Below are 128,616 nucleotides of genomic sequence, written 5' to 3' on the forward strand. Positions count from 1 at the left end.
CAGAACCTGTGTAATTCATATGTGTTCGGGTTTAAAGGGATGAGGTGGCAACCCTACTCCCCCCCCCCCTTGATGCCCCCCCCCCCGGAGACTAGGAAGAAAAGTGCAGGTGATGAGGAGAGCAACAACAGGGAGCAATGCTGGAAGTGAAACCAGAGGATCCCAGGTACTAAAATATGAACTAAATATTCAGCATTTGGCTTTGCAGACTTGCAGCTGCATTAAAAAGAAAGGAGTAGATATGGCGTTGTTCTAAACCTGATAGGGTTCAGGTGTATTCTACTCCCCAAAGAGGGAGGAAGGAGTTATAGGTGGAGAGAAAAAATATGAATTAAATAGTGCCTGTTAGATGAGTATCTACACCCAAAAAAATGTCAAATGCACTGTGCCTATGTGCTCATTATAAAAATGAAGTATAATTGAAATAAAAATAAATAAATAAAAAAATAAAAATTAAATAGTAAAAAATAGGTGAGAACTCTTATGGGAAATTTGTGTCAGGCTGTGTGCCTGGCTAAATAGAGTGCAATGTGTAATATACCAACTTGTTTCTATAATAAATAAATTAAATGCAATAAATCATTATTAATTAAAATGACCATAAATACAATATGTTCAAACAATTAAATGAATATACCAAGTGCTGGTGTGAATAAACAAGTGAACACGTGACTGATAATGCAATAGAAGTGCTGTTGTGCCAGTGAAGGAATCCGTTTTGACTCTGGTGGGCTTTTCAATGAATAAACACTCTGTGCGTGTCTTATTCGTGCTCCTATAGTGATCCTCCACCCCCTCTTTAGGTCTCACACATCCACAGTATATGCCACTGTGTAGCAGTATGGTATAGCTCCGTCTTTATTGTTGGCTCTATGGCAGCTGTCAGAGTCTCCCAGAACTATCCCCCTCATTCTACAACCACAGCTCACCACCGTACCGGTACAGAACACACATGAAGCGAAATACGTGATAGAAACGTTCCCACTTCCGGGCCGGCGGCAGAGAAATACGTACTGCAGTACGGAAGTTCAGAAATACAGTACTTATTTATTTAATTAATTTATTATACAAACAAGTTGATATATTACACATTGCACTCTATTTAGCCAGGCACAAAGCCTGACACAAATTTCACATAAGAGTTCTCACCTATTTTTTACTATTTAATTTTTATTTATTTATTTATTTATTTTTATTTCAATTATACTTCATTTTTATAATGAGCACATGGGCACAGTGCATTTGACATTTTTTTGGGTGTAGATACTCATCTAACAGGCACTATTTAATTCATATATATTTTTTCTCCCCACCTATAACTCCTTCCTCCCTCTTTGGGGAGTAGAACATACCTGAACCCTATCAGGTTTAGAACAGCGCCATATCTACTCCTTTCTTTTTTCAGCACTATACTCCACCTAGTGGAAGTAATTGGTAGAGGCAGCAGTTCTAGATAACATCTCCAGAGTTATATTCCACTGCGCGGGAACCCCCCTTTTTTCTCCTGCAGCTGCATTAGTCTGTCTCTCCCAGAAGGAAAGATTCTTTGTGTTTAAGGAACAGTCTTTATATTGAGCTCTGCCTGAGACTTTAGTGGGGACTGGAATAGTAATTGAGGGGGCAGGAGGCGGAGCCTAACTGAGCAGACATGCATTGTTAGAGCTCCACAGCGCTGAGGAGAGAAGAGAAGGACAAAGCGGAGCCTGCAGGCTCAAAAGGTATCCATTTGAACCTTTTTGCCCCAGGGAACAAACTGTGAAAGTTTGGGCAGGAAATATGGTACTGGGAGGAAACCGTGGCAGAAATAAAAATCACCTCACAAAGAGCTCACAGGCACTCACTGTAGCTGAAGCAGCTCCAGTCACCTCACAAGATACAGCATCAGGGCGCTCTCACAGACAGAAAATGTCACAGCAAGACTCTCCATTTGAGTCAGATACAGAACAAATCCTCTCACAAACTTCTCCACAAGCCTCCTCAGTATCCCCAGTAATATTATTACAATTTGAAAAGATGCTTCATAAGGCTTTAAAACAAACCTCAGACCAAATAACAAAAAGCCTAACCAAAGAAATAAGAGAGCTGGGAAACCGCACCGCAGCCTTAGAAATAAAAATGGATGAAATTGAAATTACAACCCAAGAAAATATAACAGAATTGGAACAATTAAAAAAAGAGAATTTAATACTTCAAACTAAGCTCGAAGATTACGAAAATAGAGCCAGACGTTCAAACTTGCGCATAAGGGGAATACCTGAAACTGTGACAGACCTGCAATCTACTATTACTGCTCTATTACAAGAACTAAAGCCAGATATCCCTATTGAACGTTTAGAACTGGACAGAGTACACAGAGCCCTCACAGCCAAAAAGAAAGATGAACCCCCACGTGATATAATCACAAAATTTCATTATTACAGAACGAAAGAACAAATACTAATTGCTGCAAGAGAGAAAAAGGAACTTAATTTTCAAGGACACAATTATCAAATTTTTGCTGACCTATCCCAACTTACTATTACTAAAAGACGATCCATGAAACCCCAACTAATGGAACTACAACGCCACAACATTATGTATCAATGGGGCTTCCCCTTTTCAGTCAGATTTAACTACCAAGGTACAATTTACAGAAGCAGATCAGCAGATGAACTACAACAAACCCTTTTAAAATTAAATCTGACAGAACCCACAAGCAGCAACACTCCCACACGCAGAAAAATGGCATCATCTTCACCTTCAGGCAGCACCCAGAAAATTTCAGAACAAAATGGGAATCATCATTTTCACAAAAGAGGCCGTTATGCCACATCATCCATGGACCAAGAAGATTCAATGGACTGACATCCTAATTCCTGATATCTCTTCATTTATTATACTAAGAGATGGTTCTCTATAAAAAACCTATATTTATAACTGAATGTAACTGCATTCTGATAGTCACACACTGTGTGGGATCATGTTACATTCCAGTTATATTTCTTATTACTTCTGATTCATATAGCCTTAGAATATATGAGTGAAATAAGGAAATTCTTGTTCAGTTATATATTATCAGGTAATAACAATAGATTTATTACTTTTTAGGACAAATATGTTCAATAATCCAGAAGTAATGGAAGCTTTTTCTTTCTTTTCTTAAAACAAATATATTATTACCTAACTAGTTTCTAGAATTATGTTTTTGTTTATTCTAATCTGAAGCAATACAACCTCAATTTTATGAGTTAACATATCTAAACAGTTACATATGAATAAAATATGTAATTGTTTACTCTAAAAGGGTTAAAATCCCAAAATAATTCAAACTATCTTCATCAATACCAAAGTTATTAACAGTACCTTTCTAACTGAATTATTTAGCCTAGGGCAAGACTAACCATATACAACCACCCTGGAATAAATAATTTCAACAAAAACTATATTCTGCACTCCAATTAATGAAACATCATTTTGATGTCTTTTGACATAGCACTTCTCTCCTGTAAGCGGAAGATCCGTGTACCCCCATTAGCCCTCCTCATTCTCCCAACCATATTATGTGGGAGTGTGACGAAGGCACTTATTCCCCTGTGAGAGATATTTATTCTGTTTCACGGGTAAATTGTGATTACTTGCAAAAAATAATTTATACAATGTATCATCTAATCTCATATGTTTTTTGTTTACTCTTTACTCCAGAATTCACTGGTTTCTTTTCTATCTATTCATCTCTTCAGTCCACACAGGTTGATCTGCGCAGTCAGCTCTGCATAGCAAAAAGTAAGTCAAAACTATTTGATCTATTGCCATGGCACCACTGAATATACTTTCCCTGAATGTTCAGGGAATAAATGTCCCTCAAAAAAGGACCAAAGCCTTCCGTACTTTCCATAACAAGAAGGCTCACATAGTATGCCTCCAAGAAACACACTTCACCAAAGATTCTACTCCAAAATATATTTCTCCTTTTTATCAACAAATTTACACGGCTTCTGCCTGTACCAAGCAAAGGGGAACTCTAATTGCATTTCACCGATCCACACCATTCACCTTATCATCAGAAATTAAAGACCCAGAAGGTAGATACCTGATACTCATGGGTTATATAATGGATACAGCAATCACGGTGATTTCCTACTACGCTCCTAACAAACAACCTACACCATTCCTCTCACATATATTACAAGTGATTAATACACACAAAATAGGAACAGTGATAATGTGTGGGGATTCGAACCAGGTCCTTCTCCCATTTCTAGATAAATCACCTTTTACACCATCCAAAATAACCTCTAGATTACCTTTTTCTCAACTTCTTTCCAAATACAATCTGGTAGATTCATGGAGAGAAAGTAACCCAATGAAAAAGAAATTCACTTATTTCTCGCACCCTCATCAAACCTTCACCAGAATAGATCATATTTTTCTAACAATAGGAATGATACCAGAAATTATTGCATCAGATATAATTCCGATTCCGTGGTCTGACCATAATGCAGTATACACTACTATAGCCTCAGCCATACCAAAAGCGCATGACCCAACGTGGTACTTACCGGACATAATGCTCAAACACCCACTACATCAGATGGCCATTGAACAAGCTTTAAAGGAATACATATCAATTAATAATACAACAGACATCTCCCCAATAACACTGTGGGAAGCTCATAAGCCTGTCTTGCGTGGTACAATACAAAGACAAATGGCACTATTTAAACGGGAACGCAAAAATCTAGCAAAAAAACTAGAACTCAATTTTAATGCAGCCTACATATCAGAGTACAAAATCTCATCTGGAAAAATCTAGATTGGAATACGATCTATTTCTCACTGAGTCAGTTGATAAATCCCTCAAACGCTCCAAACACAATTTCTATATGAATACAAACAAACCAGGTACATATTTGGCTCGGGCATTAAATTCAACTAACAAATCTTTCAAACCAATACGTTTGAAATTATCAAAAAATGTTTACACTTGTAATCCAGTTAAAATAGTCCATAAATTTCACTCACATCTCGCAACTTTATACAAGACAAACAATGAATTTATTCCTACAGAGGCTGAATCCTTCTTCTCAAAAATAACCTTACCTGAGTTATCTCAGAATCAAAAAAGCAGTTTGGATGAGCCTATAACTATAGATGAAGTTGCTAACGCCATAAAAGACCTAAAACTTAACAAAAGACCAGGCCCAGACGGCTACTCGGCTTTATACTATAAAACATTCTCAGAAATACTCTCTCCCATTCTCACTGAAACTTTTAACAAACTTCTAGATGGACATTCTTTTCGGCAAGAAACACTAATGGCAATTGTTTGTATGATCCCAAAACCCCTTTCTGATGATACTTCCTGTGTGAATTATCGGCCTATCTCTCTGTTAAACCTCAATATTAAATTATTAGCAAAAATAATAGCAAAACGCCTCAATAGCATTATAGGAAAATTAATACATAGAGATCAAGTAGGCTTCATGCCAAATAGACAGGCAGGCGATAATATACGCAGAGCAGTGTTATTGGCACATATTGCTAAAAAACGGAAAATCCCTTTATGTTTTCTATCTCTCGATATTAAGAGGGCATTTGACACAGTATCCTGGCAATATATGCAATATTCATTACAAAAATTGGGTTTTGGACCCCACTTTTTAACATGGATCAAAGCATTATATAATAAACCCAAAGCCTATATAAAATATGCTGGATACAAATCTGAAGCCTTTAATATCGAAAGAGGTACCCAACAGGGTTGCCCATTATCTCCCTTATTATTTGCCCTTATACTCGAACCCATGGCCCAATACATCAGAACAAACCAAACTATAACTGGCATTGAAGTAGGAGGTATTACACACAAATTATGTATATTTGCAGACGATATATTACTTTTTCTATCATCACCACAGGTCTCTGGTCCTAACTTAATACCAGCTCTTGATGGATTTGCAGCCCTATCCGGCCTTATGATTAATCCTAAGAAATGCCAAGTGCCTAATATTTCACTCACAAACATGGAATTGATCCCGGCTAGGGCTGCACTCCCATTCACATGGGCAGAAAAATCAATCCCATATCTTGGAATTCATTTAACAGCATCTCATTCTGACTTATTCTCAACCAATTATCCTCCTGTATTAAGACAGATCACAAATCTAATAAAACAATGGTCGCAACTTCCTTTATCCTGGATAGGGAAGATTAATGCAATCAAAATGACTATTCTACCCAAATTGCTTTATCTATTCAGAGTCCTCCCTTTTCCAATTCCTTCCTATTTTTTGAGAATAGTACAAAAAAGAGCAACTTCGTTTATATGGGGCTCTTCTAAACCACGTATACCTATACACACACTACATCTTCCCAAAAATAAAGGAGGCCTGGGATACCCTAATTTTACTAACTACTACAGAGCAGCACATTTGGTCAGTCTGTCCAAATACCATGCAAAACAGGAAATCCCATTATGGGTATTTATAGAGGCTTCAGAAAATGACCCTCTATTAATATCAAATTTATTATGGCTTGATCCTAAAGACCGCTTTAAAATTCATAATCCCATAACTAAACACTTCTTATCTCTCTGGGATAAACTAAAAACCAAATATCAGTTACAATCTCCACACAATCCTCTCCTTTCTTTTATCAGAAATCCAGCCTTTTATCCGGCATGGATCTACCCAAATTCTTTTAAAGCTTGGACAACATCAGGCATTCAGACACTAAATGACTTCATAGCATCTAAATCATTCCTTTCATTCCCATCGCTTAGAGAAAAATATGATCTACCAAACTCTGAGATATTTAGATATCACCAAATCAAAAATTTCTATACACCATTCCTAAAGGGGGATACACCATTATCCCAATTATCCATTTTTGAATCAATCTGTACAAAAGATCCATTTGCTAAAGGTACAATTTCATCACTTTATAATCAATTATATGGAGTAGCAAATCTTAATAGACCCTCTTACATTCAGAGGTGGGAGGAGGACCTGGGACGAACTTTAGAAGACACGGAATGGTCTAACATATGGCTCACATCTAAGTCATCTTCACCCAACATCTTAGCACTGGAGACAAATTATAAAGTCCTAACTCGCTGGTACCTTGTACCCGCTAGAGTGGCAAAATATTCACCTAATACCTCAGCTCTTTGTTTTCGAGGATGCCCAGAAATAGGCACATATTTACACATATGGTGGACGTGCCCAGTAATCCAAACCTTCTGGAAGGAAGTCTTCGTGATTGCATCTAAAATATTTAAAAAAATAATACAACCAGATCCATATTTAACTTTACTTAATCTAAAACCGGAATGGTTAACACTCTCTCAATTCAAACTTATGATCCAACTAATAACGGCTGCAAAACAAACAGTGGCCAAGGCATGGAAATCTCCTACATTGGTACTAGCAGAAACAATTCACAGAATGAATAATACAATGTCCCATGCTAAGATGGTAGCCATCGATCAAAATCAAATTCCAAAATTTGAAAAACTTTGGCATCCTTGGATAAAACAACAGTTCCTGTCAAACTTCAATGACTCTGTCCTGTTGCCATGGTAACAGATTAAATGACTTACAGAGACACCCATTCTAAGGCTTCAAAGAGAACTAAAAAAAATAATAAACTGACGAGCGGGACAACCTTGTGGACCATACCTCTACCTTTCAACCCTTTTTCTTCTTTCTCTTTCCTTTTCTCCACCTTACGATTAAAGCTCATTATCAGAATTTATTTGACCTATATACACTCTACCTGTAAACAATATGTATAGTAGGTATAAATCATTTAAATACCTACAAAAGTAACTAAGGAAATGATATATATCTTTAATTTAGGTTTACGTGAACCCAATGTTTAATATTTGAAATTTCATGATATTTACCTATATAAACCCTACTGTAAAACAATGAGCTTACTTTATAGATCCTTGTAAACTTACTTTATGTATCTTTATAACATTGTATACTCAATAAACTTCTTTTGACAAGGAATAGTAATTGAGTGGCAAAGAAACAGATGGAAATCAGTAACTAAGGTATGAATAAGGAGCAGTAAGTGGTGGAAGAGCAGGTGAATGAAGAAAGTAGTAATAAGTTGCTGATAAAACGCATATTAAATTAAATCAAGGAAGGATATATCACCTGAACTAAAGTACTACCACATGAGCTTAATATACTGCATTGACATTACAAAGTTACACCTCCCAGAGGAGCTCAGGTATTATTGTCTGAATTCAATATACCATATATCACAGACTTTGAAATCCTAAACTTGCTTCAGTATGCCGCTCGGCAGAACGATTTCTGTGTGTGAAAAGTGTAAACGATATATTAAGCACTGCCAGTAGATGACCGAGAGGGAGCAGCAATTGAGTGATAAAGTGGATGAAACCGTGTAACAAAGCTCTGAAAAGAAAGTTGTCAACAAGTCGCTGCTTAAAAACGCATATAAAAATTAAACGCAGAATGACCATGCAGCAGGGTATTTTCAATTGTGTTAAACTTACAGCAATGGAGGTGTTATCGTATGAACAAAATATACCTTACTGAACTGGCATTTTGGTACTGGCTCGGGTTATCATCCAGGTAGTAGAATTAGTATAAAACCTACTTAGCACATTAGGAACGATCAATGTTTGAATGACTTGGAGTGGTAATTATCTGAGTTTAGGTACTACGACATGAGAGTAAAATACTGCATTGACTTTACAAACTAGCATTTTCCAGAGTGTGAACTCAATATATGTCATTGACTTTGAATGTACATACTTGCTCTAACCTGTTGCCCCTGTTAGAATGATCTCTTTGTGCGCAAAGTTTAAACGACATTAACGGAATCAAGGAATGATATGTTATTTGAACCAAGGTACTATCATAAGAGCTATATCATAGAGTGACACATATATGAGAGTCTGAGAGGGCTGCACACCCCAATTACAATCTTTGAAAGGAAAAAAGTGGAAAGTTCCCCACAAGGCTTTTTAGCAACAAATAGGAGTCAAATATTTTATAAAAAATCACAGTTTTTTTATTATTATTTCAAAGGATGGTTAGACACAAAATATATATAAAAAATTAATTAAAATATGAGCTCTGGTATATACAAGGTGAGACAAATTAGGCTAGGAAAGGTTATACATCAACAGTAATAGATTGTTACACTTGAAATTGCACTATCCGATGTATGGAAATGCCCCTTTCCAACAATCTATCTTGATGTATAACCTTTCCTAGCCTAATTTGTCTTGCCTTGTATATACCAGAGCTCTTATTTTAATTAATTTTTTATATATGTTTTGTGTCTAACCATCCTTTGAAATAATAATAAAAAATCTGTGATTTTTTACAAAATATTTGACTCCTATTTGCTGCTAAAAAGCCCTGTGAGGAACTTTCCACTTTTTTCCTATCGTAAGAGCTTATCATATTACATTGACTTTTTCAAACTTGCACCTCCCAGAGGAGCTCAGGTACTAATGTTTGAATTCAATATATTTCATTGACTGTGGAACCCTAAATTCTGTTTTAAACTGCCGAGTGGCAGAAAGATTTTTTGCTTTTTTTTTTTTTTTTTTTGGGTGTAAAGCTTAAATGGTATATTAAGTACCGCCAGTGGATGATTGAGGGGGAACAGCAATTGAGAGATAATGCGGATGAAACTGTGTAACAAAGTTATAAAAAGTAAGCTGCAATAAGTCGCTGCTTAAAAATGCATATAAAAGTTTAATGCAAAATGATCATTAAGTAAAGTATTCTCAAATGTGTTAAACATACTGGATTGATTGGGAAAAACCTGTATTTTTCAGAGGAAAGCTGGTATCATCAAATGAACTAAATATATCTTGCTGAATTAGTAACTCGGAACTGGCTTAGGTCTACATCCCAGGTAGCAGGACGCTTGTGTGAATTGGTTGCCCCCAAGTGGCAGACCCCTCTAAAAGGGGAACGCAGGGTTGCGTGAAAAGCCGCCTTATGGCTGCAACTTAGGAATATTGCTGTCAGGGAGGAGAGGAGAAAAATACAGAAACAAACCAGGAAACGAAACAGAAGATACAATAACATAGGTTCAAATCCATAGGCATTGCATATTGAACGTTTAAAGACCCTGGAAAGGAGAAACTTTATCTATTATGCCGTGTACACACAGATGGACTTTTCGACCGGACTGGTCCTACGGAACTAATACGTCGGACAATCCGACTGTGTGTGGGCTTCATCGGACCTTCAGTGGACATTTTCTGTCGAAAATCAGACAGACTTTAGATTTAGAACATGCTTCAAATCTTTCCGACGGACTCGAGACGGAAAAATCAGTTCGTCTGTATGCTAGTCCGATGGGCAAAAAACGACGCAAGGGCAGCTTGGCTACTGGCTATGAACTTCCTTATTCTAGTCCCTTCGTTCGTCATCACGTTCAAATGAACGGACTTTCGACCGGACTTTAGTCCATTCGTGTGTGGGCAAGTCCGGTCTTTCGAAAGTCCGTTGTAATTCCGTTGAAAGTCCGTCGGAAAGACCGTCGAACGTTTGATGCTAAAAAGTCCGCCCGTGTGTACACGGCATAAGGGAAATCAACCTGGGGAGAAAAAAGGCAGCAAACAAGAAACCCAGCATGAGAGGTAGAACTGTAAAAGGGACTGAGCCTAAAACCCCAAAAGAGAACCTGAATACGAGAACGATCCAAAAGTACTTAACAAAAGAGGGCAGTCCAAAAAGCCCAGGATTTTACCAAATCTAATACATAGAGATCAAGTGGGCTTTGTCCCTGGACGTGAAGCCAGAGACAATACCACTAAAACTATCCACCTCGTGGCATATGCCCACCGTAACCACATACCGACCTGCCTTCTCTCCTGTGACGCGGAGAAGGCCTTTGACAGGGTCAGTTGGCCCTTTCTTCGGGCTACTCTCTCTCAAATAGGACTAAGACCCAGGATGTTAGCCCACATCATGTCACTTTACTAAACCCTCAGCCACAATTTTAGTTAATGGAACCCAATCAGAGAAACTCACTATTTCAAACGGCACGAGACAAGGCTGTCCCCTCTCCCCCCTCCTATTTGCCTTAGTAATTGAACACCTAGCCCAAGCCATTAGAGCCAATCCAGATATACGAGGGATACAGACCCCTTCCTCACAATGCAAACTTTCCCTTTACGCAGACGACTTGCTCCTCTATGTGACCAATCCCCACATCAGTATACCATCCATACTGGCCGAGATCAACCGATTCGGTGGTCTCAGTAACTACAAATTGAATATTTCTAAAACAGAGGCACTGAACATATCCCTACCTCAACCCACCCTCTCCTCTCTTAAGGCTAATTTCTCTTTCCAATGGCAACCAAAATCTATCTCATACCTAGGCACGGCCATCCCAAGCCGCGCTTCCGAACTATACGCCCTAAATTACAGTCCACTTCTCACGAAACTCAGACGCCTCACTGATAGTCGAGGAGACCTACCAATATCATGGTTTGGCCGCATGAATGTACTGAAAATGGATATACTCCCTAAACTATTATATTTATTTCAAGCCCTCCCAATAGCTCTACCAGCTGCCTTCTTCCGTACTCTCCGCTCTATGGCCATACGATTTGTGTGGAGGGGAAACCATCCCAGACTGAAACACAAACTTCTATGTACTCCCATTTCCAAAGGAGGAACAAGCCTCCCAGATTTTGAACTCTACCACACAGCAGCAGTGGTTTCCCGTTTACTGGAGTGGTTTCCTCGCCCACTAATTAAAGCTTCCACTTTAGTGGAACAGGATTTATCTTCAATTGATCTCCGTGCTCTGCCTTGGGGCTATGAACGGACTCATAGATCTCTTACTAGCCTGTCTCCACTGACCAGAGATGCACTGTTAATCTGGTACCGCAGAAAAGAAAGATACTCACTTTCCACGGAACCAAGTCCCCTTACCCCTCTATTTGACAACCCAGCTCTCCCAGAAGGCGGCTCAATACAGATCATAGACGACCATAACAGAGACACCTGGCCCACGGCACGACAATTTGTCGATAGCACACTGGGTACTTTTACATCGAGATCAAACATCACATCACCCAAAGTAACATGGTTAACACGGCTGCACCTGACAACCTACTGTAAAAAACTACATGACTCCAAACAGATTCACAGACCATTGACTGGCTTTGAACAATTATACACATTCTCAGAAACCCCCCGTCACACCCTCTCATTGATATACAAACTGATTATAGAACATACCCACGACACCTTACCCAACTACACTAAAGCTTGGTCAGAGGAACTCGGGAGGGAAATTACCGATGCTGAATGGGGTAAAGCTTTTATCTTCACCCATAAATCAGCCATCTCATGCTACACCAAGGAAAAAAATTACAAGGTTCTATCAAGATGGTATCGAGTGCCTACGAATCTCAGGATCATGTTCCCATCAACCAATGACACCTGTTGGAGATGTAACTCTACGAAGGGTACGTATAGCCACATATGGTGGGAATGCGATCTGATAGGCCCGTTTTGGACCCAAATTTTCCAAATATATACAGAAATTTACGATAAACCAATCACTCCCTCCCCATTCATTGCTCTCCTATCAATATTACCTGGCAAAATCAAGTCACAAAAACACAATCTCTTAAAATTTTTTCTCAGCAGTGGTAGACAACTAATTGCCAGACACTGGAAATCCACTACTCCCCCATCTCTTTTGGAGTGGGTAAGTGAACTAAACAACACCATGCTTATGGAGGAGATGCAAGCCAGAGCCATAGACAAATACGCAAAATTCTCCTTTATATGGAGCATATGGAGGCATTACTCCACCTCAGATAAGTTAAAAAATAGACTCACAGCTATGAAGGCACCTGGCCAAGCTACACACTCTGCTGGTTCCACACAACCAACCCAACACTAGAGGCCCCGACTCCGGAGGAGGCTCGCTGTCCCCCCCCCTTCCCCCCCTTCCCCCATCTTACCTACCTCGCTAGTCCTCCCCCTGCTCCTACCCCCACCTCTTTTCTTCCCACTACCTGCTATTCCAACTCTTTTCTCTATTCTTAAACCCCTCTTTTGGGCTTTCTTGAGTCATGATCTTACTTTTTACCTATAGTATTCTGCTCTTTAACATCAAGCCTCTCGCAACCCCCAACAGACTGGCTGATTGCCAGATGTTTATACGCTGTTGGTATTCAGATTACTTATCTATCCACTCCAAGTCCCTGGACACCTGGACGCAGCATGATCCCATAAGGGGCGCCCAGGTCTCGGGAACCTTAGTTAATAAGACCAACAACACAAGTTCCGATAACTGTTGAGATAACACACTATATTAATATTGAAAACAGAATGCATAACATTGTACTGATTTGCCCAAGTATGTTTGTTTCTTTATTATTGACTCAGATTGCCCGATGTCGGGCATCTGATCTTATTTATGTTCTTATTGTCCACTTGGAAAATTATTTTATATACAATAAAAACTTATTGAACCTAAAACCACCTATAACACCACTGCTTGGTAGCGCAGGAATAATACTCCCTATATTTATAAGCATGGATTAAACAAAGGGTGGGAGACTTATTAGATGCATGAGCTTACACTTAAGCTGGCCATACATGGTTAGATTTCTCTTAACTGTTTGTGGCATAGTCAATAGAACAATATTTCCTGCCAGTCAACTAATTTGGCATGAAAGCTTCTACAATTTTATCCAGAACTGCTAATGGAATGATTGGATTCCAAATGTATTATCATTATGCTTGAAGAGGAATTACATTTGCCTTCTCATTCTTCAGAGAGTGCCAGCAGCAGATATGGCAATTATCAGATTGATGGTAGGATGATCATGAATTTGATGTATGCCTCCCCGCCATCCATTTTCCCCTTCCATATCCCCACACTCCCCTTTCCTTTTTACCCCCAATCTAACTATGAGTTGTAGCTAGAAGTGAGCAACCCAGCTATCAGGGGAGAATTAGCTCCACTACTGTGCCGTCTTGGAGAAGTCAGTTTGCTTGTGTTGACATCACACTATAATATGTCTATTGGTTGTATAAATAGTCCCGATCCTTACTTGTGGACCTAAGATGATGTTGTATAATCTGTTTACAATTATGTGACCAGTTTGCCAATATGTAGTTCCGCTACTCATATATCCCTTAATTGTACAAAATGAAAAGGATTTAAAAAAAAAAAAAGTTTCAATATATATATTTTTTTTTACCTAATGAAAACCACATTTTGTTTGTTCAAGAAAAAATGTTCCATCCCGTTCTTTGAATTTTCCTGTTAAAAGATTCTTTAATAGGTGTAATAACATTATTAAAAAAATAATATTTAATTTCATGATAGCAAGAGAAGCATGTTGTAAATGTGACACAAGATTGGATTTTACAACAAAGCAATCTAAGAATCATTACAAAAAAAACAATTATTTACATCAGACTGTTAGCTGTGTCAATAAAGGGAATGACATTCAGCAAAAAGCCCAGGATCTGAAAAACAGCAAGGGACTAAAGGAAAGAAAAAAGACCCCGGGAAAAAGAAAGGAGAGATACAGGGGAAAAGCCAGTACAGATACCACGATAGAAAGTGAAGCAGAGACAAGCAGAATGGCGGAACAATGGATCAGCGGTCTAATGCCAACTAAATTGGAAATAACAGAGATGTTCGTAAGATTAGAAAACTCCATTAAGACAGAAATAGTATTAATGCGGGATGATCTGGGGCAACTGTTGAAGAGGGTAGAGGAAACAAAAGAAAAGACAGAGATGCAAGCTCAAGAAATAAAAGACTTAAAAATACGTTAAAACCCTGCAAGCTGACCAAAGGGAAATGCAATATAAACTGGAAAATCAGGAAAATCAAAGTAGAAGGCAGAACTTGAGGATCAGGGCAATCCCAGAAGTCTGGAGAGAAGAGTTGAAATAAATAATTAATAAAATATTTAATCCCCTCTTGAATAGAAGTGAAGATGAAGAGTTAAAGATCGATGGAGTACATAGGATCAGGAAACCCCCAAATTTAAGTGCGGATGTTCCGCGTGATGTTATAGTCAGATTTCAATTGTACGAAGATAAAGCAGAAATCTGGAGCAGACTGAGAGGTAAGCCGCCACTGAAGTATGAGGGAGTGGATCTTCAAGTTTTTGCAGACCCATCAGCAGAAACACTGGCAAGAAGAAGGCTTCTAAAACCACTACTGGATCAATTGAGGGCTACAAACATCAAATATAGCTGGGGGTTCCCTGCATCTCTAATAGCCCAGAAAGAGGGCAGATCAGTGAGATTAAAGTTTCCTGAGGACTTACAGGAATTTTGTAAGAAAATAGATATCGAAATCCCAGATATCCCTGGTTGGTCGGAAAGATGAAGAATTCTACGGGAAGAAGAAGGACATTGGCAGAAAATGCAGAAAGCTGCAAGAAGAACAGGAGAGAGGAGGGGGAAAAAAAAGACTGCCTGCTAAATGACTCTGATAGATGGAATTAAGGAGGTTCTGGGGTGGGTGGGCAGGGAGGGAAGTTGGAGGGGGGTGGGGTGGATAACGGTGGAGAAGAATGAGGCTGGTTATTGGGAAAACCCGGGGCTTCTGTGGGTGGTTGGTATCCCCCCACGCCTCCCCCCCAGTGCATTGGGGGGAGGAGACGGGGGTTGGAAGTAGGTGATCATGGTCGGAGCTCCCCCCTAGGATAGGCGATCCGCAGGAAGGATATGGAAAGGAACTCCATCTGCGAGTCAGGGGCCGGTGAGTGGCCATGGGGAGGGGAGGAGAAGGGGGGTAGAGTACATGGGGGAGTGCACCCCGCAAGAAAGTATCGCAATTACCCAATATAAAACCTTGACAGTTAGAATAGTACCAACCCAACATAAAACTTTGATATTTTAAGTGTTAAGAATAAAATAGGGGAATGTATCCCATTCTCCCAAGGACAAGCTAAGAATAGGGGCGGAAGCATCCAGAAAGAAGGGGGGAACCTTAAAGAGTAAATTATGACATCAAATTATTTTTTGACATACAATGTAAGAGGGTTAAATACGCCAATAAAAAGGCATAAAATCCTGAAAGAGATTGGGCAATATAAGGCCAGGGTAGTATTCCTACATGAGACACATATATGCCATGAAACAAACGTTAAGCTATACTCAAAACAATTTCCCACATGGTACTATGGTAATTTGATGTCAAAAAGGTCAAAGAGGGTGGCAATTGGTATAGAGAGGGGTGTTCGGTTTCTATTGGAGGATAGATTGACGGATCCCGAGGGAAGATATCTCTTCCTAAGAGGGAGGTTATATGAAATGGAGTGTACATTGGTAAATATATATTGCCCCAATCGAAACCCAACAAACAATCTGAAAGAGGTGATGGGAAAGTTCAGGGCTTTTTTTCAGGGGGAACTTGGTGGAACTCAGTTCCGCCACCTCTGGCTCAGACCCTGAGGGGGGGGGGCTGCTCACCACAATCACTTGTAAACACAGAAGTCAGGTTTCTGTGTTTACAAGTGACAGCTCTGCACTCTGTGCATAGGTGTGCGCAGCCTAATGCATTAGGGTGTGCACCCTTAAGCGCAAGCATACATGCATGTGTATGTAGCTACATATATTTGACCCCGTCACATTGATCTCCCTGCTGGCACAGTGAAAGAGAAAAGGATAAACACTTCTCTTTTGGCAGAGCCGGTAAGAGGGAGATCTTTCCCATGTTCCTGTTGCTACACAGAACGATAACAATAATGCGTATGGGGGGATTAGGGTGTGCCTGGGCACACCCGGCACACCCTGTGCGCACGCCTATGACTCTGTGTGTAACCCCCCCTGAACTCTGCACTCTGTATGTAGTGCCCCTTTAGGACCCTCCTACTGTTCGTGAAATTTCACTGACCACACCCACTATTTGATGTGATTTGGAGGGTGTGTGTAGGGGGAGGGGTTTTGGGGGGTCGTGGTTGAGTTCCAGCACCTATTGTTTGAGAAAAAAAGCCCTGGGAAAGTTTAAACTCAAAACTATACGTTCTACTCCCCTGTGCATGGGATGTACTTTAGGATTGACTACATAATGGTAGAGCATAGATTGTTGGATTTGGTAATTACAACAAATATAGAAATAACTACACTATCAGATCATGCACCATTGACCATGAAAATGAGGATACCAGGGATGCAGAGACAGTCTTATACATGGAGGTTAAACGAAGACTTGATTCAGGATAAGCAAGGGGAGGAGATAATAAAAAAGGAAATTGAACAGTATTTTTGTTTAAATGATACTAATGAAATATCAGATGCCACCTTGTGGGAGGCACATAAAGCCTATATCAGGGGGATTTTGATATCACTGGGTGCCAGGAAAAAGAAAAAGAGAATTAAGAATATGCAGAGGTTAATAAAGGGAATATTTGAATTAGAGCAGGGTCATCAACAAAATAGAGGGCAGGGCCAGGCCCTCTATCAAGAGCTAGTAATAGAAAGGGATGAATTAAAAGATCTAATAGAACAAGAGACAAGAAAGACATTTAACAGAATTTCAAAGGAAAGATACCAATGGGGCAATAAAAATAGTAAACACTTAGCTAGGATGTTGAGGGGGAAAAAAATCAATAAATTATATAGAAAAAATCCAGAATAAGGAGGGGGAAACATTATATACGACAAAAGAAATCTCTAATGTGTTTCAAGAATATTATGGATCCTTATATTAAACCAGATGGGACAACAGAAAGTGGGGAAAACCGAGAGGATAAAAGAGTAGTTAAAAAAAGTTAAATTACCTAGAGTAACTGAAGATATAATTGCTAATTTGGAAGCACCCATCACAGAGGAATAGACAAATAGGGCATTAAAAGAATTAGCATCAGGGAAAAGCCCAGGCCCTAACAGGTTTACTACTCAATATCTTAAACAATTTAAAGATATATTAATACCAAAATTATGTGCATATATGAATTTAGGAACACTTTATGAGATGAGTGGGGAAGCCTTATTAGCATTAATAACAATTATCCCAAAAGAAGGAAAGGACTGCTCCAAATATAGGCTTATAGGCCTATATCGCTGTTAAATGCTGATACGAAACTGTTTGCAAAAGTCCTGGCAAAGAGGATGAAAGATTAATGACTGGACTGGTCTATGCTGACCAGGTAGATTTCGTCCCAGGAAGAGAAGGGTGAGAACGTTGCTCTTGCTACAAAAAATAAGGGAGGGAAAGATCCCCGGTCTACTTCTGTGAATCGATGCAGAAAAGTCATTCGACAGAGTAGACTGGGGATTTATGATGACTACATTGGAAAAAATGGGAATTGGCCCAAGGATGTTACAGTGGATTAAAACATTGTCTAAACACCCAACAGCAAAGGTAAAAGTTAATGGATCATTGTCAGCCCCCTTTAAAATTTACAACGGGACGAGACAGGGGATATAACCTGGATATAACAGGCTTTAAGATAGGAGAGGAAGAACATAAACTGGCTGCATTTGCAGATGAAGTACTGTTCTATATATCAAACCCCCGCATCTCAATGCCCAATCTGTTTAAAGAACTAAAACAGTATGGAGAAATTTCCAACTTTAAAATTAATCCGAATAAGTCAGAGATATTACATTTTAAATGCAAGTCAACAAGAGGAGCAGAGTTTACAGCAGGAGTTTCCCTTTTTGTGGAGGAAGACTGAAATAAAATATTTGGGGATAAAATTAACAACATCACTGGGGAAAATATACCACACTAATTACATCCCATTATTAGAGGAAATAAAAATGGAACTAAAAAAAAATGGCAGCAAGACCACTTTCATGGATGGGAAGAATTAATGCCCTTAAAATGATACTATTGACGAAAATTATGTACAAGTTTCAGATGTTACCTATATCACTACCCCCAGCTTATTTCAAAGTATTAAAAACACCAATTACTAAGTATATTTAGCAAAATAAGAAACCTAGAATAGCTGCTGTAATGTTAGGGAAAGATAAGGATCAAGGGGGAATAAATGTACCAGACTTTAAAAAATATTACAAGGCAGTTTTACTATCATGAATGGTGGAGTGGATGAATGTCTAAAGTGATAAGAGGTGGGTTAAACTAGAACTAGGGACTATGAGGGTGGAAATGAAAAGATAAATTAAATTTCATATGTCCTTGGAAATGTATGGAAATTAATGAAGTATAATGTGATTTTATGTTACTCATTGTTATAAACAATAAAAAAAAAAAGACTACTCAGGATCATAGACTCGCCCATTATTAAGGGCTAGAGGTAATGTTCTGGATAAAACTTTTGTATATGTCCCTCACAGACAATTCCCTTGGAACCCCAACGAAGGACTACAACCACAATGATGCACTTATGGAACTGCCCCCTTAGACCCTCCACCCCACTGTCCTATGTGAGCGATTACCTACAATGGCCACAGTCCTTTCCCCCAACATCTCGTGAATTGTCTAACTACAGCCTAAAACAAGATTCTTGTTACAAGAACAACCTCTCTATACACCAAACAACTTAACCAACAATTTACCCAACATATTCTACAACACTCCCTCTCATAGCATCTCACCCCACAATCTCAGAGACTGCCTATGAGATGGACCTTTGCATTTTATACCTGCCCATTGCAGATTTATTTTAATCAATATGCTTACTATGTTTCTCTTCATGAACTATAGAGACAAACAATTCGTAACTATATAAGGTCCAAGGTATCTTTAAATGCTTATCCTGCCCCTCTCCATGCCACAAAATGAGAGATCTATCTCTACTCACATTTAATTTAGCTTTCAAAAGAAAGGTCAAGGGTTCAGACCTTTTTAGATTTCACAATTTTACTAATTTGTACTCTGTGGGCTGCCTTTACAACTCCTCCCACGCACCCCACAGGTAGTAGTTATATCTGGTTATACAAAACTGTTTATTATATCACTTAAACTACATTTTTCTTAGCCTTCATTGTAGGTCATCCATAAGCGTCAATACCAATTTTTAGTGCCTAACTCTACTTGCATAGAGCCTGTATATTAACCATATTTTAAGATTGATTGGAATATAACTCTCTTCTATTTTGTTTCCCTGTTTGTATCCAAACTGCTATACTTGTTTCCCTCCCTTTCTTTCCTTTGGTCGCCTCTTCCTTACTGGACCTCTGAATCTCTTCAATATGCAGTGCAAAAAATGTCCGAACAGAAGTCTAGGTATACCACTTATCCGAAAGGACCAATTGAGTTTTACCCTCCTTGGGAGAGGTCCTACCGTGATCTCCTTCAGCTACAGAGGCTTAAACATCCCTGAAAAGAGAATTTCTAATTCGTTCATTGACAGACACAGCGCTCCATTATGCAGAACCATAGGGTTATATCGCCCCCTACAGGAGTAGGACACTAGGTATAAAAAAGACTTGGCTACGCCTATGGGCAGTCCTAGGTGATATACACCATCCTCTCTGCTATGGGCCTTCAGTTTTTTTCTGCCTAGTCAGGAGTAAGGACCTAGTTCCCTACTGGGACCTCTGATCCTGGCAATTTTTTGTTTTTGCTTTTTAAGCTACTTTTTTTCTCTTGGATTTTTTCCTGTGAGATCTACAATCAACTGGGGCTTTTCCTTTTAGTTTGGGGCTTTTCCTTTTAGTTTTTCAATCATCTTTTTCTGTCACTTTTTAAATAGCTTTTTTTTTTTTTCTTCTTTGGTTCCTTCAGGCTATCAATTAAGGGGAGTGGTTAATTGCTCACAGGTGCTTGCAGCCTATATAACTGTGTGTAGGACTCATCCTGAGCCTGCTCATTGGGAGGCTGTAGGAACTTAGACCAAGTGGAACTGGTCTAAGTGGTGAGTTAAAAACCAGAGTTTAAAACAGGAGGTTATAACAGGGGTCATAGTACCTGTGTAGTGTGAGTACATGAGTGTTGTCTGAGTAGTGTGTGTGGATCGTTAGTACTTGTGTATTGTGTACTGTATACTTGAGTATTGTGAGTGCACGTAGGTCTGCGACTGTTCTGCGATTGCATGTAGGTCTGTGAGTACCTGTGTATTGTCTTGTTGTGTACCTGTGTATTGTCTTGAGTATTAGTGCCAGGAAGCTAGCTGTTAGGTAATTTGGACAGGGTAAAATCCCCAATCCTCACTAAATTTGATAGGTTCGATGCCCGGCGGGTGTGGAGAGGCGACTCTTTGTACATCTTGCTGCATGTATGCGTTCCTTGATCATCCGATCGAGGACGAATACTGCTGTGCAAAATGTAAGCACATTGTTTCCCTGGAAGCCCAGGTTCTGAATCTGGGGAAGCAACTGTCAGCACTGAGAAGTCCCTCCATACTAAAGAAGAGCCAGGAACGTACACAGCAGGTGCCGGCAGGGGCCAGCACAGAGGCGGGTGGAGACAAAGAGGTGCAGGCACTAGCAAAGAGTAGATGGGTGACAGTCAGGAGGGGTAGAGGGGGAAGTGCCAGGGAGGCCGATCCAGGACTGGAGCATCCCAATAAGTACGCTCCATTGAGTGACATTGGTGAAACCAGTCAGGGACCAGCACTGCTGGAGCTGAGGGACTCTCCTAGCTGCCGGGGGAAGAACTCCTCCAGTGAGAGTGGGGGGGCAGCAAAGGGAAAGGAAAGACAGATTCTGGTGGTAGGGGACTCAATTCTTAGAAGGACAGAGAGGGCATTCTGTAACCAAGACCTGAAGCGCCGAACAGTATGTTGTCTACCGGGCGCTCGGGTTCGGCACATCACGGATCTTGTGGACAGATTACTGGGAGGGGCTGGGGAAGTCCCGGCTGTCATGGTGCACGTTGGCACCAATGACAAAGTCAGAGGCAGATGGAGTGTCCTAAAGAACGATTTTAGGGACTTAGGAGCTAAATTGAGGAAAAGGACCTCCAAGATAGTATTCTCAGGAATACTACCGGTACATCAAGCCACACCAGAAAGGCAGAGGGAGATTAGGGAAGTAAACAAGTGGCTGAAAAGCTGGTGTAGTAAGGAGGGGTTTGGGTTCCTGGAGGACTGGGCCAACTTCTCAGTCGGTAACCGGTACTATAGAAGGGACGGACTGCACCTAAATGAGGACCTAGTAAAATAAACCTAGTTGCAATCTCGAAACACCCAATACGAGAACAATATGCGACCGGTCTAAACTATGTGGCATGTTCACCAATGCCAGGAACATGGCGGACAAGATGGGTGAACTAGAGATACTGTTGTACGAGGAGGATTTGGATTTTGTGGGAATTTCAGAGACCTGGTTCAACAGCTCTCATGATTGGCTGGCAAACATTCAAGGGTATACCCTATACCGCAAGGATAGAGAGGGTAAAAAAGGGGGAGGGGTATGCCTATATATCAAGAATAAAGTGAATGTGAGAGATGACATCACTGAGGGAGCTAGAGAGGAGGTGGAATTTCACTATTGCTATTGCTATTGCTAAAAGGCATAAATTGGGATAAAATATTAGGAACAAAGAATACAGAGGAGAGATGGGTTTGCTTTAAGAGCACATTAAATAAGGGCATTAGCCAATGTATCCCATTGGGTAATAAATTTAAAAGAGCAAACAAAAGTCCTGGATGGCTTAACTCCAATGTAAAAAGGCCTTCAAAAAATACAAGGTTGAGGGATCATCCTCAGCATTCAGACTTTATAAAGAATGCAACAAGAAATGTAAGGGTGCAATTAGGACAGCTAAGATAGAACATGAAAGACACATAGCGGAGGAGAGCAAAAAAAATCCCAAGAAATTCTTTAAGTATGTAAACAGTAAAAAAGGGAGGACAGACCATATTGGCGCCATAAAGAATGAGGAAGGACATCTGGTTACAAAGGAAGGGGAGATGGCAAAGGTATTAAATTTATTCTTCTCCTCAGTCTTCACGAGTGAATCGGGGGGCTTCAGTAACCAAAACTGCAGTGTTTATCCTCATGACACAACACAGGAAGCACCTCCATGGTTAACAGAGGACAGAATTAAAATTAGACTTGAGAAACTTAACATTAATAAATCACCGGGACCAGATGGCTTGCATCCGAGGGTACTTAGGGAACTCAGTCAAGTGATTGCCAGACCGTTGTTCCTAATTTTTACAGATAGTCTACTGACTGGAATGGTACCAGCTGATTGGAGAAAAGCCAATGTAGCACCAATATTTAAAAAGGGCCCAAAATACATCCCTGGGAATTACAGACCAGTTAGCCTAACATCAATAGTATGTAAACTCTTGGAGGGGATGATAAGGGACTATATACAAGATTTTATTAATAAGAACAGTATCATTAGCAGTAATCAGCATGGATTCATGAAGAATCATTCTTGCCAAACCAATCTATTAACCTTCTATGAGGAGGTGAGTTGCCATCTAGATAAAGGAAGGCCCGTAGACGTGGTGTATCTGGATTTTGCAAAAGCATTTGACACAGTTCCCCATAAACGTTTACTGTACAAAATAAGGTCCGTTGGCATGGACCATAGGGTGAGTACATGGATTGAAAACTGGCTACAAGGGCGAGTTCAGAGGGTGGTGATAAATGGGGAGTACTCAGAATGGTCAGGGGTGGGTAGTGGGGTTCCCCAGGGTTCTGTGCTGGGACCAATCCTATTTAATTTGTTCATGAACGATCTGGAGGATGGGATAAACAGTTCAGTCTCTGTATTTGCAGACGATACTAAGCTAAGCAGGGCAATAACTTCTCCGCAGGATGTGGAAACCTTGCAAAAAGACCTGAACAAATTAATGGGGTGGGCGACTACATGGCAAATAAGGTTCAATGTAGAAAAATGTAAAATAATGCATTTGGGTGGCAAAAATATGAATGCAATCTATACACTGGGGGGAGAACCTCTGGGGAAATCTAGGATGGAAAAGGACCTGGGGGTCCTAGTAGATGATAGGCTCAGCAATGGCATGCAATGCCAAGCTGTTGCTAACAAACCAAACAGAATATTGGCATGCATTAAAAGGGGGATCAGAGATAAAACGATAATTCTCCCACTCTACAAGGCTCTGGTCCGGCCGCACCTGGAGTATGCGGTCCAGTTCTGGGCACCAGTCCTCAGGAAGGATGTACTGGAAATGGAGCGAGTACAAAGAAGGGCAACAAAGCTAATAAAGGGTCTGGAGGATCTTAGTTATGAGGAAAGGTTGCGAGCACTGAACTTATTCTCTCTGGAGAAGAGACGCTTGAGAGGGGATATGATTTCAATTTACAAATACCGTACTGGAGACCCCACAATAGGGATAAAACTTTTTTGCAGAAGAGAGTTTAACAAGACTCGTGGCCACTCATTAAAATTAGAAGAAAAGAGGTTTAACCTTAAACTACGTAGAGGGTTCTTTACTGTAAGAGCGGCAAGGATGTGGAATTCCCTTCCACAGGTGGTGGTCTCAGCGGGGAGCATTGATAGCTTCAAGAAACTATTAGATAAGCACCTGAATGACCGCAACATACAGGGATATATAATGCAATACTGACACATAATTACACACATAGGTTGGACTTGATGGACTTGTGTCTTTTTTCAACCTCACCTACTATGTAACTATGTAACTGCCGGACGGGACGACGGGCTGGACACTAAGATCCAGTGGTCTCCCCAGTCTGGCTAGCGAGTGCGTGCAGACGGCAGCTACGCGCAAGGTCGGCCGCAACATAGCCTTACTGGACGGGGGCTGGCCCTGTGAGTTAAACATCTCGCTAGGTCCCATACGACCGGGTCTCGGCCTGTGTTGCAGTGTTCCTCATGGCCGAGGATCTGTTTGGGAGTGTTACCTGCACACTCGCTAGAGTGGTAAGTAAGGGGCCCCTCCTCTCCTTCCCTGGAGTGGTGTGGGGCAGCAGGTATTCCCTGGCGTGGTCGGTCCCAGGGTGAGGCCCAGGCCTCCGGCTTAGGTGCTTCGGACACTCTATCCACCCCCCCTCCCCTCCAGGGTTGTCACTATGGGGGGGTACACCTTGGCACCTGATGGTTGGGTGGATGACCAGGCATCCGCAGATCCGCAACCCCTGCGGTGAGCACGCGAGGCGGGCGGCTAAAAATAGGCCACGGTTTTTGCGGCCTACCGACTGGGTGATGTGTGGGGTGCCTAGAGCGCTTTCCGTTGTGGGCATCTGCCCTCCTTCCTAGGCTAGCCTGGTCCGGTCCCCCCGCGGACCTGTGCACTCGCAGCGGGCGGCTGAAAATTTAAGCCGCGGAGTTTGCGGCCTACTAGTCAGGATGGCCACGCCGGACGCCTTCTTCCAGAGGAACGGCGCTGTGGGGGCTCTGAGGGTGACCCCCTTTTGGGGGGGTTGTTTAAGTGGGCCCTCCGTAGGCGCCCCCTGTGAGGGGCCTTAGTGGATGCCCCCTGTGAGGGGCCTTGGTGGATGCCCCCCTGTGAGGGGCCTTGGTGGCTGCCCCCCTGTGAGGGCCTTAGTGGATGCCCCCTGTGAGGGACCTTAGTGGATGCCCCCTGTGAGGGGCCTCAGCCAGTGCCCCCTGTGAAGGGGTATCCGTAGGTGCCCCCTGTGCAGGGTCTCAGCCAGTGGCCCTGTTAGGGGTCCAATGGTGCCCCCTGTGCGGGGTATCAGTTGGTGCCCCAGTGCAGGGTCTCAGCCGGTGCTCCTAGTGAGGAGCCTGGGTCAGCGCCCCCGATGCGGGCCTCAGTCGACATCCCCCGTGTGGGACCTCGGTGACGCCCCTGTGTGGGGCCTTAGGCGGCGTAGGTCTCAGTCAGTGGCCCCCCTGTGTTCTTTGCGTTTTCACAGGTGGCGCTTGGTATATAGGCTAGTAAATGGCCTTCCCCTGCCTCATCGGTCTTGACTGATCCTATGTCTGTGTCTGTCAATGAAGGAATGAGAAAATAGGATTTTTGACTTACCATAAAATCCGTTTCTCTGAGTTCATTGACAGACACAGCACCCACCCCTCTAAGGAGTTTTTAATGCTTCTGACACTGCTTGTTACTAAACTGAAGCAGAGGGGGGGGGGTGTATATCACCTAGGACTGCCCATAGACGTAGCCAAGTCTTATTTCTGCCTAGTGTGCTACTCCTGTAGGGGGAGATATAACCCTATGGTTCTGAATAATGGAGCGTTGTGTCTGTCAATGAACTCAGAGAAGCGGATTTTACGGTAAGTCAAAAATCCTATTTTATACTACTATGTGAACTTAAAAAAACAGGACCACAACTAATTTTCCTACAGGAAACTCACTTTCGTGCACAACACATTCCTAACATGACAAAAAAGTTTTTCACTAAAGCCTTTCACGCTACCAACCCTACCTCTAAATCCAAGGGAGTGTCCATCTTGGTGAGTAGGGAGGCACTGTTCATCCTTCAACAACAACTGATTGACCCAGAGGGTAGATACCTTTTTCGCAAAGGCACCCTGGCTGGTTGACCTATTTCACTTGCTAACGTGTACTTTCCAAATTTCTCCCAAAAAGGCTGAAAGAGCTTCTACACTCTCTGACATTAGTAGATGTATGGAGAACATTACATCCAGAAGACAAGGATTACACGTATTACTCTAACGTACATAACAAATACTCAAATACTCTTGCATTGATTACATCTTCATGACTCAATTAAATCTGATAGACCTTAGAGAAGTGCATATAGGGAACCAAACAATTTTGGACCACTTCTCTATCTCCATGCTATTAACTTCACCTATACCACACACACATAAAGTGTTTAATTGGCGTTTGAATCCCTCCTTACTAACAGATCCTGAAATACACCAGCATATTGCGGGAGAGATCTCACTTTTTCTTGGCGAACTCCTTCGAAGACCTAACCCCAATAACAAGGCAATAAAATGGGGTGCGAGACAAAAACGAGCGAGAGAATCAGAAATCACAAGATTAATCGACAAAATCGCAACCCTAGAGATGCAACACAAATGATCCCTAGCTGCTAAAATAAATACAGAACTCTTGGAAAACTGTAAATCCCTGCAGCAAATCCTATACTCAAAAGCCAAACATATACTATTTCTACGCAAAGGCGTCTACTATGAATGCGGGGAAATAGTCTGGCAAAATTCTTAGTGAGGGCCCTAAAAGACTCCCAATTAGTATAGTAGAAAGAAATCAGGCAAGCTAGAATGCACAACAGAACACATCGCAACCCAATTTCACAACTACTACTCTAGCCTATACAACCTCCCCCCACAACACAAACCTGTCGCATTACAAGGCAACAGGGAATCAATATTAAAAGACTACTTACGCCCAAAGTAAAATCCGAAAATTTCACTGAAATTGAAGACTAATGCCGCGTACACACGGTTGGATTTTCCGACGGAAAATGTTCGATGGGAGCCTTTCATCAGAAATTCCGACCGTGTGTAGGCTCCATCGGACAGTTTCCATCGGAATTTCCGTCGCACAAAATTTGAGATCTGGTTCTCAAACTTTCCGACAACAAAATCCGTTCGCGTAAATTACGATCGTGTGTACACAATTCCAACGCACAAAGTGCCACGCATGCTCGGAATCAAGTAAAAGAGCCGCACTGGCTATTGAACTTCATTTTTCTCAGCTCGTCGTACGTGTTGTACGTCACTGCGTTCTTGACGTTCGGAATTTCCGACCAACTTTGTGTATGCAAGACAAGTTTGAGCCAACATCCATCGGAAAAAAAACATGGATTTTGTTGTCGGAATGTGCGATTGTGTGTACGGGGCATTAGAATGACCTATTAGAGATGAGGAGCTAACGGAAGCCATTAAATCAGTGAAACAAAGCAAGAGCCCAGGCCCAGGTGGACTCTCTGGCCAATATTACAAAACCTTTACGCAACTACTTAAAACCCCTCTCCTAAAAAACCTTAACTCACTTAGCAAACCACATGACATACCAAGTTCATTCACCTTGGAGCATATCACTGTACTCACGAAACCCAATAAAGACACTACAGAGTGCACAAGTTATAGGCCAAGTTCACTTCTGAATCTTGATTTGAAGCTCCTAGCAAAAATTCTGGCCAACCATCTCAGACCACTTCTTTCCAAGGTCATCAGACTGGAACAAGTGGGCTTTATGCCAGGGTGCGAGGCAAGAGACAATGTGATCAAGGCGGTGAGCTTGATACACAAAATGCACATAAAGTTGAGGGCCTTCTGCTATCTACGAATGCAGAGAAGGCCTTCCATAGAGTGGCTTGGGACTTCATGTTTGCCACATGTAGACATATAGGGATCGGTAGCCATATGTTGTCTTAGATCTCCTCCCTCTACCGTAGACCTTCAGCCAAAATTAAAAATAATGGCTCGTTATCTGAATCTGTATTAATACACAATGGCACCTGACAGGGATGCCCCCTTTTCCCATTGTTATTATAACTCTGGAGCCATTCATATGCACCATAAATCTGAATCCATCCATCAATGGTTTGAAGGCCGGAGGAAGGGAAGTCAGCAGCATATGCAGGCGATCTCCTTTTTCTCCTTTTAAACGTTTGTATTATGTTTTCATAAGTTTAAACAACAGATGTACAGTAATATCATATGTGGAAATACAATATTTGACAGAATAGAAAATAAGAAAATAATAGAAATGAAGTTTCATTAGTAATAAACATTAAAATAAGCTATAAGGTAAACATTAGTAGATGATACAAAGTTACTTGTAACATATATGACTGAAATTAGGATACTTCTCATTTCAGGAATGAGTATGGAGAATAGAAATAATTCAATAGAATATCGTACCTATGGTTTTGAGTGAAGAGTCAGGTTTTTAAAATATGTATGAGATGGTACATTAGGAGTGTTTCAGGCCAATCGAGAGAAATAGGTACATTTTCCAGGGCCAAGTTCCTACAAATTGGCTTGGCATTATCTGGAAATATGAGTAATATTTCAGATTATCCCGCAAGACTCCTATTAGAGTAAAAATAACTAGTGTAAAGAGAAGGGGAAGCTTAGATAATGGTATGATGAAGAGACATTGGGATGTGAAATGGGGTATGTCACCAGAAGGGGTCAGTAGACTCGGGAGGTAAAAAATGAATGAATTAAATCACATGACAGATTATAGATCTTAAGCCCTTAAGGGAGTAGTAAAGAGGTGTTAGGAAATGTTCAATCCGTGGTGTCCACAGGGCTTTGAATTTAGATATATTACCAAGATAGATAGCTTCTGTTTTAGCATAGATTAGGGGTTGGGTAACTCTTTGTTTGGCTAATGATATATCAAGTGAATCTGTTTTCCAAGCTTTCGCTATGACCTGTTTTGCTGCTGTTGTTACAAAGAACATGAGTTTAAATTTGCGGTTTGACAAGGCATGTGGTTTACTTTTCAGGAATGCAATAGGTGCGTCAGGCAGTAATATAACTTTGAACAATGCGGAAAGAATATTCAATACTTCTGACCAAAAGGATCTGACAATATTACATTCCCACCAGATATGTACCTGGGTACCTGGAGTAGAGCAGCCACGAAAGCAATGGGAAGGATATTGTGAAGAGAATTTACGAATTCTGGCTGGATAAAAGTACCATCTTGTGAGTACCTTATAACTAGTTTCAAAAGCCTCTACATTCGGGGTGGCAGACTTTGTTGTTTGCCAGATTTGAGACCAATTTATGTCTGCAGATTGTAATTGGAGATTTTTTTCCCATTTGGAAGTATAGGTTGGGGGCGTAGAGGTAATGTGTGATAGTAAACAGGTGTATAGCTTGGAAATGAGACCATGTTAATGTGGATCTGATTTACAGGCTTGTTCAAATATAGTGAAGCTTGGTGATTTCGTATCAGAGGGTGCATTGTTGTGAAAATAGTTTCTTATTTGAAGATATATGAAAGTTTCTGTATGTGGGAGATCATAGTTTTCATGAAGAAAAGTAGGAAATGGTGTGATTAGAGAAGATTTATAGAAATGATGAGCGCAGGTCAAACAAGCTCTTGACCATGCCGAGAATGAGTTTGGGGAGGACCAAGCCGGGTAGAATGAGGGATTATGGAGGAAGGAGAGAAGAGGATTATGTCTAGATTGTAGGCCAAATCGGGTTTTTAACCTATCCCAAATGGATAAGCTGTGTTTGGTATTGGGATTTGTTACTGTTCGGCGTTGCGTTGGGTTTAGCCAAAGAAGATTTGTGATGGATAGAGGGTCACAATCGACCGATTCTACCGCTACCCAAAGTGGGATTTCTGTCTTAGCGTGGTATTTGGAAAGTTGTGATAATTGGGCTGCATAATAATATTTTCTAAAATGTGGTACACCCAGACCACCCTGATTTTTAGGAGCATATAGGGTTTAGGAATAGGAGGTTTTGTCTTACCCCAGATAAAATGTAAGGTTTTACGTTGTACGATGTGTAAGAAGTGTGATGGTATAGATATAGGGAGTACTCAAAAAAGATATAAAGAGTTTTTGGAGGATAGCCATTTTTATCACTGTAATTCTTCCTAACCAGGCCAATGGTATGGTTGACCAATTATTGAGAAGTTTATTAAGTTGTAAAAGCATAGGTGGACAATTTGTTGCATAGAGCTCCAGAGGGTTTGGCTGTAAAGTTAATACCCAAGTAGGAGATAAACGTTGTAGACCAGGTGAATGGTACAGAGTGAAGAAGTTGGGTTTGGATGGCAGGTGTCAACAATATATTTAGAGCTTTAGATTTGTGGGGGTTTATAGAAAGGCCTGATACTTGTTCAAATTTAGAAAGGACGTTCAGAAGAGTTGGTGCTGAGGTTATGGGAGAAGTAAGGAATATTAAGACATTGTCTGCAAATAGACATATCTTATGTTAATAACCACCAGGGTTTGAGTCCTTTTATGTTTGGGTTGGATTGAATGAGTTGGGCCAGGGGTTCAATTGCCAATGCAAAGAGGAGAGGGGATAGGGGGCATCCCTGCCTGGTTCCTCTCTCAGCATTAATAGGATCAGATTTAAAACCCGAATAGGAGATATATGCTTTCGGGTGTTGATATAAGGCAGCTATCCATTTCAAGAAATGTGTTCCGAAACCTCAGTGATAAAGTATTGAGTGTAGATAAGGCCATGATAATGAATCGCATTCCTTTCATATATCCAACAAGAGGAAACAGGCAGGGATATGGCGTGAATGAACTGTGTGGGCCAGAAGTGTAGCTCGATGAATATTATCACCAGCTTGTCTTGAGGGAATAAATCCTGTTTGATCTCTATGAATAAGGGTGCCAATAATTGGATTAAATCTGGAGGATAATATTTTGGCCAATATTTTAATATCGATATTGAGGATAGATATTGGTCTATAATAAGACCAAGATGTGTCATCTGTATTGGGTTTAGGAATCATGGATATAGAAGCTGTAAGGGATTCCGTACGAAAATTACGTTCTTTGAGAAGGGAGATAAGGGCTTCTACCATAAGGGGTGATAATAAAAATGCAAATGTTTTGTAGTAAGTTGCTGAAAGGCCATCTATGCCTGGACGTTTATGTGATTTTAGTGATTTTATAACTTGTTGCATTTCAAATTCAGTAATAGGTTTATCAAGAGTATCTTGATGAGATGAGGAAAGGAAGGGGAGATGAATTGAAGATAGGAGTGAGGTCAGTTGAGAATTGTCTAAGGTGTTAGGGTCTTTGTATAATTTAGTTAGTTTTTTATGAAATTCTTTTAAAATTCTTAGTGGATTATTAGTGTATGTATCTTTTTGAATTTTTAGACGAATAGGTTTAGGGGTATAGCTGGTCTTCCGTAATGCCAGGGCTAGAAATGTGTTTGGTTATTAACATTCATATAAAAGATGTGCTAGGATTTACGATTTTGTAAATTGATTTTCTGCTGATTCCGTCAGAAAGAGGTCCATTTCTAGGCGTGCTTTGTCATATATATTCGGCTGTGTGGGTGTGGGTTTGGTCTGAAAGTCTACTAAAGCTTTGTAAAATGTGTCTTCAAGTTTTTTATGAAGTTGTTTTTGTTCTTTACGGTAGAAAGAGGTGTGGCTAATACAAACCCCTCTAATATAAGGTTTGAGAGCTTCTCAACGTGTCAGGGGATCTGTGTCATTGGAATTGTTGGTGATGAGATAATCTTTTATGGCCGTTTCCAATCTCTGCTGGAATGAGGAATTTGCAAGTAAACTATCATTAATATACCAAGTACCATGATTGGATCGTGGAACTAGAGATGAGAAAGTTGTCAATACAGCATTACGATCTGACCAAGCACATGGTATAATATGTGAGTCTATAATGAGTGCTGAAGTTGAAACCATTAACAAAAAGGTGGTTAATACGGGAGAATTGCTTGTGGGGATGGGAATAGTGAGTGTATTGTCATTTTGTAGGATTATGTTCTCACCAAGTATCTAAAAGAGAATATTGATGCAGGAGTCGTTGATATGAAGGTTTAGGGATATTGGTTAGAACCAGGGATTTGTCAAGGAATGGATATATTATTTGGTTGGAATCACCACCAATAATAAGGGTACCTTGTTTATGTGTTTCAACCACCGAGAGCAAGTGTGAGAGAAATGCCAATGGGTTCTTGTTAGGTGCATATAGTAAGAAACGATCGTAACATCATTATCTAGTAATGTACCTGATAAGATCAGGTATCTACCTTCGAGGTCTTTAAATTCCTTTTTAATAGTAAATGGTGTTGTGCGGTGGAAAGCAATCAGTACTCCCCTTTTTTTATCTGCGGCCGAAATATTTTGGTGTGGATTGCTGGACAAAGTGGGTCTCTTGCAAACAAACTACATGAGCTAATAGTTTGGAAAAGAAGGTAAAGGAATTGAGACCTTGTACATTTAGTGTTAATACATTTAAGGAAGACATTATAGATTATTGATAAGGATCAATAAAGGGCTGCTTAATATTATTCAAAAGTTACTTCACTGGAGAAAAGAATACTAATGAGGAATGGGAAATTCAGCAAGGTAGGAGCAGTAGAAGCGTATCAATGTAGATTGTATACCTTATATTATCACAGAGGAAAAATTGTATAATCAAGTGAAACTTCAAAAAAGGAAATAAGTTGTAAAAAGGAAAGGGCTCCCTATTGGAGCGAATATCCAGTGGGTGGTGAATAAACACCATCCAGTGGATATGAAGTGGTCCAAGGAGTGTCCAAATCTAAGTTGGGCACTCGAGGAATGAGTGGAGGTGCAGTGAGCTGTCTCCGGGACTACGACAGCCTGCGTGTTATTAAATAAAATTATTGAACAAAACGAGTCATAAGTATAATGTTAGTTTAACATAACTGTAAAAATAATGCATACTATAATGCAAGGTAGTAGAATTCAGGTTAAGCTCAAAATATATTGAAGTTAAGGATAATTGAAATTGGAAAAAACAAACAAAAAAACAAAACTCAAGATAATTCTAATGTTAGAATAAAATATTATAAATCTTATAATAATGCTAGTATAGAAAATATACCATTAAATCCTCACAGAAAGGGGTAATAATTAGATCATGTGAGATAAAAGAAGTAGAATATGTATAATATGTAAAAAAAAAGGGGGGGGGAGATATAAGATGGAATTCCTAAATATCACCCATATGATATATATATATATATATATATATATATATATATATATATATATATATATATATATATATATATATATATATATATATATATCAATACATCAGTCTGCAATGTCATCAGGCGGTGGTGAAGCAAAGCGACCCCTTTTATAAGGACTAAGTGGGGCTTGAGTTATTTGAGGTTGTTGGGAGCCTTGAATATCTTGGGTCTGTAAAAGGGATGTTGAATTCATTCGTCGTTTGGGATCATCCGTTGTTGTAGAAGATGTTGACAGGCAGAGATCTCTAATGCCGCGTACACACGAGCTGACTTTTCAGCATCAAACGTCCGACGGTCTTTCCGACGGACTTTCAATGGAGTTATGACGGACTTTCGAACGACCGGACTTGCCCACACACGAACGGACTAAAGTCCATTCGAAAGTCCGTTCGCTTGAATGTGATGACTTACGAAGGGACTAGAATAAGGAAGTTCATAGCCAGTAGCCAATAGATGCCCTTGTGTCGTTTTCTTGTCTGTCGGACTAGCATACAGACGAACTGATTTTTTCGATCGGACTCGAGTCCGTCGGAAAGATTTAAACATGTTCTAAATCTAAAGTCTGTCTGATTTTCAACAGAAAAGGTCTGCTGAAGGTCCGATGAAGCCCACACACGGACGGATTGTCCGACGGATTTGTTCAGTCAGACCAGTCTGGTCGTGTGTACACGGCATTAGTGTAGTAAGAAGATCATTTGCTGATTTACATATATATGAAGTTCCTTTATAAGTAAAGCGAAGGGAGAAAGGAAATCCCCAGCAATAATTTATTCAATGATATTTAAGGACTTGCAAATGTGGTTTCATTTCTTTGCGTTTAAAGAGAGTTAGTTGAAATAAGTCTTGAAAGACTTGGTATTTATGGCCCTGAAAAATTAAAGAGTCTTTGTTTCTTGCAGCTGCCATTCTTTTGTGCGAAAATAATGCATTTTTATAATTATATCTCTAGGGGGCCCATCTTCTTTACGTGCAGATAAAGCTCTGTGTATTCGATCTGTTTCCAATCTTTCTAATGGGATGGATAGAACAAGTTCTTGAAAAAGTGTTGTAACAGTTGATTGTAGATCCTCTATTTCTTCAGGAATACCACGGATGCGTAGGTTCGATCGTCTAGCCCTGTTCTCAAAATCTTCCAGTCGGGTTTGAAGTGTAGAATAATCCTCTTTAAGGGATTCTAATTCCTCTGAATGAGCTGTGGTAGAGATGTCAATCTCATCTACTCTCTGCACAAGTATAGATGTGCATCTGCCTACCTCACGGATCTCCCGCGTTAGTTTATCAGTAATAGCATCTGAGGTATTCTGTAATGCTTTATGTAATACCCGTTCAAATTAAGAAAGCAGGTCTGAACCTATTTGATTATTATGTAAAGTAATAGGAGACAAATTCAAGTCATATTCAGTTTTACCACAGTGCGCTGAAGAGAAAGACCTGTGACGCTGCTGTGTAACAGTCTGTGAGGAGAGATATGATGGTACCGCTGCCATTTTAAATACCATTTTAGTCAGCTTTTCCTGAGGCGTTGATGTTTTCAGCTTCGCTTTTCTCCCGCTGTACATGTCACCAAAATGTGCCCACAAGTTTCAGGGATTAATGTGATGATGTGGGGAGGTCATGGTCCGGTGTGACACTGCTTAAATGGCTGTCGGGTCCCGGTCGGTGCAGAGCTCTAAGCAGACATGTCCTGCTCAGCGGGCTTCGTGCATGCGCCTCCCAATCTTCTTTTTCTCATCTCGCAACCATGCATATCGATACCCAACCTACTTGCAGCCGCCTCTAATCTTGGATATATATCCAATATGAAGATAAACTATCATAAATCTGAGGCATTAAACATATCCCTCCCGATTACCGAGCTAACTGAAATACAACAGAAATGTCCATTCAAATGGGGAATCCAAGGCCTTAAAATACCTAGGTATAAAGATCACACAACACTCCAATAAATTATTCAAACACAACTTCCCAACCCTATTGGCAGCCATAGAACAGGACCTTAAAACATGGGCAGTCAAAAACTTTTCTTGGTTTGGAAGGGCTTCAATTATTAAAATGACAATCCTACCACGCCTATTATACTGTATGTCATGCAAGGACTACCAATTGCTATCCCCTCTACAGTTTTAAATTACTGGAAACTATTCAAACTTGTTTTGTCTGGGCTTAGAAAAAAACCCTGCATCAGTTTTAATCTCATAACAAAATCAAAAGCCAAAGGGGGCATGGGACTTCCAAATTTTAAGCAATACTACCATGCGATCCACATTGTGAGAATAGTAGATTGGAATTGCCATGGAGACACGAAAGACTGGATACATTTGGAAAGATCCTTTACACCCTCCCCACTTGCCACTACACCCTGGATACCTTTATCGAAATGCCCCAGACCACTTCTACAATATTCCCTGATAGGAGCCCCTTTACAAACCTTCCATTGCATCATTCGGAAGGATTACATATTATCCTCCCCCGGCCCTCTCACCCCATTATCAAATAACCCTGACTTCTTACCAGAAGTAGGCAACCAAAGCATCCCCATGATATCGGCCAAACCCCTCCTGGCCACTTACTGCTTGAAGACAGGGGCTTTTAAAAAAAGAGCTAAATTTAATAGCAGAATATCACATCAGAGATCTCCCATACTGGACCTACTTACAAATACGCAGCTACCTTACTTCACATAAGACTAAAAATGTATTCAATAGGCCGCTGACAGCTTTTGAAGCAATATGCCTTAAGGGGGAAAAGACTTATGCCCCGTACACACGGTCGGACTTTGTTCGGACATTCCCGACAACAAAATCCTAGGATTTTTTCCGACGGATGTTGGCTCAAACTTGTTTTGCCTACACACGGTCGCACAAAGTTGTCGGAATTTCCGATCGCCAACAACACGGTGACGTACACCACGTACGACGAGACTAGAAAAGGCCGGTTCAGAACCAAGCGCGGCACCCTTTGGGCTCCTTTTGCTAATCTCGTGTTAGTAAAAGTTTGGTGAGAGACGATTCGCGCTTTTTCAGACTCGTGGCTTTCAGATCGTTTTCTGCTGTTCAGTTTGTGCTTGTGGGTTTGTATCTGCTCTTCAGTGCGTGCAAGCAAGTTCCGCGTGACTTTAAGTAGTCATTGTATTCTTGTTCGTTCGTTACTGGTTTTCAGGTCACTCTTCACAGGCCTTGCTGTTCTTCAGTGCGTTCTGTTACTTCGTTCTGAGCAGCCGACCGTTTTCTAGCCATGTTTCGTATGCGTACTCCTCGTAGAGTTCGTGCTGTTCGGGGGCTTGGTGTTGGGGTCCTGACCTTGACACAAGTCCAGTCCATGAACAGGGTGGGGAGGAGTTCATGGACCAAGAATTGGTTGCTTCAGCGTGACCAGTTCTCTCATATGCCTTTGCTCCGTGAGATCCGTGAGAATAATCCTGATGATTTCAGGAACTTTCTCAGGATGACGGACCCCGTGTTTCACCGTCTGTTGGCTTCGCTGACCCCCTATATCAGCAGGCAGGATACCTGCATGAGGCAAGCCATCACTCCGGAGCAGAGGTTGGTCGCTACCTTGCGGTATTTGGCCACAGGGAGAAGCCTGCAGGACTTAAAGTTCTCGACAGGCATCTCCCCCCAGGCTCTGGGTATCATTATCCCAGAGACCTGTTCTGCCATCATACAGGTCCTGCAGAAGGAGTATATGAAGGTAAGATTTTTATCCTTTTATATCATATTTTATTGTCTTTAATGTTTGATAATATATTGTATTTCTTCCCTCATTCCCTAATTACCATGATTGTAATATGCTGTGAATGTCCCCTTTGTCCTCATGCATGCTGGATTGTTATGTAATTATTATGTTAGGTCCTTCATACATATTTGCCCTTCAATAACCTCTCCAGCATGGTGTCTCCTGCCCTATATTCACCTCATGTAGTCACTTAACAATGTATTTTATCAGCTCTATAGTAGTGCTTTACCCCAAACACCCCCCAAAATGTTTGGAAATGTGATTTTTGATTTAAATTCAGGCAGAGTGCCAGAGGCTTTTTTTTGTGGTGTCCCCCAATTTTTTTTAACCCTCCCTCCCCCAACTGCTAAGTCAGCTGATCCCAGTTCTCTATCCTCAATCATCTATCTGCTGACTTTGCCAAACCCATACACACTATACCCATCTCTTTACTGGTCAGATGTATGGATGAATTCCCCAAAGCATGTAGTGCAAGGGCCTGCCTGTATACTTTCCAATGGTACTGTTTAAAGTTTTGTTATTCTATTATTATCTTGATAGGTAATAGCAGAATGTCCAAATGTCCTCAAATGTGTACAGTGTGTATTTATATCTTTGTATTCTGACACTTCTTACCTGTCCAGTGGGCTGCCAATAGTGTTACTAAGGAGGGTCTGTTACAAGTAATACCCTGTATTTAGGCATTCATCTCTCAATGAAGTGAAGAGGGTTACCTGTCCAAGAGTTCCCCCCCCTATAATGTTAGAAAAGGCCCATGAGAGGGGGGGAGGGGGAATATGATAGGTGTACCTTATACTTTGGCCTTGTTAAATTCCCCTTAGTAAATGCTATCTGGAGGTTGCCCCATAATGTTTGTGTCTAATCTGCTTGCCATGTATCTTTGAAAAAATAGTAATGTTTATTGTTTTTTCCTCAACAGTTTCCTTCAACACCACAGGAATGGCAGACTGTGGCCTCCCACTTTGCCCAGCGGTGGGACTTTCCTAACTGCGGAGGGGCAATTGATGGGAAACACGTCCACATCGTCCCACCACCCAACTTGGGGTCGTACTATTATAATTACAAAGGGTTTAATAGTATAGTGATGTTGGCGGTGGTGTCGGCTAATTACGAGTTCTTGTATGTGGACGTGGAGAAGAATGGCCGGATGTCCGATGGTGGAGTGATCGCCCAGACGGAGTTCTACAGGCGTCTCCAGAATGGCAGCTTGGACTTGCCACCTCCAGAGGACAATGTTGAAGGTCTCCCATTTGTGTTCGTTGCTGATGAAGCATTTGCGCTGGGGGACCACCTGATGCGGCCATTCCCGATGAGGACCCTCACCCCGGAACAGAGGGTTTTTAATTACCGGCTGGCCAGAGCCCGAAGAGTGGTGGAGAACACATTTGGAATCCTGGCCAGCCAGTTCCGATTATTTCTGACACCCATCCATATGGCGGAGTATATGCCTGCTGTGTTCTCCATAATTTTTTAAGAAAACATTCAGCCAACTATGCTGGCTCAGTTGGGCCTGAGGCCGGAATCCCTAATCCATCAACACTGACGGCGCTTGAAAGTGGCCGTCTTGGCTTGCCCTCCCTGAATGCCCGTGATGTCCGGTTACGCTACCTGGAGTTCTTTGCGGGTAGGGGGGCTATCAATATGCCAGACAATCTGTGACACCTTTTTCAAATAAAAAACAACCAAAAGAAATTCTTTGTGGACATTTACTGCTTGTGTTTGTTTTAGCTGACCCTGACAGAAATGTGTTGAGTGCAGAAAATGTCGTGATTGGGTAACCTTATAAAAAACAGTGTTGGCTGGTACTTCCTAAATGCCAAAACACATTTCACTACAAGTGCACTTGCAACTGCACTGAACCTGCACTTGTAGTGCAAAGTATATTTGCCCTTAGGAAATAACCCCCATTTTTGCATAAAACAGCAATTACATCACCCCAAAAGTGTTGTAGTGTTGAGACAATAATCCACACATTCTTGAGTAAGGCACTTTTTTATACCTGCACAATCACATGTGCATTTCCCAAAGGTTTTTAAAACAAACCAACATGTTTGTTGTATAACAATGTTTGCAGTAGCATTCTCAAAAATCGAAATATCCATTTCAGATAAAACAGGCCTGTGTAAAACCAACAAGAAAGCCAAAAAACTTTAGATGGGGGGAAATCACCCCTGGAAAAGCCAAATTTGGAAGATGCACACCAATTTACGAATGTCAACATGTGCTATCTGCCATCAGGGGGATCAAGGGACGTGTTTTGGGAAGCAAGCCCTTCCTCAATGCGACTTTATAATTGAGGAGGGGTTGCACCCCCAAAACGCGTCCATTGATCTCCCGTGATGGCAGATAGCACATGTTGGCACACTGTGACTGTGTGCATCCTCCAAATTTGGCTTTTCTAAACACTGTAAAAATTTTCGTAAGATAAAACAGGTGATTTTGTGGGGTTTAAATTCGCCCCAAAACATCAATGATGTTATTATTTTTTTTAATAACATCAGTGATTTGTTGCTGGATGTTTTGCAATTGGAGATTACACCCCATGATCTCCCCGATGAGTATCTGGGCACTTTCAGATGTAAAGCGTTCTGGATCACGATCACCTAAAAAGAGATAAAGAACAAAAAAAAAGGTCTCAAAAATCTGCCACCATCCATCTCTTTTACCTGAGCCTATGGTCGCAGACACTCACCTGTTGTGGTGCCAATCTCCACCACGTCTTCTTCTTCCTCTTGCTCTTCTTCTTGGGTTGGTATTTCCCCTTCTTCCAGAGGGGGGGGCTCTGGTCTCCTCGGATGAGGGGTGTCCGAGTCTTTTCTCCCCTATGTAAAACAAAAATGGTATAATTAGCACACAGATATTTGATGGCAGAACTAGAAATAGGAAACATTACTTGGAAGTGGGGTACAATTGTCTATTTTAGCAGAGTTCCAAGATGTATCTTTTTTAGTGTCCTTTGTCAAGCTGCAATACTTTACCTGTTTGGTACAAGCTTCACAGATGGAGACCCCCCTATAGTATACACTGGAGCACCTGTGTGCCCCCCCTAATAAAAAGGGTGTTCTTGTGTCCCACACTAGTGCTCCAGTGTCCAGATGTGAAAACAGCTGCTCAGTGTCCTCTCCTTACACACAATCTAGTTTGCATTTCATTCTAGTAACAAATCCATCTACACAAACAAATATTTGGCATCCAAGTAGGCCCAAAAAAATGTGTGAAAATGCATATGGCCTAAACAATGGTGTTCTAGAGGCCGAAAGAAAAATGTTTGATACGAACGAATAATGGGCCCATGAACATTAAAGTTGACCTTTTTAAACGTTACAATTAATAAAAGCATATGGAGCAGAACGAACGGAATAAAGACAGAAAGAATAGGAACACAGCACAACTACTTACTTTTTTGCAGCACTCTCCGGATCTTTTGGTACTGCTCTGGCTCTCTCAACTTCAGGTCCGACCACCGCTTCCTGAGCTGATCTTTTGATCTTCGTACCCCGAAATTCCGCTCAAGACTCCTGACCACTTTCGCCATGATCTTGGCCTTTCGGATGTTCGGGTTGGGGTAAGGCCCATATTTTCCGTCATAGTCGGACTTCTTCATGATGTCGACCATCTCCAACATCTCCCCAAACGACATATTTGTGGCCTTAAAACGTCTCCTTCTGGATCGGGACGTGCCTGGATCCGGGCTTTCCTCCTCCTCCTCCTCGTTGCTAGAATTAGCACGCACCTGCTGTAACTCCGCCATGTGCTCTTCACCCACTGTGCCGAACAAAAAGGGGCGGGGAATACACTAGAAAGAACGTCAGGGGCGGGCGGAGTTACACGCATGCGCAGTGTGTATAAAGCGTAACACGCGTGCGTATTACGTACGATCTGTGAGCGGAGGAAGGAGCATTGGATGCGCCAATCGTAAGAACGAAGGTAAGAGACAAACTTGTGCCTATACTGCTTCTAGATTGAGGCCTATATTGTAACAAGATTAGGAGAGTTTTGTCTGACATTAGGCTTTGTCTTGTGTTGTGTCTTGCAGTGAACATGGATATCTTAATGAAAGATAATGACTTCATGTCAGTATTCATAGATATGCTAAGTGAGCTGCCCTGTCTGTGGGAGATTACCCACCCCCATTTCAAGAACCAAGCAAAGAGGAAGGCAGCACTGGAGCAATTGTGTGAAATTGTGAAGCAGGTGATCCCCACGGCAGACATCACTTATTTAAAGATCTTAATTGGTGGCCTGAGGAGTACATATATGAGGGAGCGCAAGAAAGTCCTGGATTCACAGAGATCCGGAGCAGCAGATGACATCTATGTCCCCAGGATGTTGTACTACGACAGGCTGCACTTTCTGGCAGGCCAGACTGAACCCAGGCCATCACTCTCCAGTCTTCCTTCCACGCTTCCTTACCCCCCGGCTGAGGCTTCTGACGCCCAACCTGGGCCTTCCAGGCAACATGTGGAGGAGCCCAGATTGAGCCAGGTATAGCATTGCTCAAAATATTTCTGCTTGTCCAATCAATGATGTTAACTAGATGTTAGTTGGGAGTACTAATTTAGGATTGTGATTGATGATGCAAAAACTAAAACTATGTCCCTTTTTCATACACAGGGAAGTCTCAGCCAGGAGGTGGCTGGGCCGAGCCGGCTGGCTGATATCAAGGTCCCTCCACCCCCCCTGAAAAGAGAAAGTGGCAGTAGGACGAGTACCCTAGAGGAGGCGGCTATAGCATTCTTTTGGAGGGCTACAGAGGTCCTGGGAGCACCCCACACCATGCAGGAGAACATTGCTGCCTTCATAGCCTATAAAATGCAGAGGATGGAGGAGGGCCAAAAAGTCTTGTGTGAGGCCCTCATATCGGAGGCTCTGGAGAAAGGTATGAGGGGCCAAATTACACCTCACACACATCTTTGGGATGGTCCTCCTCCTCCTCCTGCAGGTCCTCCTCCTCCTCCTCCTTCTCCTCCAGGTCCTCCCAGTCCTCCTCCAGGTCCTCACTGTCCTCCTCCTCCTGCAGGTCCTCCTCCTCCTCCTCCTCCAGGTCCTACTCCTCCTCCTGCCACATCTCCAACTGCACAGCCACAGCCCGGAAGGAAGCGTGGAAGGAAGACCAGACAGTGATTGCCCTGGGTTCAGTCTGGTCGGCCAAAAGATGCAGCCTCTTGTGGTACCACAGCCTGGGGACACAGATGTCATCCGCTGCTTTCCAGATCTCTGCGAATTCTGGACCAGACTGCCCTTCCTTACATATGGACTCCTCAGGCCACCAATTTTGATGTTGAAGAATTGATGTCTGCCGTGGGGATCCCAGGCTTCGCTAATTTCTCATGTTGATCCAATGTTGCCTTCCTCTTTGTTTGGTTCTGATCCCTTAATAAAGGATTTTTGTTTTGAATTATACTCTCCTATGTGTTTTACTTCAAAAATGATAGTTGGTTTGTGAGGATTCAGGTACATTTCAAATATACAATGTGAAATGAACAAGGGACACCAACACCAAACAATCTCCTGGAGATTAAATAATAAAAGATATCAATGGTGTTGGGGTAACTTGACACACAAAACACACACAAAAATATTCGGGAGTAAAAATAAAAATAACATTGAACAAAGATCAGCCTTGGAAAAAATCCAAACATTAAAGAAAAAAAAAGGCTTAAAATCCAAAATAAAAAAAAATTAAAAAATATAAAACTGTCAGATGTGACAACTAATAACAATATATTCAGGGAATCCCACTAAAAAAACACAAATAAAAGTTTGTGAGAAGTGTGTGTGAATATGAGCAGCAAAACGACTTAATTCTTGTCACATTATAAAGAAGAAGAGAGTGCGCTGTATTAAACCATTTTTAACATTGCAGCGTGACGAAAATGCTGTATCCATTGCGAACGCTAAGTTTACCAGAACGAGCTGTCCCGTGTCGGAATTTCTTCTGAGCATGCGTGGCACTTTGTGCGTCGGAACAGGCCACACACGGTCGGAATTGACGCGATCAGATTTTGTTGTCGGAAAATTTTATCTCCTGCTCTCCAACTTTGTGTGTCGGAAAATCCGATGGAAAATGTCCGATGGAGCCCACACACGGTCGGAATTTCCGACAACACGCTCCGATCGGACAATGTCCATCGGAAAATCCGACCGTGTGTACGGGGCATTACAGTGTCATTTCCTTGTCATATGCGTGGTTACAGCAAGAAGTTGAGCAATGGAATGACAGATTTAGAGAGCAATGGGCAGATGCATTACACATCGATATTTCTGAACATCAATGGACAAAAGCAGGCATATTAACACACAAATGCTCTCTAAGCTCTAGGACACAAGAAACCTACAAAATCCTAACACAGTGGTATGCCACATCAGACAAGCTTAAACGCTGGTTCCCCCACACTTCAGATAATTGCTGGTAAAATTATCGGCAACCACGAGGCATGATGTTCCACATATGGTGGGAGTGCCCACGCATTATCCCTTATTGGACACATATTAAAGATTTGATCACACAGATCACCGAAACGAAAATACGCCTAACACCTGAATGCTGTCTACTGCATATAAATCCCTGACCACTGAAAAAATACAAACACTCACTAGCCAAACACATGCTGAATGCAGCCAAATCACTCATCCCACTATAATGGAAATCCCTCTCTGTGCCAACAGTCAAAGACTGGTTACAAAGAGTAAACGATATTCACTAAATAGACAGGTCATTTGCCATCGCACGAGAATCTACCTCTCGATTCCACGATATCTAGACACCATGGTTTCTGTTTAAATTCTCTAGAGGCTAACAAGACCTGTTAAATGGCTAGAAAAATTTCCTATCTATTGTTGCAATAAAGACATCTTACCTCTGTCAACAGAAGATCACCTAAACTACCTTAACTTTAACCTTAATCCGATCTATAAATGTATAGTATTGTATACCCAGAGCCCACATCCCCTACCCCACATAACCTCTAACCTAACCTTACTCCTTACCTGTTTCCCCTCTGCTGAAATAATCAGAGGAGTCTAGAATTTAGCACTATTAATTTCCTTAAGAGTTATACATTGTTACTTCTGTACATATGTTTATAATGGTTTGCTGTCCTTTTTTCAGCTGGTATTTGACAAATGATAACGTACAAAGTCAAAGTTTGTTATCAGATGCATTACAAGACGTATACTTTTAACGTTTGCCTTTACCTCAATCTTTTGCAGACATGTACCATTGTACTTTACAACTCAGAGCTTACTATATGATATGATTCATCTGCCTTCGATTACATTATACATGATGAAATGTATCACATCTTTTACCAATAAACCTTTATTGTTGAATATAATATTTTAAAAGTCTTTATTAATACACTTTGAAGTGCAGCCATCCTTGAAATTCAAATTGGTTTTAATCAGGTTGTTGGCATATACATAGTTCTAGAAGAAATTTATCTGGTCAGAAAAGGGGTTACAGCACGCCACAATGCACAGCTACGCTTGGTAGTGCATGTCGAATTGGTGGCACGTTAGGGTGTGTTTACAGCCTATTTCCCTGTAAATGGGCTGCCTTGACGCAATGTAATGTTACGGCATGACAAAAATGGAAAAGGGGCCTTAGATCTACTGTGTTCATTGTTCTATGAGAGTAAAATATGGAAACATCCAAGGGGGTGATTATTTATTTATGCTCTATAATTACAAAAATAATATCAATCAGTTAATCCATACTATTAATGAAATAATTATTATAATGATTATTATATTTTTTATAATTATAATATCAATATTATATAATATTATTAAGAAATAATAATGATAGCACTGGGATAATTGAAAATAGGGGAATACTCATTACAAGACAGTACAATCTCTTTCAAAGAACCAGTCTGTACAGATATTTTTACATGGGCAGCAGTATGTGTGATGGGAAGTCCCTCCTCATATACGAATCTTCTGCACACAGGGAAACAGCACACGACTATTGGTTAAGAGGTTTAAAAAAACAGCACTTAGTAAAACTCCATACTACAGACGGCAAAGAAGATATGTATGTTGTTTTCACTAGCAATCAATTTGAGCTTTTGTGCAGAATTTTTTCACTTGCTTAATGGTATTAGTTCCCAAGACTACACAGGTGAGTTTAATCTCTTACTACTGATAAATGTAACCATTTTTGACAATCATTTTAGCCTAGGTTCACACTAGTGCTGCTGCATAATCATGCATTCTTCAGTGCGTTTTTGTAGCATGTTTTTAGACGTGGTTTCAATGTTTTTTCATGCATGTACATGTGTTTTACATGCATTATACTTGAGCTTTTCATGTTGCACTATGCTACACCAAAAGAAGCACCTGCACCTTTTCAAAAGTCACATTACACCATGTTGCATTGTTGTAAATGGGTACCATAGAGAATAATGTGATTTTCTTTGTCATGCATGGCAGCACAATGGCAGACACAGGAGACATCGCACTAGTGTGAACGGTTCCTTAGAAGAGATTGATTTCAGTGTGTTGGAAATTAGATGGCTCACAGCATACAACAAAAAATTAACTCTTTGGACCCAGTTTGAGCAGTGGTAGTTTTAAGAGAATAGAATGCAGCTGTTGTTGTGTGGTAGGATGCATTGTTTAATTTTTTTTTTTTTAAACCCAACTCTGGGAAATTTTTAAATTCTTCTTTGCAGTGGGGCTGCACCTGCACTGCAAGGGTTAACTTTGCATTTATTCTATGTACAGTTTTCATGTACCTGTGGTGGACTGACATCGTCATTATCATGTCCAATGCAGAGCTATGGACCCTGCATCAGCTTTGATGACGTCAGGACCTTACTACTGGAGCATAGGGAAAAAGACTGTGCAAGAACCAGTCTAGCAGCATGGAGGAGCAAAGAATTGAATAAGTAAATCTTCTTTCCTATGCCACCTAGACCTAATCAAGCAGTTAATCCCTGCAGTGCAGGTGCAGCCCCAGTGAAAGGGATCATTTTCAACTGAACTTTATTGAAATATCCAAAGGTGAATTTTTATTAAGTTCGACTGCCCACAATCTGGTGCATTGCACTGCGCTACACTGCAAAAAGTATTGCATGCCATAAATTCTTTCAGTGTATACCACCGCAACGCAGTGGTGTGAACTGGCCTGGTAGGAGACAATACAATTTGCCTTGTCTTGCAGTGAAACTGTGCTGGAATAGCTGCCCAAAGCAGTCCCACTGTACCTGGTGTGAAGGGGCACTTAATGTTACTGTAGATAAAAAGTACAAATGTTATTCTGTGACTTGTCCTTATTATAAGGACATTACCAGCTCGTTTACATTAGCAGCAGCCCTTGCTGTCTCTCAGAAAGTTTGCAGTGGATTTCTTTTCTTAGGGGAGGTGGGAGGTAAACCTTGGTTTAACCTTCTAGTTTTACTGTCCCCCTGGCTGCAGGGATACATTTTTAAATGTGTTCATTTAAGATTTACACAACTCATACCCAGGACTCCATTTGGAAAAATCTTGGGTTAAAGTTGTATGACTCTTGTGTAAAATTTATAAATAGACCCCCTATAACATTTTACTTGTGCTAAGTATAGGACATTTATAAACAGGTGAGCATTTTGCTTACAATTTAAACAGTGAAAAAAATAGCTAAGGGGAGTGACAGGGACAAGCCTTTGATCTACTGTACACATAAGCACTAATGCCGCGTACACACGACCGGACTTTCTGTGAAACTAGGTCCGACGTTCTTCCCGCCGGACTTCCAGCGGACTACCGGCGGACTTTCTGAACTGATGGACTTGCCTACACACGACCGGACTTTCCGGCAGACTAGGTCCACCGGTCTTCCCGAACGGACTTTCGCCGGAGTTACGGTTCCCCCAAAATCCATACCAGACCCCTATCCGAGCACGCAGCCTGGCCGATCAGGAAAGGGGGTGGGGATGAGCGAGCGCCCCCCCTCTCCTGAACCGTACCAGGCCGCATGCCCTCAACATGGGGGGTGGGTGCTTTGGCCCACCCCAAAGCACCTTGTCCCCATGTTGATGAGGACAAGGGCCTCTTCCCGACAACCCTGGCCATTGGTTGTCGGGGTCTGCGGGCGGGGGGCTTATCCAGGAGCCCCCTTTAATAAGAGGGCCCCCAGATCCCAGCCCCCCACCCTATGTGAATGAGTATGGGGTACATGGTACCCCTACCCATTCACCTAGGGAAAAAGCGTCAATAAAAAAAAACACACTGCACAGGGTTTTAAAGTAATTTATTAGACATCTCCAGGGGTCTTCTTCCAGCTTTGGGGGTCTTCTTCCGGCCTCAAGAGTCTCTCCGATTCTTCTCCACGCTCTCCGGGTCTTCTGCCGGGCTCCTCCACTATCTTCTGCTCTTTTGCCGCTCTTTTGCTAGCAGGGGCCAGGACTTCTGCCTTCTGCCTTCTTCTCTTCTTCTCTTCTTCCGATGTTGACACGATTCTCTCTCTCTCTGGTATGCTCTACACACGATCGGATTGTGCGGCGGACTCCGGTCCGCCAAACCAAGTATGCCGTACAGTCCGGTCGAGTGTACGCGGCATAAGAAACATACATACCATAGAAAATATAAAATATATATACATGTAGCACTTACCTCCGAAGGAGCGGCTGATTTAAATTGGGTCTTTGCCATCACCCCCTTACCTATATTTCCACAAGACACGGGACTTAGAGTCTGTATTATGCCTTATGCCCACCAATGTATGCACCAGTCACGTCGTTATGTTTCCAATGCTTTGTTGCAAAACTTTTGAAGAAGTAGCAGTAAAGAGGTAGAAAGGGAGTTGCAGGAGGGTTCAGATACCTTATGCAGATCACTGAGGAAGTTGAGATCCTGAAGACAAACACACCTTCAGTCAACAGATCTTTGCCCACCCGGATAGGCCTCTCTCGCTGACCTAGCAGCTGGAATGGCGCACGGACGAAAAGTCTCTGCCACAGACTTGAGAAGAACAAAATGGTTGCACGATCCTCTGCCACAGGATTTAGTATTAGTTGATCGATCCTCTGCCACAGGATTTAGTATTAGATGAACAGCACACACAGTACCAGAACCTTTAAGCCGACCCGGCAGTACTGTGCCGTAGGTTGGTTAGGTATAGGTGCCTCCTCCAAGTAAGTTACCAGGCCCTCCCGAGAGACCAGCCTTCATCCTGGCTCTCTCCAGCAAGGGTCCTCCCCTGGATCTCCTCAGCTTGGCTCGGCTTCTTCCTAATAGGCAAGACAGCCTAAGCACCACCTCTGCGGTGGTAGGCCCCAAACAGACTTCTGGGCCTACTTGTAGTCACATAGCCTCGGGCCAGCGTGGCGTAGAGGCAGGAGAAAAATCACCACATACCTTAGGCCAGGAGGGCCAAGAGGTAAGAGCGAAAAAATGGCATCTGCCCCTTAAGTACCCTCTCCCAGAACGCACAGCGGTGGACCACCCCCACTGGGTTACTTCTGAGAAAGAAGAGCACTCAATACACTTCAGCCTGTTGCTTTTATAACACTGGCCTGTGGTGACAACGATACCTACAGACAACAGTGTGGAACTACACGCAACACAGCCAATGCTGGAACAGATGCTAATTTAGCCACAGATTAAATCTGAACTATATACAGCACAGTACACAACTTACATTGTTAAAATATTTTTATATTTATACAAACTAAATTTAACATCTATCAGTGCTCCTAAAACACAAGCATCTAACAGAGCAGGTGTAGCAGGGAGGAGAAGCCCCGAAAATATGTGAAATTGTCAGGGGAATTGCAAACTAGGATACAGAAGTGGGACAGGGAGGCTCAAGAGAAAAAGAGAAAAAACAAACATTGCGTGAACCATTGGCAAATGGCATTTAAGATTTCGCCCCTTGCAGTCTGGCCAAAATGTTTGACACATGTTCTTCACTATGTTGGCATGGCTGTGGTGCATATTCTGTGGTCCTGCAAGAACATTCATAGCTTCTGGCAGAAAACTTTCAGAAGTAACTGAAATAACAAATACTGCCTTGGTCTTACTCAACTTTTGAGAACTTTCTTGCCTCATATAGTAGCTTAATGTCTGCCAAATTGATTATCATGAGACATTGGAAACAAAATGCAGCCCCTAATCTGTCAGAGGTTGTAAATGTTGCCCACCAACATTACTCATATGAAAAATTACTTGCTTTGCAACAAAAATCCCTCCGTGCCTTTGAGTCTGTTTGGAAAAAGTGGATTTCATGCTATCCTTCCTAGGATCCTAGAAATCCTCCACATTCTTGTCTAATGTGTGTGCCCTGTAACTACATTACTGTTGATAATACTGGCCACCAATAGTGAATGGGTGAAAGTTGAAATTTCATCTAAGAATAATTCTAACCCTAATTAGTATAACTCACCTAATCACAATACACCTAACAATAGGGGGACATACTAATTATTAGGGTTGCACCGATTGTAGTATCAGTGCCGATACCAAGCATTTGCATGAGTACTTATACTCTTACAAATGCTCAGATGCCTAAGCTGATACCTGAACAGCCTCAGACATGATCGGTGCGGCGGTGGGGCAGTTACAGTCACCATCTCCCTGTATAGCTTTTCTGACAGCCGCTTCTCCTCCTCTCCCTCCCGCAGTCGCACCGACTGTCTTCTGTGTCCTCCGAGTCCCCCTCTGTGCTTCCCGGGTCTCTGTGTCCTGCTCCAGGTCCCCCTCTGTGCTCCCCGTGTCACCTGGATCCTCTTTCGGTCCTCCTCTGGGTCCTGATCCATGTCGTCCTCCGGGTCCCGCTCTGTGTCCTCCTCCAGGTCCCGTTCCGTGTCCTCCCCTGGGTCCCCCTGTGTCCTCCCTGGCTCTCCGGTCCCCCCTGTGCCGGATCTGTCAGGATAGAGAGCCGAGGAAGGAGGCGGTAAATCTGTCATTTACCGCCTCCTTCCTTTTCCGAATGCACAGAGTCAGTGATCACTGTGTTTACGATGCTTCAGTTTATGAATGGAGAGGAGCCGCTGTCTCCTCTCCATTCATCTTCAGTGCAGCTGAGGCTGCTGACAAAGGGACTGGGGAATCTGTGTCCTCCTCAGTCCCTTTCCCTCAGAGGGGGGATATCAGGGGTCTGCTTAGACCCTTGATATCTCAACAAAAATAAACCCAAAAAAACAATGACACTGTCCACTCCTTGCCCCCCCCCAACAAAAGAAAGCATTGTGTAAAAAAAAAAATGCAAAAAAAAAAATGATAAAAAATAAAATTGTAAAAAAAAATAAAAAATAAATAAAAAATTACTGACACTGTCCACGCCTCATCAGCGCCCATCAGTGCCACATATCAGTGCTGCATATTAGTGCCACTGTCACATGACATTAAAAAAAGTATCAGTAATCGATATCGACGAGTACTTGAAAAAAAGTATTGGTATTTGTACTCAATCTTAAAAAATTGGTATCTGTGCAACCCTACTAACTATAATAATTACAATAATTACCAGTCTATGGACAGCCCCACCTATAATAAGTATGAATCCCTATGGGAGTTTGGATGATGAGGATATTGGAGATAGATATATTGCCTGGCACCCACAAAATCAAAGAGGAGGTAACTCCAGAGGCAGGTACCCGTACAACCACTCCAATCGATCAAGGGGAAAACCCAGAGGGGGACACAGGGGTCACTCAACATGCAATGGGTGGCCACAGTTACCCCAGGGATGGCCACAGTTACCCACACAATCACTCCCACAGAGACTGTATTATGGGATGCCAGACAGAGGTTTCCCTAACAGAGTAGAATGGGGAGAGAGAGAATACCATCACTATAAAGAAGAAGGCACCTCCTCCTCTTACAAACCATACAACACATATACATCTCGTCTGTACGGTCAGTCAGAACAGGGACATTTTTTAGGGCCAGACCACAGAAGAAAGAAGCATGGACATAGAAGAGGTAGAAGAGGAGGACGTAACAAACAGAAAACAAAAAAAAAACGAATGTAAAATCCCCTCTAGGAATTTTCAATCTTAGCTCTGCACATTTAAGTCCTGAGAAGGAAAATATACTAAACAAAGGCCTAAAATATGCCCCTAAAGTAGGATTAAACAAGTTTCAAACTCTAATGGATATTCAGAAATACACTAGACAGATCAGTATTAAAAAACATTTTATGCAGAACCCCATTATGAGACAATAAATGTTCCACCTTCCAACATACAACCTTCAGGAACGCTTCTCTATTTATTCCACCCAGTAGTGGGAATCATCGCATTAATGTATTTAAAGATCTAGTCATACATGATCTGGAAAAATTACAAGTTAAAAAAAGTAAAAAACAATAGGGAAGACCACTTAGAGATGAAGAAATTATTAGATAGGTGGGATCTAGTAATTAGACCTGCAGACAAGGGAGGTGGTATTGTCCTTATGGCCAAAACAAAACATATTATGTTAATAAGATGCAAAATATGTCAAATGACAGTACCACCTATTCACCCCTCCGTAAAGATCCAACAGTAGAATACAAGAAAACTCTTAAAAATCTGATTAAAAACAGATATAAACAAGGCATTTTGAACAAAAAGGAAAAGGATTATCTAATTCCATCTGCTCCACAAACTCCTATCATACTGTATATTTTCTCCCTAAAATTCATAAACATTCACTAGATACACCTGGCAGGCCCATCATTAGTGTGATAAATTCCCTGACTGCCAGAGTAGGTGAATATATTGATTCTTTTTTTTACAAATTTTGGTTATTATAACCCCTTCTTATCTGAAAGATACCAAACAGGTTTTAAAATAATTAAAGCTGGATCTACTGATTACCAACAATACAGACCTGATCACGGATGTGGAAATGCGGGGCAATTTAGGTAACAGCGATCACAGGTCAATTAGTTTCAGTATAAATCACACAAATAGGAAACATAAAGGGAATACAAAGACACTGAATTTCAAAAGAGCCAACTTCCCTAAACTACAAACCTTGCTAAAAGGCATAAACTGGGATAAAATATTAGGAACAAAGAATACGGAGGAGAGATGGGTTTGCTTTAAGAGCATATTAAATAAGGGCATTAGCCAATGTATCCCATTGGGTAATAAATTTAAAAGAGCGAACAAAAGTCCTGGATGGCTTAACTCCAATGTAAAAATGCATATAAAAGCAAAGGAGAAGGCCTTCAAAAAATACAAGGTTGAGGGATCATCCTCAGCATTCAGACTTTATAAAGAATGCAACAGGAAATGTAAAGGTGCAATTAGAACATGAAAGACACATAGCGGAGGAGAGCAAAAAAAATCCCAAGAAATTCTTTAAGTATGTAAACAGTAAAATAGGGAGGACAGACCATATTGGCCCCATAAAGAATGAGGAAGGACATCTGGTTACAAAGGATGGGGAGATGGCGAAGGTATTGAATTTATTCTTCTCCTCAGTCTTCACGAGTGAATCGGGGGGCTTCAGTAACCAAAACTGCAGTGTTTATCCTCATGACACAACACAGGAAGCACCTCCATGGTTAACAGAGGACAGAATTAAAATTAGACTTGAGAAACTTAACATTAATAAATCACCGGGACCAGATGGCTTGCATCCGAGGGTACTTAGGGAACTCAGTCAAGTGATTGCCAGACCGTTGTTCCTAATTTTTACAGATAGTCTACTGACTGGAATGGTACCAGCTGATTGGAGAAAAGCCAATGTAGCACCAATATTTAAAAAGGGCCCAAAATACATCCCTGGGAATTACAGACCAGTTAGCCTAACATCGATAGTATGTAAACTCTTGGAGGGGATGATAAGGGACTATATACAGGATTTTAGTAATACGAACGATATCATTAGCAGTAATCAGCATGGATTCATGAAGAATCATTCTTGCCAAACCAATCTATTAACCTTCTATGAGGAGGTGAGTTGCCATCTAGATAAAGGAAGGCCTGTAGACGTGGTGTATCTGGATTTTGCAAAAGCATTTGACACAGTTCCCCATAAACGTTTACTGTACAAAATAAGGTCCGTTGGCATGAACCATAGGGTGAGTACATGGATTGAAAACTGGCTACAAGGGCGAGTTCAGAGGGTGGTGATAAATGGGGAGTACTCAGAATGGTCAGGGGTGGGTAGTGGGGTTCCCCAGGGTTCTGTGCTGGGACCAATCCTATTTAATTTGTTCATAAACAATCTGGAGGATGGGATTAACAGTTCAATCTCTGTATTTGCAGACGATACTAAGCTAAGCAGGGCAATAACTTCTCCGCAGGACGTGGAAACCTTGCAAAAAGACCTGAACAAATTAATGGGGTGGGCGACTACATGGCAAATGAGGTTCAATGTAGAAAAATGTAAAATAATGCATTTGGGTGGCAAAAATATGAATGCAATCTATACACTGGGGGGAGAACCTCTGGGGGAATCTAGGATGGAAAAGGACCTGGGGGTCCTAGTAGATGATAGGCTCAGCAATGGCAGGCAATGCCAAGCTGCTGCTAACAAAGCAAACAGAATATTGGCATGCATTAAAAGGGGGATCAACTCCAGAGATAAAACGATAATTCTCCCGCTCTACAAGACTCTGGTCCGGCCGCACCTAGAGTATGCGGTCCAGTTCTGGGCACCAGTCCTCAGGAAGGATGTACTGGAAATGAAGCGAGTACAAAGAAGAGCAACAAAGCTAATAAAGGGTCTGGAGGATCTTAGTTATGAGGAAAGGTTGCGAGCACTGAACTTATTCTCTCTGGAGAAGAGACGCTTGAGAGGGGATATGATTTCAATTTACAAATACCGGACTGGTGACCCCACAATAGGGATAAAACTTTTTCGCAGAAGAGAGTTTACCAAGACTCGTGGCCACTCATTAAAATTAGAAGAAAAGAGGTTTAACCTTAAACTACGTAGAGGGTTCTTTACTGTAAGAGCGGCAAGGATGTGGAATTCCCTTCCACAGGCGGTGGTCTCAGCGGGAAGCATTGATAGCTTCAAGAAACTATTAGATAAGCACCTGAATGACCACAACATACAGGGATATACAATGCAATACTGACACATAATCACACACATAGGTTGGAGTTGATGGACTTGTGTCTTTTTTCAACCTCACCTACTATGTAACTATGTAACTAAAAGCATGTGCACGTAGATGAAAATACCTTCCTACTCACTGCTGACGTGGCTTGATTGTACACGAATATAGAACACAGAGATGGTAGTAGAGTACATTGTAGTACTATTCCCCGGGCACAGCAGGAATTTATTTTGCAGCTTTTAAACTTTTCTATGTTACATAACTACTGTTGGTTCAATGGCTCCTATTTTCCAATGTAGCCAATGTATTTATGGCTAATTGGGAATCAGAGGTTATATATAACAAACAATGGAGTAATTTACTGTTATATAAGCGCTATGTTGATGACATCCTGTTATTATGGAGAGGAGATTAAATTTCTTTACAAAACTTCATGTCCTACCTAAATGATAACACTCATAGATTGGAGGTATCCATGAAACGCGTCGAGCTATAGAGATGCCCAGAATACCAATTTTATCCAAGAGTGATATTCCACAACATGTTTATTATCCTGTTGTTTTTTACTGGCCTCTACCAAGTTATTTTATGAACTTGCTACAATATGTGAACATAGAATTTGGTATCTGGTGGTCCCCCTCTTCTCTGTTACCATGTTGTTAATATCATGTACCATTCATGTTACCCAAGCTATATTTTTTATTATAAACCCTATAATAATGATACTGGTTCATGTTATGTTACTTTGTACACGCCACAACACTCTGTGATTGGGTCATTTATCTTTGTATACTCACCAGTCATTCTCTGTTCATGTTGTTCAATTCGGCCGCATGCTTCATACAAAGTCCCAAAATCCTTTTCTGTATTAATGCAATAGGAATGGAGGCATTCTATGGCTTATGCCCTGGCCTCATATAAAGTCCCACATTTCCCACCTTTTTCTTTCATATAGGATTGATACCAAATCTTTTTTCAAGTCCACAGACCGCAACAGCTACATTCCCATTGATAGCTGTCACCATCCCTCATGGCTAAAAAATGTCCCGAAAAGCCAATTTCTATGTATAAGACATAACTGCAATAATTACGATGATTTCATTCAACAATCCTCTGTTCTTAAAACCAGATTCTTAGAAAAAGGCTATGCTATAGATTCTTTAATAGCATACAATAATATTAATAAAAAAGAGAGGAAAATATTCTGCCCTTTGATCACTAACTTTTCTGTCCAGCACTATCAGATTAAAAAAATTATACAGAATCCATGGAACATCTTACAAGTATATCCAGTACTCAAGACCATCCTGCCGGACAAACCGTGAGTAGTCTTCAGGCGTACTCCCAATTTGAGAGACCGCCTGGCCCGAAAATTATAAATCCTCCTCAAATACCCTTTTTGTCACTGGACTGAAAGTATGTTTTCCTTTCAATAAATGTGTAATTTTTACCACAAATAAGAAAAGGAAAATAAAAACTATCCAGTTTTCTTCTACAACTACAGGCAGAGTACCAAATTGATTATTTTATTTCTTGTGAATCTACACCAGGGATGTGCAGTCAGGGGAGGCAAAAAAAAAAATCGAGCTTCGAGGATCGTAGCTCGGCGACCTGGGGTCACAGACACAAATTTATGGGATAGGTAGCCGAAGTCCTACCCCACCACTGGTCAAACTTTGGGGCTCCTAGCACCAATGGTTCTGGAGATACCGGGCTCTCTTTTTTTACTTTTTCCATGCATAAAAACAAAAAAACACTAAAGTTAGCCTGATTGTTTTGTACAATGCGAAAGATGATGTTATGCTGAGTAAATAGATACCTAGCATGTCACGCTTTAAAATTGGGCACACTTGTAGAATGGCACCAAACTTCAGTACTTAAAAATCTCCATAGGGGACACTTTAAATTTTTTTACTGGTTACATGTTTAGAGTTACAGAGGAGGTCTAGTGCTAAAATTATTGCTCTCGTTCTAACGTTCGTGGTGATACTTCACATGTGTGGTTTGAACGCCGTTTACATATGCTAAAACAAGTCCTTATATGCTGGTTAAATTAGAAACCATGAGAACTAATGAAGGTGCTATATACAGTATCTCACAAAAGTGAGTACACCCCTCACATTTTTGTAAATATTGTATTATATCTTTTCATGTGACAACACTGAAGAAATTACACTTTGCTACAATGTAAGGTAGTGAGTGTACAGCTTGTATAACAGTGTAAATTTGCTGTCCCCTCAAAATAACTCAACACACAGCCATTAATGGAAAGTTGTGTGGTCAAAGCCCAGTATCAAACATTTTAATATTTATGGCAACAACATCCCTTGTATATAGATTTGGGGGATATGGGACTTTTTAGGTGCACTGAAATATAGATACATAAATTAAATTTTATGAAAAGAGTAATATCATAAAAACGATGCATACAATACAACCGTGTCCAATGGTGTATATGGACACCTTATTGGTAATATTGATTCACTGTATTCACATTCATATTTTTACATGTTTCGTCATATGGCTTCTTCAGGAAAAAACGTGGAATTTGATCTACTAAGTACTAAGATACATACGTATCAAAGCTTAACAAGAAAAAGAAAACAAGAATTGGCAAAATATATGTATATAACGAGAATTATAATATATAGCGCATGCGATATACACATAAGATTGCAATCAAACACATGGCGAGCATCCCCAATTGAGCATGGGAGCCAGATTCAAACTAAAAAGTGAGCGAGGAGTGAGATCTAATGATGCCATGCAACCGATCAGCCACAAGCGCCCAAATATGCTGGATCTCCCCTAGGGAAGGGTATGGGTGGAGAAAGTCAAACACAGCTCAAAGTATTGCCTACAAATCAGTCCAAACATAACATATCTATGTAAGTTCACTTTAACTCATCCCTACCCAGATGGTAGAGATAGAAAATTCTTTAAGGGTAAAACTTACTCAAACAGAGCTTTCCTTTTATTTAAATAGACTGGGAGCCTGAAGACCCATCAGAGGGCATCAGTGGTGTAGTTATACAGTGGCCCACTTTGTGATTCTAAAAATACATAAACCATAAACCATATTGGTTGCCAATCATGCCGTATGTTCTATAAATAGAGCACAAACTGCTACTTTGCAGGGATTTTCATGTTATATTTACTTGCCTCCGTTTTAAATAGAGAAATCCATTTATGGGTCGAACGACTCCAGAAAAAGGAAGGGGGGCTTTCAACCATTCACAGGCATAAAACGAGCTATCTATGAGAGACAGAACAAAGGTTTGGCAGAGTTGTATTTGCTGATGTCCATGGACACTAGTATATGCAGGCATACCTGATGTCTATCCTAATGGTGTGAGGCTCCTAGGGATCCCAACAACATGGTCTCTGTCACGTGGGTCCTTTATATACCCCTCCCTGTTGCGTCAGACATGACGCTGAACGTATTGACGCAATGCGGATGCAAAGGGGAGGGGCCGCATGATGAGGAGGATGTCCAAGATCCCAAGCCACGCCTCGAGCTGCGGCAGCCGCCATCGAACAGAGAGGGAATCACCTGCATCCATGCAATGGTGCACCATCATGCCCAAAGGTCAATTGTGCCACAGAGCATGACACAGCGAGAAGTCAGGCCCTCCAGGCAAATTGCGGTCCCTCAGAGCGGGCGTGCATGGGTGCCCCCCAAAGAGAAAGAGGGCCTAGAAACCTATGTCGGGCGTCACTCCAAGTAAAGCATGCATGCATTGTGCATGTGAAAAGAAAAGGGGGGGAGGGGATCATTGAAAAAAGTTGTATCCAACTAAAAAATACCCAAAAAAAAAATAAAGTGGATGTCCCCCCCAAAATCCATACCAGGCCCTTCAGGTCTGGTATGGATATTAAGGGGAACCCCACACCAAAATTTTTTTTAAAAATGGAGTGGGGGTCCCCCAGGCCCCCAAGCACTATATACTCTGAACAGCAGTACATATACTATACGGCCTGCCCTATATACTCTGCAAAAAAATTGGGGCTTAAGTGCTGGTGGTGCCAGAACACTGTAACCGCTCACAGTTACTCTTGTTGGGCGCAGGAACGGGCCCTGCTTAACTATTATTTCAAAAATTTTAATTACATGCCCCTGTTAAACAGGAGCAGAAAAACTGGGCCTTTGGTTTTGGTGGCACCAGAACACTGTAAGCCCTTACAGATACTCTTGTTGGGCACAGGAACGGGCCCTGCTGTGAAATATTATTTCAAAAATAGTAATTACCGTATTTATCCCCCTAAAATCAGGGGAAAATCGTGGGTGCGTGTTATACGCCGATCCCCGCGATCTCCGCTGATTGTGAGCGGACCGGAGCAATCGACGCCGAGATACACATAGCCAACTGTACTCGGCTCTTCTCGGCTCCGCTCACAGTCACGCCCAGTCCCGCCATTGGACCTGTGTTATGTCTATCATAGGGCGGGACTGGGCATGACTGTGAGCGGAGCCGAGAAGAGCCGAGTACACTCGGCTATGTGTATCTCGGCTCCGCCCAGTCCCTGCGATCTCGGTGGTGCTTGCTCCGCTCTGCTCAGTTCCTGTGATCTCGACGGCGCCAATTTTAAATCCATCCAAGGCTGCAATGGACACTGGGGGCAAGGCTGCACTGGAGCAAGGCTGCACTGACAAGGCTGCAATGGACACTGGGGCAAGGCTACACTGGGGCAAGGCTGCACTGACAAGGCTGCAATGACAAAGCTACAATGACACTGACAAGGCTGCAGATGGACACTGATAAGGCTGTATTGATGGACATTTAAATGTAAGTTTTTTTTCCTTAAACTTCCCTGCTAAAAGTTTTTTTCCTTAAAATCCCTCCTAAACTTGGGGTGCGTGTTATACGCCAGCGTGTGTTATAAGCCGATAAATGCGGTACATGCCCCTGTTAAACAGGGGCAGAAAAATTGTACCTTGGGTGTTGTTGGTGGTGGTGCCACAACACTGTAACCCCTCACAGATACTCTTGTTGGGCGCAGGAATGGGCCCTGCTATGAAATAATAGATCAAAAATTGTAATTACATGCCCCTGTTAAACAGGGGCAGAAAAATTGGGCCTTGGGTGGTGGTGGTGGTGCCCTAAACCAAAAATATTGTTGGAAGTTAGCATCATCAAGATTGAGGAGGAATAGGATAGTCAGCATAGGCAGTCTTCAAGGGATAACACATCCATAGCAAATTCGTTCAGTTACATCAGAATCAGGTTCTTGATAGCTGCTGATCCAAGACTGATTCATTTTTATGAATGTGAACCTATCAATGGAGTCTGTGGACAGGCGCACTCTTTAATCCGTTACAAGAAAAGCGTTCAGAAAGCATGCTGGATGCAGGACAGGCCAGTAGCTCAATTGCATATTGAGCAAGTTCTGGCCAGTGGTTCATCCTCAAGACCCAGTAAGCCAGTGGATGATCTGTTGGAGAGGTCTCCAAGTCTGCTCTTGCCCCTAGATATTCCTGCACCATATAATGCAGATGCTGGCGATGGTTGCTTGAACCGATCAGACCTTGGCGCTGAGGACTGAAAAATTGTTTAAAGTCAACGGTCAGCCGGCCATCTTCTCCATCTTCTTACTGAATGAAGCCTCAGCAATACGTTGTCCAGTACCAGGAAATGTTAACCTCCCAGGGTCTGGAAATGCATTACACAAACCTTTCTTCAAGGCCTCCTGAAGATGTTTCATCCTCTGATCCCTCTGTGAAGGCAGGATGAGTTCTGCAACTTTATCCTTGTAATGTGGATCAAGAAGGGTTGCCAGCCAGTAATGATCCTTCTCCTTGATACCATGAATCCTAGGGTCCTTTTGCAGGCTTTGCAGAATCAGGAAGGTCATTCAGCATAAGTTTGCAGACGCATTCGATTCTGAGTCCTCTGGGTCACTAAGGATCACATTAACCGTAACTACCTCCTCCCAGCCACATACAGCTCCTTGGGTTTCTGGGGACTTAAAACCATCCCTTGAAGACTGCTGCTGAGTGTTATCTTCTACATCCATACTGACACAATCCTCCTCTTCTTCCAGTGTGTTTGGTGGGCCCGCAGGAATGCTATCTGGATAAACGGGGCCTTGAGAGGAAAGGAAGTCCTCCTCTTCCTTCCGCTGTTCTGCCTCAAGTGCCCTGTCCATGAGTCCATGAAGCATGTGCTCCAGCAGGAAGACTAGAGAGAGAGTGTCACTAATGCATGCATTGTCTCTGCTCACCATCCTTGTCGCCTCCTGAAATGGTGACAGGACAGTGCATGCATCCTTGATCAGTAGCCACTGGCGTGGCAAAAAGAAGCCAAGTTTCCCTGACCCTGTCCTGGTGCCATACTCACACAGGTACTCATTGATGGCCCTCTGTTGTGTGTGCAGCCGCTACAGCATTGCCAATGTTGAGTTCCACCTGGTGGGCATGTCACAAATGAGGCGGTTGGTGGGCAGGTTACATTCCCTTTGAATGCCAGCCAGCCGAGCACTGGCATTGTATGACCGGTGGAAATGACCACAGACTTTTTTGGCCTACCTCAGGAGATCTTGTAAGCCTGGGTACCTGCTCAAGAACCGCTGCACCACCAAATTCAGGACGTGTGCCAAACATGGAACATGGGTCAAATGTCCCCATCAGAGGGCGGAGAGGTTTGTGCCATTGTCGCATAAAAGCATTCCTGGCTGAAGCTGGCATGGCGTCAACCACCTCTGAGCCTGCCCCTACAGAGCTGACAGAATCTCTGCCCCAGTGTGGCTCCTGTCCCCTAGGCAGACCAACTCAAGCAATGCATGACATCTTTTAGCCTGACTGCTTGCATAGCCCCTTGAACGCTTACGGAGCACCGCTGGTTCAGAGGACAAATCTGCAGAGATGGCCATAGAGAAAGACGAAGAGGAAGGGGTGGAGGAGAGAGCTGTGGCAGAATCACCACTAGCATTTTGGAGGCATGGTGGCGGAACAAGCTCCAACAACACTGAACCCTGCATCCTTTCCAGCTGCCAGCAGAGTTACCCAGTGCGCTGTGTGAAGGAAAGGTAACGTCCCTGCCCATGTCTGCTGGACCATGAGTTATGAACCTTACTGCTGACCACCCTGTCCAACGAGGCCAAAACATTGCCTTGCACATGCCAGTAGAGAGCTGGAATGGCCTTCCATGAAAAGAAATGGCGTTTTTGAACATGCCACTGAGGTACAGCACATTCCACAAATTCATGAAAGGGGACAGAGGCTACCAGCTGAAAAGGCAGCAGTTGCAGTGCTAGCATTTTAGCCAAGCTAACATTTAGACGCTGAACATGTGAATGGCTGGGACCGAATTTCTTTTTACTTTTCAGCAACTGGGGTAGGGAAATTTGCCTGCCAAAATCAATTGGTGGTGTACTGCTAGCAGATTGGCTGCAAGTACTTGGGACACCTATTGCTATACCTTTATTCCCCTCAGTGCAGGTTTTTGAGCGGACTGGAGGTATAGAAGGGTTGGAGATCCCAGATGAGGAGCAAGGAGCGTGGAAAAAAAAAAAAAAAAAAAAAGCGAAAGGTTGGGAATTTAAATGAGACGCAGGTCTCCATCCCCATGTTTACATGAAAAAGAGAGCAGTTTGGGACTTTGAATGAGGTGGGCAAATGAGGCCAGAGCGTCAGTCACCATTGTATCACAATCATTTTATTGATAAACAATAACATAGTAACATGATAGGTATCCAAGTATGGATTAGCAGTCACATCATATAAATATACATCCTAATTGATACATTGTACACAGAGTAGCAAGCTCCCAGGTGATACAGGGCAGATAACCCTTAAAGGTGAAACACCCATTTAATATGCACATAGTCACAAAGTTTATAAGCCTATTGGTATGGTGACCTGGTAAAGTAAATAATTGTTTGGTGCGTATCATAAGTCCGACGCTTTTCGTGTATCAAAACACTCTTCAGGGGCGGTTTTGCAGCAGAGTCAAAGAAAGAAAAAAAGGGGGTCAAATAAGTACAAATTCAGTGTGCATTGTTGAATAAGGAGGGTATGCGTATGGGGGGAAGCGAAGGGCCACTCACACCAAGCCTTTTTCTTTGATGTGGGTCTTTCAAGTGCTGTTGCCAACGGACTGCATGGCAGGTCGTCATATGTCTGGTCAAGTATGTGATGCCCAAGCGGCTGCTGTGCTGGCCACGCTTGATCCGCTTCAGACATAGGTTGCAAAGAGCAACGGTGTGATCTGCTGCACACGTGTCGAAAAAAGGCCCACACCTATGAACTTTTAAAAGTCAGTGTGGAGTCAGCAGCGCCCTGAAACTGTGGAGCTCTGCGGTGTGATGCAATAGGGTGGCTGCCCTTAAGCTGCCCCCTAGAGGACATCCTGCCTCATTGGAGTTGTGCCTCCTCCTCACTTTCCTCCTCTCTTCTCTCAGGCACCCAGGTACTGTGAGTGACCTCATCATCCCCTCCCTCCTCATCACTAGAGCAAACTTGGCAGTATGCTGCAGCTGGGGGAACATGACTGCCAGTGGCACCCCCTCTCTCTAGGCTCACGTTACCCCCTTGCTCAACCTGTGAACCACCATTGGAGCCTTCAAATCACTGCGCATCCTCCAGCAGCATGTAACCGACACTGTGGTCAAATAATTCTGGGGAATCCTCCGTGCATGATGGTGGGGCTACGGAAGGAGTGACTGTGGACAAAGAGCCAGTGGAATATGCCGCTTTGGCAGCGGCGTTGGAAGGCAAACTACTCTGAGCCTGGGTGACAGAGGATGAGGAGGATGAGGACGGCTTCTTTATCCACTCTACCAACTCTTCTGTATGTTGTGGCTCAATAACACCGCCAGCAGCAGAAAAAAAGGACAAGCATGCTCCACGGCCACCTGCAGAGCATGCACCATGTCCACGACCACCACTGTTGACTGTAGACACAGAGGCTGCTTGCCCTCTTTTAGTGGCCTGTGAGCGCCTGTCTCTCCTTGGTGGCCTTCCAGACATGATGTATTTTTTGTTTTGCAACACTACACTACACTGTATTATATACTGCCTGAAGTGTATTAGAGACTATACACCACTGCCTAAAGTGTATATATGGGCTACACTGAATGCAGAGTATATATACTATATTGGACTTTTTTCAACCTCACCTACTATGATTAATACACCACCTGAAGTGTATTAGAAACTGTACACACTGTATTAGATACTGTGTACACCGCCTGCACCGTATTAGAAACTGTACAATGATTGCGCTGTATTGTATACTGTGTACACCACCAGAAAAGTATTAGAAATTGTACACACTGTATTAGATACTGTGTACACCACCTGTACTGTATTAGAAACTGTACGCGCTGTATTAGATACTGTGCACACCACCAGAAAAGTAGTAGAAACTGTACACACTGTATTAGATATTGTGTACACCGCCTGAAGTGTATTAGAAACTGTACACACTGTATTAGATACTGTGTACATCGCTTGCACTGTATTAGAAACTGTACAACGGCTGCACTGTATTGTATACTGTGTACACCACCAGAAGTGTAGTAGAAACTGTCAACACTGTATTGAATACTGTGTACACTGCCTAAAGTTTACACACTGTATTAGATAATGTGTACACCACCAGAAAAGTAGTAGAAACTGTACACACTATATTAGATACTGTGTACACCGCCTGCACTGTATTAGAAACTGTACAACGGCTGCATTGTATTGTATACTGTGTACACCACCAGATGTGTAGTAGAAACTGTACACACTGTATTGGATACTGTATACACCACCTGAAGTGTACACACTGTATTAGATACTGTGTACACCACCAGAAAAGTAGTAGAAACTGTATACAATGTATTAGATACTGTGTACACCACCTGAAGTGTATTAGAAACTGTACACACTGTATTAGATACTGTGTACACTGCCTGTACCGTATTAGAAACCGTACAATGGCTGCACTGTTTTGTATACTATGTACACCACCAGAAAAGATTTAGAAGTTGTACACATTGACAAAGACATGCTGGTAGGTTAATTAGCATCTGTCCAAAATTGGCCCTAGCATAGTAATGTGAGTTGGGGACCTTGCATTGTGGGCTCCTTGAGGGTAGGAACCAATGTGAGTGTGCGATGTATGTATGGGGCTTTGCGTAAAATTGACGGCGCTATATGGGTACCTTAAATACATAATGATATAATAGATGAGCATCTTAATGAGACACAATGTACAGGGATAGGGACAATTGTAGACACTCACTCAGGTTGAACTGGATGGACTGGTGTCTTTATTCAACCTCACTTACTATGTAACTATGTATTGTATTAGATAGGGGGATGTCAGCAAAGCAAGTCTTTAAACAGGAACGCAGGAGATAGTCTCTTGTGATGTTGACCAAGGCAAAGGCAGAGATCACCTGGGCTGAACGGCTTAAGTAGGCAGGACTGACCAGCAGGATATTATCAACGGCTGAGTAACTGTGGAGAGATAGAAGCTGGCAATTAGCCAACAGCTGAGCAGCCAGCTCTGAGAAGGAAGGACTGAGGCCAGCCCTGACAGTAATAATGAAGATATTTGCCAACACACCATGGAACGACATAGATAGTGTCCAAACGTGTAATTTATTGCATGATCACAACACAAGTAGAGTGCAACGTTTCGGAGTCACCCAGGACCCCTTCGTCAGGCATGTGATAAATGTGGGGAAACAGTGGAAAGTATTTAAAAAAACATCAACCAATCAGAAAAAGGGAAAAGGAAAAAAAAGAAAAAGCTCCTCCCACCCCCAGACTGGTATGACGTCACAAATCCCACCAAAAACACTACAAATGTTTAAAATATTTGAGCATAAATGACAAAAAAGCAAATAACAAAGGAAGGTTTAGAAAAGAGTATTCTGAAAATGTCATTATGGTACCTTTTTAACAGTGTTGCAAACCATAGTGGGGATGAACCAGCTGTCAGGGAACATCAGGGTGCAGCGCACGATCCTGCAACGGATCAGCGTCAGTGCAGGGATCGGAGGCTGTGGGGCGAATTCCAGCAGTAATCGTAAGACGCATTTGCATCATGCGGTGGTAACCGGGGCAACAGGGGACGCTGCAGTGCCGTAGTATACCAGCGTATGAGGAAGATGGGCTCACAACAGCCGTTGCCAACCGTGCATGCACGTTGGGCTGGCGGTAGCTGAGCAATGAGGGATGCTGCTGTGCTGCGGCTGCCGATGTCATGGAAACGAGTGAAGTCGGCGGACCCCGCCCCTGAGCCGGGATATGTTAAATTAAGGGAGGTAGGTAAGAGGGGTGAAGTGGGAAATGTGAATGAAAGAAGTGAAAACGAGATAGAGGTGAGAGAGTCAGAGGGGAAAGGAGAAGGAAATAGAATTAAAGAGTTATATAAACGAAGCGAAAATAACAGACAAAGGCATTTTATTTAGGGATTATTATATAATTGCGGTGACCATCCCACCTGCATTTTTCCCTGCAATACACGTACTTTAAATTTCTTTTTGAATGTAGCCTGACAGGTTCTCCACAAATGTCATCATAGCCTTCCCCCCCCCTCTTTTTTGTCCCCATTTTTTCTTTTTTACTTCCCCTTCTCATAAAGTATCCAGCTGGTTGTTGCTGCAGCACCCATACTCGTGAGCTCATCCAGGAATGTGTGCAATGGGAATATGAAGTAGTACAGCCCTGACAGTACACCCTCCTCAAAGACCCCTCCCCCTCGGAGGACCACCAGGCTTGGGGGGAAAACATCTATGGAAATCACGGAAGAGGACAGGGGCATGTACGTCTGAGGATGAGACCCAAGAGCGTTCCTCCCGTACCCCTTCTAATGCACCAGGTACTGTATGCGCCCACGGAACCTACGGGAGTCAACAATGGACTGTACTTTATACTCCACATGGTTCTCAACCTGTACAGGGTGAGGATGTGGCACTGAGGTGTTAAAGCGGTTGCAGACCAAAGGTTTTAATAAGGAGATATGAAACACATTCAAAATACGCATATTAGAAGGAAGGTCTAATGCGTAAGCCACTGGGTTAATCCTGCGAAGAATACGAAAAGGCTCAATAAACCGAGGTGCGAACCAGACCCTGTCCCCAACCTGGTAGGAAGGCGCAGGCAGGCGTCTGCGGTCAGCATGGAGTCTGTACCTATCATTAGCATGACGCAAAGCCTCCTGGACTTGTGCCCAAGTGGAACGAAGACCACGTAGATGCTCCTCTAACGCAGGAATACTCTGCGGAACAAATGAGTCAGGCAACATGGAAGGTTGGAAACCATAGTTCGCTATAAACGCGGACAATCGGAAGCAGAATTCAAGGCACTATTGTGAGCAAACTCTGCCCACGGTAATGGGTCTGACCAGTTGTTATGATGGTCAGAAATATAGCAACGTAGGAATTGCTCCAAGGACTGATTGGCTCATTCTGCGGCCCCATTAGACTGCGGGTGATGCGTAGAGGAAAAGGCAAGCTGAATTCCCAACTGTGCATAAAAGGCTTGCCAGAACCAGGACACAAACTGACTACCCCTGTCCGAGACAATCACCTTGAGAAGCCCATGTAAGCAAAAGATCTCCCAAGCAAAAATGGAAGCCAGTTCCTTAGAAGTGGGCAACTTCTTAAGTGGAATACAATGAGACATTTTTGAGAACCGGTCAACCACCATAAGGATAACTGTGTTGTCCTGGAAGTCGGGTAACTCCACAATGAAATCCATAGACAGGTGGGTCCAGGGCCTCTCTCTATTGGGTATGGTTTGTAGGAGGCCCACTGGAAGATGTTGTGGAGTCTTACTCTGAGTACACTCGGAACAGGCAGCTACGAAGTCGGTTACATCAGTATGTAGACTAGGCCACCAGAATTGCTGGGAAATGGCCCAAAAGAGTTGATTCTTCCCAGGGTGGCCAGCAGCCTTGGGAGAATGGTAAGTCTGGAGCACGGCAGTACGGAGACTCTCTGGGACAAAGCAGAGGTCACAAGGTTTCTCAGGAGGAGCAAGGACCTGAGCAGCAAGAATTTTGTCACCCAAAGGAGAAGTGAGACTGGTGCGAACCGTAGCCAGAATACTATCAGGAGGAATCACAGGAACCGGAACGCCATCTTGGAAGTGGAGGAAAATTGTCATGACAAAGCGTCAGCCCTTACATTCTTAGTACTGGGTAAGAATGAGACATTGTAATTGAAACTTGACAATAACAGAGCCCATCGCGCCCTTCTGGGAGAGAGGCGTTTAGCCTCAGACAAGAATGTGAGATTCTTATGGTCAGTAAGAAAGAGAACTGGCACAGTGGTACCTTTGAGGAGATGTCTCCATTCTTTCAGGGCTAAAATGATCGCCAACAGCTCTCTGTCACCAATCTCGTAATTGCACTCCGCAGGAGAAAATTTCTTGGAAAAGTAGCCACAAGGGTGCATAGCACTCTCAGAGGTAGGACATTAAGACAGAAGGGTGCCAACACCAGTCTCAGAAGCATCAACCTCAAGGATAAAAGGTAACGTAGGATCAGGATTTGCCAACACAGGAGCACAAACAAAGGCAGCCTTGAGACTCTTAAAGGCCTTAATGGACTCTGGAGACCAATTCTGTGGGTTACCGTCCTTTCTAGTCATATCAGTCAGGGGCTTGACCAGAGATGAGAAGTTACGAATAAACTTCCGATAATAGTTGGCAAAGCCCAATAAACACTGCAGAGGACATAAACCCTCAGGTCGGGGCCACTGTAGGACTGCCGAAAGTTTCTATGGGTCCATCGAAAAACCAGCAGTGGAAATGACATAACCCAGGAATTTAACCTATTCACGATGGAACTCGCACTTCTCCAGTTTACAATAAAGATTGTTCTCTCTTAGTTTCTGAAGCACATGACAGACATCTGTGTGGTGGTTCTCCAGGGACTTGGAAAATATGAGGATATCATCGAGATAAACCACCACACATAACTGCAACAAATCTCGGAGGACATCGTTAATAAATTCCTGGAAAAACGCTGGGGTGTTACATAGGCCAAAAGTCATTATGAGGTACTCATAATAGCCTGTTCTGGTATTAAATGCATTTTCCACTCGTCACCCTCCTTAATCCTCACAAGATTGTATGCCCCTCTCAAATCAAGCTTCGTGAAAACCGTTGCTCCCTGGAGGCGGCCAAATAACTCCGTAATCAATGGAATCGGATAGGCATTGAGACCCCCATAATCAATAGAAGGTCTCAGTTTACCACTCTTCTTCACAAAGAAGAAATCAGCACCAGCAGGAGAAGAGGATTTGCGGATGAAACCTCGAGAAAGTGCATCTGCAACATGCTCCTCCATGGCCTTATCCTCCAAGACTGACAAAGGGTAAACCCGGCCACGAGGGGGTATGGCACCAGGCTAAAGGTCAATTGTGCAATCATACGGCCGGTGTGGAGGCAAACTACCGGCTTGACCTTTGTCAAAGACATCGCTAAGAAACAACACATAGCATGTACATAGCCAAAATTACACCCCAAAATACATTCTGCTACTCGTTTTGAACATGTCATTTCTTTCCAAAAGTTTTTGGAAAATGTGGAAAGAAAATGAAAACGTATTTTTTTCTCACAAAATTGTCAATTTAGAAGATCTTTCTAACACATAGCATGTACATAGCCAAAATGACACCCCAAAATACATTCTGCTACTCGTCCTGAGTATGGCGATACCCCATGTGTGAGACTTTTTCACTACTTGGCCACATACATATTCCCAACATGCAAGTAGCACCTTCAGGCTTCTAACACATAGCATGTACACACCAAGAATTACACCCCAAAATACATTCTGCTGAGCAAAAGGTAAAAAAAAGGCTCACCTGTGGTTTTAGCAGGCAGGAATACCGTTCCAGAGCAGTCAAAGCATTTGTCCAGACAGCCAAAGGAAATGTCCAGGAATTGTCCAGGCAGCAGAAAGATATGGAAAAGTATGAACATGGTTCAGTGCAGTCCAAGGTTTAGCAGGCAGTTCTGGTAACAGGCAGAGGCGTGGCCAGTTCAGGTGGCAGGAAGAGGCATGGCCAGTTCAGGTGGCAGGCAAAGACATCGCCAGTTCAGGTGGCAGGCAATGGCATGGCCAGTTTAGATGGCAGGCAAAGGCATGGCCAGTTCAGGTGGCAGGCAGAGGCATGACCAGTTCAGATGGCAGCAGGCAGCACTATAACATTGGGCCTTGGTCAGGTAAGACCTGAGGACAGGGGTAGAGGCTTCTTCCCACCCAAATCTCTACAAAGCCTCCGAGTCTCCAGACCTTAATCCAAGAAAACTAAAAAGCCAGAGAAAAACGTTTTCTCTACTCGGAAAACCTCACATATGTGAGACCCCTGTGCTGTACATGGCAGGGCAAATGATCAGTTCAGGAGGCAGGCAAAAAACATGGTTATTTAACAGTCCGAGGTCAATTCACGTTGAAGGCAGAAACATGTTTGGCGGAGGCATAGTTGTTAACAGTCCGGGTCATTCATAGAAATGGAAGATAGTTAAAAGTGGAAAAAAATCATCTTCACTTTACTGATAGTGTAGTGTAGTGAAGTATGATAGCTCCGATAGCACTCTCCAATACAGAGGCATGGCTGGGAGGGACATTGGGGACAGTAGTATCGGGTGTCTTGGCAAATTCCTCTACTTGAACACACACAACATTTTTTGGGGGGTTTGCGACCTGTTTGAGTAAGAGGGAGGATTTCGGGAAAGTGCCTTTCATGGAGTCTGGCTAATGTATCGGAGCGAATTAGTTGAGGTGCTTGGCCATGGGGATAGAGAAGGGCTGTGATAACGTCTTCTTGGAATTTTAGATAGGTTAGGGAACTTTGGGTGCACTTAGAAAAAATAATATATGAATTGAACAGGGCTAGTTGCATCAAATAAATGGCAACTTTCTTGTACCAAAACAGTGATTTCCTGGTGGCCAAGTAGGGCTGCATCATCTGGTCGTTCATATCCACCCCCCCATGTATAGGTTATACTCATGCACACATTTTGGCTTCTGGATGGGGCCTTTTCTTCTCTGCAGTTCCACCAAGGTGTCATCATGCATTATGGAAAGGATGTAGACATCTCTTTTTTTTATCTCTCCACTTCAGCGCTAGTACCTCTTTAGTCCGCATACTGGCCATTTCACCCTGTTTCACTTTCTTGGCGACCAATCTCTGTGGGAAGCCTTTGCGGTTGGTCTGTGCTGTCCCACAGGTCACAGTCTTCTTTTGGTACAAATGGCGGAAAAGTGGGAGACTTGTGTAGAAATTGTCTACGTATAGGTGGTAACCTTTCCCAGACAATTTTGCTACTTGTTCCCATGTAGGTAGGGCATCCAGGGGGGTTTAGCTGTCTGTCTTTTCCCTCATAAATGATGAAGTCATCTGTGTAACCCGTGGCCCTGTCACACGCATTATAACATTTTACCCCACGTCTGGCTCTTTTACTCGGGAGGCATTGCTTTATTCCAAGTCTTCTGGTGAAGTGTACTAGGGATTCATCTACACAAATATTTATATCAGGGGTAAACATCTGCTTGAAGCTGGCGCAAAAAAAAAATTTATTAGGGGCCGAATTTTGAATAACATCATAACTGGGATGATTTTGAAGGGGGCATTGGGCATTGTTTTTGAAATGTAAAAATCCCATAATCTCGTAACGGTTTCATTTTTTTTTGTCAGCCCCATGTTGAGGGTTAGGCCAAGGAAAATTTTTAATTCTTCCACGGTGAGGGGTTTCCAAACAAGAGGATGGGCATATGAAGGATTTGGATTGTTGGCTATATGTTGGCTGGCCTATAGATTTCATTGCCCCACAATGTAATTTAGGAGATCATCAGTAAAAAATAAGTGAAAATAATAAATTGGGGTTACATTTTCTGACTGTATCTGAGGGCCTGACTGGGCTGTAAAAAGGGGAATTACAGGTTTAGTGACGTATCGGGCAGCCATGTCGGATACAGTAGAACATCTGGGAGGCTAGTATGGGCCCTGCCTGGTTGATGGGATGCTCTGTTGCTAGCATCTGGCCTATGCTCTAGGAAGGTTGCAGAACTGCTGGTGGATGCCTGCTGGTGGATGCCCTGGAGTTCTGCACTGCTGGTGGATGCCTGCATATCATCCTGGAATGCTGCGCTGCTGGTGGATGCCTGCTGGTGGATGCGCTGGAGTGCTGCACTGCTGGTGGATGTCTGGGCCTGCTAAAATCTCCCGATTCTCCTTGTTAGGATTCCATTCTCCTCGGTTTCCATCTCGGAGCCACTGCTTTCCACTGGCTCATAGTCGCTATCCGAGTCTGACGGAGAGAGTTCCCCGCTACTTTTTTCCGACATACTATGGAGTATCTGGAGAGCCTCCTCGGCGTTGTAGAATCTTTTGGTCATGTGCCAGATGGCGGGCAGATGTACCAGATGGTGGGCGGCAGATGTGTCAGATGGCGGGCGGCAGATGTGTCAGATGGCGGGGGGCAATGTGCCAGATGGCGGAAGGCTAGATGTGCCTGATGTTGGTGGGCAGATGTACCTGATGGCGAGCAGATGTGTCAGATGGCGGGCGGCAGATGTGTCAGATGGTGGGCGGCATATGTGCCAGATGTTGGGCGGTTGTGCCTGATGTTGGTGGGCAGTAGGGATGGGCCAAACACCCCCCCGGTTCGGTTCGCACCAGGACCTGCGAACGGACCGAAAATCCGCACGAACGTTAGAACCCCATTGAAATCTATGGGACTCGAACGTTCAAAATCAAAAGTGCTAATTTTAAAGGCTAATTTGCATGGTATTGTCCTAAAAAGGGTTTGGGGACCCGAGTCCTGCCCCAGGGGACATGTATCAATGCAAAAAAAAGTTTTAAAAACGGTCGTTTTTTCGGGAGCAGTGATTTTAATGATGCTTAAAGTGAAAAAAAAAAGTTAAATATTCCTTTAAATATCGAACCTGGGGGGGGGGGTCTATAGTATGCCTGTAAAGTGGCGCGTGTTTCCCGTGCTTAGAATAGTCCCTGCACAAAATTACATTTTTAAAAGAATAAAAGTAATTTAAAACTGCTTACGGCTTTAATGTAATGTCGGGTCCCGGTAATATGGATGAAAATCAGTGAGACAAACGGCATGGGTACCCCCTAGTACTTTATCAGGCCCTTTGGGTCTTGTATGAATATTAAGGGGAACCCCGCACCCAAATTAAAAAAAGGAAAGACGCGGGGCCCCCAGGCCCTATATACTCTGAACAGCAGTATACAGACGGTGCAAACAAGACAGGGACTGTAGGTTTGTTGTTAAGTAGAATCTGTTTGTAATTTTGAACTGGTACATTTTTAACGTGTTTAGCTCCAGCCAAAAAATCTATTTTAACCTTTTTGGAAAACATAGGGAAGGGTTATCACCCCTGTGACATTTGTTTTGCTGTCTGTGCTCCTCTTCAGAAGATTTCACCTCACTTTCTGTCCCAATGACAAATGTTTTTAGAAAACGTGGGGTTTTTAGTGAAACAAGGATTGGTAATAAAGCATCAGTAGAAAGGAGAAATGTTTTTACCATATTAACTCTTACAGGAGAGAATTTCCTTTCCTAGGAGTAGATTTCACCTCAACTCCTGTTGTCTCCTTCCGTTTGCCAGTAGGATTCGTTTGTAAGTTGGATGTTTGAAAGTAGGGGCCTGCCCTATATACTCTGCAGAAATTGTGGCCTTAGGTGTTGGTGTTGTCACAACACTGTAAGCCCTCACAGGGCCCTGCTGTGAAATATTAGATCAAGAATTGTAATTACATGCACCTGTTGAACAGGGGCAGAAAAATTGGGCCTTTGGTGGTGGTGGTGGTGATGCTGGTGCCACAACACTGTAAGTCCTCACAGTTACTCTTGGTGGGTGCTGGAATGGGCCCTGCTGTGAAATATCAGATCAAGAATTGTAATTACATGTCCCTGTTGAACAGGGACAGAAAAATTGGGCCTTAGGTACTTGTGCTGGTGCCACAACACTGCAACCCCTCACAGATACTCTAGTTGGAGAGCAGGAATGAGCCCTGCTGCAAAGAATTGCATCAAAAATTGTAATTACATGCCCCTGTTAAACAGGGGCTGAAAAATTATGCCTTAGCCACTGGTGGCGGCGCCCAGAAACAAAAATATTCTTACAAGCTATCAGCATGATCATTGAGGAGGAAGAGGATAGTCACTCAGCATAACAGGATAGTCACTCAGCATCAGCATAGGCAGTCTTGAAGGGATCTGACATTTAAAAAAAAATGTATTCGGTTACATCAGCATCAGGTGCTTGGTATCTGGTGGTGATCCAAGACTGATTCATTTTTATGAAGGTCAGTCAATCGACGGACAGCGAGTCGGTGGACAGGCGCACCCTGTGATCGGTTACAAAGCCTCCAGCAGCACTGAATGTGCATTCTGAAAGAACGCTGGATGCAGGACAGGCCAGTAGCTCAATTGCATACTGTGCAAGCTCTGGCCAGTGATCCATCCTCAAGACCCAGTAACCCAGACGATTTTCGGTGGGAAAGGTGTCCAAGTCACATCTTGCCCCTAGGTATTCCTGCACCATGTAAAACAGACGCTGGCGATGGTTGCTGGAACCGATCATGCCTTGGGGCTGCGGACTAAAAAATTGTCTGAATGCATCGTTCAGACGGCCACCTTCTCCACCGCTCCTTCTTTGACTGACCGAAGTCTCGGCAACACGTTGTCCAGGAACAGGAGTTTGTAACCTCCCAGTCTCTGGTAACGCGTTGCACAGACCTTTCTGCAAGGCCTCCCGAAGATGTTTTATCCTCTGCTCCCTTTGCGATGGCAAGATAATGTCTGCAACCTTACTCTTGAACGTGGATCAAGGAGGGTTGCCAGCCAGTAAATGATCCCTCTCCTTGATACCACGAATACGAGGATCCTTCCGCAGGCTTTGCAGGATCAGGGAGGCCATGCAGCGTAGGTTTGCTGAGGCATTCGGTCCGGGGTCCTCTGGGTCACTAAGGACGACATGATCCGCAGCCACCTCCTCCCAGCCACGTACAAGTCCATGGGTTTCTTGGGACTGTAAATGATCCCTTGAAGACTGCTGCTGAGTGCCAGGCTCCACCTCCATGCTGACACAATCCTCCTCCTCTACCTTTTCCTGTGTGATCGGCGGGCACGCAGGAACACTGTCTGGATAAAGGGGGCCTTGAGAGCTAAGGAAGTCCTCCTCTTCCTGCCTCTGTTCTGCCTCAAGTGCCCTGTCCATTATTCCACGCAGCGTGTGCTCCAACAGGTGGACAAGGGGGACAGTGTCACTGATGCATGCACTGTCACTGCTCACCATCCTCATGGCCTCCTCAAATGGTGACAGGACAGTGCATGCATCCCTGATCATGGCCCACTGGCGTGGGGAAAAAAAACAAGCTCCCCTGACCCTCTCCTGGTGCCATAGTCGCACAGGTACTCATTGATGGCCCTCTGCTGCGTGTGCAGCTGCTGCAGCATGGCCAACGTTGAGTTCCACCTGGTCGGCATGTCACAGATTAGGCAGTTCTTGGGCAGGTTAAATTCCTTTTGGAGGTCTGCCAGCCGAGCACTGGCATTATCTGACTGGCGGAAATGCACACAGACTTTCCTGGCCTGCCTCAGGACATCATGTAAGCCTGGTTACCTGCCCAAGAACCGCTGCACCACCAAGTTAAGGACGTGAGCCAAACAGGGCACATGGGTCAGTTGTCCCTGTCGGAGGGCGGAGAGGAGGTTGGTGCCATTGTCGCAAACCACCATTCCTGGCTTAAGTTGAGGTGGCATCAACCACCTCTGAACCTGCCCCTGCAGAGCTGACAGAATCTCTGCCCCAGTGTGGCTCCTGTCCCCCAAGCACACTAGCTCAAGCACCGCATGGCATCTTTTGGCCTGCATACTTGCGTAGCCCCTTGAACGCCTATGGAGCACCGCTGGTTCCAAGGACAAAGCACAGGAAGAGGCCATGGAGGAAGAAGAAGAGGAGGGGGTGGAGGAGAGAGGTGTGTCAGAATCACCAGTAGTGGCATTTTGGAGGCATGGTGGCGGAACAACCTCCAACACTACTGCACCTTGTCCTGCATCCTTCCCAGCTGCCAGCAGAGTCACCCAATGCGCTGTGAAACTTAGGTAACGTCCCTGTCCATGCCTGCTGGACCATGAGTCAGCGGTAATATGCACCTTACCGCTGACCCTCCTGTCCAGCAAGGCCAAGACATTGCCTTCCACATGCCTTCCGTGAGAAAAAGTGGCGTTTGGGAACCTGCCACTGAGGAACCGCACATTCCACAAACTCACGGAAGGGAGCAGAGTCTACCAACTGAAAAGGTAGCAGTTGAAGTGCTAGCAATTTTGCCAAGCTAGCATTCAACCACTGGGCATGTGGATGGCTGGGAGTGAACTTCTTTCTGCGGTGCAGCAGCTGGGGCAGGGAAATTTGCCTGGTACAATCTGACGTCAGTGTACCGATAGCAGAATGCACGCAAGAACTTAGCTGTGACACACCTAATTCTACACCTTCACTCCTCTCAGTGCAGGGCTCAGAGAGGACTGAAGGTATAGTGGGGTTGGAGATCCCAGCTGATGAGGAGCAAGGAGAGGTCCTGTTTGTTCTTTGGTGTGGGTCTTTTAGGCACGCTTGCCAACGAACTGCATGGCAGGTCAACATATGTCTGGTCAAGCATGTGGTGTCCAAGCGGGAGATGTTTTGGCCACGCGAGATACGTTTGAGACATATGTTGCAAATAGCAGCGCTGCGATCTGATGCACTCGTCTCAAAAAAGGCCCACACCAAAGAACTTTTGGAATAACGCGCAGAGACAGCAGCGCCCTGCACATGCGGAGCTCTGCGGTGTGATGCAGTCAATGTGCTGCCCTTAGGCTGGCCCCTGGAGGGCATCCTGCCTCACTGATGATGTGCCTCCTCCTCCTCTCTCCTATCAGGCACCCACGTGGAGTCAGTGACCTCATCATCCCCTCCCTCCTCATCACTGGAGCAAACCTGGCAGTATGCTGCAGCAGGGGGAACATGATTGCCAGATTGCTGTCCTTCTTGGGCACCCTCTCTGTCTGGGCTCACCTTACTGCCTTCCTCTAGCTGAGTACCATCATCGAATCCTTCAAAACGCTGGACATCTTCCTGGAGCATGTACCCAACACTGTGGTCAAACAGTTCGAGGGAGTCCTCAGGAGGACATGGTGGGGCTAGGGAAGGAGTCACTGATGCCATTGAGCTGAGGGAAGAGGCCGCGTTGGCAGCTGCTTTGCCAGACAAAGTACCCTGAGCCTGGGTGAGAGAGGATGAGGAGGGCTTGGTTATCCACTCGACCAAGTCTTCCGCATGTTGTGGCTCAACACGGCCAGCTGCCGAAAAAAAGGCCAAGCGTGTCCCATGGCCACGTGCTGCTGAGGATGCACCCTGTCCACGACCAGCACTGTTGCCTCTAGACACAGAGCCTGCTTGCCCTCTTTTTTGGCTTGTGATTGTCTGCCTCTCCTTGTTGGCCTTCTAGACATACTATTGGCCTGCAGTGAGATGTAGCTGCACAAAACTGGGGTGTATATATACCGATTATACTGCAGCTAGCAGAATCAACTGCCTGCCTGTAGTATTATTAGTATGAGAACACCTGCACTTGTCTTCAGGTAGCTATACTGTAGGTGCAACTGTGCAGGGTACACAGTACAGTAACTGGAAATACGTCAAGAGCCTACACAAGCACCTGGCTTCAGGTAGCTATACTGTAGGTGCAACTGTGCAGGGTACACAGTACAGTAACTGGAAATACGTCAAGAGCCTACACAAGCACCTGGCTTCAGGTAGCTATACTGTAGGTGCAACTGTGCAGGGTACACAGTACAGTAACTGGAAATACTTCAAGAGCCTACACAAGCACCTGGCTTCAGGTAGCTATACTGTAGGTGAAACTGTGCAGGGTACACAGTACAGTAACTGGAAATACGTCAAGAGCCTACACAAGCACCTGCCTTCAGGTAGTTATAGTGTAGGTTCAACTGTGCAGGGTACACAGTACAGTAACTGGAAATACGTCAAGAGCCTACACAAGCACCTGGCTTCAGGTAGCTATTCTGTAGGTGCAACTGTGCAGGGTGTACAGTAACTGGGAATACTTCAAGAGCCTACACAAGCACCTGGCTTCAGGTAGCTATACTGTAGGTGCAACTGTGCAGGGTACACAGTACAGTAACTGGAAATACTTCAAGAGCCTACACAAGCACCTGGCTTCAGGTAGCTATACTGTAGGTGAAACTGTGCAGGGTACACAGTACACTAACTGGAAATATGTCAAGAGGCTACACAAGCACCTGGCTTCAGGTACTTATACTGTAGGTGCAACTGTGCGTGGTACACAGTACACTAACTGGAAATATGTCAAGAGCCTACACAAGCACCTGGCTTCAGGTAGCTATACTGTAGGTGCAACTGTGCAGGGTACACAGTACAGTAACTGGAAATACGTCAAGAGCCTACACAAGCACCTGGCTTCATGTAGCTATTCTGTAGGTGCAACTGTGCAGGGTGTACAGTAACTGGAAATACTTCAAGAGCCTACACAAGCACCTGGCTTCAGGTAGCTACACTGTAGGTGCAACTGTGCAGGGCACACAGTACAGTAACTGGAAATACTTCAAGAGCCTACACAAGCACCTGGCTTCAGGTAGCTATACTGTAGGTGAAACTGTGCAGGGTACACAGTACACTAACTGGAAATACGTCAAGAGCCTACACAAGCACCTGGCTTCAGGTAGCTATACTGTAGGTGCAACTGTGCAGGGCACACAGTACAGTAACTGGAAATACTTCAAGAGCCTACACAAGCACCTGGCTTCGGGTAGCTATACTGTGGGTGAAACTGTGCAGGGTACACATTACACTAACTGGAAATACAGCAAGAGCCTACACAAGCACCTGGCTTCAGGTACTTATACTGTAGGTGCAACTGTGCGGGGTACACAGTACACTAACTGGAAATACGTCAAGAGCCTACACAAGCACCTGGCTTCAGGTAGCTATACTGTAGGTGCAACTGTGCAGGGTACACAGTACAGTAACTGGAAATACGTCAAGAGCCTACACAAGCACCTGGCTTCAGGTAGCCATACTGTAGGTGCAACTGTGCAGGGTACACAGTAACACTAACTGGAAATACGTCAAGAGCCTACACAAGAACCTGGCTTCAGGTAGCTATACTGTAGGTACAACTGTGCAGGGTACACAGTACAGTAACTGGGATTACGTCAAGAGCCTACACAAGCACCTGGCTTCAGGTAGCTAGCTATACTGTAGGTGCAACTGTGCAGGGTACAGAGTACACTAACTGGAAATACTGTAAAAACACCTGCCTGCCTGTCAGTATATTACGAAGAGAAGAACAGGATCTAGCTAAACTGAACACAGTGTGTGTGTGCATATATATATATATATACATATATATATACATATATATATATATATATATATATATATATATATATATATATATATATATATATATATATATATATACATATATATATATATATATATATATATATATATATATATATATACATATATATATATATATATATATATTATATATATATATACACATATATATATATATATATATATATATATATATATATATATATATATATATATATATATATATACACACAACACCTGGGATGCATAAATATACACAATACACTGTAAGTGCAGCTAACTGACTCGACCTGCCTACTCTATCTAACTTAAATCAAATGATACTGTCTCTCTGTCTATCTATCTCTCTCCAGTCTCCACCGCAACACACTACACAAGGCCGTCATGGAGGCGGCCTTATATAGTGTGGGGCGTGTACTAAATCCCCTGAGCCATAATTGGCCAAAGCCTCCTTGGCTTTGGCCAATTACGGCTCTCTGTACACACAGCGCTGTTATTGGCCAAGCATGCGGGTCATAGTGCATGCTTGGCCAATCATCAGCCAGCAATGCACTGCGATGCCGCAGTGAATTATGGGCCGTGACGCACCACTCGAATTTGGCGCTAACGGCCCATATCGTTCGTAATTCGGCGAACGACCGAACACACGATGTTCGAGTCGAACATTCGTTCAACACGAACACGAAGCTCATCCCTAGTGGGCAGCTGTGCCTGATGTTGGTGGGCAGCTGTGCCTGATGTTGGCTGGTGGCAGATGTGTCAGATGGCGGGTGGCAAATGTGTCAGATGGCGGCCGGCAGATTGCCAGATGTTGGGCGGATGTGCCTGATGATGGCGGGCAGATGTGCCTGATGATGGCTGGCAGATATGCTTGATGATGGCGGGCGGCTGATGTGCCAGCTGTTGGCAGGCTGATGTGCCAGCTGTTGGCGGGCAGATGTGCCAGTTGTTGACAAGCATATGTTCACTGTATGACAGGTGTTTTCACTGTTTTGGGGACACTGTGTTTTGGGGACACTAGCTGGGTGATCAGTGGGTAAACAGCAGACAAACAGCTAAAAACTCACTGATCTCCTGCTGCAGCACAGATCTCTCTTCCTCTCCTCACTGACAGGCTCTGTGTGAGGAGAGGAAGAGATTAGAGCAGTTACAACCGCTTTTTATTTACATTACATGACACAGTCGTCATGTGATCAGGAGGGCCAATCACAGAGCCCTCCTGTCTTGTACAACTCTCCTGTCTCTGGGGGGCACAGGCAGATCGGGATTGCGCCGCTGCAGGGGCACGCAGCGATGTGATCCCCTGTCAGATGTCACCCCTCCCCCTATGTTTACATTACGGAGGCTGTGATTAGAGACAGCCATCGTGCGGATCAGGAGGGCAAATCACAGTGCCATTCCAAGATGCGACGTGTCCGGGGGACACGCACGCATCGGGATCTCTCCAGTGTCTCTCCGGTGAGAAAGCCCGAGTGCTTTCACACTGGAGCGTTGCGCTTGCAGGACGGTAAAAAAAGTCCTACAAGCAGCATCTTTGCAGCGCTGTAGGAGCACCGCCAACGCTGCAGCGGCGCTTTGCCGACAGTTTTAACCCTTTTTCCGCCGCGGGGATAAAAGTGCCCTGCTAGCGGCCGAATAGCGCCGCTAAAATGACGGTAAAGCGCCGCTAAACATAGCGGCGCTTTACCACCGACGCCCGCCTGCCCCAGTGTGAAAGCAGCCTTAGATACTGTGTACACCACCTGAACTGTATTAGAAAGTATACACCACCGAATGCACTGTATATATATGCTACACTGTGAGTGCAGAGTATATATATATATATATATATATATATATATATATATATATACATATATACAGTGGACGGAAAGTATTCAGACCCCCTTACATTTTTCACTCTTTGTTATATTGCAGCCATTTGCTAAAATCTTTTACTGTAAGTTCATTTTTTTCCTCATTGATGTACACACAGCACCCCATATTGACAGAAAAACACAGAATTGTTGACATTTTTGCAGATTTATTAAAAAAGAAAAACTGAAATATCACATGGTCCTAAGTATTCAGACCCTTTGCTGTGACACTCATATATTTAACTCAGGTGATGTCCATTTCTTCTGATCATCCTTGAGATGGTTCTACACCTTCATTTGAGTCCAGCTGTGTTTGATTATACTGATTGGACTTGATCAGGAAAGCCACACACCTGTCTATATAAGACCTTACAGCTCACAGTGCATGTCTGAGCAAATGAGAATCATGAGGTCAAAGGAACTGCCTGAAGAGCTCAGAGACAGAATTGGGGCAAGGCACAGATCTGGCCAAGGTTACAAAAAAATTTCTGCTGCACTTAAGGTTCCTAAGAGCACCATAATCCTTAAATGGAAGACGTTTGGGATGACCAGAACCCTTCCTAGAGCTGGCCGTCCTGCCATACTTAGCTATTGGGGGAGAAGAGCCATGGTGAGAGAGGAAGAACCCAAAGATCACTGTGGCTGAGCTCCAAAGATGCAGTCGGAGATAGGAGAAAGTTGTAGAAAGTCAACCATCACTGCAGCCCTCCACCAGTCGGGGCTTTATGGCAGAGTGGCCCGACGGAAGCCTCTCCTCAGTGCAAGACACACATGAAAGTTTGCATGTAGTTTGCTAAAAAACACCTGAAGGACTCCAAGATGGTGAGAAATAAGATTCTCTGGTCTGATGAGACCAAGATAGAACTTTTTGGCCTTAATTCTAAGCGGTATGTGTGGAGAAAACCAGGCACTGCTCATCACCTGTCCAATACAGTCCCAACAGTGAAGCATGGTGGTGGCAGCATCATACTGTGGGGGTGTTTTTCAGCTGTAGGGACAGGACGAAAACCTTCTCCAGAGTGCTCAGGTCCTCAGACTGGGCCGAAGGTTTACCTTCGAACAAGACAATGACCCTAAGCACACAGCTAAAATAACGAAGGAATGGCTTCACAACAACTCCGTGACTGTTCTTGAATAGCCCAGCCAGAGCCCTGACTTAAACCCAATTGAGCATCTCTGGAGAGACCTAAAAATGGCTGTCCACCAACGTTTACCATCCAACCTGATAGAACTGGAGAGGATCTGCAAGGAGGAATGGCAGAGGATCCCCAAATTCAGGCGTGAAAAACTTGTTGCATCTTTCCGAAAAAGACTCTTGGCTGTATTAGATCAAAAGAGTGCTTCTACTAAATACTGAGCAAAGGGTCTGAATACTTAGGAACATGTGATATTTCAGTTTTTCTTTTTTAATAAATCTGCAAAAATGTCAACAATTCTGTGTTTTTCTGTCAATATGGGGTGCTGTGTGTAAATTAATGAGGAAAAAAAATGAACTTAACCACTTGCCGACCACCTAACGCAGATATACTGTGGCAGAATGGCACGGGCAGGCAAAATCACGTACCCGGTGCCCGAGGCAGTCGGCTTCATTAGGGGAGCGATCCAGGCTGAGGGGGAGACCACTCATTCGTGGCCACCCCCTCGTGATCGCTCCCAACGAATGAGAATCTTCCTCTGCTGCTGTATAGTAAACAGCGGCAGAGGAAGTGATGTCATCGCTCCTTGGCTCAGTATTTTCCGTTCTGGCGCCGAGGAGAGAAGACATCGATGTGAGTGCACAAACACTACACACACAGTAAAACACACCAGGCACACATTACACCCCCCAGCACCCCCCGATCACTCCCTGATCATCCCCTAATCACCCCCCCCCCCCCGTCACAGTGACACCAAGCAGTTTTGTTTTCTTTTTTCTGATTAATGCATTGGTGTCAGTTTGTGACAGTTAGAAGTGGTAGGGCAGTTAGTGTTAGCCCCCTTTAGGTCTAGGATACCCCCCCAACCCCCCCAATAAAGTTTAAACCCCGTGATCACCCCCCCGTCGCCAGTGTCACTAAGCTATCGTTTTTCTGATCGCTGTATTAGTGTCATTGGTGACGCTAGTTAGGGAGGTAAATATTTAGGTTCGCCGTCAGCGTTTTATAGCGTCAGGGACCCCCATACACTACCTGATAAAGGTTTTAACCCCTTGATTGCCTGCTAGTTAACCCTTTCACCAGTGATCACTGTATAACTGTTACGGGTGACGCTGGTTAGTTAGATTATTTTTATAGTGTCAGGGCACCGCCGTTTATTACCTAATAAAGGTTTAGCCCCCTGATCGCCCGGAGGTGATATAACTTAGGTTTTAGGGTCAGATAGGGTCTGCGTCACCCCAGGCAGCGTCAGGTTAGCGCCAGTACCGCTAACACCCACGCACCCACCATACACCTCCCTTAGTGGTATAGTATCTGAACGGATCAATATCTGATCCGATCAGATCTATACTAGCGTCCCCAGCAGTTTAGGGTTCCCAAAAACGCAGTGTTAGCGGGATCAGCCCAGATACCTGCTAGCACCTGCGTTTTGCCCCTCCGCCCAGCCCAGCCCACCCAAGTGCAGTATCGATCGATCACTGTCACTTACAAAACACTAAACGCATAACTGCAGCATTCGCAGAGTCAGGCCCGATCCCTGCGATCGCTAACAGTTTTTTTGGTAGCGTTTTGGTGAACTAGCAAGCACCAGTGGCCTAGTACACCCCGGTCGTAGTCAAACCAGCACTGCAGTAACACTTGGTGACGTGGCGAGTCCCATAAGTGCAGTTCAAGCTGGTGAGATGGCAAGCACAAGTAGAAGACAAACACAGGCCCGTCATGCCCATAATGCCCTTCCTGCTGCATTTGCCAATCCTAATTGGGAACCCACCACTTCTGCAGCGCCCGTACTTCCCCCATTCACATCCCCAACCAAATGCAGTCGGCTGCATGAGAGGCATTTTCTTTATGTCCTCCCAAGTACCCCTACCCAACGAACCCCCCCAAAAAAGATGTTGTGTCTGCAGCAAGTGCGGATATAGGCGTGACACCCGCTATTATTGTCCCTCCTGTCCTGACAATCCTGGTCTTTGCATTGGTGAATGTTTTGAACGCTACCATACACTAGTTGAGTATTAGCGTAGGGTACAGCATTGCACAGACTAGGCACACTTTCACAGGGTCTCCCAAGATGCCATCGCATTTTGAGAGACCTGAACCTGGAACCGGTTACAGTTATAAAAGTTACAGTTACAAAAAAAAGTGTAAAAAAAACAAACCCACAAAAAAATATATAAAATAAAAAAAACAAAAATAGTTGTCGTTTTATTGTTCTCTCTATTCTCTCTCTATTGTTCTGCTCTTTTTTACTGTATTCTATTCTGCAATGTTTTATTGTTATTATGTTTTATCATGTTTGCTTTTCAGGTATGCAAATTTTTTATAATTTACTGTGTTTTATTGTTAACCATTTTTTTGTTTTCAGGTACGCCATTCAGCTGCAGCCCGAATTTATTTATCTTGACAGCAACAGCATTTGCTCCCACGATATATAAAACCGTAACTCCAGCGGAGGTGATATATGCCGAAGCATGGGGGCAGCAGGGGCGGAGGAGCGATTTGCTCCTAACTTTTGGGGTGGATGCCCCCATGCTTCGGCATATATAAATGGTGCATGTATGCCCATCATTAGAAGTGGGTGGATAAAGGGAGGTATTCTAATGGTGGGCATACCCACCAATCAATCTCTTTTTTTCGTTCAGCCCACAGACTGCATGAAAAAAAAAGATTACAATATATGCCCAACAAGGACCAGCAACGTACTGGTATGTTGCTGGACTTTGAGTGGTTATACCAGAATGATGCCTGCAGGTTTAGGTATCATCTTGGTATCATTCTTTTCAGCCAGCGGTCGGCTTTCATGTAAAAGCAATCCTAGGAGCTAATTAGCCTCTAGACTGCTTTTACAAGCAGTGGGAGGGAATGTCCCCCCCCCCACCATCTTCCATGTTTTTCTCTGGCTCTCCTGTCCCAACAGGGAACCTGAGAATGCAGCTGGTGATTCCGACAGCTGACCATAGAGCTGATCAGAGACCAGAATGGCTCCAATCATCTCTATGGTTTAAGAAACCGGAAGCTACGAGCATTTCATGACTTAGATTTCGCCGGATATAAACAGCGCCATTTGGAAATTGGGAAAGCATTTTATCACACTGATCTTGGTGTGGTCAGATGCTTTGAGGGCAGAGGAGAGATCTAGGGTCTAATAGACCCCATTTTTCTTAAAATAGAGTACCTGTCACTACCTATTGCTATCATAGGGGATATTTACATTCCCTGACATAACAATAAAAATGATTAAAAAAAAATAATGAAAGGAACAGTTTAAAAATAAGATAAAAAAGCAAAAAAAAATAATAAAGAAAAAAAAAAGCACCCCTGTCCCACCCTGCTCTTGCGCAAAGGCGAACGCAAGCGTTGGTCTGGCGTCAAATGTAAACAGCAATTGCACCATGCATGTGAGGTATCACCGCGAAGGTCAGATCGAGGGCAGTAATTTTAGTAGTAGACCTCCTCTGTAAATCTAAAGTGGTAACCTGTAAAGGTTTTTAAAGGCTTTTAAAAATGTATGTAGTTTGTTGCTATTGCACGTTTGCGCGCAATTTTAAAGTATGTCATGTTTGGTATCCATGTACTCGGCCTAAGATCATCTTTTTTATTACATCAAACATTTGGGCAATATAGTGTGTTTTAGTGAATTAAAATTAAAAAAAAGTGTGTTTTTTTCCCCAAAAAATGCATTTGAAAAATCGCTGCGCAAATACTGTGTGAAAAAAAAAAAATGAAACACCCACCATTTTAATCTGTTAAAAAAAGTTTGACATTTTCCCGCAACTTGTGGCAAAATATAAAATATTCCATGGACTCGACATGCCTCTCAGCAAATAGCTTGGGGTGTCAACTTTCCAAAATGGGGTCATTTGGGGGGGGGTTTGAACTGTCCTGGCATTTTATGGCCTTCAAAACTGTGATAGGTAGTGAGGAGTGAAATAAAAAATTTACGCCCTTAGTAATCCTGAAGGCGGTGCTTGGTTTTCGGGGCCCCGTACGCGGCTAGGCTCCCAAAAAAGTCCCACACATGTGGTATCCCCATACTCAGGAGAAGCAGCTAAATGTATTTTGTGGTGCAATTCCACATATGCCCATGGCCTGTGTGAGCAATATATCATTTAGTGACAACTTTTTGTAATTTTTTTTTTTTTTTGTCATTATTCAATCACTTGGGACAAAAAAAATTAATATTCAATGGGCTCAACATGCCTCTCAGCAATTTCCTTGGGGTGTCTACTTTCCAAAATGGGGTCATTTGGGGGGGTTTGTACTGCCCTGCCATTTTAGCACCTCAAGAAATGAGATAGGCGGTCATAAACTAAAAGCTGTGTAAATTCCAGAAAATGTACCCTAGTTTGTAGACGCTATAACTTTTGCGCAAACCAATAAATATACGCTTATTGACATTTTTTTACCAATGACATGTGGCTGAATACATTTTGGACTAAATGTATGACTAAAATTGAGTTTATTGTATTTTTTTTTATAACAAAAATTAGAAAATATCGTTTTTTTTCAAAATTTTCAGTCTTTTCCCGTTTATAGTGCAAAAAAAACCCCACAGAGGTGATCAAATACCATCAAAAGAAAGCTCTATTTGTGGGAACAAAAGGACGCAAATTTAGTTTGAGTACAGCATTGCATGACCGCACAATTAGCAGGTAAAGCGACGCAGTGCCAAATTGTAAAAAGGGTCTTAATACTTTCCGTCCCCACTGTATGTATATATATATATATATATATATATATATATATATATATATATATATATATATATATATATATATATATATATATATATATATTAGCACCTTCAGGCTGGTTTTTGCAAAGACAGACATGATTATTGCGCATCTGTGGGCTAGGTTTATATTCCCCTCAGGAAGAGAGTTCAGGGCTCACACTTGGGAACAGCTCCACCCTACAGGCAGGTGGCCTGGTGTAGAAGTCGGGAGGGCTTTCAGGTGGAGACGGCTCCACAAAAGAGAGACAAGCGGTCTCTAGGAGTCTGAGCATGTATGTCTGCAGGAGGCAGATGTGGCCCGCGACCAAGCAGCACGCAGCTAAGCAAGTAAGCTCCAGGAGGGAGTTTGACTAAGTAAGAGTGAGTGAGCCAGGAGGCTGAAGTTTTTCTGGTATACAATGATGGTGGAACCCCCTGCGAGGGAAGATTTCTGTGAAGTTTGTTTCGTTTAAATAAAATTGGGCTGCCACACCCTTAAAAATACAGTCTGGACTGACCGGTGTTCCTGAAAACGCATACACCACCTGAGCATAATCACCCCGGATCGTTACAATATATATATATATATATATATATATATATATATATATATACTAGAATGTATATATATATATATATATATATATATATATATATATATATATATACACAGGGCCGGACTTACAATTGGGCTTGACTGGGCTCAAGCCCATGGGCCCCGTCCAATAGGGGGCCCTACAGGCAGGGCCGGATCCACGGCAACACCCGCCCGCTAGCCGGCCCGTTTCGCCGGTACCACTGCTTATTTCACGGCTACCGATCAGGCTTGTGTTTACTTCCACTTCCTGATAGCGGTGGAACGCACCATAGGGCGGACGTGATGTCATCAGCCAGAAATGATGGCCGCGTTGCCTTCCATGTCTTGCATCATTTCCGGCTGATTACATCACGTCCGCACTATGGTGCGTTCCACCGCTACCAGGAAGTGGGAGTACACAAGCCGGTCGCCGTGACATAAGCAGCGGTGCCGGTGGAACAGGCTTGCTAGCGGGCGGGAGTTTGCCACCCCCCTGAATGTTAGAAATCATGCGGCCCCCGTACATCCTACCTGACGGGGCCCCCTTCGACCCGGTGGCAAGTGACACCCTGCATCCGCTGACAAGTGACACCCTGCATCCGCTGACAAGTGGCGTGACAAGTGACACCCTGCATCCGCTGACAAGTGACACCCTGCATCGCTGACAAGTGACGTGGAAAGTGACACCCTGCATCCGCTGACAAGTGACACCCTGCATCCGCTGACAAGTGACACCCTGCATCGCTGACAAGTGACACCCTGCATCTGCTGACAAGTGACACCCTACATCCGCTGACAAGTGACACTCTGCATCCGCTGCCAAGTGACACCCTGCATCCACTGACAAGTGACACCCTGCATCCGCTGACACGTGACGTGGCAAGTGACACCCTGCATCCACTGACAAGTGACACCCTGCATCCGCTGACAAGTGACACCCTGCATCCGCTGACAAGTGACACCCTGCATCGCTGACAAGTGACACCCTGCATCCGCTGACAAGTGACACCCTGCATTCGCTGACAAGTGACACCCTGCATCCGTTGACAAGTGACACCCTACATCCGCTGACAAGTGACACCCTGCATCCGCTGACAAGTGACACCCTGCATCCACTGACAAGTGACATCCTGCATCCGCTGACACGTGACGTGGCAAGTGACACCCTGCATCCACTGACAAGTGACACCCTGCATCCGCTGACAAGTGACACCCTGCATCCCCTGACAAGTGACACCCTGCATCCGCTGACAAGTGACACCCTGCATCCGCTGACACGTGACGTGGCAAGTGACACCCTGCATCCACTGACAAGTGACACCCTGCATCCGCTGACAAGTGACACCCTGCATCCGCTGACAAGTGACACCCTGCATCGCTGACAAGTGACACCCTGCATCCGCTGACAAGTGACACCCTGCATCCGCTGACAAGTGACACCCTGCATCACTGACAAGTGACACCCTGCATTCGCTGACAAGTGACACCCTGCATTTGCTGACAAGTGACACCCTGCATCCGCTGACAAGTGACACCCTACATCCGCTGACAAGTGACACCCTGCATCCGCTGACAAGTGACACCCTGCATCCACTGACAAGTGACACCCTGCATCCGCTGACACGTGACGTGGCAAGTGACACTCTGCATTCACTGACAAGTGACACTCTGCATCTGCTGACAAGTGACACCCTGCATCCCCTGACAAGTGACACCCTGCATCGCTGACAAGTGACATCCTGCATCGCTGACAAGTGACACCCTGCATCTGCTGACAAGTGACACCCTGCATCCGCTGACAAGTGACACCCTACATCCGCTGACAAGTGACACCCTGCATCCGCTGACAAGTGACACCCTGCATCGCTGACAAGTGACACCCTGCATCCGCTGACAAGTGACACCCTACATCCGCTGACAAGTGACACCCTGCATCAGCTGACAAGTGACACCCTGCATCCGCTGACAAGTGACATCCTGCATCCGCTGACAAGTGACACCCTGCATCCGCTGACAAGTGACATCCTGCATCTGCTGACAAGTGACGTGGCAAGTGACAATCCGCAATGTGTGGCAAGTGACAATCCGCATCTGAAGGCAGGTGACGTTGGCAAGTGACACGCTCCGACTGATTCTGCTTATGGTTAGTTAAACTATTTTATTCTGTCCACACCAACAACACCACACACGGCTGCTATGTAAACAACCTTATATAGTGTGGGGCGTGGACTTAAATAGTGTGGGGCATCCCCCTGAGCCATGATTGGCCAAAGGCACCCTGCCTTTGGCCAATTATGGCCCTCTCGGCAGAGCGCGCTGTGATTGGCCAAAGCATGCAGGTCAGGTGCATGCTTTAGCCAATCATCATACAGCAATGCACTATGGGGCAGTCCGCGACGCTCGAATTTCCCACGAAGGCCCCATAATGTTCGCTGTTGTCCGAACGGGTGAACACCCGATGTTTGAGTCGAACTTATGTTCAATACATAGAGCTCATCCCAATATAAATACTTCCCTCGGCACAAAAGGGAAAACATCAAAAAAAACTTTTTTTTAGGGTTGGATACACCTTTTTTCAGTGATCCCCTCCTTCCTCCCCCTCCCTTTTTTTTTTCCACATGCACAATGCATGAATGTTTTACTTGGAGTGACGCCCATGGAGTTTTGCCCCGCCCAGTCCGTTTGCCCATTCGCTATGTGGATCCCTGTACAGACGCCCAAGGGCGTCCATGGGGCCATCCCCACTACGTGGATATAGGTTTCCAGGCCCCCTTTCTCTTTGGGGGCAAGCATGCATGCCCGCCCTGAGGGACCGCAATTTGCTTGGAGGCCCTGACTTCTCATTGTGTCACGCTCTGTGGCACAATTAACCTTTGGGCATGATGGTGTGTCCATGCGGGTCTCGCCCCTAGGGGCATGGCTGCAGTGGATTCCCTCTCTGCTCGATGGCGGCTGCCACAGCTCAAGGCATGGCTTGGGATCTTGAATGTCCTCCTCGTCATGTGGCCCCTCCCCTTTGCGTCCGTGTTGCATCATCACAGAGCGACGTTCAGCGGGGGAGGGGTATATAAGGACCCATGTGGTGGAGGATTCCTGGTGGAGCCTCACACCATTAGGTCCGACATCCCATCTATTCTTATTACAGACAGTATTATTAATACTCCTATGATTAACAGGCATGTATGTCCATATATATGGGGCGGCACAGTGGTGCAGTGGATAGCACTCTCGCCTAGCAGTAAGAAGGGTCGCTGGTTCGAATCCCGACCACGACACTACCTGCCTGGAGTTTGCATGTTCTCCCTGTGTCTGCGTGGGTTTCCTCCGGGTACTCCGGTTTCCTCCCACACTCCAAAGACATGCTGGTAGGTTAATTGGATCCTGTCTAAATTGGCCCTAGTATAGGTATGAATGTGAGTTAGGGACCTTAGATTGTAAGCTCCTTGAGGGTATAGGGACTGATGTGAATGTATAATATATATATGTAAAGCGCTGCGTAAATTGACGGCGCTATATAAGTACCTGAAATAAATAAATAAATAAATATATATATATATATATATATATATATATATATATATATATATACACATACCTCTCCTGATTTTGTTGAATCCTAGAAAATTTAACCCTACTACACATCCAGCACATGGATATACTTTTTTAGCATAATCTTTCTCTACTCCCAGGGATTCCATTTGCCTCAGTATATTCTTCTGGCCTTCTCGCTGCTGTGGAGTGCGGGGGGGGACTTCTGCCTCCTAAGGACATCATTACTCAGTCTACACTCACAGATTTCTCTGATGCCCCTTTTCTTGCCTTAAGACAGCTTTTCCACCGGCTCAATTACTCGGTGCTATCCTAAACTGCAAGTTTTTAATATGATTTAACGAAGCATTGTAAAACTACCTCACCATCTAACTTTATGTAAGTGTTGGATTGTAACACTATAAGCATGTAGTCTTTTGTACTCTTACATGTTTTGGCAATTTATTGATCATTTACCTTTAATTACATCTTAGATGAACCCCTCTTACTTTCTGTATCCCTGAAGAAGGACTAGACTATATACCGAAACGCGTTGGGGGTGAGGAGGTTTTTTCATGCACATATTTTGTATGGTGATAGAAACGTATTGTTCAGACAAATCTATGTTTCGTTATAACCTTTTAATTTTGTTTTTTCATAAATAAAATGTATTTACTATTACATGATCCTGTATACTCTGTTACACTTTTTATATAAGATATAATTGAGTGCCTTAAAAGTCCACTTAGGGGAACCCTTCTTGCTTCTGTCTTAAACACTGGATGTGGCACGTTTTTCTAACATAGGATAGCCATTTGTCTTTTTCTCTTCTTAAACAATTGTTTGGTAGTAAATACCACTCCCCGCTATGATTGGCAACCTATATGCTTAATCTCCATTATATATGTAGAGGTTATATTTTTAATACTCCCTATGTTTGTTGTGAAACACAATTTATTTATATATTGTTAATACTTAAGTGAACCTTTGAAGTTCTCTAGTATACTATTCCTTTAAACACCTGAGTTTAAAAGCAATTAGCATGGACATTGAGAATAATTTTGTAGGTGAGGATTGTGATTCCCTTATGTAGGGATACCTAAAAAAAATTGGCGCTAATGAACAAATCGAGTCAGAAATTTTATCTCTTTTCTTTAAATTATCCAAAACCCTGGAGAAAAAATCTCTGATGTCTTGGCACATAAAATCCTTTCAGGATTACATCAACAATGACATTAACCCACTTGGCCTCCGTGTTCAGATCTTCCCAATTTTGGATGACCTTGACAGCGAGTTCAAACAAACCTGGGAAAATATACTTCAGACATGTTCACGCAATCTTATGGAAACTCTGTGAATGTACTAAAAGATCTAAGACCCTAGATTCAGATATTATCAAATTGTGTGGACAATTACGAAAATTTAAAACACACAAATCTGCAATAGCCAAAGAGAAAAAACTTAAAATACATCTAGAGACCTTCAATAAAGAGATCCTTATCAAAAAAGGCCACAAATTTATACGAGATAAGAACGCATTTGAGGCTGGAAAAGCCTACAAGTGGAATCAAAACAAATATAACCATAAAGGCAATCCAAATAGAGGATCACACCCAAACCTTAATCAACCAATCCCTCACACTACTTCCCCAACTCACTCTAAATCTAAATCAACACCAGGCACTAAACGTCAGTTTTATGGCGACTCAGCACAAGAACAAAAAGCCAATAAACAAGTTCTAGAAAATACACCCAAACCCTCCCATCACAGTTCTGCACCACCTGAAACATCCACTAATCTACCCACACCAAAACCACTATCACAGGATGTTACACCTTCCACTATCACATAAACCTCCATTCCTTCTGAATTGGGTCTCAATGATCTGTCTTTTTTAGATTGAATCCTAGCAGGTGTCAAACCAACACTACCCAACCTCAAAACCTACACACAACTAACTGTTTAATTTCCCAACCAAAATGGCTCCCACTACCTCCAGGTGCAGGGGGTTGTGATGGGGACATGTTGTGCCCCATCGTATGCCATCCTGTACCTGGGGGAGTGGGAGCAAATGTTTCTGGCCGATGAGAATCTGGCTATCTACACCGACCACATTCTGGGTTGGTATCGTTATATCGACGATATCCTCATCATCTGGGATGGCCCCCATGATATGCTCAGTGTCTTCTAAGAATGAATAAAAACGACTTTAACCTAAATTTCACCATGTCCCTCGACAAAAATCGTATAACATTTCTGGATATAGAAATCTACAAGGGTGAGCAGGGGAATCTTTGCAGCAAGCTATATAGAAAGAGCACTGCAGGAAATACAATACTGCATGCTACAAGCTTTCACCCACAGCCTTTGATTAACTCTATTCCATACTCCCAATACCTAAGAATCAAACGCAACTGCACAAATGAGGAAAACTTTATTAAGGAAGCAGCTGAATTACGCGATAGACTCCTTGCCAGAGGCTACTCACATTCCTCTCTAAAAAGATCGTACAAGCAAGTGCTGATGAAACCTAGAAAAACCACCAAAAGCAAGGATACTAACAAATTAAGGATTATTACTACATTCAATCAACAATAACACCAAGTTAAAACAATTATTGAGAAATATTGGCACGGAGGCAGCAGCTGGACTCTGACAGGAATTGTTAAAGCACCACTCTGTGTGAGGAGAAAAGCTACTAAATAACCGGAGCCCGCCGGTTCCAGGCACACAGATACACACCAGACAACTCCTGGAACACAGAGGTATCATTTGGAGCAAAAATTATGGTGTTAGGAGGCATCCGCACCAAAAACAAAAACCCCTCCATTAAGGAAACCAAAGCGCGCACTGCAGCTAAAATGGCGTCGATACCTTCCTCCTCAAAAGCCCCAGCGCTCTCACAGAAACACCAGCCTATACAGACAGCCTCTCCCGGTGAGTCAGACTCAGAAATTAATGACATACAGTCTATTTCACAAGATTCCCCTGCCTCTCCAGCACTATTAAGGCAATTTGAAAAAATGCTTAACAATGCTCTGAGGCAAACTTCAGAACATATCACTAAAAGCCTCACAAAAGAGATAAGGGAGCTGGGCAGCCGCACAGAAGTGCTTGAAACCAGAGTGGATGAAATAGAAATTACAACACAGGAATACATGTATGAACTGGATAATCTTAAGGTGGAAAATATAGCTTTGCAAACAAAATTAGAAGATTTTGAGAATAGAGCTAGACTCTCCAATATTAGAATCAGAGGTATCCCAGAGTCAGTGACAGATCTGCAAACTACCATTACTGCCTTATTTCAGGAACTTCTGCCTACATTGTCAGCAGACCGTTTTGAAATGGATAGAATCCATCGCACTCTTGCACCTAAGAAAGCAGAAGGTCCACCACGCGATATAATCGCGAAATTTCATTTTTATCGTACTAAGGAGAATCTGCTAGCAGCAGCAAGAAAAAGAAATGACTTATCTTTTCAAGGACAGAAGTACCAACTATTTGCTGACCTTTCTCAACTCACTATAAACAAACGCCGAGCAATGAAACCCCTACTTCTGATATTACAAAATCATCACATAAACTACCAATGGGGTTTCCCCTTTTCTATATGTTTTGCATGCAAAGGCTCAAAATTCATCTGCAGATCAGAGGAAGAATTACAGCAAACTCTACAAAATCCGCATTTATTGGTTACCGTTTCTAACACCAGTTCCCCACGCAGAAGATCAGCATCATCTTCTTCACAAAAATCCCCCAAACTTTCTGGAAACAACAGAATCAATTCCCACTCTCACAAGAGAAGCAGTTTGGATTCCCCTTCACAACAAATTGTAGAAGCCATGGACTGAATAATATAAGCAGATCCCTTGATTCGTTATCATATTGAACCAATTTTTATTTCCTCTCCACATACCCATTATTTTTGAAACCCAGATAAAAACTCATTTGACTTCCTAAATTCAAAACAAAATATTGCAACACCTAATCTTAGTCCACTTATTGATATGATAGAGAGCATACTTATTTATTTAAGTAAATTCATATACTTATGTATTGAATACATGAAGACCAATATATAAGTAGGCTCAAATGCGAAAATTATTACTTGTATGTATGTCTATTTGTCTAATTCTATGTTTACATTTATTTAATTCCCCTTCCCCCATTCCCCACCATATATTACATTTTTTTTTTCCTGACCAAACTCTTCAAGACTATGTGGAAGATCTTATTGGATTTTATTCTATTTTTTATTTTGTCTTTGGGAGGTGGTAAGGGGGGAAAAAAAGAAAATGGAAAAAGTCATCATCCTAGGTTGCTGGCTGGTCCTCTCAGGTTAAAAATGTATTAACAAAATTAACTAAGAGATCTATGTACTGTTTTGGTCTAGTATTTGTGGCTCCCCCCCCCCCCCCCTCTGGGACCAGACTTTTAAAGACAACGTGGAAGGTCTTTTTTTTTATTACTTTATTTTATTTAATTTTATTTTTAAAAGCCGTTACCTAAGGTTGCTGACTGGTCTTCTTATTTTACAAAGTTATTAATAAGATTTATTAAGTGATCTAGGTTCTGTTCTGTTTTAGCATGTTCTAATTTTTATTAGATTTATTGCAATTTATAACATTCCATTTACTCTAGGATTAATATAACCCAACACCAAGCGGAATTTACTTGTATTAATTTTACGTCAAATCATTTCGCATTTACTTGTTTCTTGTCTTCGTTTAAATAATATTATTAGGACTTTTCTTCCTCACACGGACCTTCAGTGTGCCCCAATTTGCCCTCCTTGTCTGCCCATGCATAATATGTGGGCAGATGACGCAGGCTACGTTCCCCCTGATGGTGGCCTATTCCCACCATCACGGGTAAACCTTACTTTTCATTACATGCTTTTTTGCATCTTATCTAACTTTATCCTTTTTATTTTCAGTTTTCTCTATCTTTCTATACTCCTAACGGCTCTAGTCCCTCCTCCCTATCCCTTCTTTGGGTCCACACGGGTCTATTCATCCAGTCGGACACTAAGAGACACTGGTGAGTATTAACTTTTAGATCATTTATCATGGCACCCTTAAACATCCTTTCCCTGAATGTTCAGGGAATCAACACACCACAAAAAAGAACAAAAGCATTTAGTTCCTTTCAAGCTAAGAAGGCTCATATAATATGCCTACAAGAAACTCACTTTGCAGTGAATTCTACTCCTAAATATATGAGTCCTTTCCACCCACAAGTCTTTACAGCCTCGGCCAGCGCCAAGAAGAGGGGAACCCTTATAGCCTTCCACAGATCTACCCCATTCTTAATCGAATCAGAAATTAAAGACCCTGATGGGCGTTATATTATTATCACTGGTCACTTTATGGACAATGCGGTAACGATAGTATCATACTATGCTCCTAATAAACAACCAACCCCATTTTTTTCACACTTATTACAAGTGGTAAATACTCATAAATTGGGCATGATCATCATATGCAGTGACTCCAACCAGGTCCTCCTCCCATTTCTAGACAAATTGCCTTATATTCCCTCTCGCAACTCAAGCAATCATTCATTTTCTAAACTACTCTCTCGGTATAATCTAGTAGACTCTTGGAGAGTATGTAATCCATCCAAAAGATGCTTTACCTACTATTCACACCCACATAAGATTTCCACGCGTATAGACCACATTTTTCTAACCACAGCTATGGTACCGGAAATTCTTACATCCAGCATAATCCCCATTCCTTGGTCAGATCATAATGCAATATACACCACAATATCCTCTACCATCCCTAAAGCCCATGACTCAACGTGGTACCTTCCTGACATCATACTTAAGAACCCCTTACATAGTCAAATAATTGAACAAGGTAATAAGGAGTATCTAGAATTTAACACTAACCCAGAGGTTTCTCCGCTTACTTTATGGGAAGCACATAAGCCTGTGATGCGGGGATTGATCCAACGACAAATGGCACTTATTAAAAGAGAACGCATTAGCCTAGCACGAAAATTAGAATCCAACTTTAACACTGCTTTTGCTTCATTTCAAAGCAATCCCTCCAGAATTCCAGATTAGAATATGATTTATTCTTAACAGAATCAGCAGATAAGACATTACGCAGATCAAAACACATGTTCTACATGAAATCAAACAAACCAAATACCCTTCTAGCTCGCGCGCTGAAATCTATTGACAGACAATCAAATCCAATCAAACTTAAAATATCAAATAACACTTATACGAGTAATCCTGATAAAATCGTTCAAAAATTCCATAAATATTTAACATCATTATATTCAGAATCAAAAGAATTCAATCAGTCTGATGCGGATAACTTCTTCTCTAAAATAAATCTAACTAAACTAACACACACACAAAAAATATTGCTGGAAGAACGCATAACATCAGCAGAAGTTTTGAAAATCATAAAAGAACTGAAAATTAACAAAAGGCCTGGCCCAGATGGATATTCAGCCTTATATTATAAAACATTTTCTGAAACTCTTTCTCCTATATTAGAGGAAGCATTCAACACTCCAATAGACGACTACTCCTTTAGACGTGAATCATTATTATCTATTATTTGCATGATCCCCAAATCCCACTCAGATAATACATCCTACACAAACTTCCGTCCCATTTCCCTCCTAAATCAAGACATCAAAATCTTAGCAAAAATCCTAGCTACCCGACTTAAGAAGATAATTGGTAAACTTATACATAATGACCAAGTTGGATTTATGCCAACAAGGCAAGCAAGTGATAACGTACGTCGAGCAACTCTCTTGGCGTACATAGCCAAAAAAAGACAAATTCCTACATGCTTTCTGTCTCTAGACATAAGAAAAGCCTTTGATTCAGTAACCTGGTCTTATTTACACTACACCCTCCAGAAATGGGGATTTGGCCCCCACTTCACTAGTTGGATAGCAGCTCTTTATAACAAACCCCAAGCCTACATAAAATATGCAGGATATAAATTGGAACACTTTAACATAGAAAGAGGCACTAGACAGGGTTGCCCACTTTCCCCCTTATTATTTGCTCTTTTAATAGAACCTTTAGCTCAATACCTTAGATTAGAACCAACAGTCACTGGAATAGAATTAGGTGGAATCCATCATAAACTTAGCTTATTTGCAGATGATATTTTATTGTTTCTATCATCTCCCCAAGTCTCAGGCCTAAATTTATTACCTATTCTCAACAAATTTGCTACCATATCAGGGCTACAGATAAATTCCAAGAAATGTATAGCATTAAACGTATCGCTTTCAACATTAGAATTAACTTCAGCAAAAGTAGCACTCCCGTTCACATGGGCAGAGGGATCAATTCCGTTCTTAGGAATTCACCTTACAGCCTCTTTATCAGACTTATACTCTGCTAATTACCCTAGCATTTTAAAACACATTACGAACCTAATAGACAGCTGGTCCCACCTTCCTATCTCCTGGTTGGGGAAAATAAATGTTGTTAAAATGTCAATTTTACCTAAACTACTATATTTATTTAGAGTATTACCGATTGCAGTCCCCGCCCACTATTTACGTATTATCCAGAAAAGAATATCGAAATTTATTTGGGGATCCTCAAAACCGCGTGTACCTCTTAAAACATTATACTTACCTAAAAATTTAGGTGGTCTTGGATTACCAAATTTTGCCACTTACTATAGAGCGGCCCACATAGCTAGTTTAACAAAATATCATGCCACTCAAGAAATTCCATTATGGGTTTTGATAGAGGCTTATGATTGTGACCCTTTATCGATCTCCAATATATTATGGATACATTCCAAAAACCGTCTTGGCTTAAGTAATCCTATTACTAAACATTACTTATCCCTCTGGGACAGGCTTAAATTTAAACATAAATTGCAATCTTTACACAACCCCCTTCTCTCTTTTTTCAAAAACCCAACCTTTTAGCCAGCATGGATTTATCCTCTCTCTTTTAAAGCATGGTTTTCCTTGGGTATACTGAATTTCCACAACTTTGTTAACTCGTCATCTTTTATCCCCTTTCCATCTCTCTGCGAAACACACAGTATCCCTCAATCGGAATTGTTCCGATACTTTCAAATAAAAAATTTCTTTACACCTAATACCATTTCTGATGTACCTTTGACCCGCTTCACTAGTTTTGAATCCACATGCAAAAACGATCCACACGCTAGAGGATGAAATTTCTTCTCTCTATTCTCAATTACTAATAAACTCTGATAAGGATATACCTACTTATGTGCGGAAATGGGAGGAGGACTTGGAATATACTCTGGACGAGGCGGAGTGGGTTAAAATTTGGTCCACAATTAAATCATCCTCCCCTAATGTACTAGCCATGGAAACAAATTATAGGGTATTAATTCGGTGGTACTTAGTACCAACCAAAATTGCTAAATTTACCACTGATTACTCAAATCACTGTTTTCGTGGTTGTTTAGAAGAAGGTACATACAAGCACACTTGGTGGTCCTGTCCAATAATACAGACATTTTGGAAAGAAATATTTACACACGCTTCCAAAATGTTCAATATTACCCTTCACCCTAACCTTGCAACAACACTACTCTGCCTCAAGCCAGAATGTCTAACTCATGCCCAATTTAAACTATTTGTATTTTTGCTCACAGCAGCAAAACAAACAGTGGCGAGAGCTTGGAAGACCCCCTCTTTGGAGTGGGCCGAGACCAAACAAAGAATGAATAATTTTATGGTACATGCTAAAATGGCTGCTATTGAACAAAACCAAATACCTAAATTTCGTAAACTATGGCAGCCTTGGTTAGAACACTTCCTACCATTATCATTCAATGACAATGTTTTATGGCCATGGTAGATGATTTGAACTCATGCTGACTGTGTGGGTCTGACTGTGACTTCTGGATCGACCCGGTGGACCCCTCCTTAATATGTCTTCTTCACTCTTCACTCTCTACCTTATTCTTCCTTTCTCTACTCTGACTCTCTTTACACCTTATGATTTAGTTGTACCTTAGGTTACAAAGATATCATTAGTATTGAAATACAATTCATTAATCCAAGATTGCTCAGGAAATCTGTACTTAGTTTTTCATAATCTTTAATATTACACAATATTTGAATGTCTACATCACAATTGGTTTAGCTCATAATTGTTATTTAATTACTTTGATTTTTCATAAAGCCATACCTCATGATTAATTCTATAATTGTAACCACATATAATTATTATATAAATACTCTAAATTGTACAATATACAGTATTAATGTTATTGTACTTAATCTTATTGAATTTAATAAAATATTTTTGACAAGGAGAAATATTGGCACATGTTAACTTTAGATCAATCTTTAGGACATTTTGTCCCAGATAAACCCCTCTTTACCTTTAGAAGAGCCCCTTCCTTCAGTGACAAAATTGTCAGTAGCGAGTTTAGAAACGAGTCCACTAGAATGCACTGCAAATATAAAGGTACCTTTATATGTGGTGCATGCCACTACTGCAAATACATGCTCATGCAAAGGAACCCTACCCTCCCTAATGGCAAAACATTTTATCCTAAACACTTTGCGAATTGCAGAACCCCCTGAGTAATTTACATGCTACAATGTGGCTGTAATTGCTTCTACGTTGGGAAGACTAAGTTAGAATTTTGGAGGAGGGCTTATAGGCATATTGTCAGCATGTAGGTTTGTAATCCTGACCTTCCCCTGGGACGCCATGTATCCATAGTACATGGCGGAGTGTTTTCCAAGGTCAAATTTTTGATCCTTGATCAAATACATCCCAATCCCAGGAGGGGGGCTGGAACAAAACCCTCCTCCAAATGGAACTAAGGTGGATTTATTTGTTGAAGGCTACTTTGCCCCCCGGCCTTAATGAAGCCATATCTTTCAAACCATTCCTTGAAGGATTTTCATCCGGTGGAATGGAAAAATAGGTTCTAACTCTTTTCACTGTGGCTTCAGAGGCTCTTTTTTCTAATTTTGTCATCTTTTGCTGAAATGTTTTCTATATATGTTTTGATGTATCCATACTAATTACTGCTGTTGAATTCTCCTTTTGTTTTTCTAATCCACCTGCTCTCTAGCATTGCTTAAAGAGCTCCAATATATTGTCAATGACTGTCAATTGTTCTTGTTTCATTGCTAATATTTTATAATTATTTGATTATATGCCTCTTGAATCATGTCCAATTTATTATCTTCTGCCTACAAGATCCTTTTCTGTCTCCTGCTGTTGTTTAACTGAGTCCGGTTCTGTCTTTTCTTTTTATACCAATTTGGGCATCAGATATTTCTTCTATTTTTTCAATGCGCATGGATAAGTCCATCCTATCCATAATATTGAAAATTGCTCCTGTGGGGCTTTTTTGCCCCCCTAGCCCTCTGTGTGCTGCAATCGACCATTAGAGTTACCCAGCACAGAAAGCCGCCCAGTTCCTACTCTGGGCGGCGCTCTCGTAGACTGTTGGACGAATTCCATCACCGCCCACAGTCCCCATCTTGCCACTCCGGCAGACATGCGCAGTCCACCGTTTTGGCATTCTGTGTTGGTGGGCTGGGTGTGCGTGGCGCCGCTCCAACGTGCGGACGTTCGCGCATGCGCGGTGGGAGCCGTGCCGCGCACACTGAGCCCAGGGGGCAGCTCAGAGGTCTCCCTGGCAACCATCCCTAGTATCAGCTGTGTGCAATTAATTGCGCCAGCTGATCGGGATCTACTGCCCTCAAAACTCACGGCCAGCTCACTCCCAAATCGAGCACTATGTGGCTGGATGTTGGGAAGTGCGGCTGGTCCTTTCAATCTCTCCTACATTAAGGTAATTACCTCCTCACATATTACTCCTTTTTTAGTGTTAGCCTGTATGGTGGCCTATAGCTTACATAGCCAGTAATCAATATTTTTCTCAGTTTTCTATTTAATATAAAAAGCTTCATTTACAATACATCCCTCAGCATGCATGTCTCCCCCCTCTCTTTCTGTATTAAACCTGATATTTACTTCATGCATGTAGGTACGCAGGTTTAAATATTTACCCTTTTATATTTATTTTTATTTTGTGCCTGTATAGGTACAGGTCCAAATTTCTACCTTTTATTTATATACTTCATACTACATACATATTTTTGATTTTGCTCAATTTGGTTGCTATAATGTTTAAGTATCTTCTCTGCATATAGCAACCACACATCACAGCTTAAACAGCATTTATATTACTGACTACCCCAGTACCTGGACGCACCCCCAGGCACTTATGACAATTCTCTCTTACTCTCATCTATTCTTATTACAGTATTATTAATACTCATATGATTAACAGGCATGTATGTCCATGTATGTATATATATATATATATATATATATATATATATACACCTCTCCTGATTTTGTTGAATCCTAGAATATTTTTTTCTTTTAAATCTTTATTTAATATTATTAAAAAAATACAAAAAATACATTCAACAATTTAACACAGTCTTATTGAAAATTCGTTATCACCCATACCTTCCCTTCCTCTCACCCTCTTACCTCCCCAACCTCCCCCCCCATCCTTCAGAACCCTACGCAACAGTTCGCTTATATTAACTCATAATAATTTCGGCAAATCTCTTAGATTTTTTAAAAGATACCCAGCTGGCCCATTTAGCCCCAATGACTTCCCCTTCCCCGTACCCGGGGTCTACTGCCTTAGTCTTCTCTAGAATGTAAGTTTCATTAACCCTTGTAATCCAATCCCGAATCCTAGGTCCCTCTGCTTCCTGCCATTTTTTTTGGTATTAAGCTTTTAGCTGAATTCAATAGGACAGGAATTATGGAAGATATATACCTTTTGTTTGTGCCCTCTGCCCCGTGGAACAGACAGACCCATGGGTCTTCCGGAATGACTTTGCCTGTAATCTCCTCAATAAGCTGAATCACTTCCTGCCAATATTTTTTAATAATGGGGCAGTCCCACCAGAGATGCGCCATCGTTCCCATGGCCATACACCCTCTCCAGCAGTTTGGGGATTTGTCAGGTTGAAATTTATTAATTTTATCGGGTGTCGCATACCACCGAGCCAGACACTTATAGTTTGTCTCAATCATTCTCATATTCACCGCTGAGCTATGTGTTGCCCCGAAAATAATTCCCAAAGTGCTTTTGCTAGAAACTGATCCCAATTCATTTTCCCACTTTTTGATGTATGGCGGTACTTCCTGCCCTCCTCCACTCGCCAAAATTTTATATAGCGCTGATATATTGTTCCTTGGATTTTCCCTTAAAATAAGCTTCTCTAGCGGCCTGTAGTTTTTTTCATCTCTTATAGGCCCAGGAAGGCTTTTGACAAAGTGAGAGAGCTGGCCATACCGCCATACATCCACTTTCATTAAACCTGTGAGTGCAGATAATTCCTGAAAAGAGATAATTTTGCCATTTTTAGTAATATCTTTTAATTGTGATTCTCTATTTTTTATCCAATTACCTCCCACTGCCTCCATCCCTGGAGGAAAAAACTCATTGTCTTTTAGATAAATTAAAGGAGAATTATAATCCCATTTATTCTGTGAGTGATCTGATCCCAAATTTTTACTATGTGGAGTGTTATATCTTGTGTGTTTGGACCTAAATTCCTATAGTGTGGAGGATTCCAAATCAAGTGATTTAACTGTGCATATATATATATATATATATATATATATATATATATATATATATATATATATATATATATATTTTTTAGACTGACTGTATATATATATCAAATACACTGCCACTGGATAACCTGTCTGCTTAATCTAACTCAAGCTATCTCTCTGTCCACACCAACAACACTACACAAGGCTGCTATATAAGCAGCCTTATATAGTGTGGGGCATGGACTTATATAGTGTGGAGCATCCCCTTGAGCCATGATTGGCCAAAGGCACCCTGCCTTTGGCCAATTATGGCCCTCTCGGCAGAGCACGCTGTGATTGGCCAAAGCATGCAGGTCAGGTGCATGCTTTAGCCAATCATCATACAGTAATGCACTATGGGGCATTCCGCGACGCTCGAATTTCCTACGAACGCCCCATAATATTCGCTGTTATCCGAACGGTTGAACACCCGATGTTCGAGTCGAACTTATGTATAGAGCTCATCCCAATATATATACATCCCTCGGCACAAAAGGGAAAACATAAAAAAAAACTTTTTTTTAGGGTTGGATACACCTTTTTTCAGTTATCTCCTCCTTCCTCCCTCTCCCTTTTTTTTCCACATGCACAATGCATGCATGTTTTACTTGGAGTGACGCCCATGGAGTTTTGCCCCGCCCAGTCCGTTTGCCCATTCACCATGTGGATCCCCGTACAGACGCCCAAGGGCGTCCATGGGGCCATCCCCACTACGTGTAGATAGGTTTCCAGGCCCCTTTTCTCTTTGGGGGCAAGCATGCATGCCCGCCCTGAGGGACCGCAATTTGCTTGGAAGCCCTGACTTCTCATTGTGTCATGCTCTGTGGCACAATTAACCTTTGGGCATGATAGTGTGTTCTTGCGGGTCCCGCCCCTAGGGGCATGGCTGCAGTGGATTCCCTCTCTGCTCAATTGGCGGCTGCCACAGCTCGAGGCACAGCTTGGGATCTTGGACGTCCTCCTCGTCATGTGGCCCCTCCCCTTTGCGTCTGTGTTGCATCATCACGCAGCGACGTTCAACGTCGCGTCTGATGCAACGGGGAGGAGTATATAAGGACCCATGTGGTGGAGGATTCCTGGGAGCCTCACACCATTAGGTCGGACATCTCATCTATTCTTATTACAGACAGTATTATTAATACTGCTATGATTAACAGGCATGTATGTCCATGTATATATATATATTTTGTTGAATCCTAGAATATTTAACCCTACTACACATCCAGCACATGGATATACTTTTTTAGCATATTTTTTATCTACTCCCGGGGATTCCATTTGCCTCAGTATATTCTTCTGGCCTTCTCGCTGCTGTGGAGTGCGGGGGGGACTTCTGCCTCCTAAAGATATCATTACTCAGTCTACACTCACAGATTTCTCTGATGCCCCTTTTCTTGCCTTAAGACAGCTTTCCCACTGGCTCAATTACTCGGTGCTATCCTAAACTGCAAGTTTTTAATGTGATTTAACGAAGCATTGTAAAACTACCTCACCATCTAACTTTATGTAAGTGTTGGATTGTAACACTATAAGCATGTAGTCTTTTGTACTCTTACATGTTTTGGCAATTTATTGATCATTTACCTTTAATTACATCTTAAATGAACCCCTCTTACTTTCTGCACCCCTGAAGAAGGACTAGACTATATACCAAAACGCGTTGGGTGTGAGGAGGTTTTTTCATGCACATATTTTGTATGGTGATAGAAATGTATTGTTCAGACAAATCAATGTTTTGTTATAACCTTTTAATGTTGTTTTTTCATAAATAAAATGTATTTACTATTACATGATCCTGTATACTCTGTTACACTTTTTATATACAATATAATTGAGTGCCTTAAAAGTCCACTTAGGGGAACCCCTCTTTCTTCTGTATTAGGTCGGACATCAGGTATGCCTGCATATACTAGTGTCCATGGACATCAGCATTTGACTTCAGTGTTTGACTTCATCCACCCATACCCCTACCTACGGGAGATCCGGCATATTTGGGTGCTTGTGATTTATCGGTTGCATGGCATCATTGGATCTCACGCCTCACTCACTTTTTAGTTTCAATCTGGCTCCCAACTTTAATCAATGAGGAAGGAACCAACAATTGGGGATGCTCGCCATGTGTTTGATTGCAATCATATGTGTATATCGCATACACTATGTAGAATGATTTTATATATATATATATATATATATATATATATATATATATATAGCTAATTCTTGTTTACTTTTTCTTGTTAAGCCTTGACTGATACGTATGTCTATATACTTAGTAGATGAAATTCCATGTTTGTCATGGTTATGCAATAGAGTTTCTGTCAGCTTACCTGTCTCCATGTGTTCATCTCTAGAGACCAGCTGACCCTCACCTGACTGCTTTTGTAGACTCTCCTCTAGCGTGGCTCCACCCCAGCTCCTATCAGGGAACCCTATATTAACCTGTGCACTGCAAGCCAGTAGTGCTGATCAACCAATGTGTGTTAGCTTTCGTGTGTACTTGCTGTGTTTCCTACGTCTGATTCCAGTTACAGACTTTGGCCTGTTCTTAACTATTCCTGTCTGCTCGTGACCCTGACTTTTGGCGTGTCCCCGACCATCCCTCTTTGCCTGTGACCCTGAACCTTGGCGTGAACTCTGTTGTCCTTGTCTGCTTGTGGCCCCGACCTTGGCTTGTCCCTTACTTTCCTTGTTGTTCCAGCCTGCTGCCTCCTTCCTCTTCTCCTGTAGTCTACCGTGAGCGTGAGCTGTGAGACCCTGGGGGCCGCGACCTTGAGCCAGACTGCAGCACAGTCCATCCTCACCACTGGAGGCTCTGGTGAACACCTGCTGGCTCTTAGACTCCGCGCCCTGGGAAATCTATGCTCTAGCTCCCAGTGGGATCTGTGTCAGTGATCCAGTAGACCTGCTTCCTGAACCTCCCAGGGTTCAATCCGCAGCAGTCAGTCCTAGGGTCCACTACCTTGCAGTGCACTTCTGACTCCTACAGAGTGCATCTGTCACCTAGCCTCAAGATGACCTGACAATGTTTTTTCCTGAAGAAGCCATATGGGGAAACATGTAGAAATATGAACGTGGATACAGTGAATCAATATTACCAATAAGGTGTCCTTATACACCATTGGACACGGTTGTTATGTATGCATCATTTTTAATATATCACTCATTTAATAAAATTTATATTTTTAATTACGGTTTATGTATCTATATTGCAGTGCACCTATAAAGTCCCATATCCCCCAAATCTTTGTTTTCTGTACACAGCCATTAATGTCTAAACTGCTGGCAACAAAAGTCAGTACACCCCTAAGTGAAAATGTCCAAATTGGGTCCAAAGTGTCAATATTTTTTGTGGTCACCATTATTTTCCAGCACTGCCTTAACCCTCTTGGGCATGGAGTTCACCAGAGCTTCTCAGGTTGCCACTGGAGTCCTCTTCCACTCCTCCATGACAAAATCACAGAGCTGATGGATGTTAGAGACCTTGCGCTCCTCCACTTTCCCTTTGAGGATGCCCCACAGATGCTCACTAGGGTTTAGGTCTGGAGACATGCTTGGCCAGTCCATCACCTTTACCCTTAGTTTCTTTAGCAAGACAGTGGTCATCTTGGAGGTGTGTTCGAGGTCGTTATCTTGTTTAAATACTGCCCTGCAGCCCAGTCTCCAAATGGAGGGGATCATGCTCTGCTTCAGTATGTCACAGTACATGTTGGCATTCATGGTTCCCTCAATGAACTGTAGCTCCCCAGTGCCAGCAGCACTCATGCAGCCCCAGACCATGACACTCCCACCATCAAGTTTGACTGTAGGCAAGACACAACTGTCTTTGTACTCCTCACATGGTTGCCGCCACACACGCTTGACACCATATGAACCAAATAAGTTTATCTTCGTCTCATCAGACCACAGGACATGGTTCCAGTAATCCAAGCTTGTCTTCAGCAAACTGTTTGCGGGTTTTCTTGTACAACATCTTTAGAAGAGGCTTCCTTCTGGGATGACAGCCATGCAGACCTATTTGATGCAGTGTGCATCGTATGGTCTGAGCACTGACCCCCCACCCCTTCAACCTCTGCAGAAATGCTGGCAGCACTCATACGTTTCTTTCCCAAAGACAACCTCTGGATATGACGCAGAGCACATGCACTCAACTTCTTTGGCCGACCATGGCGAGGCCTGTTCTGAGTGGAACCTGTCCTATTAAACAGCTGCATGATCTTGGCCACCGTGCTGCAGCTCAGTTTCAGGGTCTTTGCGAACTTCTTATAGCCTAGGCCATATTTATATAGAGTTCTATGCCATGAGGTGCCATGTTGAACTTCCAGTGACCAGTATAAGAGAGTGATAACACCAAATTTAACACCCATGCTCCCCATTCACACCTGAGACCTTGTAACACTAACGAGTCACATGACACCGGGGAGGCAAAATGGCTAATTGGGCCCAATTTGGACATTTTCACTTAGGGGTGTATACTCACTTTTGTTGCCAGCGGTTTAGACATTAATGGCTGTGTGTTGAGTTATTTTGAGGGGACAGCAAATTTACACTGTTATACAAGCTGTACACTCACTACTTTACATTGTAGCAAAGTGTAATTTCTTTAGTGTTGTCACATGAAAAGATATAATAAAATGTTTACAAAAATGTGAGGGGTGTACTCAGTTTTTTGAGATACTATATAATCAGAAAATGGTTCAGGTTCTATTATTTCATTATATAGATTATATATGGCACTTTCATTAGTTCTCACAGTTTACTAATGTAACCAACATAAGGACTTGTTTTAATAAAATCAGGACTGTTGGTAGCTATATAGAGCACAGTGTAATTTTATTTATTTTTTTATTTCTGCATTCTGTAACAACCCTGTACTTGACCAGTTAAATCTCTGCATCTACAGGGCTGTTACAGAATGCAGAAATAAAAAATAAAAATCTGCTCTCCAATAGATTCCTTTCACCAGACGTTATTTGTCTGGGGGAATCTGATTGACTGCCTGGATCCTGACGCACAGGTTTTTAAGCGTAAGCCAATGGGCTGAAGATGAAGATGAAATTTTTCATCTCACAGCGCTCGGCTACACTGTGGAGGTTTATTCACTAAATGGTGATGTGGGGGTTTGTTCACTAAATGTTGATGTGGGGTTTATTCACTAAATAACTGTGTATCTGGCTCTGATTCTAGCCAGGGCCTCACCAGCCACTGACCTTACCACATGTCCCTGATCTACACAGGTAGTATACCTCCTGGAGTGTTCCTGCAAAAAACAATACGTAAGCAGGACCACCAGGAGATTACGTGACAGGTTAAGAGAACATGTCTATAATATCAAGAAGGGATATAAACATCATAATCTTTCCGCCCATTACAAAACTTGCCATAATAGAGAACCTAGTACCTTAAAATTCACCGACAGTGCTAAACTTAAACCCCACTGGATGCCATCGAACTAGGGAAATCTCTAAATTAGAAATTAGGTGGTTATATGAGTTAAAATGTTTTTCCCCATTGGGGCTAAATGTAGAATGGGATGTCAATTGTTTCATTGACACTAGATGATATCTTCATACGGACTTTGACATCTCATTCTACTTACTATATATGTGACCTGTTTAGGTTTGGACTTGTTAATATGCAGCCCACACATCTGTATCTCAGATTCCTGGATTCCCATTTTTTTTATATTCTTCTGTTTTTTTATACACACTTTCCTTTTTTCAATTTTAGTTTATTTTATTCTTTGATTCTCTATAAATATTTTTTGGATATTTTTCTTTAAATATTTCATGTTGATTCTTCCACACACATTCTATATATTTTTTATTCGATATTCGTTAGTATATATTTACATTTCGTTTATTTAAGTCTTTGTATGTAAATTTGTTACTTTTTTCCTCTATTTTAGCCCTTCAATATTGCCTTCACAAGGTTTCTTAAAGCGGAGTTCCACCCAAAAGTGGAACTTCCGCTCATTTGTCTCCTCCCCCCTTATGGTGCCACATTTGGCACCATTCGGGGGGGGGGGGGTAGTGGATACCTGACCGGCGAATTATGCTAGCAGTTTGGCTGGCTAGCAGTTTGGCTAGCTAGCAGTTTGGCTTCCTCCTCCTCCCTCCTCCTTCCCCCGCTGCTGGGCCAGTAGGTGAGCACAGCAGAGCCTCGCATATGCGCAGTAGAGACCCGGTATAAAAAGTCAGCAGATGCAGTATGTGTAGCTGCTGGCTTTCAATATTTGCAGTGGTGGGCGGACCTCCGCTTTAATTCTACTGATAGATGGGTTTTTTTTTTCTTCCTGGTCTTCCTAAATATGGTGCCCACGCTGCTTCATGTCTTCTGATCCATAAGATCATGGCGTCAGACCGAAAGTACAGCCTCAGACCACAAAATTATGGTGCTGGCACTGGAAGTTACATCATGGACTACATTAAAATGTTGCCGGGGCCGGAAGTGACATTCCACGGCCCATGCTGTCCCCAGTCAATGGAATCCTGATATCCTGTGAGGGCTTCATTTATAGGAGGACACAGTATGTGATATTATTATGCTCCTGATGATGCATGTGGCAAAAAACGGCCGTAGATCTTGATTTACATGCCAGAGGTCCCGTCACCATTCTGATTTCAGCGTGACAGCACCTTATGTAAGATTTACTTGCCTTATAATTTTCATGCACTTTATATGAACTGCTTAGATCAACTGCTTTACACTCAAGGTCTAACCGCCATTCCCTATGCTTTGGTTTGGTGGTTTTCTGATGTAAGTTTCTGTTACTTACCCATTTATGCTCAAGCTACCCATTTATGTGAATTATTGTTGTTTTTATGGGTGATAAAAGATGCAGCGCTAAAATGAAAATGAACAGTGCACATATAAGTGACTACCAGACATGTGAAAAATTGGTAAAATAAGTATTTAAACAATTCTTTTCATGAAATAACTATTTAGTCCATAACCATATGAGTGTCCAACTTAATACGTGTTTATACTTGTGAAAGTGTCCAACACGGTGAAATGGTATGTTTATGGATGAGCACGAAGTGAATCTAAGATGTCATATAAATCACAAGGATGGTGTCTCAAAACTTTTGGAAGCCATGTAAATCACAGGGATGGTATTCCAGTAGTCGATATTCACAAAAGAGTATAGAAGGAGCAAATACCCTTACCAGAATGGGTGGACACGTTTGCCATATGGCTAGGTGTCATACAGGCTTGAGGATCAGCGATCCCAATATAAGCTCGATGAGAGGGCATGTGCAGCAGGATCCCCTGGTTCCTCTATGGCAATCGTTGGTGAGCTGGGGGAGATGGATGATCCGGAACTCGATGAAGGTGTCTCACCCGCAAGAATGTGATGGAAGAATGCAGCCTTCAGTCAGCCAGCGTGGAGACATGTAGGAGGGAATAAAACAACCCACATGGTGCTTAAATCCATATAAATAGGTTTATTGCAAACCACACAAGATAAAAATCCGGATAAAAGTGATCACAAAATAAAGAATATAAAGTAAAAAATAGCGTGGTACCAGGAAAAATAACTAATTGCATCAACTAATAGGGTTGCGATTAGTTTTATCCGGATTTTTATCTTGTGTGGTTTGCAATAAACTTATTTATATGGATTCAAGCACCATTGTTTTATTCCCTCCTACATGTCTCCACGCTGGCTGACTGAAGGCTGCATTCTTCCATCACATTCTTGTGGGTGAGACACCTTCATCGAGTTCCGGATCATCCATCTCCCCCAGCTCACCAACGATTGCCATAGAGGAACCAGGGGATCCTGCTGCACATGCCCTCTCATCGAGCTTATATTGGGATCACTGATCCTCAAGCCTGTATGACACCTAGCCGTACGGCAAACGTGTCCACCCATTCTGGTAAGGGTATTTGCTCCTTCTATACTCTTTTGTGGATATCGACTATTGGAATAACATCCCTGTGATTTACATGGCTTCCAAAAGTTTTGAGACACCATCCTTGTGATTTATATGACATTCTAGATTCACTTCGTGCTCATCCATAAACATACCATTTCACCGTGTTGGACACTTTCACAAGTATAAACACGTATTAAGTTGGACACTCATATGGTTATGGACTAAATAGTTATTTCATGAAAAGAATTGTTTAAATACTTTTCCACTTATTTTACCAATTTTTCACATGTCTGGTAGTCACTTATATGTGCACTGTTCATTTTCATTTTAGCGCTGCATCTTTTATCACCCATCTATTTTGCTTTGTCACTACATTGTGGATGCTGGCTGCTTTATACGTTATTTTTTAAGTTTTAGAAGTAGCGCAACATTATTGTGATTTTGTTGTTGTTTATATCTTTTTTTTTAAACCCATGATTTGTAATAAATACTACACTATGAGTATTTTTTTCCGGCGTTGGTGATACTTCTGCTTTTTGGTCCAATGAGAGTAAGCAGTTGATGGCCCCACTATTGTGATTGGAGGATCAACCATATCCATTGATTATCACTTGCACCTCTGAAATGAAGATCAGCAATCACTGAATGTGTTTTTGCTGTCCTATAATTTAGACACCAAGTGGCTCTGGTGAGTTTGCACTTCATTTATCTGGTGGAGGAAAGACACTGATGCCACGTACACATGAGCGGTTTTGCCGTCGGAATGAACTCTGAAGGTTTCTCTGATGGAATTCCGCTCAAGCTGTCTTGCATACACACGGTCACACCAAAGTCCGACCGTCAAGAATGCGGTGACGTACAACACATATGACGGGACTAGAAAAAGGAAGTGCAGTAGCCAGTGTGCCAACCTTTGGGCTCCTTCTGCTAATCTCGTCAGAACAGCATACAGACAAGCGTTTTTTACTTGCGTCGGAAAAAATATAGAACATGTACTCTATCTAAGTCCGTCTTAATTTTTGACGGAAAAAGTCCGATGGGGAATACACACGGTCGGAATATACTATCAAAAGCTCCCATCCGACTTTTTCTGACGGAAATTCCACTCGTGTGTACGCGACATTAGGGTGATATTTTGAGATTGCTTACCATCCACACCTGGATTTTGTATTGCACATAAGGACATTTTTCTTCATTTTGTGGTTCAATCACTTAATCATTTTAGCAAATCACTGCTTATGCACTTTCTGCTCTCTTGATAGAGAGTACATGTTATGTTTTGTTAATTTCATATGTATAGTGCTGCATTTTTCTTTTTACATTACTATTGATGTTGATCCTTGTTAATTGCCCTGTATCTTCTGTACGAAATCGGAAGTTATCAATGCTCATTAATACTCTATTGCTCCAACATTGCTTGTAAAATGTTACCCGTTCATGATTTTCATGATTTCGGTGAGCCTGGCGGCTGCGTCCACGATCTTATCTGTACTTGTCTATCTTGCAAGACCCAATAAATATATTGTTATAAAAAAAAAAGTGAAAAAACAAAGAAGAAATAACAAAGTATTTAAGTGGCAGGAGAATATAGGAGTAAATGAAATCCTGTCACAACACCACGCCTGTGAAGAATAAGAAGGAAGATTCTGAATAGACAGGAACAGAGAGGAACATTAGGGTTTGGTTCCTCAATAATAGGAATCCTGATTCCTATTATTCCTATTCAAAATAATAGGAATCAGGATAATGGTTTTAGAGGTGATTTTAGGCAGGATAGGCACCAGTCAGACCAACGGAGAAGCAATAGTGAGTATGTGAATGAAGGGAAGAGAGGACAAGGAAACTGGACCAGTGGGATGATTTCCTTTAATAAACCCAAACCCAGGAGGGATAATACACAGGATGCAGAGCCGCTTGGACACTGTGACCGCTGATGCTGCAAGGCCACTGAGATCGGGATCTGTGAAGACCGGAAATTGTCATGGGCTGATGAAATAGACTACTCTTACGAAACATGCTCCTAGTTTTATCAAGCCTCACAGTGGTGCATCCATGCATCCATCCCAGCGGCTCTACAGCATCAGCGAGCACAGTGTCCAAGCAGATCCAATCCTGTATTCATATAGTCACCCCATCCATCCAGCTTGGCCCTGGAGTTTCCATTATGGAGACTTGCCTAACCTAGCTCCACATCTGTGAGTGTTTATTTCTTATTTATTGCTTTTACATCTAAAGAAACCCCACTCACTACACTAGGCTCCTTGGCTCCTTTCTCCTATGTTCTATTGTCTTTCAGCTGATCAGCTCCCCAAGCCAATTTCGGAGAAGGCAGATAGTGTCAGCCAGTTTTAAAATGATTATAAAGTCTTGTTTAAAAAAAATAAATAATAACAAACATGTTATACTTACCTGCCCTGTGCAGTGGCTTTACACAGAGGAGCCCATATCCTCCTCTTCTCTGGTCCCTCTTCTGTGATCCTGGCCCCTCCCTCCAGTTGAGTGCCCCCACAGCAAGCAGCTTGCTATGGGGCACCGAGCCAAACTGCAACTCTGTGTGTTCATTCACACAGGAAGCTGCGGTTCGGCCCTGCCTCCTTTCTCTCCTGATCGGCTAACTGACTTTGACAGCAGTAGGAGCCAATGGTGGACTCTCTGTGTCTCAGACAATCTGGAGGGAGAGTCCTGGACGGCTGAGGGACTGTCAGAAACCAAGAAATCAGACCGAGACAGAAGTACAGTTAAATCACACTTGTTTAATAATAAAAGTAAAAAGAACAAACGTAGTCAAAACATAGCCAAAGTTCAGTAACCGGAACGGATAGTCAGCCAAGCCAGAAATCAGGGATCAATATAGTGGAACAGCAAACAGGATCTGGAGCCAGAAGGGATGTCAGCAAAGCAAGTCTTGACCAGGATCGCAGGAGGCTGAGCGGTTTAAGTAGGCAGGACTGATGAGCAGGATATCATCAACAGCCGAGTAACTGTGGAGATATAGGAGCTGGAAATTAGCCGACAGCTGAGCGGCCAGCTCTGAGAAGGAAGGGCTGAGCCCAGCCATGACAGGGACTTGTGGACATCGCTGGATAGAGATGGGGCTCAGGTAAGTATTAGGGGGGCTGCCACACACAGAAGGCTGTTTATCTTAATGCATAGAATGTATTAAGATAAAAAAAACTTCTGCTTTTGCAACCCCTTTAACTTTGCTGTGACTAGCTTTTTACCTCCAGGATTATGGTAACTTTCACTGTCATCTTATTGTAACTTGTATGGTTATTTTATTGTTATTCAAGGTATCCTTTTACTTTCCAAACAATTTCATTAGTTTGCTACTTTTCTATCTGACCTTACCTGAGGTGCCTGGCTCACTTGCCAGTTAGCCTATACACCTGCCTCATGAGGCTCATTGATATTTTACGTGTAACCCCCATTGTTCTGGATTGGCCACAGGCATTTTTTTTCCATCATGCAACGATCACAAGGGCGGCGATGTTGATAGAGGATTGCAGGGAAGTAAGCGCTGAAGGCGGCCCGGAGAAGTTCCAGAAGTCAGAAGTTTACTCCACTTGGTGACAGGAGATCAATGGGAGGAAGCTATGGAGGCAGCGTGTTATAGCTCCCTGAACGTGTCGCAATGCCTCTCTCAGCTGTATATATTACTTAGAGTTATACTCCTCTCAAACTTCATTAAAAAGCGCTTACTGGTGGACCCTCTTTGTCCTAAGTATTGAAGAGACCATGGGGACCTAATTCATATGCTATGCTGTTGTCCCAAGATACATAGCTACTGGGACACAGTCCTTGGCACAATCAATCATGCTTACCAATTAAATTTACCTTGGAACCCCTTGTCTTGTATACTTGGTATCTTGGATTCCTGACACTTCTGTTAAGTTGGCAGTGTTCAGAGCTTTATTTCAGGCCCGTGAAGTGCTTTTAATGTACTGGAAAAGCTCCTCACCCCTGTCCCCACAGGACTGAATTACTAACATGTGTTCCACCCTTCAGTATGAAATAATGATATATCAGTCTAGGGGTTGCCCTCCTAAATTTGATAGAATATGGGATGGATGCCTGTCTGTATCTGGTTTAGCACCCATGGAGCTAGTCTTACTCCGATTGTTAGGCTGTGGCTGAGTTCTTTAGGCAAGCATGACTTCCATAGGCAGAGGCATGATGGGACTTGTAGTTTGACAACAGCTGGAGGGCCTCCAGTTTGAGACCCCTGCTCTAAGGTATCTTCGGTTTGAATTTATCCTAGGATAATATGTTTAATTGCACGATGATCTTTACTTAACTCATATATTGGTCAATTTATGATGGATGAGCTGAGGTTACATCTGTATTTTAATATTGCTAATTACTTTGTACGCTTGTATATTCAAGTGGCAGATATTTTGATGTATACTGTTTTCGTGACACAGATACTCTGGAGCCTTTTTTTTTGTTCTGCTTAATAAACTTTATTTTGGATTTAAAAAAAAAAATGAATACCCCTTATTGAATTCTTTTTCACTTTATTTTTAGACTGCTGAGGAAAACCCTTTAGACTGCTGAGCCTAATGTACAACAATGAATACTGAAACAGGTACCTATGATGTATCTCCAGTTGTTTCTGTCCCTGAATTGGGTAAGGATCACAAGTACCACATTTTCATCAGCTACAGCAGCGGAGATTCTGTCTGGGTTTCAAATCTTATTCATAAACTAGAGAAGACTTTTCCTACCGTGAAGATCTGTTTTCATGAAAGGGACTTTGTCCCAGGGAAGACCATTATAGATAATATGATTGAGTGCCTTCAGAGCAGCCAAAAGACTGTGATGGTGCTGAGTCCAGACTTTGTACGCAGCCGCTGGTGCCTCTTTGAAGCCAACTTGTCTTTGTTCCAGGACTGTATCGCTCAGAAGGACATTGTTCCCATTATGCTCAAGCCATGTCAATTGCCTTTACATCTAAGTCATTTAACTTACTTGGAAACCGATGATGAGCAATTCTTTGATAAACTATCCCAAGTGCTTTTCAGCAACAATGATCAAGTGGCTCATTCTTTAATCCATTTTCAATCATCTTTATTGTACAGTGGAAAGACTCTTCTTACCTTGACTGCTGTCAATGAAGAAAGTGAAAGCTGGCAGCCAGGGGTATTTTCTTCTACTCCTGTTCCTGATTCACTTAGGGCAGTTGTGGATAACCCGCAAACATACAAGCAAGCTATAGAGATTATTAATGATGTTAAACCACCTACATCTTGCATTCGTTTTACTGCTTGCAGGGTAATAATTTGTATTTTCTGTGTATTATTGGCAGCATTTGGTATTCTTTTTTCTGTTATAATTGGCATTACCTTCGAATATAGACAAGTTGGGGTTTTAGTTGCTTTGCCTCTTGGAATTGCTACTGCGATTGTTCTACCCATCATATTCATCAAAACTGTTTGCTGGAATAAACAAAAAGCAAAGACGATCACTCAAGCAATGAAAAAGAAAGCATGTCAAGCAAATCTGCTCCTAAATAACAGATCCCTCTTGGTTGGTTCTTCTTCTAAGTCACAGCTATTTTTTGTGTATGTTAAGTTAAGTGATTGCAAAAAAACTTTCCAAACTGTCTTTGGTTGTGTATTGAGCAAAAACATGTGGGAAAAAACCATTTCAACATATTCTTCAGATTATGCCTGCTGCTTAGCCAAGAAACATTTTCCATTCAACTCTACAGAATCCCCTGGACACCTTAAAGATGGCATCTGTTTCTGTCAGTATGTAGCTGTTCAAATGAAAAATTACTAAAAGGAACCGCATGTATGTTCATGTAGACTGGGAAAAGAATTGTGGACAGTACCAGAAATTTTAATGTGCCCCCCCCCCCCCCCCAGCCCCCCTAACTTTTAGTGCTTTTGTCATTCAGTGAATGCCATAATTCCAAGGACACCTGTCAGGAAAGGGTCCATCCACTGGTAAGATATATCATTTGGCGTGCAGTACTGAGGTCCACCAGCAGGTGTCTCCTGGCAGTTTGGAACTGTCAGGGGAATCTTTCCCTGCTGGTGTTATTTCATCATTTGGCCGCAGTACTGACGTCCACCAGCGGATGGATCCTGGCAGTATGGAGCAGACAACACTCCCTGTGCTCAGGTGTTACATGAAGACAATTATTGTCAGTCCCATAAATACCCGGCAAGCCCTCACATGCTTGCCTTGGTATCCCTCTTCCTTGTGTCCTGACCTGTAACCTGTAACCTGTAACCTGTAACCTGAGCCTGCACCTGAGCCTGTACCCGATCCCATCCTGATCCTGTCCCTCCAGTGTTCCTATTCCCTTGTAGCCTTATCCCATCCATTATCTCCCTCTCCTATCCTGCCCTTGTTCAGTTGCTGATCCCCTGTGTATGACCCTGGCCTGGCTTACGTGTTTGGTTTCGGTACTTCCCTTTGGCTATATATTATCTGTTGTCTGTGGGTTTCTGTTGGTTGGTTGAGCACTATTTGTATTTGGGGTGTTTACTTATTTATATCACTTATCTTAAATAAACATTATTCTTATTCACTTTACATGCGTTTTGGTTTCCTCTTTGCAGTCCACACAATCTGGTCACACCTGTTCATAACAGTATACCAAGGCCATCTCTAACCAGAAGTGGCTGCACAGGGGAACCATCTCGGTTCTGTTTCACGTTGCTGGGATGAATTCAGATATAATTGTTTATTATGCTCTGCTGGCAACAGAGAGTTCTGAATATCTCCGCCAGACATTGAAAGGGTGGTCCAGTGATCAGCTGCTGGAGATTATCCGTTTAGCTCACTCTGTAGTCGATCAGGGCAGTATACTGTTTGAGGATGTTCAGCCTTTGATTGGAATGTGTACAGAGCTGGCCCTGCCTTGTATCCCAAAGGGCCATGATGACTTTTCTCCCCCCTTCAGCATTAACCAGGTTGTGTCCTTCGTATGGCTGTTAGAGGATGACTCTGCATCCTTTTTGGAGTATTATTTGGTTTGTCCCAAACAGTTGCTGAAAGATTGTATAGATGAAGTGCAGCCCCTGGTCAGACAGAGGGTATGTGAGCCCACTTTTGTGCTACCTGTACTTCAGACATAGTCAGACCTTTTATGCCCAGCTTCTGTCAGCTCTCCACAACCCAGACCTGCTACCAAACACCTGCCTGCTCAGATGTCCTTTCTCCCATCACCCCTGGCAACCTCAGCTACAGTCCAATATACCCTGCTCCCCACCAAGTATCAATACCCTGTTTCTACTTCCTGCACCTATCCTGCCTTTAACCCACCTGCCTCTTCTCTAATATCTGCAACTTCCCCACAAAAACTTCCTCTGGCCGCTGTTTCTTGCTATATCCCAGCCCTTCGTTTCAGTACGCCTCACCTCCTGTCTACAGTTCTACAGCCACCTACAGATCTCCAGCAGTTAGCCAAAGGAGAAACGGAAGTTCTTCCCCACTCACACTATCCTGCCAGTAACCCAACTTACTTCCACACCAACCAGTCTGCTTGCATGCCAGCTGAACCTGATAACCCACCTGATTCTGACAAACCTCTGCCTGCTATCCAGCCAGTGTCTCCGCCTGAAGTTCCTGTACCCCAATCTGATGTTCCTGTGCCCATGTTCCACTTTAATGTTTTAATACCTGCCGGCAAGCCTGATGTGTTCCTGTCTACTGTCCAGCCTGATGTGCCTGCCTTCCAGCCTGATGTGCCCGCTTTCTAGTCTGATGTGCCCGCTTTCCAGTCTGATGTGCCCACCTTCCAGCCTGATGTCTTGATGCTTGCCTTCCAGCCGGATGTCTCGGTGCCTGCCTCCCAGCTTGATGTCTCTGCTTCCCAGTCTGATGTGCCCGCTTTCCAGTCTGATGTGCGCGCTTTCCAGTCTGATGTGCCCGCTTTCCAGTCTGTTGTCTCAGTGCCTGCCTTCCAGCCTGATGTCTCAAAGCTTGCCTTTCAGCCTGATGTCTCAGTGTCTGCCTTTCAGCCTGATGTCTCGGTGTCTGCCTTTCAGCCTGATGTCTCGGTGTCTGCCTTTCAGCCTGATGTCTCGGTGTCTGCCTTTCAGTCTGATGTCTCGGTGTCTGCCTTTCAGCCTGATGTCTTGGTGTCTGCCTTTCAGCCTGATGTCTCGATGCCTGCCTTCCAGCCTGATATCTCGTGCCTGCCTTCCAGTCTGATGTCTCAGCTTTCCAGCCTGATGTTCCAGCTTTCTAGCCTGATTTGCCAGCTTTCCAGCCTGTTGTCTCAGTGCCTGCCTTCCAGTCTGTTGTCTCGGTGCCTGCCTTCCAGCCTGTTGTCTCGGTGCCTGCCTTCCAACCTGTTGTCTCGGTGCCTGCCTTCCAGCCTGTTGTCTCGGTGCCTGCCTTCCAGCCTGTTGTCTCGGTGCTTGCCCTCCAGCCTGATGTCTCGGTGCTTGCCTTCCAGCCTTATGTCTCAGTGCTTGCCTTCCAGCCTGATGTCTCAATGCCTGCTTCCCAGCCTGATGTGCCCGCTTCCTAGCCTCATGTGCCCGCTTTACAGCCTGTTGTCTTGATATTGGTGCCCCCAATTAGTTAAACCAATGCCCGTTACTCTGCTTGCCGAGTCAGTGCCTGTTACACAGCTTGCCAATAGGGAGCCCGCTGCCCAGCTCAATGACCCGGATGTGCCAGCTGTCTGCCCGGATGTGCCCGCTGTCTGCCCGGATGTGCCTGACGACCAGCCTGAAATACTCTCTTCCACCGTTCTGCTCAATGCCATAGACTATGGACAATTAAGACTAGTTGGAGCATCCGGAGGCCGCTCCTTTAGGGGGGATACTGTCAGGAAAGGGTCCGTCCACTGGTAAGATATATCATTTGGCGTGCAGTACTGAGGTCCACCAGCAGGTGTCTCCTGGCAGTTTGGAACTGTCAGGGGAATCTTTCCCTGCTGGTGTTATTTCATCATTTGGCCGCAGTATTGACGTCCACCAGCGGATGGATCCTGGCAGTATGGAGCAGACAACACTCCCTGTGCTCAGGTGTTACATGAAGACAATTATTCTCAGTCCCATAAATACCCGGCAAGCCCTCACATGCTTGCCTTGGTATCCTTCTTCCTTGCGCCCTGACCTGGACCTGCAACCTGTAACCTGTATCTGTAACCTGTATCTGAACCTGAACCTGAGCCTGCACCTGAGCCTGTACCCGATCCCATCCTGATCCTGTCCTTCCAGTGTTCCTATTCCCTTGTAGCCTTATCCCATCCATTATCTCCCTCTCCTATCCTGCCCTTGTTCAGTTGCTGATCCCCTGTGTATGACCCTGGCCTGGCTAACGTGTTTGATTTCTGTACTTCCCTTTGGCTATATATATTATCTGTTGTCTGTGGGTTTCTGTTGGTTGGTTGAGCACTATTTGTATTTGGGGTGTTTACTTATTTATATCACTTATCTTAAATAAACATTATTCTTATTCACTTTACATGCGTTTTGGTTTCCTCTTTGCAGTCCACACAATCTGGTCACACCTGTTCATGACAACACCACTCACATTATGAAATATATAATATCCTGAAATTGTAGAATACATTCTTCTGTTAGTGTTTTCTGTGATAGATTGCATGGATACCCATCCATTATGATCACATTATGATCACATAAAAAAATATTATCAGTTTAAAAAATAAAAATAATCAGTCAACCAAAATTAACGTATTTTAGTTTTTTTGTAGATACTGGAGAGCTAAACTACCCTTTAGTTGAAAGAATCAGTCCTCCCAAAACTAATGTATTTTTGTAGATACTGGAGAGCTAAACTAGTGGGATTCTATTGATGAGTTCTCTGGGGCTGGGTTCCTGGGTCTAAGCACATGCTGAGGGGGTTTCCATTCTGCTTGTTTTATTCTATTCTATTTTATTTTTTCATTTCATATTATGAAGTTTAAACTGGAGCTGTGGCTATAAACAAAGGAGTACAATAATACCCAAAACTCCAAGGTGACTCAGTCTACCAGACTCCATTTATAACTTATAAAAAGTAAACTCTTTGGGGGACTGGCTGTTCCTTCTCTATACCATATATTAAAGCTACCAAGTAAGGCTGTCCAGACAGAGCATGCAAAAAGTATTTTTTTTCATGTACTGTACCATTACTGCCATTCCTGGAATGTTTAGAGAAACAAGAGGCTTGATTGATAAAAGCATATGCTATAGTTTTTTGGGTTTTTTTTGCTTATTTCATTTATTTATTTTTTAATCCTGTAAAGGAATCACAGAAAAGATGAGCTGAATTTACCTTGTACATTATTTTATGGAATGTTGAGGTCTAGTGAGAATACACCATGCCACCAGTTTTCCAAACATGTCTACTAATAAAGGGATATGTGCCAACTCCTAAAAATATTCTACAACATACAATAGAGAGAGAGAGTAGGTTGCAAAACTCTGACAATTTTTTTATTTTTTTTTAAAAGAGTGGGGAAGTGTTTTTTTTATTTATTTCTGTGTTTCACCCAATCGGAGAGACTTTTCCTTTCTTCCTGTACCTGTGACATCAGGGTAAAAAAAATCAAGTGAAATGGTTGTCATCAGGACAGAAAGGCACATTTAGTAATATAAAACAACTCCATATTGGAGGGATTCCCCATCATTTATTGCCAAGAAAATGGAAACCATTCCCAATAGGTACACAAACTGCAATGAAAACTTCACAAGGCTATAAACCGTCCTCACTGTATCTATAGTTAAATAAAAGTGTTGGTTTGAGTTAAGGTTTAACGCATATCTATATCCCAAAAGAAAAAAAATTATATAATGCGGGTTACCAGTCCATAAGTGTGATAGTTGCAATAGTTTCCTTTTTTTTCAGGCTTTTATTCCCTTATTTTCCCTAGTGACCCTGCCAGTAACACATTTCCTGGCAAGCACTCGCTGATTGCACTGTTATTGTATATATAAGGAAGCAGTGTTGTCACCCTTGGCTGCTCTCCTGATTTGGACTACAATACTCTCCTTATCGCTATATAACATAGAGAATATGTTTGTGTAGTTCACAGAAGATAGCTGAAAAAAGCTTTTTTTGAGGTTTCAGCTTGGTACAAGAGACAAGGCTACTGAATTTCTACACGGCAACAAGAAATGTTCTGTATTTGCGGAGTATCTACTTTGCCTTAAAAAGAAACCTAATGCAGCCACCACACCTAAGAACTAGTACAGGCATACCCCGCTGTACGGACGCTCATTTTACGTATACTCATGTGTACGGACATGCCCGCAAGTGTGCATAAAGTGCCTTACAAGTACGGACATTCTGGACATTCCCATGCCGCGCAGCCACAGTATGACCTGCCGCCTGGAGTTGTTGCCGTTGAAGAGGGAAGAGGCAAAGTTCCTGCGAGCCAGCCCAGAGTTGCCAGCCTAGCATTGCCCGCCAGCCCAGAGGTACCCGACAGCCAGCCCAGCATTGTCTGTCGGCCCAGAGGTGCCCACCAGCCAGCCCAGAGGTCCCCACCAGCCAGCCCAGCATTGCCCAGAGGTGCCGCCAGCCAGCCCAGCATTGCAGTCTGCATAAATGTAAGTAGAGAACTGTACAGTACTGTATAGCCCCCCACTGCAGGCCCTGGACCCCACATTACAGCCCCCTCCCCACTACATCCCCTGACCCTGTACAGTATTTGTTACAGGTACCTAGGTACCTATCATGTACTGTGCATTGCCTGCCAGCCCAGAGGTGCCTGCCAATGCTAACATTTCAGGGGTTTATTCCTGTTACAAAGAAATCTACAGGGAGAAAAAGAGAGCTACACATAGAAAGTTACTTTTCTAAAAGTCTATCAGCACACAGATCATCCACATTAACTAACAGTCATTTAGATCCCAGATCATATGTAAAGCGCTGCGTAAATTGATGGCACTATATAAGTACCTGAAATAAATAAATAACAAAATAAGACATGCGGCCACACGATGATGTTGGACAAGAAGCTGTTCAATCTTAAAGTAGATAACAGGTTCTTTACTGTTAGAAAGGTAACTAGGTTCTCAGTCTTAGCTGCACAGTGGACAGAAAAATGTTCTAGGTGTCAAATAGTTGAATACATATGTCGTTTATCACAGCTAACATATTTTCCCAAAGTTTTTGAATTTTGAATACTGCAGCTATCACTTATTACAGTATATATATGACCAGCAAGATATAGTACTCATTCACGTTTTTATTGATGTCCATGCCTTATGCTGGCCATACACTATATGAAAAATCGTTTTTGAGACGAAAAAACAAAGGAGAAATTTGGAAATTTTCTTCCGAACGAACGATAAATTGAAAGGTTAATGTGTTTCCCGTCCAAATTGTTTGTACTAGGTACATGTAAAAAAAAAAAAAAAAAAAACTAACAAAAAATTTAATAATCTATGTCCACTGAACGATTTATCGGTCATTAAATGATGGCACTATCGTTTGCACTTTATGGCCGAATGTTAGTTGTTCGAAAATGGGTTCGGCCAATTTTTCGTATAGTGTATGGCCGGCACAAGTTGGGGAGATTCACCCTCTTTCTTGTTTAGGGTTATCTCTGAGCATGAAAGCGAAAGAAAAACCCACATTTTCTGTTGTACCCCGATTGCCATTAGTTTTGGTGATAACCAGGAATAACCTCACTTTGGAGGGATTTCTTTTCACTTCCTGTGTTAGCTGTGGGACAGGAAGTGAAACAAATCCCCCAATGGGACACAGATAAGACACTGGAAAACCGGGAATGTGCCGTTTCATATAACATTCAAGGCATCATGCTGTGATGTTTACAGGACCCTTTCAGACCCTTCTGGCAAATTTGATCTTTCTAGGGAACAAAGACAGCAGACACATTCATTGATGACAATGACATCATCACTGGGTCTCAAAAAAGATATTTCTTGAAAACAAATTTTAATTGAAGAGTTTTAATTGCATGTCGATGTGGGGGGGGGGGGGGGTTATTCTATTTGTATATTACACTTTGTCATTAACTTTTTATTTAACTATTTTTTCTTTTGCTTGGACTCTCTCATGTATGGTTTGGACCATAGAGCCTCAATGCAGCCTGCGTACTGAATGGTGGGGTGCTCTACAGTGCATCTGTGCAGGCTACAGGCGACTTGGTATGCAGAAGCCCAAAGGCAAGAAAAAACACAGAATACACAATTCACTGGAATTGCAAGAGCGTAATGCAGCACTGGGGTGCTTGTCTTACTGGCAGGCAGGACACAGAATACTAATAAGAAACATTTACTGTACTGGGGAGCAGGAATCACAGGGAGACAAGAGTATCTTAGCAGCAGTGGGATTCTGAGCTTACAGAATAAAGAGGTAACAATATGTCTTAGGAAAACAGGGGCCCCAGGGAAAGTAGGTACACAGGATACATTTGAGATACACAAGGGGGTTTATTTACTAAGGCAAATCCACTTTGCACTTTGCACTGCAAGTGCACTTGGAAGTAAAGTCACTGTAGATCCGAGGGGGGCATGCAAAGTAAATAAGAAAAAGCATTTTAGCTTGCACATGATTGGATGATAAAATCAGCAGAGCTTCCACTCAGATCTACCCCTTAGATTTAGAGCGACTGCACTTCCAAGTGCACTTGCAGTGCAAAGTGGATTTACCTTTCGTAAATAACCCCCAAGGAATTTAGGAGAGGAAGGATACTTATAGGAACTGTCTGGAGAGAACCCAGCCTGCCTGCGCGTACAAGAAAGGTGAAGAGTCTTGGAAGGGCCGAGGCGCAGAGTCTAAAGAACCACTTGGTCTTTTACAGAGCTCCTGAAGGAGGTGGGTTGCGCTGCAGATGATTTGCAGGTTGAAGTTCTTGTACTTACCTGAGCAGGCAGCTACTGGGAACTAAGGAACGATCGGACTTTCCGACGGGAAATATTGGATGTGAGGTTGTTGGCGAACAATCCGACCGTGTGTATGCTCCATCGGACAATTGTTGTCAGACTTTCCGCCAACAAATGTTGGCTAGCATGTTTTTCAAATTTTCCGCCAACAAATGTGTGTTGTTGGACTTTCCGATTGTGTGTATACACAAGTCCATCAGACAAAAGTCCAAAGTACAACCACGCATGCTCGGAAGCAGAAGCGGTCGGCTTTTTAAACTAGCGTTTATAATGGAGAATTAACATTTGTGACGTGGTAAATTATGAAATCTCCAAATGCAGCGCACAATTCTCTTCTTCTTTAATGGGATAATAATGAAGCTGCTTTGCTGGTGATACTGATCGAGTTATTGCAAACAAATTTTCCTAGACTTTTTTTTCTAGTGATATCAAGAATAATATTATATATATATTTTTTTTTTATTTGTGCAAGTTACCACTACGCCATTATCCCCTAGTTTTTAGGAACAAAGATACAACTATGTTGTTGTCCCTTGTCAATTTTATATTGTATTTTTTAAAATGTAACTGCCTACTCCCAAACTGTCATTTGAAATAAAACACATAGCCGAGTATTATTCTACACAATTTTTTTATTGTGCATTAAAAAATAAAAAAAAATAAAATTAGACATGCTATCTGCCAATAGAACTTAACCAAAAAGTGCATTCTATGCAGCCAAAAATATAGAAAACATACCAAATAAAATCATTATCAACCAAAAAAAAATAATGTCAAAGCAATAACTCCAAGGCCAATAATAAATAACACGTTACCTCCTCCGATTCCGCAACATGTCTGGTTGATGAACGGCCGTTCAGAAACAAACTGAAAAGCACGAAATGAAAAGCGCAAACTGAAAAGCGCTAAATGAAAAACGCGAAAAGGAAAAGCGCGAATCAACACTCACCAAACTTCTACCAACACGAAATTAGCAGAAGGAGCCCAAAGGGTGGCACAAAAGAGCTGAAAAACCACGTAGTACATCTAGTACATCACTACGTTCGTAATTGTTGGCCAACATTTGTGTGACTGTGTGTATGCAAGACAAGTTTAAGCCAACACCCTTCGGACAAAATTCCACGGATTTGTTGGCAGAAAGTCCGATCGCGTGTACGAGGCATTACAGTGATAGAAAGAAACCCTTGCAGCACTAAAGCACAGGGATCACTGGACGGTATGGAATACAGCCCAAGCTGGCAGGTGTGTATAGAAACACACAGACACTGGGAACAGGTACATAAAGACACACAGGACAGCTACGAATGATTACAAGGAGACAAACAGGAATCTTTAGAACAAGTAGTGGTGCACAGGGACACCGAACAGGAAACAGACTATAAATACACTGGGAGACAGAGAAGCAGACCTATAGGAGCGGGTAGAGGGGTACAAGGACAACAAGAAGGAAACAGAATAGAAATACACGGGGAGACACTGAAACATACTGCAGACACAAGTGCCGCAAGCTAAAAATAAACAGGAGATCACAGAGGTGCAGAACAGCTCTAAGCTAAAATCTGACAAAGGACACAAGGGAAACAGAGGCACAAGGACACTGCCATGCACAAAAGTTCATAACAGGCAGAAGGCTGCAAGCAGGAACACATAATGCCGCGTACACATGATCGGACTTTATGGCATACTTGGTCCTGCGGACCGGAGTCCGTTGGACAATTCGATCGTGTGTGGCCTCCAGCTAACTTTTTTTCCCCAAAAGTTTGACGGACCTAGAAATGAAACATGTTTCAAATCTTTTCGACGGTCTCGAGTCTGGTCGAAAAAGTCAGCTCGTCTGTATGCTAGTCCGATGGACAAAAACCGACGCCAGGGCAGCTATTGGCTACTGGCTATGAACTTCCTTGTTTTAGTCCGGTCGTACGTCATCACGTACGAATCCGTCGGACTTTGGTTGGTCGTGTGTAGGCAAGTCCGTTCATTCAGAAAGTCCCACATAAAGTCAGTCGAAAAGTCCGCAGGAGAAAGTCTGCTGTAAAGTCCGCTCGTGTGTACGCAACATAAGAGTCACTGGGGACAAAATGAAAGATACTGGGAGATGCTTGTAAACAGACACTAGGAATAATGGGGGTCCAATTTATATCAGGGTCACTAGGAGTATAGGGGTCCCAGGAAGCCAGAGACATGAGGAAGCATTGTGGGTACACCAGTAATCTTCTTGGAAATCACTGTGGGACCTGGCACTATAAATACTAGCTATTGCTCAGACAATAAGCTAAGCTTAAATAGATTGAAAGCAAGGGGCGGCTGTTTTAAGGCCCCCTGCGCATGGGAATGAGATAGAATGGAAGTTTCTAGGCCCACATTTACTTAATAGGTCAGTTAGGTCAGGTGGGCGGGGCTTATTTCCTTAAAATTAAGGTGAATAGTAAGGTTAAGGTTAAAGCAGGTAACCAATAAAAGGTCAGATAGCATAGGTGCAGGTCAGCTGACCAGGGGAAAGGTCAGCTGACCTTAAGGAATATTCCAGAATCTTAAGTCACATGACTGCAAGGAATATTCTAGAAGGGTCAAAAGTCTATATAAGGCAAAGCAACAGGCCTTTTTTGCCAGTCCATCAAAACCCTACCTGTGAGCTACCCCCCCCCCTTGTCGCGGCCTTATAATATTATGTGGTTTAGCTTCACCCCTCCCCGTTTTATATTAACAGGGGAGTAGTTAATAAAAAAGTGTTATTTTTCGTCAACCTAGTGGCTGGGTTGCTCACTGGAATGTTGTTTGAGTTAATAAGTTAATGGTGAATACATTTATATATAACTATGAATGATTACATGTTTTAATATGAAATAAATGGAATACCAATAATAAAAACCACGCCCAAGTTTACTCCACCAATTTGTTTGTTGGTATTTATTTATGGGTTCTCATTTCTGTCTACAGTCCCATGAGATGGCTAGGCTGGGCGTGTAAGTAATTGAATCAACAGCAGGTGGTTAACCAATACATACGTATTGTTTGATAACAGGTAACAGCAGAACCTCACAGGTTTAAGCTATGGAACTACATGTACCAGCAGGGCTGCTGTTAGAAATCATGGGGCCCTTTACAGCCTACCTGACAGGCACCCCCCCAAAAATATCAAAACAATATTTTAGCTAAAAATACAGTGATACCTCGGTTCACAAACTTAATTAGTGAAACGACTCTGGTCGCAAACTGAGGCAAATTTTCCCATAGGGTTCAATGTAAATAAGGTTAATTCATTCTCAACTTTTTTTTGTTTTTTAACCACATAAATATGAAACAAAGTACAGTATAGTATGAAGAGAGAGAGAACACTAACTTTGCTTGAGACGACTTCTGGCGGGGAGGAAGGTGGGTGGGAAGCAGGTATTGTTCGGAGGGAGAGTACCCCTCCATAAGGACATTGGGAAGATCTCCTTCAGGGGTTTCCTCTCTTCTTTGTCTCTTAGCCACAGGCTAAGCTTTACAGCAAGTGTGCACAGGGATGTACAGTACAGTATTGCACAGTATGTGCAAAAAAGCGCACCAAAAAGCTTCTCAACACTTAGCAACACTGTAAGTGTCTTCACAGTACACTTTCAGTGTCTCTCTGTGACCGCGATCTCATCACCTACCGGAAGTCGCAACCACGTGTCAGAGCAGGGAAGATGGCCGCGGCTCGTGTACTGAAGCAAATTTTTGTGCACTCTTCTGATCGCGAAGCGAGTTTTTCTTGAACCGAGATATCACTGTACACTGAAATCATTAGCAGTGGACACAAACACAACATAACTTACCAAATCTAAAAAAGAACAAAACTGTATTGACCTAATA

The 128,616-nt window shown here is 42.8% G+C and overlaps 1 protein-coding gene across 1 annotated transcript; it reads left to right on the plus strand.

The window, feature by feature from the left end:
- The first annotated feature begins 45,168 nt into the window (after window positions 1–45,168).
- On the plus strand, window positions 45,169–120,388 carry LOC141106284 (uncharacterized). Its single transcript, XM_073596925.1, has 2 exons — window positions 45,169–45,355; window positions 115,481–120,388. Exon 2 carries the CDS (start codon window positions 115,526–115,528, stop codon window positions 116,735–116,737), a length of 1,212 nt encoding a protein of 403 aa, XP_073453026.1. The 5' UTR covers window positions 45,169–45,355; window positions 115,481–115,525; the 3' UTR covers window positions 116,738–120,388.
- The last annotated feature ends 8,228 nt before the right edge of the window (window positions 120,389–128,616 follow it).

Source organism: Aquarana catesbeiana, linkage group LG08 (assembly GCF_042186555.1).
Source record: "Aquarana catesbeiana isolate 2022-GZ linkage group LG08, ASM4218655v1, whole genome shotgun sequence".
Classification (NCBI taxonomy): domain Eukaryota; kingdom Metazoa; phylum Chordata; class Amphibia; order Anura; family Ranidae; genus Aquarana; species Aquarana catesbeiana.

Bases quoted from the DNA above. Each gene is read 5' to 3' on its own strand.
- LOC141106284 (XM_073596925.1), top strand. From the start codon at position 115,526: ATGAATACTGAAACAGGTACCTATGATGTATCTCCAGTTGTTTCTGTC.